The following is a 144179-nucleotide window of genomic DNA, read 5'->3' as shown; positions in this document are numbered from 1 at the left end:
TTATTGTGTTTTTATCCCTTTAGCAGCAGTTGTGTCGTTGTATGTTTGGAAACAAGCTTTGTTTGTTATCAATAAATATTTCAATCAATAAATACATCTTTTTAACTTAAACTTCAATTAACTTTATGAATTACTATGAAATTACTGTATCAATAAGTTAAAACATACCAGTGATACAACCATATTTGTATTAGGTTATCATATTTTTCCACTTTTTTCTTAACAAGTATAACAAATTGGGGAAAAAATATTTTACTGTACATTTAGAACAGATATAAAACATAAGATTAATTTGTGATTAATCATGAGTTAATTATTAATGTCATGCGATTAATTATGATTAAAAAATTTATCAACTGACACCCTTAATTTTAATACACTATTTTGTTCTCTATTTTGTAGACTGGTGCTCGTGCGCTCAGCGTAAAAATGGGCACAACTTCATTTTGGTCCTGGGGCAAGTCTACTTGTTTGCCACGTTTGTGAATTGGGTAGATAAGCCACGCCTCCCCTGGCATGCCAGTGTCCTGATCTGCCTGCCCCACGGCGCATCTGCAAATTTGGTCACAAAAAGTAGACTACAATTTAGACTCAGTAAAAGCAGGTCTAAATGGTAGCTCAGGTGGTGTAACACGACTTTGGTGGATTTCATTGTGGCGCAGACAGCAGACATTCGGCAAGACTATTCCACCTTGACAAGAATGAATCGGTGATGGTTTAAGCTAAGTCCACCCATCTTTCTCTGTCCCCGCTCAGCTAACCGGCGAGCAAGGTACTGCTCTGTCCAAGTCCAGGCTTCATCAAGTGGTAACACTAGATGGACAGCTCAAAAGGAGCATGTTGTTTCTATACATTGTTCATAGATACCTGTGATGGTAGCAGTGAGTTCAGTGGTAAGGCCATGCATGATTGAGAGCAAGTGAGTGGGTAATGAGTGAATAGAGGGAGCAGAACTGGAGAAAAAAGAAACTTTTGCACAAAATATAATAAATTGAGACAAAAAAATTGGTTCTTGTGAGCTCAAAACACTAGCGTAGGAGAAAGTTGACGTAGGAATTTCCATTATGCAGAGGGCATTATGCAAATGGTAGGAAATAATAATTTTGTTTTTATTGTTAATGTTAGATGTTAATTATTCCCTGGTCGTGGTAGCACTCTTGTCTTCAATCCAACCTTTTTATTGAAATATTGTTCACTCACTGTTGAAATATTTAATTCAGCACTATGATTAAGTATTGTGTTTAAAGGCAGTTCTGTATAAATTTGGTCTGACAGTCAAACTTACACGTAGAAGTCCATTCAGTAGAAATTCTTTTGAGCTTAAAACTTGCTGTCATGTGTTCCACTACAAATGGTCGTCATGAAGGTGGGGGAACGTGTCCCCGCCCCCCGTCCCCTCCTGTCATCTGTGCCCATGGTACTTGCTATTCCACAGCACTCCTCCTTATCAAGTCAAAAAGGAGTAGTGAGTGAGATGTGAAAAAGAGATGGTATTCTGCCGGCTGACTTGATGCTTGTGTAAATGTCTGTGACAGTGTCCTGGCTGTGAGACAGCAAGCGGAATGAGGATGGGCTGTAAATAAGGAATGGCACATTCATCTACACTGGCCACCAAACTACGACACTGCTGATTGAATGCCTTTTTTGCTATGAGTTACAAGCTTATACAAATGTTGTCATTCTAAGTGCAGAATGGGTAACTGGAAGGGGAGTAGAAAATAAAAAACAGGGCTTGCCCCTGCCAGACTACATAACCAATAAGTAATACAAATCCACTAGGACATTGATTTCTAATATTGAACCATCTGCCACATCAGAAAAATAACTGAAACGTTCTTATGGGATGCAGAGGAGACACAATGAAAGTTACTTGCGGCCAATTACAGCACAGAGCCTTGAGGTGGTTTCTGCTCCAGTGGATTTCTCTAAGATGACTTTTGTTGTTGTCATAGTTGTATGTGTGTGTGTGTATGATTAAAACATTATTTAAATCCAAGCATCTTTTTGTACCTTTGGCTTGTCCTGTAACTGAATATTTTGCTGCTTGTCAATTTAATTTCAAAGGGTAGATGGTTCGATTGAGGGATGGAGTGGTTTGTGAAGGAGAAGCAGAAACACATTGCCTGCCTGGGTATTGTTTCTGGTCACTGGTTCAGGTCCCTTGCTGCTGACACCCTCTGTCATGTCGTTGAGATGCAGTGTGAGATGCTGTTCAGCTACTGAGACAAAGGAATCCACAGACACACAAATCCTCCTGGCTTCTCTCTGGCTAAGCACATCTCTTCTTTATTTCGCTCTACTTGTTGGCGAATTTGAATGTGCAGTTGCTCACTGACAAGATTACAAGGAAAAAGGGGAGTGTGAGCTACCAATGCGGCATTGCTAAACTCTTCTGAACACAGACTGCAATAATTCAACAATGTCTAATGTACAGTAAACACACACACACATATATATACAGTAAATTCTGTAGTTTAAATTTGACTCTATTGACCATTTGCACCGACGTCACATGATCACGTGACTGCCCTATGATGGACGGCGGAAGGAAATAATTGTTGAATGGAAGTGGACGTGACCCGGAGCGACTTAGTGACTTAGCGACTGTTATTTTACAAATTAAAAGTTATTATTGCCCATCAAGCCATGGAATCTGATACTTCAACCGAAGGTCGCCTGTCAGTCGAAGTTGCTTATTTAGTCGGGCGGGACTCATAGAGCGCAATATTTACTTAAGTTGGAGTTCGCTAGTTTGAAAACAGCCCCTTACATTCTGTTGCTTGCTGTTTTTACCAAGTTAATCAAATCGCTGACTTTGCCCGAATTCACAGCACACAACCTTTATCATTATGTAGTCAATGCCGTCTCTTCTCCTTACACCGGGGCTGATTCAAAAGCTTGTCACTGGCTGAGTCTCTGGGACGCTCACACCGGGGGGCAATATACCTCTTAATGCAAAGGTAAAACTTGTTTATCATGCTAACTGACTTATTTTTACACAGTCAGTTCTATATTGAAATGCTGTGATGATGTTGTGTTACTATGTTTACTTGCATGAAACAAATGACTATCGTAGTGGCAAGCTATGCAGTAATTTCATGAATATGACTGCCACACTACTACTACTGCTTCCTACTGTTTGCTTTTTCACCAAGAGACCAAAGATAGTTTTTGGTCTGTTGGAGTTAGGAAGATTCCATGCAATCATGGAATCAGCTGCAGCTGACATGAGCAATATACTAGGAGAAAGCAGAAGCTGCGTGGCTCAGGGAGTAGGACGGCTGTCTCCCAAGCTTAAGGTTGGGAGTTCGTTCCTACGTCGAGTCACTTTTATTTTACTCTCTTCCAAGTGTAAATATTACTCTAAAACTCTATTTGGTCCAAATATTACTCTAAAACACTATTTGGTCCCTATTGAAGGAATTATTTAATTACTATATTACGTGTAATCTTTGCGTGTTCCAAATAATTGTATTGAGATCTGATGGAGAAGTTTTCTTTGCAAAATTTATTTAGAAGCTTCTAAAGACACAGTTAGGACACCCACATCTGAATGCGACGTGGAACCCCAAGTGTGTAACAGTCTACAGAACATCAACTCATTTATAACCAAAGGATAAAAGGATCCTCCTCCCGGCTCTTGATTGAACAAAGGACAGACATGTCATCTCCTAGATTGAACAAAGGTGTAATGTTGATGGTAAACAGACATCTTTATACAGTTCCCCTTCTTGATTGGGGGAACAGATGCAATCAGGATCTGACCCCAGACCTTTAGTCTCTAATGACAAGAGACTCTGATAACATCATGCACATCCTATCTTCAATAGCTTTGAGAGTACGAAGATCAATAAGAGTTCACAAAATCACCATCCCACTGCATGCTTTTAAACACTCATGATTATATCACATCTATATGCTTTATAAGTAAATTCAAAAACAGCAAAACTATAAATTGAAAATGTTAAATGTCTTCAGTCCCCCCATTGAACTTCTATAAATTCAAAACCCGGACATTTAATCCCACAATAGTCTAGAGAGAAAGTCCAGCGTGGATCTTGATCGTCGCAAAATGAAGCAATGTTTATGTGTGGAGTTCAGAAAATAAGAACAGCGGGAGAGAGAGAGAGAGAGAGAGAGAGAGAGAGAGGGTAGTTTAGCAGTCATATGGCATTAAAGAACAATTTGATTCCTTAAGAAATTTTCAGTGGAAGGAGCATATCATATGAAAAATAACCCTATGTGTAATATCTTATATTCAACAAAATGTGTCACGACGCAATAGCAATGTGTTTGTGCAGTGAAGTCATCTCCTGGTGAAGGTCCCCCCATGGAATAGTGCTGGAAAGCACTTCACATCCTCCTGTGGTGGATGTGGCCCCCACTATTATGATCAGCAAACCAGATCGACCATTTCCATTTTCACCACATCTGAAAGCAAAATCATTTTCATTTAGTCACTTATAACATACATAGTCTTCATTCTTTACTTTGAAAAGAGCACCTGGTAATTTTTGTTAGCAAAATGTTAATTGTTTACGTTCTGTAGGTCCTGGAACGTGCTGTTGGACACGGAAAAAGTTCTTTTTGTTGAGGCATTCAAACAGAATCCGTTTAATGACATTTGCACATTCAATGACACAATAATGAAAGTCTCGTAGCCATTGAAACTTTATGAGGCCAATTGTTTAATATTTCTATTTTTCTTTAATGTCCTTGAGATCAGAGATAATATACTAAATCAAATATGTTTTAATCTCAATGCCTTTTCTATATCTTATGAAGTTTTGTTTTTTCAAATGGGTTCGTCTGATCCAATATTCCTAGGAAACCCTTATGATGGTAGATAATGATTAATCAAATATTTTACCATGATATTTACTGTTGTAGATTTAGCATAAATGTGCTTTTTGTCGTACATCAAATTTCTGTATTTTTAAACGCTGTTTTTTTATTATAGCAGTGTAAATCATTTAAAAACAACATCATCTTAACCCAGAACTATTCATGTCCAGCCGGGCCATAAACAGTCTGAGAAGAGATTTATATATATACTTATACCTTTAATAAACACTGCAGTCCTGCAGTTCATTTTTAACAACTTGTCTCATGAAAAAATGTCACCCAGGTGTCTCAATGTTCCTTCCACACCTAAATGGCATATTCCATGGGCTCTAGAAATTATACTTTTCAATTGTTTCTGAAATGGAACATACTTACCGTATTTCTGCTATTAGGGTCGTCTTTTGTCATCTTTGTAGAACTTACTTTCCTCCAAGTCCAATCCTCTCCATTCTCCGCCTGTAAATTCCTCACACCAAACTTCATTCTCACATCAGACTTCCTTTTCAACGATACACAGACAGACCAGTCATTCCCCCTCACTCACATACTGTAGAAGTATCACTTCATTCACTCACATACTATAGAAGTATAACATTCAGACTAACTTATAGTCCTATATTTATTTAATTCAACATGACTTGTTTGTGTGCATACTTTCTTTGTGATACACACAGACCAGTAACTGACTCCCTCTCATCTGATAAGGATCAACTTTGATCATTTCAGATCTGAATGTGAAAACTGCAGCCGCTCCCAAATTGCTGCTTCAAAGAGGGGAAAAAACAGACACCTTGTGTCCTGTAGATTAGAAAAACAACCAAATTGGGACAATTTGGCCAACACCAGAACTACAAGAAGATCTCCAGCAGAGCTAGCTAGGAGCCATAAAAACAAAAGCCTTTGAGGCAAGAGTTTGTAATGCAAATTTGAATCCTGTTCAGGCAACTCAAAGTGAGAAAAACAACTCAAGCAGATGTAAATTAAGATGCAGCGGAGGACTTTTAAGGTCAGGAAGAGAAGAGAAAAAGATTTAAAACAACCCCATTAATCTATTGCAGGTCACAAATCTTCCAAATATCTGCCATCTCAACTAGTAAAAGAAACAAGTTATAATCAGAAAAACAAGACAAAACCCCTACTTTAAACCAACCAAAAAGTATTCTTAAAATGCTAATTAACCTCACCTCTTCTACAGAGTAGTGGGGGCTTGTAAAACACAGCAGGGAACTTTGCCTTTGTGCATTCCCCGTGGGATCCAAAGATCAGTGCTGTTGAGCTTAATCAAAATTAAAAATTTAACCAGAAAATTTGCCGTAAGTGTTCCACATCTGAGTCCACTCTGAGAAGCCAAAGTTATAAAAGAGAAATGGGAAAAAAATTAGAAGGCCAAATTCAACAAGCATCAAACAACGGAAAATATAGTATTAAAGATTAAAATAAATTTTATACTACCCTAATTCACATAAGCTGTTCTCAATTTCCGAAACTGCGTTGCTATAGATCACATCTCCTTTTCCGACACAGTACAGAGTGCAAACTGTACTCAAACAGACCAAAATATGACTCAAGAGGCTAATCTCAGATGACTCGAGAACTTTGAGTCCACAACTGGAGTTCATATTCCTTCCTGTCCTTGTAGATAGCAGTTTATGCAGGGCAAAGTTCAAAGCAGGCCTTAGCTGTCACTGGAGACCCCTGACAGTTTCATCAAGATGGCTGTGATGAGAGTTCGAGATGTCTGCTCAAAGAGTTGATGGACATTTTGCTCAGATAATTCATAAGAGTCATTGAACAGTCGCAGGGCGAGCGGATTTACAGTGTACCATCCTTTTCGCAGTCCGTGTGATCACTTCCCCCCCCGAAAGTGACCATTGTTCAGTTCGCCGTCCACTCTGTGCACCAAGCAGAGCAGGAGGTCCATATTCCCAACAGCCAGGTTATTCCAGCACGTTTGAGACACCCAAGAACAACACCTCTCGTCAAAGATTGAACCTGCCTGAAACATTTATACACTCGGAACAGACAGAGGGAGATGAGATCATAGCAAGAGATAAAATATGTATTTTGTAGTTGTATTTAAATGTGTTCACTACACTATAGCAAGTAGTATTACTATATTTACGCATATGTCTACCATAGACTTCTTCTTCATTACATGTTACCTCGAATTATGCTTAATATGTGACAACTCACAGTCACCCTGGCCACATGGAGGAAAGTCCTCTCCAGACTTCTAGAATGGGACTCAGATAAGGACATAGGTCAAATCATTTTCACACCTAAGAATAAGTTATCAGAGATGCAGGGGAAATATAAGAATTCAAAAATGAAAAGTCTATTTCAATTCAAATCTGGTTTTATTACTTATTCAACTATATTAAAATTTGGTTTTATTACTCGTTCAACTATAAAACACACAGATCTGATTTTAAAAATAATATGAAGAGTGGCCTGTAGTTAACACCTAGACCTCTATATCCTTCCGCATTCTCCTCTTACCTAGAAAAGAGAAAAACTCTCATTACAGGACACATTGCCCTCTGACTCCTATTTCACACACAAATCCCACAAGATGACAACAAAGTGTCACTTTGACACGACAGACTACAAGTCTCCCAAATGGAGACAATGGGAGAGGGGGAAAAAAAACTTATCACACCCCCCTCCCCACAGGAGACAAAGAGGAGAGAGAGGGGGGGGGGAGCGGCGGAAGAAAAACTTATCATACACACTCCCCTGTCCTTTTTATTTAGTTTAATTTAATTTTAACAGACAACAATACAAATCACCACCTTCTTAAAACAGCAGTTCACGGCCCCCATCCTCACAGACCTTTAGTCCCTAATCAATCGTGGGGGGAAGGGCTTTAAAAATTGTCACAGACAAAGGAAGAATTCTCTCCCACTTTCAAAATATGCAGATTTCCTGCTACCATTCTTTTTCACCCTTTTTTGAGGACAAAGAAACTGGACGCCATTCATATACATCCTATCTTATCTCGCTCATTTTTGGAGACACAAAATACCTGCCTTCTAACAAACTCAGTCCTCCTTTCACTTAACTTCAGTTCCTCTCCATTGTCATAAAGGCATTGAGGAGAAAAAACACAAAAACAAGAAGAAATCAAATCCCCCCTTTAAACTCACAATTCACACATGCTTCACATATTCACAGTTTCAACTCACCAAACTAGGCCCAGAACACACTCACACACAACACAAACTCCTCAAATTAATTCAGTGGCGTCACACTTGTTGAACCAATTCAAGAGGCCATAATTCTCACCGCAACGTTGCTCATTTCTCCTCCAAAAAATAAAATAATCACAGACGAACACCAACATCTCCGAAGTGCACGGACTCACTGTAAAATACACCGTTACTTCGTCGAATAATAACATCACCACGTACGTATAGCTCAAATGTCGACTTATTCGCGCACAATCCATCGCAACGTTACGGCCACGACACAGACACGTCGCGCACATTGTAAGACAAACAAGGAAAAAAAACGCGTGGCCACAACACACCATGGAGCTTAACAAACAAACGCGTACACTCAACCATTCATTTCTAAACCAAGAGCTCTCGCTTGGTTCAATTTTTCCCCGCGGGTCATCTCTCACAGCCAACACTTCATCCAATTTATGTTCCAATTTCTTAACAGATGCGGCTGCCCGCAGCTAACTCATCCTCAGCCTTAAAAACAGATTCGCGCGGTAGCGTCTTACCAAAAACTCATCTCCTTTGCATGGCAACTCGTACGCTGGCAGAGCCGCTAGCTTAGCATCAGCCTCCTTGTTCTCAAAATCACTTAACACCGCCATCCGCGCAACTTTCACAGAGCTACCCAACGCTAACATTCTAGCACAAACCAACATTTGGTCCACGACCTTATATTGTCGTCTAACTTTTCTTCCATTCGAAGAAACTCTAGATGTGTTTTTCACGGAGGTAATCAGCGTCTGGCGCTGTTTTACACAATCAAGTTCCACGAACACACCACATTTTTCAACGGTGAGAACCAACCACTATCACAATTAGTGCGCATCCATACATATAAAAGATTTTTCAACTTACTTCGCTGGCGTGGTGGGAGCGCTTCAATCCTCACGAGCGTTGCAACCTTTTTTTGCACGCTCAGCGAAAACTCCTGACTGTGGACCGGAAGTTTATGCAAATCGAACCATCCTGAGTCTCGGTCAAAAATGTCGTCCATTATATGTAGTAATTAGTCATTTTTAATATTTATAAAGTCAGTGACGTCTCACTTATGATACTACAATATAACAGATCAAAACTATTCTCATTAATCCCCCCCCAAAAAATTATTATTATATTTTTTTTTCAGAAAAATACAAACAAGACGAAAATAAAACAGATATTAAATACCTTCTGCGCGACTTTAATAAATATAACCAGGATCTCCACGGGCGGCTAATATCACACAGCACTCGAACCGTAGAAATATACGGCCGGCTTTATACCACTCCACACACCGTAGCGATATACGGGCGTTTAACACAGCACTCACTACGCGTGTTCAACGCGAGCGGCTTATTTCACAACACACATCAGCACTCACTTAGTGCGATCAACACTAGCGGCTTATAACACACCACAACAAAAACAGCCTATTCCTCCGTGGAAACTCAATCTCTTATGCCGTTTCAAACGGCGGAGTGCTCCTACTTGACGTCACTTCCGTATGATAACGGGGCATCACTTCCTATGCATAGTTCAATGTCGTAGTAATTTTCAAAATCGAGGACTTTCGCGTCCCTCCGTAAAAAATACGACTTTAACCCCCCTTAACTTGTTCACAGATCCCAAATACAATTTAGCACAGACGAAATGCGACTGTATTGATTCTAAACAACCAGAATTTCTCTACGTGGATAAATGTCCACTCACCTTTGTTAATATTTTGCGCTTTAGAAATCCGGTGTTCAGGACCAATCACAGCTGTCGCAAAAACGTCTCAATTTGTCTCTGTCGGCGTCAGGGTCACCATTTTGAAGGAATTATTTGATTACTATATTACGTGTAATCTTTGCGTGTTCCAAATAATTGTATTGAGATCTGATGGAGAAGTTTTCTTTGCACAATTTATTTAGAAGCTTCTAAAGACACAGTTAGGACACCCACATCTGAATGCGACGTGGAACCCCAAGTGTGTAACAGTCTACAGAACATCAACTCATTTATAACCAAAGGATAAAAGGATCCTCCTCCCGGCTCTTGATTGAACAAAGGACAGACATGTCATCTCCTGGATTGAACAAAGGTGTAATGTTGATGGTAAACAGACATCTTTATACAGTTCCCCTTCTTGATTGGGGGAACAGATGCAATCAGGATCTGACCCCAGACCTTTAGTCTCTAATGACAAGAGACTCTGATAACATCATGCACATCCTATCTTCAATAGCTTTGAGAGTACGAAGATCAATAAGAGTTCACAAAATCACCATCCCACTGTATTCTTTTAAACACTCATGATTATATCACATCTATATGCTTTATAAGTAAATTCAAAAACAGCAAAACTATAAATTGAAAATGTTAAATGTCTTCACTATCTAAATAGAGTCAAATTGACTCTACAGAATTCACTGTATGTATGTATGTATATATATATATGCAGTTTTGTAGATGTTGTCCTAGATTGTGATGGAAAAATGAGGCTTTGTTTTTCCATCTTCATAAAGCCGCTTGCGATATTTATTATTTTTTTACTCCTCTTAATGGTGCTATGCAGTGAAAATATAATAAATTTCCATTGCACTAGCCTTTACCATTAAACGAAGAGCATCATCTAGAGGAGTGTGTGTATATACAGTGCTGCTCAAAAGTTTGTGAACCCTTCAGGCATGGTCAGATTTTTTTGTATAAAATATTAAAATAACCTTATTAAATCTACAATGCTGACATTGAAAATAATAGACTTAAACAAAACAAAAAGATGATATTGTCATTCATTCTTGTGCAAAAGTTGTTGATTTAAGAAAAACAAAAGTATGTGAAAATCTCACTTAATAAGACATTGTACCTCCTCTTGCAATAATAATTTCATCCAAACACTTTCTTTAGTGACTAATCAGTCTTTCACATCTACTTTGGGGGATTTTTGCCACTCTTCCTTGGAAAATGCAAAATCCAATTGAGAGAGGTTGGATGGGCGTCTAGCATAAACCGCCCGTTTCAGGTCCCGCCATAGTATTTTGAAATAATTTAAGTCAGGATTTTGACTGGGCACATCCAGAACATGAATCTTTTTGTTCTTCAGCCATTCCTTGGTTGAATTGCTGTAATGCTTTGGATTATTGTTATGTTGCAATATCCATCTTCTACCAATAACTGCACAAAGAACGGCTTCAGGTAATGATCCAGGATTTCACAATATTCTTCTGAATTCATGATTCCCTGTATTATGTGGAGTAATCCAGGTCCTGAGGATGAAAAGCCAGCCCAGAATTTAACATTCTCACCACCTTGTCACTGTAGGGTGGAGGTTCTTTTACTGGTATGCAGTGCTGACTTTTTACCAAAAATTACTGTTTTAGTTGTGACCAAACAACTCAAGTTCAATTTTGGATCTGTTCACAGAAGAGACTTCCAAAAAGCTTCATTATTGTCCAGGTACTCCCTGGCAAAGTTGAGATGGGCAGCTTTGATTTTTTTTGTGAGCAGAGGCTTCTATCTAGCAAGTCTTCCATGAAAGCTTTGTTGATTGACTTTTCTTCTGATTGTTAAAGCATGCACATGTGTCCCAGATGCAGCAAAAGAGGTCTGGAAATCCCTCGATGTGATGTACGAGTTGGCTTTTTACCTGAATTATCATTTGTCTTGTGGGTCTTGCTGATATTTTAGAAGGTCGTCCACTTCTAGGCAGTATTGTAGTAATTTTCAGTGTTCTCTAGTTGCAGATGATCTGCTTCACAGTGGAATGATGAAGTTCAATTTTTTTTAGATGACCTTATCTGTCCCCAGACAGATGTGCTGTCATTTCCCACTTTCTGAGGTCCCCTGAGATTTCCCTTCCTCTCAGCATGACTGACCTGTATGGGTTCACCTGGGTAAGGCTAAAGTGATGTGGTCTTGTCTCTGTTTCAGTCAGTGATGCACAATTTCTTTGCTAAACCTCTCTCATTTCATTGGTCCATTTCAGTGGTTAGTTTAGCTACCAATATGTCCTACCTGATCCTACTTGACTGCTTGTTTTAAGCAATGCAGCTCAGGGTTTACTTACTTTTGCACCTGCATGAATTAACCAAAAACTCTTTTAAATTAAGTTTTAACTACACAATTGATTAAAAAAAATAATAATAATGCATTGAATTGATAAGCCTATGCCTGTTATTTCATATAAAATTTAATGATTCAGATTGAACAACAAAATCAGGTTGAAACTATTGGAAAGTCCAAATTGCTCAAAAGGTTCACAAACTTTTGAAGTATAGGTTCCTTTATCTGCGATTGGCTGGCAACCAGTTCAGGGTGTACCCCGCCTACTGCCCGAAGCCAGCTGGGATAGGCTCCAGCAACCCCCGCGACCCTTGTGAGGATGAGCGGTTAAGAAAATGGATGGATGGATGGATGGGTTCCTTTATGACATCCTGGATGTGTCGTTGCTGTGCTCTTGCAATGACTATTGTAGGCCAGGCACTCTTAGGAAGGTTCACTACTGTTCCATGTTTTCTACATTTGTGAATAATGTATCTCTAATCTCACATGGTTCACATACCTAAAGCTTTAGGAATGGCCTTGTAACAGTTTCAGACTAATAAATGTAAATTACTTTATTCCTCATCTGCTCTTGAATTTATTTTTGAGGTCATTTGACTGACTTCCTTTTGCCTTCCTTTATCAAACGGATATCTTGATTAAACGGGTCTGGAGTTAACCATGCTTTGTTGTGTTCAGTGAAAAGGAAGTCTTTTTTTTTTTTTTTAATATATGTATAAATGTGAGTTGCCACAGTTAATTCATGATAAATAAGAATTTGTGAAAAGGGCAAATACTTTTTCACATTACTGTTTACTTTAAAACCCACTGTCACATTTATATTTAATATATAAAAAAAACAATTTTGGATGGGTAACTAATAAGCCATGGCTTTTACCCGACACCCCTTCTTTCGGATGTCAATGTTGCAAATGATATGATGTGATCGATGTAACCTGTAATAATGTGTCCGAAAGGAAATAAATTAATAAAACGAAACAAACAAACATTTTTAAAAATGTGTAGTAAAATGTGGATTACAATATAATACAAGATTAGTATTATTTGTTGTAGCAGCACGGTGGCTGACTGGTTAGCACGTCCGCCTCCCAGTGCTGAGGACGTGAGATCGAGTCCGGGCTTCGGCCTTCCTGGGTGGAGTTTGCATGTTCTCCCCGTGCTTGCGTGGGTTTTCACCGGGTACTCCGGTTTCCTCCCACATTCCAAAGACATGCATGGCAGGTTAATTGAACACTCCAAATTGTCCCTAGGTGTGATTGTGAGTATGGTTGTTTGTCTCTGTGTGCCCTGTGATTGGCTGGCAACCAGTTCAGGGTGTACCCTGCCTACTGCCCGAAGCCAGCTGGGATAGGCTCCAGCACCCCCGCGACCCTTGTGAGGAAAAGCGGTCAAGAAAATGGATGGATGGACAAGATTAGTACAAAATAAATTAGAGCATCTGAAATTTGCAAAACATTAACAGAAGTCACTTTCCATGACTGGCACTTTAGTCCAGGGTGCACCTGTTAGTTTGTACCTTCAGGGGGCAGTGACATACTCCAACACTACTTCACTCCTGTGCCCTAATCAGCATTCTGTTGAAGCCATTTGCAGTTTGGACCCAACATATCTTGCTTTGCCCACTGTAAGGGGAGTCATGGCTTCAGTGTTGAATTAATTAACCTTTTCACCACTCCCATTGACTGTTTATTGAACTAACCCCACAGCACTTTGAACAGTTTAGTGAGAGGGCTCTGGAAAGGAGAAAAGGGGACAGGACCCCATTTGTTCACATCTATAAAATGTCATTTCACATCAGATTGTTAATTATTCAGCAACCCAGGGTGTGTTAATGGCTGTCATGCACAGACATGGCGAAGAACATGTATTGGACAGGTGTCAAATTTTGGAAGGAATTGTCTCTTTTGAGAGAGCTTTCACAAGTTGTTTGCGTCAGTGTGACCAATGTACAATATATCTTCTGTTAGAAAATTAAATGGAAGGCAGTCTTCTTCAGACCAAAGAATGTTATTGGATGAATTCATTTGATCAAATTGTGCTGAAGATAATTTAATTTTAATTGGTAAAGGAGGTATCTTTTACACCTCAAGCATTCAGTCAGTCATTCATTGCCTCGTATTAGTGGTGTGCTTCTCTCCAGTATAAGACAATTCAATACCTATATCGTTACATGATGTACAATATGGTTCAAGAGCAGTACGTTTTCAAGTGAAACAATTCAATTTGGCTTGATTCAGTGGGATTATCATTCAATATTGTATGGCTGTAGCTTTTCCCCCCACGTTTATTATTGTGACAATAACATGTAGAAGATTTGCAAAGCACAAACTATTCAAGTTAATGAAACTCTAAGAAACTTGACAGATTATTCTGTAGTGGTCAGTGTGATTGTGACATGAAATGGAATGATAGCCGGTTAAATAAGTAATTCCACACTCTAAAAACTCATAGTGCATATTGCTTATCACACTATTTTAAGCCCTTCGATCATTAACTACAGGCATATACAGGGAGTCCTCGAGTTACGTCCGAGTTATGTGGCTTCATGTTTGTCAGTTGGGTGAGCACGGATGAGACTCAAAAACTGACTTGGATCCTCAGGAATTAGTGAGCACCTTCTGGAGAGAAACTTGGATGATCTGTGGCTTCATTTTGCAAAACCTTTCACAGGTGTTGTCTGTCTCAGCACAATTAGATTTCTTTTTGATTGCACATATACAGTACATTGTGTTTGGTTTGACATTCTTGCAGCAGCAAGGCTTCAAATTTGTACATTAAAGTTTACAAGAGGCAGTTTTACCAGAAATAACAAATACATTACTGTGAAGGAGAAATTTTTATGTATTTTCAGTTTGGATTATCTGGAAATTTGAGAAATGCATGTAAGGTACGTTGGAACCCTCCATGACGATCCCTACGTCCTGCTGCTCCTTCGTCAATTTAATTCACTTCGCACAAAGTACAGAGCCATCATCTCTGCTCCAGTAGCGGAGCCAGACTTTTGTAAATGGGGGGCCAGGGAGGGGCTAAGGATACTTAGTATGCGTATCAAAAGATTATGCCAAATACTTTTGTTTTATAAACAATTAATTTCAAACAGAGTCTCTAAATGTTTAAATATATTTAAGTACATATTATGGCACGTGTAAGCGGTTCAGGAAATGCATGGATGGATTATAGCACACAGAAGATTTTTGCCCATAATGTGCTGGACAAAATGTATAATATTCAAACAATGAACAATTAACTGTGTTCAACATGAATGAAATTTGCAATTTGTTTGAAAAATTTTATTTGTTTCGTATAAGGAACAAGTCATATTTTCTTGTTTCATTTTCCACACAGTGCTAAGCTGTATTCTTCAAGTTGTTTTGTGTGTGATGTTTAAATCTCTTATTTTGAAATCTATGCTTTTAATTGGGAAGGGCGCTCCGTACTTTTGTTTCCTATTTCACGTCTTCTTTTGTCATTCAGCTCATGCATTTATTTTTTAGCTTGTGCAAACGTTTACTTATTGATGTCCGTTCAAAACAATATATCTAAACCAACATGACATTGCCAAAAACGTGTCATCTTGATGCACTGATCTGAAGTGTCTTAATGGGACTCAAGAGATTCTTCTTCTCCAGACTCCTATTGACCATTTGCACCGACGTCACGTGATCACTAGGGGTGTGAATCTCAGCACTGAGGACGATTTGATACGCATCTCGATGCACTGCCAGCGATACAATACTTTAACGATACATGGAATTTTCTGGCGGTACGATGCGATACGATTCACCATCTTCACGACGCGATACGATGCGATAATCATTTAGTTCAAATCAATGCGATCCGATACGATATGATGCAATTTGTTGCGATACAATGAGATTCAACATGATGCAAATAAGCAAAGGGGAAAATGAAAAATAAATAAATAAATGAAATTCAGTATAGTACAACAAAAATGATTTGGCTTTATTCTTCATAGGCACTTGGCAGTAGATTTAACAAAAGTGCTGTTTTTGCCATCTTAAAAACACTCCACGAGTAACTTAAAGTGACACTTACAATAGTGCAATCAATGTTTGTTCATATTCCTGTCTGTAAAACATACTGCTTATGTGAACTCACTGTGGGGTAGGTTAATACAGTATTGAGGAGCAGAAAGAGCAAAACAACTTATACCCTTTCACAATTGGATTTTGTGCAAATAAAATGTAAACAATTTGGCATCTGAAACTCACAGCTGCTGCTGTAGTGTAAACACAGACTACGCTCACTGAGTGTCTCATTACGAAATGTTCATAAGAATTTGAATTAATTAAAAAAAGAAAAGAACATGAAAACAAATCTTTCTGCAAATACCACTCACTGTCAACACCTCACTTTGTGATACATTTCATATGGTGCTGCTTCAGGTTTTTTTTTTCTGGAAGATTAGTTGGTCTACATGTTCAGGGGAAAGCCGACTGCGCTCTGCTGTTATAATGTCACCTGCTGCGCTGAACACTCGTTCAGAGGGGACACTTGTTGCAGGGATGGACAAAAAGCTCCTGGCCAATTTTGAAAGCAGTGGAAGATCCACTTGTTCATTCCACCACTGCAACACATCACCATTGACATCTAATCCATCCCTCCCACCGCATTTTGTTATTTCCTCCTTAGCTTTCTCCCATATGGTCTTCTCTGGTACTGTAGGAGCGAGGAAACCTCCAAGCAACTGGTCCATGACTGACTTTTTCTTGGGAGGCTCTGGCTCATCATCTAGGGTAGACAAGGCAAAGCAAGACAGGACAAAAGAGACATGAGTCACAGCAATATGTCTACAATAATATCACAAACACAAACGACAACAAAAAATAGACAGTATAATGCACATCCCCCTCTGGGTGCAGATACATTAACAGTAATTATAAACAATAGCACAGTCTCATAACTCACTTTGTAGTGCTAAAAAAAAAACTTGTTGCGTGAACCTGTTCTTTTGTTTACAATAATATCAGCATATTAAATTAGTTATTAGTTAAACTACCATATGACTGCAATACAATATCATCATCACACCTATTTTCAAATCAATGCACTATTATAGATAACAAAACCAAGTCCCACAACAAACCTCTCTCATTTTCCTCCATCTCCTCCACATCATTTTCATTGTCTTCCTCCTCTTCCTCCCTGTGGCCTCTCCCATCTTCTTTTGCTTGAGCTGCCTGGCTCTCATCATCTAGCATAACATCAGCCCTTGCCTGACAATCAGCAGAGCAGAGAGCTCATCATCATCATCTAGAAAAGCCAACTTGGACAAGTGTTGAATACTAGCATAAGTAATTTATTTTCCATGTGAAATAAATAAATACATATACTGTAACCTAATTAGAACTAAAACAGAAAACCCTCAAATGAGACAGAAAATAATAAGAGTAAAACTAACTGCTGCTAATGTATTTCTAAACCATATCCTACACTTGGTCTGCTATCCTCAGGAATATCATGTCTTTTACAGGTCTTTGAAGCGGGAGTCAAGGGCTGAGGCATTGTCGAGGAAATCTTGGATGTAGTTGTAACGGGACTCAAAGTCCTGCCTGAAATTTTCTTTCATCTTGCCAACATCATCCTTCTGTTCCCAAAAACGCTCCAACATCTCAAGGGAACTATTCCACCTTGTGGAAACATCATTGATTAGCTTGTGGCATGCCAGACCCAAGCTGTGCTGCTGATCACGGAGAGCATCAGAAGCTTTAGTACTTTTGTGAAAAAACGTTATGACTCTCCTTATTTTTACCAGGATAGGTTTCACCTGGTTTACTTTAAAAAAAAAAAATTGCGAGGACAAATTCAGTGTGTGTGCTAGACACCGCACATGCGGCTTCATTTCCGCAGCAGACCCAGCTAGGATCATGTTTGTTGCATTATCCGTGACTAACGCTGGCTTCTTGTCACCAATCTTCCACTCGTGGCTAACGTCGCGCAGTAACTCTGCAAGATTTACTCCGGTGTGGGACTGCCGGAAAGCTCTGGTCTGGAGAACGAAGTTTTGCATTTCCCACTCCATGTCAATGTGGTGTGCCATCACTGTTATATACGAGTCAGTGCCGCAAGACGTCCATCCACTCTTTGTGCACTGTTCAGGGACAGAACAATCTCACTTCTCACTTTGTTGTACAGATCGGAAATATGTTTGTCAGTGAAGACAGACCTGTCTGGTATTTTATACCTGGGTTCCAAAATGTGCACGAGCTGTCTGAAGCCCTAATTTTCCCCCACACTATAAGGCTGCATGTCTTTACATATGAAAAACATAAGCAATGGCTTTAGTTATAGCCATTGCACGGTCAGAGTTTCTGCGAGAGGACCCCCAAAATAAGAAGCAAAACTTTTCTGATCCTGACCTAATTTGCTTAGTCCATCTCCGGTGTCCGACGAGGAACCAGACGGGGAGGCGGCGGTACACTTGTTAGCAATGTGGTGTATCCTTTTTAAGTGGGTCTGCATGTTTGTCGTGCTGTCATTGTACGGCTTCTTCAGTCGGCATTCTTTGCAAATGACGGACGTTTTGTCAAGCTTGCTGTCTTTTTTTGCGAATCCGTAGTGTTTCCAAACATATGATTTAAACGTTGCGGGTGCATTACATATATAATCCTCCTCGCTGCTGCTCGTTCGGACGTGCATGATGTTTTACTAGTGTACTGGGATTTGGGGGAACAGCAGATGGGATGAAGTTTACAATGAATAAAACGGCGCTTGCATCGAATTTTACCGATACCCGCCAACGCATCAAGATGGATCTATCACAATTAATCGCTTAATAGGCTTTTTTATCAACATTTCCCCCCCCCGCCATTGTTTTCCCTCCAAATTTGAAGAGCACCGGTTATGTGTTAATTCTTTGACATCTGATGTTACAAGGTCGTCTTCAACATTTTTTTTTGATCCACTGTACACACTCATCCTCCTCTTTTTCGAATCAGTTAATTACTTGTAGAATTTAAAATGAAAAAAAAATTACCCCAATATTTTGACATGAACAAATATTCTAAATGTGATATGCAAACATTTATTAAATGCTTTACTTTAATGCTTGTAATTATGTTTATTGCTCAAACACAACCTGTGCTACCTTAAACGTAGCCATCCCCTGCCACGCTAAAAGATAATCTATAGTCAAAATGAATAGTGTGATTAATCTGCGTTAATTCATGATTAATGCAAATTTTTTTTGTCATTAATTAACATTAAGTTACTGTCCAATACAATTGAGTTGACTTATTTGGTAATTGCACAAACTTAAAAACTAATTGATATTTAGTAGTGCATTCTCAAAAATCTTGTTCTTATCTTATTATAATCTTATTAATACAAACACTTAAACCATGTAATCTGTGATTCAAATACTTATTTATTTTAAAGACATAAACTTAATTTTAGAATGAATATTTCACACAAAGATTCCTGTTGGATTTTTACTATAGTAATGAATTTTGATGCTGTCAAATCAAATACTAATCCTAATGATATCCCGCATTTAAAAAAAAAAAAAAAAAAGCATACTTATATATTATTGTCACGTTTACATGGTGCTTGATTTTTTTTAAATTTTTTTTTACATAGTGCAGAGTGATCGAATCTCATGCTGCAGCAAAACTTGACAAATAGAGGAGCAACCCGTTGTGGTTGTTTTTGTATACTGTGGTCTGAGTCATTCACCACAATTAAAATTTTGTCATGTGTCGGGTCCCTCACATTTTAAAAATGAGTCAGGATGTTAAAAATCATTATGCATTTAACATTTAGACTACCAAATAGATCTGTAGGTCATGAGTAGAGAGGGCGATTGGAATAGACACACAAGGGGATGGCTGACAATTCAACGACTGACCAACACATGGGAGACTAATAATAGTGGACAGTGGACACAAGAGCGACATGCAGTGACGCATGAGAGGTGACAGGAAGTGATTGGCTGGAAATAAAAGAGCAAGACAGATGGACCACATGAAATTATTGATTGACATTTGACAACAGGCTCAAAACAGACACAGGGAATAAATGAATAACGCAAAATCACAAATCAACTAAAAAAACAGAATTTATGGATAGAAATCAAATGTAATTTACATTTGGGTAACACAATGCATCTGTGCACTACTACAGGAGCATTAACAAAGTTCAAAATATATTGACAAGATTCTCTGAATGTCAGTAATTTCTTTTCGTTTAAAACCAGATTAGCAGGTGCCTTGAGGCGAATATAGAGAACAGACGTTTCCATAAAAAAAAAAAGATGCACTTCAAGCACAAATACAGTATTCCATTATAAGAGTCAAAAAAAAAAGCTGACAGAATTTGACTTGAGTGTGAATCTTTTCTGCGGGCACTGCAGTCTGCTAGATAATCGAAGAGAGACAGCCCTGAGATCAAGAAGAATTAAAAGTTGTACAGGTGGGTGTTTGAGACTGCTATGAAGGTGGATAAAGCAGGTGGCAGTTAACTCTTTGACTGCCAGACGTTTTCAGAAACGGGATGTCGCCAGTGCCAGCCGATTTAAGCATTTTGACTGATCTTTCAAGGTCCACAGAAAATGTTGTGTTTGGACTATGGAAACACACATACTACCAAATGAAAGATTGAACTCTCATCTTTCAGCAGAAAAAAAAGTTTGTTTCTACCTTATTCCGTTCTTCAGTAATCAACAATAGAAAATGGTTAGTTTCACCGAAATGCTCTGTTTTGAAACAAAAAGCGGAGAAAAAGAGCTTTTTGTGAAACGATGTTATTTCATGCACTCTAGTGAATTGTACACCTATTTTTGTCCATGAATAATGCCACAAACACCTAAATAGTGCTTTACTTCTGTAAAACGCTATCACCAACAATGAAAAAGTGTTTTTTGGTTGCAAAATACGTTTATTTCCATTCAACAGTGTAACAATTTGACAAAACAATTTCGCAAACTATTTACAAATGTGTGCAACTGTGGTACTATTTACAATTATGTGGATGTTTCAAATACTGTTTTTCTTTTTGTAACGCTCCCATGCGTGCAAGGAGACGCAGCAGGATTTGCACAACAGATTAGTTTCACTTGCGATGGCTCCTTTCGCGTGCAGACTTTACACTTTCTTGACGGCCTTTTTTTCCGGGGAATAGCAAGTAGCAGACTGTAACCACTCCTCCGATGAATATGCATTGGACTCTGGGCACTCTTCGTCGTCCGATTGAACGTCCTCCTGAGCGTGCTCGGTTGTGCTCCGCGTTTTCCGGTGTTAGCATCGCTAGCCGGTGAACCTTTATGACGTCGTCATAGCCGCCGCGTCAACGCTTGCAACTTCAGCGTCAACCTCGGAGTCACCATCATCATCATCGATGATGATCATCGTCGTCATCAATGTGCTCTTTAGCGTTGGTCTATGCCTTTCGTCTTTGAAAAAAATTCCCGAGCGTGAGCTGCTTGCGGTCGCCATTGTTCGCTTCTTCAGCCATCTAGCTCTGCCTCACGTCTTCTACTGCCGCGTCAATGCTTCCAACCTCGGAGTCACCATCATCATCCTCGATGATGATCATCGTTTTCATCAATGTGCTCTTTAGCGTTGGTCGATGCTTTTCGTCTTTGAAAAAAACTGCTCGAGCGTGAGCCGCTTGCAACCGGTCGCCATGTTCTCTTCCCTTCCCCAGCCATTGTGCCCTCTAGCTCCGCCTCACGTCTTCTACTGACGCCTACCCAATCTTGTCAAAAGAGAGTCATTGCTGCCATCTAGGGGCCAAGAATAGTCATTAGGCTAACTAGATCTGCTTGAAACTTTCACAGCAGCTGGCCAAGGCTTTCCTCCATCCGTTTCAAAAAAATAAAAAATAAAATTGGATGACGTCTTTTAACGTCATTGGCGGCCCTCCGTAGGTTTTTACTTGACGTCTTTTAACGTCCATGGCAGTCAAAGAGTTAAGGACAAATGAGGACACCAAAAAATACATTCAAAATAATCAAGTGACAAAGGGGCAGAGGAGTAGCTTGAAATTAGCTGGGAAAGTTTGAGAGGAGGTGAGCAAAAGGAATCCGCAAGAAGGAGCCCGAGTGAACGGGATTTAATGATGGAGAATGTAAGGAGAGTGAGGTGAAGTCGAAATTGGAAAGGGCACACGCTTAGCGCTTAAATTGTCATATTTGAAATCAACAGACGTTTTAGCAACATTGTGAACTAGCACAGAACACATTTTGTAAATGATTTACAGTATTTATTTGACTGTTTTTCCACTTATTGTTTCTACTTGAACTGTGACATAATTGTATTAGTATAGGCTTATGATAGAGGCTTGCACATTACACGGTGGGGATACATACTTTCTATATTTACTATGATATATACCTGTATAGCTTTGCAAAGCATTTGTCTTCCAGTCTTACAGTGAAAGATCCCTATATTTATGTGATAAAAGTATATAGCCATGACTGTAAAATGGTTGGTTGATAACTGAAGAAAGTTATTCCAGGGCTACACAAATGTTGACCTTTTAATTCAGCGCAATATAATGCTGTACACAAATCTACTGTATGTAAAGGACAGCAAAGGTATGCTCCATTCGGAGAAGCAATAATGTCTGCCTTTAGTATAGATTTTCTTTTGCCATACAGCCGCAGTTACTTTTTAATAAAGCTTGCTACTGACCGACATGTCAACCACACCCTTAATTAGGTGAAAACTCCCAGGAGCCCAATCGGAGCTACTCATCCACTAGATGACGTTCATCGTACAGGCAGGGGAGTCTTGTCAGGGAGATCCTGATTCCTTTTCAACACACTGCCCCGAATCACAGTGCACACTTACTGTCAAATTACTACAATCATAACTCAGTTGTGCTCGTTTCAGTTGGTGAGTATATGGTGTTCGATTATTATCCTTTCCGATGACTTGAACCCACACAACGAGCATTAAAAAGCTTTCGTGCTAAGGGATGTTAATGAGTTGCCTAATTGATTAGTGCCGAGCCCTTAGGAAAATATCTGTCGAATGTGCTAAAACCCGTTTGGAGGCAGCTAACATAATCAACGCTAATCATGGCTAGAGCTGAAACGTGTACAGGAGAAGTCGGGAGTGATCAACCAATCAAGAGCGCATGCATACAAAAAGGTAACAAAGTGGACATCTCATAATAACAATAGCTTTCCTGGGAAGACGCTACCCAGGCAATTAGAATCAAAGCACAAATAATGGGATTAGCAGTCTAAAGGTGATGGACTGGCATTACATTTTTACTCAGTCAGCTTACTGACAATATCTGTAACATGTCCACTAGCATTCCTTGTTCAGCTCAATTGCTCCAATGAGTGATTTTTAACATGTCCTTGTTCTGTGTTTGCTTCCACTTATAAGAGTCAGGAATTGCTTTGTGTCTCTTTTTTGTGTCTCACCCGCAGTCTAGATCCTGTCACAGCTTCAATTTGCTTTCAATAAATAAAATAGCGATCTTAAACAGACTATTTAAGTCTAATAAAGTAACAAACCATGTTTTTTTTTACTGGTGAAAAAATGACTGCGGCTGCATTTAAGCTGTAAGGACTTTTGAACAAGAGGGCCAAAGTTCAAGTGACGCTGCTTACAAACAAAATGTTGTGAATCAAAAAATAAAGAACTAAGAGAGTAAATTTCCCTATAAATGATTAAAGGAATTAGTACGTAAAATAAAACAAATCTCTATATCTTGCTTCAGCCACCATTGTTCAGATTTCATAGATTAAATATGTGCCCACTTTGGAAAGAAAGCAATTAATCGTTGTTATTGAAACTTTGAAGAAATGCATTGTGAACTGACTGCAATGCATCTTGCTTTCGGATTCGTACAATTTGTTCTTTTATAGTCTAAGCCTTCACTATGCATTAGCTAGTGAAGTAAGATGAATACTTACTTTTCCCGTGTTCATGATGTTGATTATCAAAACATACAATGAGATCAGTGAATTCAGGCATTTCCTAAGGATTTTATTCACAAATTTGTGGACAGTGAGAATATGCAGCTACCCGCGCCATTTTGGTTCTCAACTGTGACGCCCCTCCCAGAGCTAGTCACTCATATTCTTTCGTCCATCTAAAAGTCCCTCCCCTCTCTCTGCTCTCCTCTCAGACAGTCACATGATAGCTCAATACAAATCACCAAATGCTCCTCCTTCTTCTCCTTCCCCCTTGTAGTCACAAGATGGAACACAGGAAATCAGATAAGGGTTGACGTTGTTTACAGATCCAGTCTTGCTGGCGCTGGTTGTGAAGAGGAATAAAATTATTTGTCCTCTTTGCGTGTTCCAAAATTTGAAGACAGATTTAATGTAAGAAAAAACACCTTTGCATAAATGATTTAATAAAAAAAACAGAGATCTCTGGACATCGTGACAGACTCCAAATATCACATAACAGGTGGAATTTCAGAGTGCCGAATGTGTCTCTTCCGCGTGTAAAATGGCTTCTTATAGTTAAACAGACCGCCTCTCTTTCATTTGTAGACAAAACATACTCTCTGGGTACTTTTCCGTGAGCGATGGCGCAAACAGAGTCAGGGGTGTGTGTGTTCGAAACAGATTCTGTTCTCAAGGACCAAATGTGTGTTTTTGCACAGAACACTGAGAAGGAATTTTTTAGACCAAACAATATGTCCCAGCTTAACTCTTTCACTGCCAGACATTTTTAGAAACGGGTTGTCCCCACTGCCAGCCGATTTAAGCATTTTGAGTGATCTTTCAAGGTCCACAGAAAATGTTGTGTTTGGACTATGGAAACACACATACTACCAAATGAAAGATTGGACTCTCAGCTTTTATCAGAAAAAAAAGTTTGTTTCTACCTTATTCCGTTCTTCAGTAATCAACAATAGAAAATGGTTACTTTCACCGAAATTCTCTCTTTTGAAACAAAAAACGGAGAAAAAGAGCTTTTTGTGAAACGATGTTATTTCATGCACTCTAGTGAATTGTACACTTCTTTTTGTCCATGAATGATGCCACAAACACCTAAATAGTGCTTTACTTCTGTAAAACGCTTTCACCAACAATGAAAAAGTGTTTTTTGATTGCAAAATACGTTTATTTCCATTCAACAGTGTAACAATTTGACAAAACAATTTCGCAAACTATTTACAAATGTGTGCAACTGTGGTACTACTTACAATTATGTGGATGTTTCAAATACAGTTTTTCCTTTTGTAACACTCTCCTGCGTGCAAGGAGACGCCAGGACTCGCACAACAGTTTACTTTCACTTTCACATTGGTCCGTTTTGCGTGCAAACGTTACACTTTCTTGACGGCCTTTTTTTCCGGGGAATAAAAAGCAAGTAGCAGACTGTACACACTTCCTCCGATGAATATGCATTGGACTCGGGGCACTCTCCGTCGTCCGATCGAACGTCCGCCTGTGCGTGCTCGGTTGTGTTCCGCGTTACGACACCGTCATAGCCGCCGCATCAGCGGTTCCAATTTCACGGCAAGCTCGGATTCACCTTCATCATCATCGAGGATGATCACCGTCGTCATCAATGTACTATTTTAGCGTTGGTCGATGCCTTTCGTCTTGTAAGTGTAGAGCTGCTTGCAAACGCTCGCCATTGCCCGTTCCCTCCTCCATCTAGCTCCATCTAACGTCTTCTACTGCCGCGTCAATGCTTCTCAACCACGGAGTCACCACCCTCATCTTCATCATCGATGATGATCATCGTCGTCAACAATGCTTTTTCAGCGATGCTTTTGGTCTTTGAAAAAAACGTCTCGGGCGTGAGCTCCTCGCGACCGGCCGCCATTTTTCCTTTGTCTTCCATTCTCATCTCCTGCTCGACTCTCTAGCTCCGCCTCTACTGACGCCCACCCGATCTTGTCAAAAGAGAGTCATCGCTGCCCTCTAGGGGCCAAAAATAGTTATTAGGCACAACAGACAGACTTGAAACTTTCACCAGACATGCGGAAGGGTTTCCTCTACCCGTTTCAAAAAATAAATAAATAAATCATTGGATGACGTCTTTTGACGTCATTGGCAGTGAAGCGTAGGTTTTTACTTGACGTCTTTAAACGTCAGTGGCAGTGAAAGAGTTAAGGTCAAATTATACTGAGTTCAACACTACCTCACATCTACAAAACATTTCGACATGGTTAATATGAAGAATTAAAATGTTAATAATGTGTAACAATGGTTAATATATGAAATAAAGAATTTAAATGTTAATAATATCTAACAGTTGTAAAACACAAAGGGATCTAATTAACACATTTGCTTAACCCCCACAAAATGGTTCAGGAATGTGTGAAAAAGAGAAAGCCACCCCCTCACATCATTTGAATTCTCACACAAAACTATACTGAGTAAATCAAAGCAATTTTGTCCAATTCTAAATAGTTATAACTAAATCAAAACAGTTATAATTAAATTGAAACAGAAGATTCACTTTACTAGATAACTGAACACGCGCACGTAAAACACCAGAGAATTTTGGCTTTAGGTACTTAATGGCAACCCTTGTAAAACTGTAAAACAATGCCATTTAGAGGACAGAAGCGGATTTTCACTCCCATTCCACTTCCACAGAAAAAAAATGCTGTTTCGTTCTGCCATCACTGTTTCAAGAAATCCAGTGCAACAGGAAGTACAATCGCCTTGTAGGCCGTGTAGTTCTTTGGGCTAACATAAGCGCACATGCTTATGAATAGAAAAGCACAAATGGGTGTGCATCTGCCCGAGTTTTTTTCCCTACTAGATAACCCCTCTCCTATCTGCTCCCGTAAACTTTTTTTATCCTGCACCGTTCCAACCCTGTGATTAAAGTATAATCCCATCCCATGGGAATTCCACGGGATTCCCAAAATAAATGTAAACCTTGAATGCAAACACACACTCATTTGAATGTTCATCAACAAATGTAGACTGGGTAGATACTATGCAGTATTCCCAAAATGGGAAAAAGAAAATTCTGTAAGCAAATGCACACAAGGCTTTTTTAACTGTCGTCTTTATTTGTCGTGAGTCGTTTTGTATCTGTATACTTTTTACGACAGAGATCCGGACGTCACGTAACTATTTCTCTGAACACGCATGGCTGATGTGATCCATTGGTTACGCATTGGTTCCTCTTTTGGTAGCCTGGAGAATGCTCCATCCTTTTTTTTTTTGCCTCTTCTCGTTGCGGCAGCTGGTCCACAACAGCTGTCAATCATTGTTTAAGTGTGGTGTTTGCCAGTTACTCAACGTGGTGTGACGTGTTTGTTATGCTGCCAAAATGGCTGCGCTAACGCCCATCTTGGGATGCGTGACGTCAACGTCCGGATCTCTATTGCAGCCCCGGCCGGCTCTTGCATCTGCTGCAATGACGTTATGTGTGGCCTTGATGCTCGCCACACACTTCTCCTTAGGGGGCGGTATAGGGGAGTGGTGGTGAGGAAGTGTATGGCGTGCATATTCCTTTGACAGTGGTAAGGTCCATATTTTTTTGTATTGTCTAACCTTGTCTATTTTCTTCTCCACAGATGCCCAGCTCCAGCATGAGTAGCATGCTGCCGCTTTTCTTGTTTTGCTTTGGACTGGTGACCGCCGGTAGCCCCGTTGAGTCGCTGTTTCTTTGTTAATCTAGATCAGTGGTACTCAAGTTCAGTCCTCGAGAGCCCCTATCCAGTCAGTTTTCCATGTTTCTCTCCACTAACACACCTGATTCTTGATCACAATCGTTATCAGGCTTCTGCAAAGCTTGCTGAAGAGCTGTTCATTAGATTCAGCTGCTCTGAGACATGGAAAACAGGCTGGATAGAGGCTCTCAAGGACCGGACTTGGGCACCACTGATCTAGATTTTTTTGTGTGCCTTTTCTTAGGTTAGGGGGATGAAGTGTGTCTTCTGCCCAGATTTAGTCATAACTGTTTTAATTTCTCACTACCCGAAAGAAAACGAACACGCGGAAGAAAAAGCTATCTTCCAACAGGGACAACACTTGATCCGACAACCTTAGATTAGGGTTTGTCCAGTGTTGGCCCCACAAATCTTCCTTTAGGTTGGGGTGTCCCATCCTTTTTGTTTGTGTGTTTAAATTCATTTTTTAATTCACTTTTTTTTTTACTCGCGACTGCCACCTCTGGCCTAAAGCGTAACTGCAGCCTCTGTGTCAAGCTTGTGCATTGTGCACGTGTGAGTACGTGCGCTCAAACAAACTTTTTTTTTTTTGTTTCAGTTTTCTTGGAGTCTTGAGATGGAGTTTGGCTATGCTCAAAGCCATCCTCTTCCGTTGGAAACTGGACTACTGTTGGTCGAAGAAGGAGAGGAGGAAGGTGTGTTCGTAGGTGGAAAGAGAAGAGGAACACTAAGAGTCTAGGACTGAGAGTAGGGACTTTCAATGTTGGAACCATGACAGGAAAAGGTAGAGAGCTGATTGACCTGAAACATAGGAGGAAGGTGAACACATTGTGTGTTCAGGAGACCAGGTGGAAAGGGAGCAAAGCTAGAAGTTTAGGAGCAGGGTTCAAGTTATTCTATCATGGTGTAGATAGGAAGAGAAATGGCGTAGGAGTTATCGTGAAGGAGGCATTAGGAACGTCCTGGAGGTAAAAAGAGTGTCAGATAGAGTGATGAGCCTGAAGCTAGGAATCTAAGGTGTGATGATCAATGTTGTTAGAGGGTATGCGCCACATGGAATTGTTGGTGCAGACAACAGAGGTGATGAGCAGGTGATGGGCAAGTTTGGTATCCAGGAGAGGAACACAGAAGGACAGATGGTAGTTGACTTTGCAAAAAGAATGAAAATGGCTGTCGTGAATACTTTCTTCCAGAAAGGCGGGAACATAGGGTGACCTACAAGAGTGGAGGTAGGAGTACACAAGTAGACTACATCTTGTGTAGACGATGTAATCTGAAGAAGATTAGCAACTGCAAAGTAGTGGTAGGTGAGAGTGGTGAGAGTGTAGCCAGAGTGTAGTGTGTAGAATGACTCTGGTGGTGAGGAAGACAAAGACGGCAAAGGCAGAGCAGAGGACGAATTGGTGGAAGCTGAAAAAGGAAGAGTGTTGTATGACTTTCAGGAAGGAGTTGAGACAGGCTCTGGATGGCCAGGAGGTGCTTCCAAATGACTGGACAACTACAGCAAATGTGATCAGGGAGACAGGTAGTACAGTCCTTTATGTGTCATCTGGAAGGAAATTAGATAAGGAGACTTGGTGGAATGAGGAGGTGCAGAAGTGGATCCAGAGAAAGGTTAGATAAGAAGAAGTGGGACGCTGAGAGGACTGAAGAAAGTAGACATGAGTACAGGGAAATGCAGTGTAGGGTGAAAGTAGAAGTGGCAAAGGCCAAACAAGGGCCTTACGATGACTTGTATGCTGATCTATACAGGTTGGCAAGGCAAAGAGACAGAGATGGGAAGGATGTGCAACAGGTTAGGGTAATAAAAGATAGGGATGGAAGTGTGTTGACAGATGCCAGTAGTGTGATGGTAAAATGGAGTACTTTGAAGAGTTGATGAATGAGGAAAATGAGAGAGAACGAAGAGTAGAAGAGGTGACTGTTGTGGACCAGGAAGTAGCAAAGATTAGTAAGGATGAAGTGAGAAGGGCATTGAAGAGAATGAAGTGTGGAAAGGCACTCGGTCCTGATGATATACCTGTGGAGGTATGGAAGTGTCTAGGAGAGGTAGCAATAGAATTTCCGACTGGGTTGTTCAACAGGATCTTAGATAGTGAGAAGATGCCTGAGGAATGGAGGAGAAGTGTGCTGGTGCCCATTTTTAAGAACAAGGGAGACGTACAGAGTTGTGGCAACTACAGAGGAATAAAGCTAATGAGCCACACAATGAAGCTATGGGGAAGTGTAGTTGAAGCTAGACTGAGGGCAGAGGTGAACATTTGTGAGCACCAGTATGGTTTCATGCCTCCCCAAAAAGAGAGTACCACAGACGCAGTATTTGCTTTGAAGATGTTGATAGAGAAGTACAGAGAAGGTCAGAAGGAGTTGCATTTTGTCTTTGTAGATCTGGAGAAAGCTTACGATAGGATGCCCAGAGAGGAATTGTGGTTTTGTATGAGGAAGTCTGGAGTAGCAGAGAAGTATGTTCAAGTGGTGCAGGACATGTATGAGGACTGTAAGACAGTGTTGAGGTGTGCTATAGATGTGACGGAGGAGTTCAAAGTGGAGGAGGGACTACATCAGGGATCAACTCTGAGCCCCTTCTTGTTTGCTATGGTAATAGACAGGATGACAGATGAGGTTTGACAGGAATCTCCATGGACTATGATGTTTGCTGATGACATTGTGATCTGTAGTGAGAGCAGGGAACAGGTGGACGAGAACCTAGAGTCGTGGAGGTTTTTGCCCTGGAAAGGAGGGGAATGAAGGTTAGTCGTAGCAAGACGGAGTATCTGTGTGTGAATGGGAGGCACCCATGGGGAAGAATAAGGTTACAGGGAGAAGAGACCTAGAAGGTGGAGAAGTTTAAGTATTTAGGGTCAACAGTCCAGCGCAATGGAGAGTGTGGAAAAGAAGTGATGAAGCGTGTGCAGGCAGGCTGGAACGGGTAGAGAAAAAAAGTGTCAGGTGTGATGTGTGATTGAAGACTTTCAGCTAAAATGAAAGGAAAGGTTTATAAAACTGTGGTGAGACCAGCAATGTGGTTTGGTCTGGAGACACTGCCACTGAGGAAAATACAGGAGGCAGAGCTGGAGGTGGCAGAGATGAAGATGCTGAGGTTCTCTTTAGGAGTGACCAGGATGGATAGAATCAGGAATGAGTACATCAGAGGGACAGCACATGTTAGAGGCTTTGGAGATAAAGTCAAAGAGACCAGACTGAGATGGTTTGGCCATGTCCAGTGGAAAGATCAGTATATTGGCAGAAGGATGCTGAGTTTCCAAATGCCAGGCAGAAGGTCTAGAGGAAGACCAAAGAGGAGGTTTACGAAAAGAAGAAAAGAGCATATGAAGGTAGTTGGTGTGAGAGCAGAGGATGCAGAGGACAGGATTAGATGGAGGCAACTGATTCGCCTTGGCGACCCCTGAAGGGAAAAGCCGAAAGGAAAAGAAGAATCGTTCCACAATGTACCTTTAATGAGCCAAAAAAAGCTCTACCATATTTGTGGGCTCGTCTGGGGATCTGCTTTCCCCCTTCCGTTTGTTTTGTTTTTCCCTGCTGGCCGTAGCAACACTGACATTGGATCTACTCGAACAATGCCATTAGGTTTTGTAGACTAGTGTCCAGTTTCTGCTGCTGATGATGTTTGCATTCTGATCTGATCTGAATCATGTTGGTTGTAGTGTTTAGTGTAATTGATCAGGATTTATGTAGTTTTCCAGTCAGTTTATATGCTCTTGAGGTGAATTTTTTTTTTTATGCTACTGTATGCACTATGCATTCTTATACACAGTTATGTAGTCAAATAAACATTTCCCGTTAAGCACAAGAGTTGGAAATGGAGGAGTAATGGTCGGTGGAATTCAATGTTCTACCTTGGCAATATATTTTGTATTGCATAAGAACAGACTGTCAAACTTTGACGAGACAATGTGGAAACTCGGCATCCAAACCGGAAGTTAATAGTTAATAATATCCATCATTAACTGTATATTATTTATCCTTCTCATCTAAAAATAGATATAGCCTTAATATACAGTATTTTGAAATTTGGATGGATGAATTAAATTTTTTTCATTGTCATTATTTAACTTTTATCCTCCCGCCCACTATTGACCAGCCACCGCTACAGCATGAGTCACATACACTTCTTATCCCCTAACCTTTGCATAGGAATCCTACTGATAATCCCACCATATTACATAAATGACTCTGCATTTGGTTAATGTCAATTTAATGGAATGTAGCAAAATGGAGGCATGCTTTCAGAAGTTGCACAAAATGATGTATAGAATGCTGGCTCTGGTTTTGCAGTCCTTGGATTTTGACAACTGTAGTAATGAATTTAATCCTGGTTAAGTAAAATAAAGAAAACTAACCAGCCGTATCGTAGCAGCACAAGTGTACATGTTATCGAGTTACAGTATACCAGAGAGAACCATGTTGTTTATGTAAAGACTAAGTATTTATATAAAAGCATGACTCACAGAAATAGGTAATATTGTTGTGATACTTCCAAAAGTGCCAGCCAGTTTAAATGGAAATCCAGCTTCTTCAAAAAGTAAAATCTTAACAGATTTACACATTTATTTTATGTACCAGCCAATGTGTGTCTCTTAAAACACAGAAGCCCCAACTAGAATAAATTTACATTTTCTCATGAAGCTTTTAGCAGGACTTTGAGCTTGTGCATTTTGAATCCTAAGAACACACAATAAATGTGAAAAGGAAAGCGAAAGGTAGGGAAGTATGCTGTGAGATGGGAAGATGTGGCTGACTGAATGGGAGATAAACTGACAGCTGTGGCAAGACGGAAGATTCCAATGATGGGAGGAGGAGAATGAGGGTGAAACAACAATGGCACTGCACAACAATTGCCGGGGACGCCTGTTTGAGAGACCTCATTTTGCCATGGGCCAGCACTCAAATTAGGAAGACAATGATGAGCAAGCCTTTCCTCCTTGCAAAACCACACACACATGCACACCCATTGACAGATATGTTCACTCTTGTAAAGGGAATGTTTTGTACTATTATTGTATTTGCAAGGAAAGTCAAATCAGCAGAGATATTAAGATATCAACATGACATGTTGCGTAGTGAATAATTGTACAACTTGCCTGGGATAATGATGTCTGCGGTTGTCAGGGGATTTCATTACTAATCCATTTTACTCCTCTGAAAAGACATTGTTTCCAGCACAATTTCTGTTGAGATGTCAGCTCTTTTTGATCGTTAAAAAAAAGACAGAAAGAAAAAAAGTCTAATTTCCACATACAATAGTGGTCCTGTTCCAAGGGCCAGAGAAAAATACTCATTTGACTTGCAAATTATGGTGGCTCCACGTAATCCTGCAGACAGTTTATGGTCATTTTAGAGTATGGATCGGTCTGACATTTTGCAGTGATCCATCCAATCACGTAAATAACAAAATTAAAATCATCCAATTAAAAATGTCCTATTATACAGCAACCTTTGGCACTGCACACTGACTTTTGGCGCGCTATAAAAAAAGCACGCTCATTTGGCGAGTGAAGCGAAATAAGATGGCACCGACGCCATGTCTTTAACACTGCTCACTGTGATTTGCACCGATCAAACTTTTCCAACCAATGACCGATCTTTTAAAATTACTCTATGTGAGTTAAAATGAACTCTACAACTTTAACTCCCCACTTTTCGCTGTGCAGTAATACGTCAAATCTTCCTCTGCCTCCAGACCTAGTTGTCATCGTCTGCCTCTTGGTGTGTTGTCCCGTCTGCTGTCTCCTTCCTCTGTCCGCTCTCCTCCCGACTTGTGTCCATCCACCTGGCTCTTAAAACTGTTGGTTGGATCCATTGTTCAACCCCCGTCTGCCTCTTGTTGGCTGCAATGATTATTATTATTGGTTTTATCTGATGTTTATTAATGCATACAACAACTGAAGGTGAGATTTCAATTAACTCTTTTACTGCCAAGGACGTTAAATGACGTTTAGTAAAAACCTACGGAGGGCCGCCAAGGACGTTAAAAGACGTGGAAGAAAGCCATGGCCAGCTGTGGTGAAAGTTTCAAGCAGATCTAGTTAGCTTAATGACTATTTTTGGCCCCTAGATGGCAGCGATGACTCTTTTGACAAGATTGGGTAGGCGTCAGTAGAAGACGTGAGGCGGAGCTAGAGGGGACAATGGCTGGGGATGGGAAGCGAAAATGGCAACCGGTTGCAAGCAGCTCACGCTGAGCATTTTTTTTTCAAAAACGAAAAGTATCGACCAGTGCTAAAGAGCACATTGATGAAGACGATGATCATCATCGATAATGATGATGGTGACTCCGAGGTTGGAAGCGTTGATGCGGCAGTAGAAGACGTGAGGCGGAGCTAGATGGCTGAGGAAGCGAACAATGGCGATCGGTTGTAAGCAGCTCATCGACCAATGCTAAAGAGCACAGTGATGACGACGATGATGATGATGGTGGCTCCGAGGTTGACGCCGAAGTTGGAAGCGTTGACGCCTAAGTTGGAAGCGTTGACGCGGCGGCTATGACCACGTCATAAAGCCTCACCAGCTAGCGATGCTAACACCGTAAAACGCGGAGCACAACCAAGCACTACTGCACAGGCGGACGTTCAATCGGACGATGAAGAGTATCCCGAGTCCAATGCATATTCATCGGAGGAGTGGGTACAGTTTGCTACTTGCTATTCCCCGGAAAAAAAGGCCTTCAAGAAAGTGTAACTTCTGCACGCGAAAGGGGCAATCGCAGTGAAACGAATCTGTTGTGCAAATCCTGCTCCGTCTCCTTGCACGCAGGGGAGTGTTACAAAAAGAAAAACTGTATTTGAAACATCCACATAATTGTAAATAGTACCACAGTTGCACACATTTGTAAATAGTTTGCGAAATTGTTTTGTCAAATTGTTACACTGTTGAATGGAAATAAACATATTTTGCAATCTAAAAACACTTTTTCATTGTTGGTGGTAGTGTTTTATAGAAGTAAAGCACTATTTAGGTGTTTGTGGCATCATTCATGGACAAAAAGAAGTGTACAATTCACTAGAGTGCATGAAATAACATCGTTTCACAAAAAGCTTGTTTTCTCCGTTTTTTTTGTTTCAAAACAGAGCATTTCGGTGAAACTAACCATTTTCTATTGTTGATTACTGAAAAACGGAATAAGGTAGAAACAAACTTTTTTTTCTGATGAAAGATGAGAGTTCAATCTTTCATTTGGTAGTATGTGTGTTTCCATAGTCCAAACACAACATTTTCTGTGGACCTTGAAAGATCAGTCAAAATGCTTAAATCGGCTGGCACTGGCGGCATCCCTTTTCTGAAAACGTCTGGCAGTCAAAGAGTTAAATGAGTATTGTCAACAAACTGAAAAAAAAGAAGCTGCACATCTGCAAATTATACTATTTCATAACTAATATTTATTTATACATACATCCATATTGGAGCTGAATGAAAATAATTGGTCTGTGCAAATATCGAATAATGTTTACATTTGAATGAAATCGTCAATGATAAGATCATTCATTTATTTTTTATTGCTTATTCATTGGTTCAGGGTCAAATAGTGTTGTGAGCCTATTTGGCCAAAAGTGGTGTACATATGAAAATCTAAATCTTATGCCAGCCATATTAAAGTTTTGATGCTATGGGACTCAATTCGGCAGTGAAGCTCTTTGCTTTCACTCCTGCACCTCTGAGACAGAAGACAAGTTTGTGTTGCCTTTTTTCTTTTTTTAAAACTGAAAATAGCCCAATTAAATTTGACAACTGCTGAGAAACTGACATGTTTCTCAAAGAGTACATTTTACCTCACTAAGCTTAGGCGGTTCGATAAAGCAATCAATTTTCACTTTTCACCTCAATTCCTGCTAGTAGTGTAAGTGGATGCGGAGCCTTGAAATCTTTTAATTGAGCATAAAATGCTTTGGTTAAAAGTAATTAGATGCAGTAGTAAAATGGAAGAGAAACTTTCATTGAGTAACTGTTCTTATAAAAGACTTTTTAAAAAGTGTGGCATTCACCAAGTTTCTTCCTGTGAATTCTTGGGAAGATTGGGTCTCATTATGAAATAAAGCAGGACTTCTAGATGCAGACTCAAATGGCAAAACCGATAGAATGGATCTGGGAACTTTGGTGCGCTCGTGAGGCAATTTGCTTTGTTTGTAGAGCACTTTTAAAAGGTTCTCAAATAGCATTTACTGGTTAAAACAGACTAAAAAGAATACTATGCATATATATATACACATACATACATATATATACACATACATACATACACACACACACATATATATATATATATATATATATATATATATATATATATATATATAAGCATATATGTATATATATATATATATTTATCCTTTATAAAATATAATATTCAATAGTTTATTTTTGTAAGTCTTGTACTTTATTTCAGCTTCCATAATTCTCAATTTAATAAATCTTTTGTCTTTTTTTTTTTGTTTTTACATGCATCCCCTTCGTCATCCATGCCTTATTTAAAACCTTTATACTTTCTTGTGACTTTTATTAATGGACAATGTTTATTGTATAAAGAGATAATGGTGGATTTTCCCTATTTGTTGCAAACAATTCATAGCCTTCCAGTCCCATGTACTGTAACTAATTTAATCAATCAATCAATTCTTTATTGCAGACACAAATAGGGTCCATAAACATGAAAGATATAGGGACAAAAGGGACAAGAAAATTAAAACAATCAGATCATTTTGTTAAAAATATTTCCATCCAATGTTTCCTCAAAGCAGTGTACCTACAATTGCACAATTGAGGATTTGTCAAAGTCCGTAAAATTCTCATCCAGCCGCTGCATAAATTTGAATACCAAATGGCTTTGCAGTGTCTCACAGGTAGGAATATGAGCATTGACAAATAACTGACTTGCACTGTACCATCTAGGCACCCTCAGCAGTAGACAGTGCACCACTTCCTGTGGTTGTCTACAAAATAAAAGCCTCTTTTTTGCACAGGGAGTAAGAGCGCAATAAAACAAATACGTAACAAGGACATTGTCCCATTTTACATACATTAATTGATTTGCATACCAAAAAGCAAGAAAGTATCGAGGCACGTTGGCGCAGCACGTCTGCGACACGGGCTCCGTGGAAAAGCTGCAGTTCTTCCAACTTTTCCTTATTTAACTTTTAATTTTTTACTTTTTTAAATTATGAGACACTTGCAGAGATTTCAATCTGTCCGCGACTCCTACGCGAGTTACAGCACACGTCGGGGGTGAACGGAGCCTAATCGAACAATCTAACAAGATCAAAGGAACGACATGGCTTTGGCTTTGTTGTCATACGTCAGAGACACGCTCTGGGCCCTCCGTTCAACAGGCGACACACCACCCCCCGACCTGCCGGAGGAGATTCGGCGAGCAGACCGGGGTATACGCCGCCGGAGAAGAGGACAACGAGGTGGAGCACGCCAAAGGCTCCGGAGGAGAGGATGCAGACCAGCCCTGCCGTCCTTGCTGCTCGGCAACGTGAGGTCCTTAAAGAGCAAGCTGGATGAGCTGAGGAGCCTCACCTCAGCCTGCCGCGAGCACTGTGACGCCTGCGCCATGGTGTTCACGGAGACATGGCTCCACAGCGACATCCCAGACTCTTTGTGTGAGATCGAGGGATTCTCACTCATTCGCGCCGACAGGACTGAGGCGTCGGGAAAAAGCAGAGGTGGGGGCGTCTGCATTTACATTAACGACAACTGGTGTCGGAATTACGCGGTGCGGCAGATCACCTGCACCCCCGACGTGGAGCTTCTCTGCCTAAGTCTGAGGCCGGGCTACCTGCCGAGGGAGTTTGGAAACATTTTCCTCTGCGCTGTGTACGTTCCGCCCAGCGGGACCGCCGCCAGCGCCGCCGCCTTCATCTGCGACTGCGTTCAACAACAACTGCGACGGTGCACGGAGGCCCCGGTTTTCATCTTGGGGGACCTCAACCACTGCAAATTGGAGCTGTCTCTCCCCGGTTTTCATCAGTATGTAAAATGTGGAACAAGGGGAGACAGAGTCCTGGACAAATGCTTTGGGAACGTGAAGAACGCATATGTGAGTAGAGCCCGCCTCCCCCTCTCCAACTCTGACCACAACACAATTCACCTCATCCCCACCTACAAAACAGCTCTCAAACGCAGCAAACCACAAAGAAAGACTGTTAAAATCTGGTCTCATGACAGCATTGAGACCCTTAAAGGATGTTTCCTATGCACAGAGTGGAATACCTTTGAGGGCTGGATATGGATACTGCTGCTGTGACTGTAACTGACTATATTAAATTCTGTGTGGACAACATCATACCACCAAAGGAAATAACTGTTTACCCCAACAACAAAACGTACATTACTAAGGAGGTTAAAGACTGTATTAACTGCAAAAAAAGGGCATTTAAGAACCAGGACAGAGCCCAGCTCAAACTGGTTCAAAAAGAACTCAAACACATGCTTAAAGAAGCAAAAAGGAAGCACAAAGAGACTATAGAAAAACACTTTGCTGCTAACAACTCTAAGAAAATGTGGGACACCATGAGGAGGATCACCAACTTGACTCCTGCTCAAAAAGGTCTCAGCACTCTAAATGACCTCCAGAAGGCAAGGGAGCTGAATAACTTTTATTTAAGATTTGAAACCCAGGACTTCTCCTCTGAATGTGGGGAGGTCCTGAGGTCCATTTCAGTGAATGAGCAGGACTCAAGGCTGGTCATTCATCCCCATGATGTCCAATCTGCTTTTAGGTCTGTCTGCACAAAGAAGGCCTCAGGACCAGATGGGATATCTGCCCTTCTGCTAAAATCCTGTGCAGAGGAGCTCACAGCGGCATGGCAGCCCATCTTCCAGAGATCTGTGGACTCACACTCCATTCCCAGTTTCTGGAAAAAATCAGTAATCACCCCGGTTCCTAAAAAACAATGTCCTGTGGTCAATAATGACTTCAGGCCTGTGGCTCTAACTTCCATTGTTATGAAGTGTTTCGAGGGGCTGATGGTGACTCGGCTCAGGGGGGAGGTGGATGCACACTTAGACTCCCTTTAGTTTGCCTACAAGCGGGGTCGCGGCACTGACGATGCTATCAACAGCATCACACATCTGGTCAGCAAACATCTGGACGTCCCTAAAGCTTATACACGTGTGTTGTTCGTTGACTTTAGCTCAGCGTTCAACACAATGCAGCCGCACCTGCTTTTGGGTAAACTGAAGGAGATGAATGTGAACCCGTACATCTCGAGGTGGTATCACTCCTTCCTGACACAGCGCACACAGCAAGTCAGGGTCAACAGCTCCCTCTCGGAACCCAGATTGATAAGCACAGGCGCCCCACAGGGCTGCGTCAGCTCCCCGGTCCTCTTCATATTGTACACAAATGATTGTGTGACATCACACCCTGAGAACTTTATCATTAAGTTCTCTGATGACACAGCTATCGTCAGCTTGATGCAGGCCGGCGGTAGCCCACTGGACTATTTCTCAGAAATAGAGAAATTTGTCCAGTGGTGTGACCGGAATCATCTTGTGCTCAATGTGGGGAAGACAGAGGAGGTGATATTTGATCCAAAAACTGTTGGTGACCACAGGCCAGTCGTCATTAAAGGCAATCACATCAGGTGGGTTCATACAGGTATCTGGGGGTCCACATTGACAACACACTCAGCTGGAGGGTACAGGTTGGAAGTCTCTGCTCCAAACTCCAACAGCGTCTCTATTTCCTTCGCAGACTTCGGGTCTATGGAGTGGAGCAGAGGACCATGCTGTTGTTCTACCGGGCTGCATTGGAAAGTATCATCAGATACGGCATTGCGGCCTGGTACGGCAACCTGACTGTGCAGTCAAGGTCACAGATTGCCGGTCTGGTGCGGACTGCCATGAAGATCATGGGGGTCGGGAATCATCCTTCCCTACAGATGGTTTTTGAGCAGTCCGTCACCAGACTGGCACAGAAAATTGTTACTGACCCGACTCACATTCTGCATCATGACTTCCAGCTACTGCCTTCCGGCAGGAGATTCAGGGCCCCCAGAACCAGGCTGAACCGCTACAAGAACTCATTCCTGCCGACATCCATCAAATTACTTAATAACCGACATTAACTAAGTGGTGCAATATATATATATAGGAGTATGTGTGTATTATTTGTTTTAATTATCTCTCTCTATTCCATTGTTTTTCTCACTGTAAACTACTGCTATACTTCTTATTTAATTTTGATTTTATCTCTTTCTATTCTGTTGTTTTTCCTTACTGTAAACTGCAGCTGGACGGAGTCCAGGAAAAAGTTCCCCACGGGAAAATAAAAGTATATCGTATCGTATCGTAATTAATTTCATAAATAGCTTTCAATGATTTACTCTACGCTTCAATAAAACACAGAAAAACTGAAGTACTCAAACTGAGATATTTTCCTACAATTTCTTTTAGAACATAAATGCACATGTCTGTGCCATGCGCTTTCTTAAAGCCAAACTGATTATCACTTGTTAACACAAACATTTTCAGTCTAGTGCACAAAATAATCTCAAACACTTTTGAGAGAACGCTAGCAAGAGCAATTGGGCTATAGTTTTGCAAACTGTTTAGTTTAGCTACCTTGTCTTTAATGACAGGAACTAAAACAATAGAGATCATACAATCAGGTAAAACACCATGGGTCATAAACCCAGTAAAGTACATAGATAACAGAGGACATAATCTATATTTTGAATATTTAAAATGTTCTGCTGTTATTGTGTCTAGTCCACAAGCTTTATTATTTCCAAGCTTCAGAATGGCTTCATATACTTAACTAGTACGGACTACCAAACCCTCAGTCATATCAACATTATCAACATTGTCACTTTTGATAGAATTGAATAAATCAGCGTATAATGTTTGTGCCATAATTCTATAACATTTTCCGAGCCACACACACCTTCTATATTAGATGGCAGTGGGGTTTTCACATTGTTCATAACTTTAACCTCTTTCTAAAATTCATAATTATCATTATTCTGAAGTCTCCTGGCAAGTGAATCAGCTCTCATTGTATTTTCATTTCTTTTAACATAGCAAAGGGAATTTTAAAATTTGGAATTAGTTCTTTTAAGTCCAAATATGTACCCCTGTCTCGGCTTCCCTGCTTCATGCCAGAGTTTAGAAGCTTCTCTTGCTTTAGCATGTTGTTCAGTGACAAAACCATTCCATCCAGGTTTAACATAATGACTTTTGGAATTCCGCTTCTGAAAACACCTATTGCTGTCTTTAAGGACTTGTATGATGTTCTCATACAGTGTACAGAGTTTACTATAATGTTGCTCCTTCTTACAGTTAGAATCAGTACATATGACTATGCCTCTCTGGGTAGCTGAACCATCTTCAGCAACACATCTGTCGTATTAGATAAATTATTCATATCATTTTCAGTAAGTTTAGACCAGTCACGCCTGGCTGTATACCTATCAGACGTTCTTTCTACAAGCACTGGTATATTGTCAACATTTACAGAAATACTCAATGATATGTGATCAGACACAGCATGTTCATACAAAATGCCAATACTACCCAAAGAAGCATGGGCATCTGTTGTGCAAACGCAGTGATCCAGCCATGAGGTGGAATGCCAAGCTTCACTAATAAAGGTAAAGCTGCTATTTGGGAGGAGCACTTTACTTGATAAAATTATATTGTTGTCAGTTACAAAACTGCTTTAAGTAATTTCCAAAAGCAGAAGAATTGTCTGATAAGTCAGGATTGAAATCTCCAATCATGTAGACACAAGTTGTGCCATTATCTATAATAAAGGATTTAATAAATGCTAGTTTACTAAATCATCTTCTAATTGATATAACTCATAAGGCATGTAAGCATTTAGGATTGTACACTTCTTATCATTAGACTGAATTTCCAACCCAATAGCCCAATCAACATTTAGTCTTAGAACTTTGACTGCTGAATAATATTTCACATTCCACAGAATGGCAACACCACCTGGGATTCTTCCACGAACAATCCTTGTGTTGAGATCGGTGGTAGATTCACCAGCACTGTGAAAGTCATTGTGCAAAGAGTTCAGTTTATCCAGGTCGTGTTTTGCGAGCCAAGTCTCTTGTAGGCATAAAATATTGCAGTCATCCAGGAGAGTAGTGACCACATGGCGACTTGCTTTATCAACATTACTGTGGCCAATGCGCAGGCCACACGCATTATATGATATAATGCGAATATTAGTTTCCGATGTCCGCTCATTTTATCTGCAGAGGCACTATTGGCGGTGTGACGCAGTCGTAGCAGTAGCATGTTCTTTCCCCCTACGCGGTTCATAATAACGTCTTACAATTACGCCAGCTGGCCAAAGCCCGGGCACGTACATGTCTGCAACCTTGTCTTCACTGCACGTCTGTTTGAAGCAGCACCATTTCCAACAATACCAGGAGTTTTGCGCTTGAAACTGCTGGCTTTATCCAAACAAGGCTTCAGTATGCTAGCCGTCCTGGCCGCTGCGGTAACCTTTGATCTTACATTACACACCACAACACTCCAGTCCGAAGACGGCGTTTGCGGCACGGACTCAGACACACAAAGCTGTGGGACCACATGTTGCTCAGCCCCTCTCTCAGCAGCTCCCCCGATGTTCACTGGCGTACCTCCAGAAGGCTCCAGCAGGGTCATGTAGCTTCTCCAGCGCAGATAAACGGTTATGCATAGCAGCCGAAACAGCACGCAGATCTTCACAAATGCACGTTTGCTTCTCAACTGACACTCAACCAGCCGATGTCGTTGTTTAATTGCTCTATTTGAGTCAGTAATGCTGCAGCATTGCTCTCCGGCCGGTGGCTCCTACGGGGCCTGGGGGATGTGGCTTGGCGCTGCCGTGGCCTGGGGGGCCCTGGGGGGTTGTGCTTGCTCTGTCCTGGCTGGGGTCGACGGCTCTCCTCTTTGGTGGAGGTTTTCATGCATGCCGGATCCACCACACCAGCATCTATCGAAATTCAAACACAATCTGCTTCTTCCTCTTGTAGCGATAATTGATGTTGTCTTTTGGACAAATTAGTAATTTGATCAGCGCTTGAGGAAGTCGCAATTCCCTCAATCGCCTCACACAGGGCACCATTCTGTAACGATAACATGTTTTGCTTGGAAGAACTTGACTTGCCAGCCTGACCAAATTTAATTATTAGTTATTAATTCTTCAAATAATTTGGAGTTTAAAAGGTCTTGGAGTTGAGTCGAGTCAAAGAGGGAGGGGTCGGTCCTCTCTTCTTGAACACGCCCCACAACTTTAAAACAGCCAGCGCGAGCTTTGTTCCCTCTCTCGTCTTCCGCCGCTGTTCCTGATTATTTACCACCTTTTCCCCTCTGTCTGCCCCCAAACTGACAAAAGGACTTCTCGGTGCCGTGCCACGTTCTCAGCCACGCGGCACCTTTGTTCCCTGAACGGCCAAGTGTCTTGGACTTGCCGATCGCACCGCAGCCGCCGTGCACCAAATCCCGGCGCGCACCCTCTCTGTCAGACAGACACATCCTGATGTTATTTCATTTTTCATATTTTTCTTCTTTTTGTGTCCGTCCCACCTCGGCCACATAGTTGCCGACGAACTTTTCCGTGACCCCGTGTGTCACCCAGCCACCACAGTTAAACGAACATGCGCAATTCCTGTGCGTTAACCAGCACCTGCTCCTTGTGTGTCCTCGCAGCGAGAACTCATTCAATGGCTGGTCGGCAACAGATCAGACACACACACAGCGGCTCTCGGCCTCAGAAGCGGGTTTTGGTTTTGGATCTTCTCGCGCGCCGAGAGGACAACTCCGGCTGAAGCCCCGACCGCACCTTTTTATAATTTTTATTTTTGCCTTTTAGCAGGTTTTTTTTCCTTCCTTTAACCGATCTTCCCTCTGTCCGCTCGATCCAACTCACTCCAGTAAGTTGCACGTCTCATAGCCAATTTGACGTATCGCTGGTGCAACTTCCATTTCAAACATCTCACAGATTTGGCAAGTCAAACCTTTCCTTTCTACCTCGTTAAATTGTTCCTTTCTTATTTCTATTAGTTTTACTTTTATCCCTTTTTTCCCCACCGTATGATAGTTAGGTAGGCAGTATTTTGATTCTGTATGTGTAACCGTAGTGAATAAATGCCAGTTTTTTTTTTTACTAGTTCAGTCTCAATCGTGCTTGTGTCCAAGTGGATTAGTAATTCTTTTAAGTAATACAAAGAACCACAAACTTTGAATGTGGCGACTTTAGATTATGAATAAATAAACGAGAATTTGGATTTTATTCGTTGTGTTTCTCCAAACTGAAAGTAAACAGAACGTGGTGCCCCTATAGGCAATTGGGGGAATTACGACTTCCTCAAGCGTTGATCAAATTACTAATTCGTCCAAAAGACAACATAAATTATCGCGACACTGAAGACATTTAACATTTTCTATGCATATTTTTACTGTTTATGAATTTACTTATAGTATATAGATGCCATATAACTGTGATAATGTTTGTGTGAAATATATTGGACATATTAACTGTATTGTAATGAATAACACTTTTCACTCCCTTCCAGCTGGTGAGATAGGAATGTACAGGGAGTCATGGTCTCAAGTTCTCATGGAAGATAACACTGTGGGTCTGAGGGAGTCTAGGTCGCATGGCATTACCTGTCTAATCATATATTTCCGGCTTTGGACGGAACTGGAGTAAACATGTCAGTAAATCATTTGTCTGTCTATTATAATTACTAACCCTTTGTCCAGCCTCAGAGGAGGAGTATGCTTTTTTCATCTATAAAACGACTGTGTGTTTTCATATTGACACACTCGAGGCTTAACATCACTTTGGAATGTAAGCATTTACTCTTGTGTCTTTTAAGAGCTCTTAAAATAAATTCTTTATAAAGAAGGCTTCTTCATCAGATCTCATTTTTCAATTATTTTTGAACACGCAAAGATTACACTTAATATAGTAATCAAATAATACCTTCAAATGGTGACCTCCGACGGCGACAAATTGAGACGTTGTTGCAACAGCTGTGATGATCTTGGAACAACTGAATTTCTAAATGCGCAAATATTAACAAATTAACAACATTAAAGGTGAGTGGACAAATTATCCACGTAGAGAAATTCTGCTTGTTTGGGATTACTCAGAGCTGCATTACGTCTGTGCTAAATTGTATTTGAGATCTGTGAAGTTAGGGGGGTTTTAAAGTCGTATTTTTTTACAGAGGGACGCGAAAGTCCTCGATTTTGAAAATTACTACGACATTGAACCATGCATGGGAAGCCCGTGGTATACGGAAGTGATGTCAAGTAGAAGCGCTCCGCCGTTCGGAAACGGCATATGAGATTTGTTCCGCGGTGGAATAGGCTGTGTGGATAAGCCGCCCGTGTAATATCATTTACACGTTTACACGGTGTGTGTGCTGGAAGTGTATTAGCCGCTCGTATTGATATAATTCTACGATGTGTGTGCTGGAAGTGTATTAGCCGCTCGTATTGATATAATTCTACGATGTGTGTGCTGTGACTAATTATTAGACCGTGGGACATAATTCCTCGGTGTGTGTCTGTTGTGTTGATTTAAAGCCGCCCGTATTGGTCACACGGAGCGAGAGCTTTTAAACGCCCGTATATCGCTACGGTGTGTGGTGTGATATTGCCCGTCCGTATATTTTTACGGTTCGGTGCTGTGTGAAAAGCCGCCCGCGAAGATCCGGATAAGTATTTTATTAAGTCGTGCAAAAAAAAAAGATATTTGATTTCTTTTTCGTTTTTTATTTTTATTTTTCTAAAAATATATATATATAATAATAATTTTTTGGGGGGATTAATGAGAATAGTTTTGATCTGTTGTATTGTAGTATCATAAGTGAGACGTCACTGACTTAATAAATATTATAACGACTAAATTACTACATATAATGGACGACATTTTTGACCGAGACTCCGGATGGTTTGATTTGCATAAACTTCCGGTCCATACTCAAAGCTTGTCGCTAAGCGAACAAGTCACGGCCGCAACACTCGTCATGGCTGAAGCGCTGCCACCACGGCGACGGCGGAAGATGAAAAATCTTTTAAATGAATGGATGTGGACTAATTGTGATAAAGGTTGGTTCCCACCGTTAAAATCGGAGACATGTCTGATTGCATTAATGAAGTCTGTAGAGCTTGCTTGTGTAAAACAGCGCCAGATGCTGATTGACTCCGTGAAAAACACATCTATATTTTCTTCAAATGGAAAAAGTGAGACGACAATGTAAGGTCGTGGACCAAATGTTGGTTAACGCTAGAATGCTTGCTTTGGGCAGCTCTGTGAAAGTTGCTCGTAAAGCTGTGTTGAGCGAGTCCGCTAGCCACGGCTCGGCTAACGACAACGTGTTCGATGACCGCATGGCGAATGCTAGGCTAAAATCTCCGCCAGCTTAAAATTGTTAGAAATGAGACATGACCCGGAAAATAGATTAAATAAGGCATAAGTTTTCGGATTGGAATTGGCTCGGCATGCGGAGATTCCACAGTCTATTCGTTCTAGATGGCGTACTAATCTGGAGCATGTGTGACTTGTGTGATTAGGAGGGAATGTTTTTGTTATAAAATGACTTGGGTCAATTGTGTGATTATAATGGGGATTTTTCTAGTTGGTATGTGTGTGCGTATGTGCCCCAAAAGTTTGAAAAAGTTGAGAGAATTGTTGAGTAATTGAATGAGACCTAGATAAGGAAAGTGGGGGCTATCCGGGTGGTTTGGAAGTTAACGGAATCTGTAATTGTGAATAAGAAATGTGTGGATGGATATTTCATTTGTTTTTCTTTAAAATCTTTAACTGTATGTTAGGTGTTGTTTTTGAGTAGAAAAGACTGGTGTGATAATGGCGTTTGTTTTTCGTATAGGAATGTAGGAAAAAATAGGTTTTGTATGTGATCTTCCCTCCCCCTTTTTCTGCTCCTTCCCTGTGTCTTGGAAGAGAGGGGCGGGGGATTTGTGTGGAAAATAGGAATCAGAGGGCAATGTGTCCTGTAATGGGAGTTTTTCCTCTTTTCTAGGTAAGAGAAGAATGCGGAAAGATAAAGAGGTCTAGATGATAACTACAGGCCACTATCCATATAATTATTATTTTTTTTTTAAATCAGGTCTGTGTTTTTTATGGTTGAATGAGTAATAAAACCAAATATTAATATAGTTGAATGGGTAATAAAACCAAATTTTAATTTAAAAAAAAGAAAGAAAAAAAGACTTTTGATTTTTGATTTTTTCCCCTTACATCTCTCATGACTCATTCGTAGGTGTGAAAATGATTTAACCTTTGTTCTGTCTCTGAGTCCCTTTCCAGAATTTGAAGTCGGACATTTTGTGTGTCAGTCCTGACACTTGAGAACTTCCCATGAGGGCGCCGACTGGGAGTTGTCACATTTTAAGCTTAAATTTGAGGTAACATGTAATGAAGAAGAAGTCTATGGTAGACATATGCGTAAATATAGTAATACTACTTGCTATGGTGTAGTGAACATATTTAAATAAAACTACAAAATACATATTTTTTGAGAAAATTATTATTTTTAATTATAACAAGCATATAAATCTCTTGCTGTGATCTCATCTCCCTCTGTCTGTTCCGAGTGTATAAGTGTTTCAGGCAGGTTCAATCTTTGACGAGAGGTGTTGTTCTTGGGTGTCTCCAACGTGCTGGAATAACCTGGCTGTTGGTGCACAGAGTGAACGGCGAACTGAACAATGGTCACTTTCGGGGGGGGGAAGTGATCACACGGACTGCGAAAAGGATGGTATACTGCAAATCCGCTCGCCATGAGACTGTTCAATGACTCTTATGAATTATCTGAGCAAAATGTCCATCAACTCTTTGAGCAGACATCTCAAACTCTCATCACAGCCGTCCTGATGAAACTGTCAGGGGTCTCCAGTGACAGCTAAGGCCTGTTTTGAACTTTGCCCTGCATAAACTGCTATCAACAAGGACAGGAAGGAATATGAACTCCAGTTGTGGACTCAAAGTTCGAGTCATCTGAGATCGGCCTTTGAGTCATATTTTGGTCTGTTTGAGTACAGTTTGCACTCTGTACTGTGTCGGAAAAGGAGATGTGATCTATAGCAACGCAGTTTCGGAAATTGAGAACGGCTTATGTGAATTAGGGTAGCATAAAATTTATTCTAATCTTTAATACTATATTTTCCGTTGTTTGATGCTCGTTGAATTTGGTCTTCTAATTTTTTGCCCATTTTCCTTTTAAATTTTAGCTTCTGGATTGGACTCAGATGTGGAACACTTATGGCAAAATTGCTGGTTAAAATTTTTTAATTTTTGATTAAGATCGCAGCACTGATTTTAATTGGGTCATGATCTGCAAAGTTGCCTACTGTGTTTTATAAGCCCCGCTACTCTGTAGAAGACGGGAGGGTAATTAGCATTTTAAGATTACTCTTTGGTTTATTTGAAGTAGATATTCTGATCTTTTATCTTATTTTATAGTTCGTTTGTTTTTTCCTCACCCTGTGTTGCCTGGACAGAATTCAAATTTGCGCCTCCAAGGGTTTTGTTTTTAGGAATTGTTGTTGCAAGACTAAGCAGGATCTGCTCCTGTAGTCTTGGTGTTGGCCAAATTGCCCCAATTTGGTTTTTATTATCAACAGGACACAAGGTGTCAGTTTTTTCCCTTTTTGAAGCAGCAATTTGTAAGCGGCTGCAGTTTTCACATTCAGGTCTGAAATGATCAAAATTGATCTTTATCAGATGAGGGAGTCAGTTACTGGTCTGTCTGTGTGTGTCACGAAGGAAGGTATGCACACAAACAGTTCATGTTGAATTAAATAAATGTAGGACTATAGGTTAGTCTGAATGAGGTGATACTTCTATAGTATGTGAGTGAATTAATTCACAGATGGAGAATTGAGGTGTTCGGATTTTGACCATGGGAGGAAAAGTAAGTGCTGGCGAAGACAACTCATGGTGAAAATAAGGTAAGTATATTCAATTTCAGAAACAATTGAAAAGTATAATTTCTAGAGCCCATGGAATTTGCCATTTAGGTGTGGAAGGAACATTGGGACACCTGGTGGACATTATTTTATGAGACAAGTTGTAAAAATGAACTGCAGGACTGCAGTGTTTATTAAAGGTATGAATTTATATATAAATCTCTTCTCAGACTGTTTATGGCCCGGCCGGACATGAGCAGTTTTGGGTTAAGATGATGTTGTTTTTAAATGATTTACACTGCTATAATAAAAACCAGCGTAAAAAATACAGAAATTTGATGTATGATAAAAAGTACATTTATGCTAAATCTACAACAGTAAATATCATGGTAAAATATTTGATTAATCATTATCTACTATTATAAGGGCTTCTTAGGAATATTGGATTAGACAAAACCCATTTGAAAAAACAAAAACTTCATAAGATATAAAAAGGCTGGACTCCTTTTGAGGGTCATAAAAACAGGCCGTTTCCCGCCTCCAATGTTCCGCTGGGGGAGTCACACGTTTAGAGGCCCCCAGTAATTAAGGAGATAGTGTCTACATTCTCTAAGCTAAACAGATGTTCCTTCAAAAATAAATGATTGTGAATATGTGTGGTTGAAAGTAACTAAACGTAAATGGTCTTGTCCTCGTTGGTTAGGTCCATTTAAGGTCAAGGAGCGTACATCCTGTGCGGTGCGCTTGTATCGAAAAGGGGATACTTGGTATCATCTCTCATCTACAAGGCCGGCTGTTTCTGGTTCAACGCTGCCACCAAGGGCAACCATCTGATGATCTACGCCCACACCAGTTGGAGCCATCTGACGGATCCAAAACACGCCGTTTCCAGTGTCTACCTGACAAGCTGTCCAAGGGGGGGAAGCTGCACACGGAGGAGGTCCTGGAAGGAGATTCATTGTAGTGCCTTTTCCATGGGCAAAGCTGACCAAGTGTCAATCTGCTGTTTGAAAGGGGGAAATCACTCAATGGTGATTTGAGTCACATGCCCCTTTTCATCAATCCACAAGGATAGAGTCACACTGGGAATGAAGTCCCGTGACCTTTCCTGCGATCTCTGGCAGTGAGCCAGGGTTCGAAAAAAGGCTGACAACGCCTTTTAAAAAAAAATAAAATAAATCAACCAACGACTGATAAACATCCTTCTCCTTCGACAAAAGAACTTCTTCTCAAGATGGCTTCGATGAAGAACTCTGCTACTAATTGCTGCATTGTGACGGTTTTTCTCTTGTTAATTGTTGTGCCATTTTGGTTTTTCATGAAACCCCTTGACGTGAGTTTGAATACAACACACCGTGATAAAAGAAATGTTGTTTCTCTTAAAATCCCGTGGATAATGACTTGGGCGTATAATAACTCAATTGTCCTGACCGTTGCTCCTAACACAAACACATCTGTCAAACTCCCCATTAAATCTTTGAAGGGATTTAGTAGTGGGGGGCCGACGAAGGGGGGCCTTTGGCTCAAGTACTGGTGGTATTTGACAGGTAGTGTTTTACGACTGGACTGGAGCACCTTCATTACCACCCAAAGTGGCCGATACTGGCCGTCAGGTTCCAGTGGGGAGGCAGTTTTCTTTAGCAAGAGAGTAACATTGAGAAGAATGGGACATCAATTCGAATTAACTTTTGTTCTTCCTGAAGGTAATATCCGGCCACCTAATGTAACCATAAATAACACCTTTTGTTATGGCCTAATGCTGTGGGCATGGTTCTCTGGAACTGATCCCTATTTTCCAATTTTAATTTGCATTGATAAAACTATGAGTAAGACAGAACAACCTAAAATGACTAAATACACAATGGAGTCTGGGGTGGAAGCTTTTAGTTTCCAAATTGATGGAGTAAGTGAATGGTTTCGGGTAACAACGGGCCTGTCTGGTGGCAGTAATAATTGGCTACTGTTAGCAAATGCAGCAGCACAGGCCTCTGGAGAAGATTGCGTCGTATGTGTGGGCCCAAGACCTTTATTGAGGGTAATTCCTGCTAAAATAGAGGATAAATGTGTAATGGAACTGATGAATAAAACTGTCCCCAATGATAAATGCTCTAAATGGGATAAAGTTTATCCACTGGTTAATTGGCAAATTACGAAACCTATTTTTTCAAATAAAGTGGCGGATGGTGATTTTTCATGTATTTAAATGTCAGGTACTGGGAAACAATTGGGGAAACTGAACCACACCACTCACTGCATTTCGGCAACAGATCTGGGTCGTAAATTCCAGCCTCAATCCAGAGCTGACATCTGGTGGTGGTGTGGCGATAGCCGAATATTTGATAAATTACCTCTGAATATGAAGGGATATTGTGCTCTCATCACCCTCCTTCTGCCAGTAGATATTTTCCCTACATCGGTTGATAACCTTCTGCAAATTGTTAATACTTGGCAACCGAATTTTTCTCATTCTTTTCAGAGGGCCAAAAGATCCACTTGGCAGGATCAAAATGTTCCCACATACATAGATGCGATTGGAGTGCCATGCGGGGTCCCAGATGAGTATAAGATTGCGGACCAGGTGGCTTCAAGTTTTGAATCTTTGATTTGCTGGTGGTGTACCATTAACAAAAATGTAGATAGGATTAATTATGTACATTACAATGTTCAAAGACTAGGAAATTGGACCCAATCAGGTTTCGAAGCAGTACACGGCCAGTTGTCAGCTACATCTTTAATGGCTTTTCAGAATTGTATAGCCCTTGATATGTTACTTGCAGAAAGGGGTGGTGTTTGTTCAATGTTCGGAGAACAATGTTGTACTTTTATTCCTAATAACACTGCACCGGATGGAAGTTTAACCAATGCCATTGAGGGACTCCGAACACTTAATAAAAAAAATGAAAGAGCAGTCCGGTATCGATACGTCAATTTGGGATAACTGGATGGATGCTTTTGGAAGATATAAAAATTTGGTTTCATCAATTTTAATTTCAGTATCCGTATTTGCAGCTTTTTTGACAACTTGCGGTTGTTGCTGTATTCCTTGTTTGAGATCGTTGTGCACGCGGCTTATTGCCACAGCCATTGAAAAGCAAGATGTACAAAACAAGTCGTCTTATATGATGGTAGAATCTGTAACTTCTAAAGCTATGACCACGGTGGCGACATCAGATGAAGATCCGGCTGGAATTTTTCTCTAGACTATTTCTAAGGGATTTAATGTCTTATTTTGAACAAATATATTTGTTCATTGAGGGACTGAAGACATTTAACATTTTCTATGCATATTTTTACTGTTTATGAATTTACTTATAGTATATAGATGCCATATAACTGTGATAATGTTTGTGTGAAATATATTGGACATATTAACTGTATTGTAATGAATAACACTTTTCACTCCCTTCCAGCTGGTGAGATAGGAATGTACATGGGAGTCATGTTCTCAAGTTCTCATGGAAGATAACACTGTGGGTCTGAGGGAGTTTAGGTCGCATGGCATTACCTGTCTAATCATATATTTCCGGCTTTGGACGGAACTGGAGTAAACATGTCAGTAAATCATTTGTCTGTCTATTATAATTACTAACCCTTTGTCCAGCCTCAGAGGAGGAGTATGCTTTTTTCATCTATAAAACGACTGTGTGTTTTCATATTGACACACTCGAGGCTTAACATCACTTTGGAATGTAAGCATTTACTCTTGTGTCTTTTAAGAGCTCTTAAAATAAATTCTTTATAAAGAAGGCTTCTTCATCAGATCTCATTTTTCAATTATTTTTGAACACGCAAAGATTACACTTAATATAGTAATCAAATAATACCTTCAACACTCTGGTCATTGAATAGGTGCAAGCTGATGTCTGTGGATCTCACTCTGTGTCATCTATCCTTCCTTCTTTTCCTCAGTCTCTCCTTTGGACTCTTGAGGTCTCCTTAATTTGTTAGAATTTAGATGTTTCTGGGGTTGGTGAAAGACTCTGGTTGGTAACCCGGTGGGTAGTAGGTGATGTTTGGTCGGTGCTGGATTTCACTTTCCTTTCTTTTCTTTAATCATTCCTCGGGTCTCCTGACAACCTCACGACTCTAGCTGGATTCTGAAGTATTCGGTTTAGGTGAACGGTATGGGATTTTTAATAGGTTTTAGGTGAATTAATTAGTACACACTCACATGCACGCAAACACACAAGCACATACAATAAAAAAAGAAAGAAAAAAAAGAGAGAGAGCAATAATGATGACTTGTCGAATCGGTAAAATTACCGAATGAACAATACTGAGCTCTCTCAAAAGAAAAAAAAAGAATAAGAAAAAATAATAATAATGATAATAATGCTGAGCATCAATGTGGTTGAAGGAAACAGGAGGCAAGTCGTCCAAAAAGTGCGTGTCAAACCTTGGTATCTCGTGTCTGCATTCATTCAGTACTTTCAAGCACATTTTCACATTGTTGATGTCTTTTTGCGGACCCTTATGAGCAACGTTGCGCTGGGAGGTGTTGGGACAAACCTCAAACAGAACTTTCTTTGATGATGCAATACGCTCGGAGTTGAAACGGTTTGTCACAAGAACAATATCATCATGACTCATTGTCCTCATTTTTACGACAATGAAGTTCAAAAGTTCATCCTCCACATTAACTTTACCATCGTTAGTTTTGAAAATCTCTGGTTTTATGCGAGAGAATGCACTGGCAGCCAAACGGCGTGACTCCCCTGCCGTCATCTTTGCCGTTGTGTCATTATCAAGCCATCTTTCCGATATGGCAATTATTTTGAATTTATTTAATTTATTCTGGTATTCTTTGATTTTTGTAAAATTTCTGTAGACTTCTACTATTGAAAGTGCATTTTCCATTTTTATATTTTTGTTGAATTGATCGTCCATGTAATGGTTGCAAGTGAAACTGCAGTGATCATTTTTGTAAAAGTGATTGTCTGGGTCCAAATTATTCTCAGGGTGGAATGTCTTACAGTCAGCGTATTCAAATGTTTTCAAGTCCATATTATTTGTGTTCATCATGTTCATGTTTCCTTTGTGTTACTGTGCTGCTGTTGATATGTACTTGCGGAATATTTTTGTCATCATTTGCAGTGAGTTTATTGTATTGAATGCCTTGGAGATTGTATATTTCTCATACTCTTGTGAATTATTTGCTTTTACTGAGTTTTGGTGTGCTGGTACGGGCATGAGTAATCAACTTATCATGTTGTAAGTATGCAATTTCTCCTCTCTCTCTTGCATCTCTCAGTTCAGGCTTCAGTTATTTTCTTTTCCTTTTTTTTTCTGGAGAGCTCAGTATTGTTCATTCGGTAATTTTACCGATTTGACATGTCATCATCATTGCTCTCCTTTTTTTATTATATATATATATATATATATATATATATATATATATATATATATATATATATATATATATATATATATATATTGTATTTTTAGTTTTTTTTGTATGTGGGTGAATATGTGTATGTGCGTGCGTGCATTAGTTCACCTAAAACCTATATAAAAAAAAATCCCATACCGTTTCCCCAAATCGAACACTTCCAGCCAGTCGCGAGGCCGCCAGGAAACCCCGAGAGAGGACCAAAGAAAAGAAAGGAAAGTGAAATCCAGCACCAACCAGACACCACCCACCAGGCCACCGACCAGAGTCCTTCAGCAACCCTAGAGACATCTAAATTTCAACAAATCAGGGAGACCTCAAGAGACCAAAGGAGAGACTGAGGAAAGGAAGGAAGGACAGACGAAGTGGAGTGAGATCCACAGACACCAGCCTCCACCGATTCAATGACCTGAGGAAGATTGTGTCTGAGTTTCGATAGATGCTGGTGTGGTGGATCTGGCGTGCATGAAAATCTCCACCAAAGAGGGGAGCCGTCGACCCCCGCCAGGACAGAGCAAGCGCAACACCTCAGGGCCCCCCAGGCCGGGGCAGCGCCAAAGGACGACCCCCGCAGGGGCCACCGGCCGGTGAGCAAACCCAGGAGCAGGAGCAACCCCCACCCCAACGCGGCCCGCGCCCCCAACCCAACGCAGCTGGACGGGGCACTGCAGGCCTGCCAGGAACCCCACCGGCCCACAAACCCCGTTCAACCCACCTCCCAGGCATGTCAGTGAGTGTATGTGGTGCATTAAAAAAAAAAAAATGGGGGGGTGCACAGACCGCAGCACTGCTCTATACTGCGGTCTGCCCCAACCAATGCACCCCCCACCCCCACACACAGTTGTGTGGTGCATTAAAATTGGAGGGGAGTTGTAGGGCGAAGACGGTGTTTCCACCTTATGTATCAATGTAAGTTATCACGATGTGGTGGCTCTCGCTACCAAGCAGAATTAAGGAACCAGAATTAGGTTAAAATATTCTATATATGTAGACCATGTTTCTATAAATTTTGATATTTGGTTTTTATTTGAGGCAGATATTTTTTCCATTAAAATGTGATTTATGAGGAGGTTAGACCATTGGTTGATATTCAGAGTTTGTTTATTTTTCCAGTTAACAAGGATTGTTTTTTTTGCGATAGTAAGGGCTACAAGTGTAGATTAAAATTGTTTATGTGGTAAGTCAGTTGTTGTTAGGTCGCCTAGCAAACACAAGTTTGGAGATAAAGGTATCCCTACAGTCCAAAATAGCGGAAAGTTTTTCTAAGATTTTAGTCCAGAAATACATAACCGGAGTACATAACCATAAAGCATGAAAATAAATAAAACGATTGGTTGTTAAGTTGAAAGTCGGGGTTATGCCATAGTGGAGAGAGCCCACAGGGCTCCACTTGGGCTTTTGTAATTTCTAGTGCCTTCCACCAGGCAGTCAGGGTGGCGGAAATCATTGGGTTTTTAAAACAATTATGTCGCTTAATCGATGTTGTAATAAAGAGTAAATCTAGAAGTCTGAGGTTTTTACAATTCTTCTGTTCTAGTTCCAGCCAAAAGTTAGTATCTCTGTTGGGTTGATGTTGATGAGAATGATATATTGTAGCTGGTTAGCTATATAGTAGTACATAATGTTTGGTGTCTCTAGACCACCTTTGGATTTACTTTTCTGAAGAGTAGATAGACTAATCTTTGCTTTTTTTTTATTCCAGTAACATTTTGTAATGGCTGAGTCCAACAACTGGAACCATTTAGCCGTAGGTTTAAATGGAATCATTGAGAAAAAATAGTTTATTTTGGGTAAAACTTTCATTTTAATGGTGGCTATTCGTCCTATTAGAGAAATAGAAAGATTATTCTAGCGCTCCAAGTCACTATAAATGTTATCCAGAAGTGGAGAAATGTTTAAATGAATTAAATCAGTTAATTTAGGTGAGATTTTTATGCCTAAGTATTTTAAATTACCTACAGGAAATGAGTAGTGTGGGTCCTGGCTTGCAGGGTTCCATGAATTTTCTGTAATAAGTAGAAGTGTTGATTTTGTCCAGTTAATAGAATAATCTGATAACTGTGAGAATTTAGTTATTAAATTAAATACTTCCCCTAACGAAATAGCAGGCTTTTCTAAATAAAGTAAAATATCATCGGCATATAGATTAATTTTATGTTCTGTTACCCCAGAGTGAATTCCTTGAATCCTTCTTTCCTGGCGTATGGCTAATGCAAGTGGCTCAATAAATATTGCAAATAATAAAGGGGACAGTAGAAATCCCTGTCTTGTGCCTCTCTGTAGAGTAAAACTCTGAGATATAATCCCATTAGTCATATAATACTGACACCCAGTGGATAAATGATTTCCCAAAGCCAAATTTATTTAAAACAGCAAAGAGGAAGGACCAGTTAAATTTGTCAAAAGCTTTGAATGATTGTCGAGATTACTGTTTCTAGTCTAGATGTGAAAGCCTTAGTGATAATTTTAATATCAGTTTTAATTAGTGAAATCGGACGGTAACTTGATGGAAGGGCGGGGTCTTTTTCTGGCTTTAATAAAAGTTTAATTGCTGCTGTATTCATGTGTGGGCGTATGTAACCATTAGTTTTGTTTTTCTGTTGTTATTTTTTTTTATATTAATTTCTGTTACTACTCTTAAGAATAGTGGAGCAAGCATTAACCAGAAGTGCTTAAAAAATATAGCCGGATAACCATCCGGGCCAGGTGCTTTGCCATTAGGCATACTATCTCGAGCACTGTACAACTCGTTTATAGTGAGTGGCGCATCTAACATATCTTTATATTCAGTAGTTAACTGAGGTATTTTTAAGCTACTGAGGAATGCCTCAATATGCTCAGGGTTAGGCTTGTTAGTTTCTGAGTATAGGTTACGATAATTTCCGGACGGCTTCGAGGAAATTCTGGTCCGCCATCCGGCGTCTCAGGAGAGGAAAGCAGTGCACCGTTAACACTGTGTATAGTGGAGACGGAGTGCTGTTGACCTCGACTCGGGACGTCGTGAACCGGTGGGGAGAGTACTTCGAAGACCTCCTCAATTCCACCAACACGCCTTCCTTTGAGGAAGCAGGGTCTGGGGACTCTGAAGTGGGCTCCCCTATCTCTGGGGTCGAAGTCGCCGAGGTGGTTGGAAAGCTTCTCGGTGGCAGGGCCTCGGGGGTGGATGAGATCCGCCCGGAGTTCCTGAAGGCTCTGGATGTTGTGGGGCTGTCGTGGTTGACACGTCTCTGCAGCATCGCGTGGACATCGGGGACGGTGCCTCTGGATTGGCAGACCGGGGTGGTGGTTCCCCTTTTTAAGAAGGGGGACCGGAGGGTGTGTTCCAACTTTAGAGGGATCACACTCCTCAGCCTCCCAGGTAAGGTCTATTCAGGGGTGCTGGAGAGGAGGGTCCGTCGGGAGGTCGAATCTCGGATCCAGGAGGAGCAGTGTGGTTTTCGTCCCGGCCGTGGAACAGTGGACCAGCTCTACACCCTCAGCAGGATCCTCGAGGGTGCGTGGGAATTCGCCCAACCAGTCCACATGTGCTTTGTGGACTTGGAGAAGGCGTTTGACCGTGTACCTCGGGGAGTTCTGTGGGGGGTGCTTCGGGAGTATGGGTTACCGAGCCCCCTGATACGGGCCATTCGGTCCCTGTACGACCGATGTCAGAGTCTGGTCCGCATTGCCGGCAGTAAGTCGAATTTGTTTCCGGTGAGGGTTGGACTCCGCCAAGGTTGCCCTTTGTCACCGATTCTGTTCATAACTTTTATGGACAGAATTTCTAGGCGTAGCCGAGGCGTTGAGGGGGTCCGGTTTGGTGGCCTCAGCATTGCATCTCTGCTTTTTGCAGATGATGTGGTGCTGTTGGCTTCTTCAAGCCGTGACCTCCAGCTCTCACTGGAGCGGTTCGCAGCCGAGTGTGAAGCGGTTGGGATGAGGATCAGCACCTCCAAATCCGAGACCATGGTCCTCAGTCGGAAAAGGGTGGAGTGCCCTCTCCGGGTCGGGGAGGAGGTCCTGCCCCAAGTGGAGGAGTTCAAGTATCTTGGGGTCTTGTTCACGAGTGAGGGTAGGTTAGAGCGGGAGATCGACAGGCGGATCGGTGCAGCGTCTGCAGTGATGCGGACGCTGTATCGGTCCGTTGTGGTGAAGAAGGAGCTGAGCCGAAAGGCGAAGCTCTCGATTTACCGGTCGATCTACGTTCCTACCCTCACCTATGGTCACGAGCTGTGGGTCGTGACCGAAAGAACAAGATCCCGGATACAAGCGGCCGAAATGAGTTTCCTCCGCAGGGTAGCCGGGCTCTCCCTTAGAGATAGGGTGAGAAGCTCGGTCATCCGAGAGGGACTCAGCGTCGAGTCGCTGCTCCTCCACGTTGAGAGGAACCAGTTGAGGTGGCTCGGGCATCTGGTTCGGATGCCTCCTGGACGCCTCCCTGGGGAGGTGTTCCGGGCATGTCCTACCGGCAGGAGGCCCCGGGGACGACCCAGGACACGCTGGAGAGACTATGTCTCTCGGCTGTCCTGGGAACGCCTCGGGATCCCGTCGGATGAGCTGGCTGAAGTGGCTGGGGAGAGGGAAGTCTGGGCTTCCCTGCTAAAGCTGCTGGCCCCGCGACCCGACCCCGGATAAGCGGAAGAAGACGGACGGACGGACGAGGTTACGATAATAGTTATAAAAAAATTGATTAATTTCTTCTGGTGATTGTGTGCATTCACCAGTTGTCCCTTTAATAGCCGTTATAAGAGATTTTTCCCGATTGCGTTGAAGTTGGTTTGCAAGAAATTTACCTGATTTTTTATTATATTCAAAGTTGTTGTATCTCAATTGTTGTATTATAAACTCTGTCTTTTTAGTTAGCATATCGTCTAACTGTATTTTGTAAGTCAGTCCATATTTGGTTATTTGGGTTTATTGCGTACTCATCAGTTGTTTAATTTTATCTTCCAAGTCTTTTTCTAATTTTTGATCCTGTTTCTTTTTATAAGATGAATATGATATAATTTTACCTCTAATTACTGCTTTCCCAGCTTCCCAGAGAAGAGATGGCGATAGGTCTGGAGAGTCATTTATTTCCAAAAAGTCTGCCCACTCTTTTCGTATAATTTTGTCAAACTCTGCGTCGTTTAGCAGTGAGATGTTAAAACGCCTTTTCTTTTCCTTTTAACAGCTTCTGTATAGTCCTCATTTATGATTTTTTTTGTTTCCTTAAGATTTTTAGCTTTTTGTAGAATAACTGATTTGTCCTTAAATCTGTGCAGCTTCACTACCACTGGCCTTGGTCTTCCTTGTCTGTCCTCACAAAATTTTCCTGTGCGATGGGCCCTTTCTATCTCCACTGTTTGCTGAATTTTTAGGTTTTCACTTTCATAATCTGTCTCAGTACATGACTCTCCTGGTAATTCTATCAAAGATTAAATTGTTCTTCTTGGACTGTCCTCAAATAATCAATTTTGTCAGTGACAACCAACATACTATCACATACTTTGAAAATAATCCATCTGTATAGCTTTGCTATACTCCATCTGTGTATCCTTGTCCATTTTTAAATCATCCACTTCTTTTTGGGTGTATTGTAATCGTATTTTTCCCTCCTGTATCTCCCGTGAAAGTGCTAATCTGTCTGTCTGTCTGTCTAATCTAATCTGTTGTTTGTTGAATCCACAATTATCGATACGAAACTTTTACATTTTCCTGTTGTTGTTGTAGTAGTAGTAGTGCTATGAACATGTCTTTTTGCTGCTGCATTAGTTCATTCACTTGAGTCATGGAGACTAACTCTTCATCTGGTTTATTTCGTGGCTGCATCTTGAAAGCCTACCTTTCACTGGGGCCCCAGTTGATCGTCGCTGAGTCCCGTAATGACACCGGCGTGCAAACAGGTAGCAGCGATGGAGCCAGCAAGCAAGCTCGACAGGCGGCGCCGGTGGACCCAATGAGCAAGCCCGGCGAGCGGCAGCGATGAAGCCAGCAGGCAGGCCCGGCAAGCGGCGGCGATGAAGCCAACTAGCAGGCCAGGTAGCGGCAAGGGAGCCAAGAAGCAAGCCTGACAGGCTGCGGCGACGAGGCCAGCAAGCAGGCCCGGCGCTCAGCGGCGATGGTGGAGCCAGCGAACAGGCCCAGCGGGCGGCGGCGGCGATGAAGCCAACCAGCAGGCCCAGCAGCAGCGATGGAGCAGGCAAGCAAACACGACAGGCGGCGGCAATGAGGCCAGAAAGCAGGCCCGGCGAGCTGCGGCGGTGGTGGAGCCAGCGAACAGGCCCGACAAGCTGTGGCAATGAAGCCAGCAGGCAGGTTGGCGTGGGTTCACTTCCCCGCCTGGTAGACCATGTTTGTATGAGTGCATGTTTGTATGAGTGCATGTTTGTATGAGTGCGTGTTTGTGTGAGTGCAAAAAAAAAAAAAAAAAAAAAAAAACCTATTTAAAAAGTTAGGCCATTAAACTTGGCTTTGTATTATACATATATGTTCAAAACGAAATTACCTTACAAACATAATTGGTATTTATTTGAACATTATTATTCTCTATAAAATAAAATTTTATAAATGATTCGTTATAAAGAAGACCAATTATGAGCCTGCATTGTGCTCAACAGCGCCATTTGGTGTGGCCTGGCCCCACTGGCCCCAAATGCATTGACGTCACTGTACTGTACATAATATATATATATATATATATATATATATATATTGAAGTGAATCTTCTGTTTCAATTTAATTATAACTGTTTTGATTTAGTTATAACTATTTAGAATTGGACATACAGTGGTACCTCGGCTCACGAACGCTTCAGCTCACGAACTTTTCGCCTCACGAACATTAAATTCGCGAGCATTTTGTCTCGGCTGACGAACTAGTTTTCGGCGGACGAACCAAATCTCGCAACACGAAAAATCACGAGAAGCTGACGCACGCTCACGGCGTCTCAGTTCGTCGCCCCCTTTGTTTGAGTGCAGACAGACGTGGTTTGTGTTCGGTAGACATTTTGGATCATTTTGGAGTACTTTTGGAGTGTACTTTTGCTACAATGGGACCGAAAAAGACCCCACAAAAGGCTAGTGTTAAGCCGAAGAAGACATTGAAGAAAATTACGGTCGAGCAGAAGAAGGACATCATCGACAAACACGAACGAGGTGTGCGTTTGTGTGACTTAGCGTCCCAGTACCAGTACGCTAAGTCTACCATTGCTACCATCCTTAAGAACAAGGAAGCTATTAAGGGTGCGTGTGTGGCTAAGGGTGTTTCTGTGTTGTCTAAGCAACGGTCTCAGGCAATAGAAGAGGTTGAAAAACTTCTGTTGATTTGGATCAATGAAAAGCAGCTAGCAGGGGACAGTGTGAGTGAGGCTATTATCGCAGAGAAAGCACGGCAACTTCACGCGGATATCATCGAGAGGCAACCTGGAAGTTCGTCATCCATTGATGATTTCAAGGCTAGCCACGGATGGTTCGAGAACTTTAAGCGTCGTACAGGGATTCATTGTGTCATTCGTCATGGTGAGGCAGCCAGTTCTGTCGCTAAAGCTGCCGAAGCTTACAAGGGATCATTCCTCAAGATGGTGGAAGAAGAAGGCTACGTTCCTCATCAAGTGTTTAATGCTGATGAAACCGGCCTTTTTTGGAAAAAGATGCCTAACCGGACTTTCATTACACAGGAAGAGAAGTCCGTCCCTGGGCATAAGCCTATGAAAGATAGGCTAACCCTCCTGCTGTGCGCCAATGCCAGTGGCGACTGTAAGATAAAACCGATGTTGGTTTATCACTCAGAAAACCCAAGGGCCTTCAAGAAAAACCAGGTGGTTAAATCCAAGCTTCCTGTAATGTGGAAGTCCAACACCAAAGCTTGGGTTACTCGTCTCCTGTTTATGGACTGGTTGCATGACGTTTTCGCTCCTTCAGCGAGGAAATATCTCGAGGAGAAAGGACTCCCTGTCAAGTGTCTTCTTCTCCTTGACAATGCCCCAGCGCATCCACCAAGTTTGAAGGAGGAACTTCAAGGTGATCTTGAATTCATCAAGGTCCAATTCCTCCCTCCCAATACAACCCCCCTCCTGCAGCCCATGGACCAGCAAGTGATTGCAAGCTTCAAGAAGCTTTACACTAAGGCTTTATTTACTTGGTGCTTTCGCGTGACCAATGACACCGACCTATCCCTTAGGGATTTTTGGAAGGAACATTTCAATGTGTATCATTGTGTTCAAATGATAGAAAAGGCTTGGCATGATGTTACCTTTCGAACCTTGAAAGCAGCATGGAAGAAGTTGTGGCCCGCATGGATCCTTGAGAGGGACTTTGAAGGATTTGATCCTCAAGACTCTGTTGTTGTGAACGACATTGTTTCCATGGGACAGAACATGGGACTCGAAGTGGATGCAGATGACGTCGAGGAGCTTGTTGCTGCCCATAATGAGGTCCTCAACACAGAGGATTTGATTCGCCTTCAAGAGGACAAGCAGAAGGAAGCCATTCAGGAGTTGTCATGTGAGGACGAGGAGGAGGAGGAGATGGCTGTAGCATCAAGTGAGAGCATCAAGACCATGTTAGCAAAGTGGAGTGATGTGCAGGATTTTGTCGAACAGTACCATTCGGAAAAGACTGTGGCTATGAGAATCATCAACATGATGAATGACAATGTGATGCCTCAGTTTCGTAAGACCTTACAACTCCGAAAGCAACAGGTTTCAATTAAGAGGTTTTTAGTCAGCAACAAGGATAAAGAGTCTCCGAAGAAGCAAAGAAGAGAAGCCACACCGGAGGACTCTCCTTCCAAACAGTAACTCCCTCCCTCCCTCCTCCTCCCACTCCATTCCATCAAGCCTTCAACTACTGTACCATCACAAAGACAAGTTGAAAGTTTTGCAAATAAAAACACTTTATTATACAGTAGTGTATTTCTTTAATTACAATACAATAGCACATTTATTATACATAAAATAAAGTATATTTTATGTAGTTTTAAGGCTTTTTTAGTAGAAAATTGTGTTTTATGGGGACCTGGGAACGGATTATTCTCATTTCAATGGTTTCCTATGGGAAATACTTGTTTGGAAGACAAACTTTTTGGCTCACATACTCTCTGTGGGAACCAATTAAGTTTGTGAGCCAAGGTACCACTGTAATTGCTTTGATTTACTCAGTATAGTTCTGTGTGAGAATTCAAATGATGTGAGGGTGCGGCTTTCTCTTTTCACACATTCCTGAACCATTTTGTGGGGGTTAAGCAAATGTGTTAATTAGATCCCTTTGTGTTTTACAACCAGCACCAGCAAGTCTGGCTCTGAAAACAACGTCAATCTTTATCTGATCTTCTGTGTTCCATCTTGTGACTACAAGGGGGAAGGAGAAGAAGGAGGAGCATTTGGTGATTTGTATTGAGGTATCATGTGACTGTCTGAGAGGAGAGCAGAGAGAGGGGAGGGACTTTTAGATGGACGAAAGAATATTAGTGACTAGCTCTGGGAGGGGCGTTACAGATGGGAAGGAACATGGCGCCGCTTGGCTGCATTCTCCTCTGTCCATAAGCTTATGACAATAAATCCTTAAGGAAAAGCCTGAATTCACCGATCTCATTGTCTGTTTTGATAATCAACATGATGAACACGGGAAACAAAGAAACACATTCCTTCAATATAAATAAAACAAACACTTGGCCTGGTTTACGAAAGCTTTCCACATGAAAATTTGGGCACAAGCTTTTGTAACAGTTGTCAAAGCTGACTAACATGGTGCAGTGAGGATTGCGTCTGTGAAATGTGCAAAATGGTCACACAGTCATTTGGCGCACCCTAGGTATTTGCAAATACATTAATTTAGCATGTGCATTATGATTTTTCAAACCTGAGCCAAATTTTGATTGCTGATTTTACATCTTAACATACTACATCTGACAGGCACAGCGCTCCCAATTATTACGGAGCGTCTGTATTTTGTTACAAAAATCACTGAACGTTAGCTCGCTCGTTACGACTATAATATGGATTGTTCTCGGTAGGCCTATGTTAAAAAAAAGAAAAGAAAAGAAGTCACATTGCTCAAATACTGTATGTTGAAAACAGCAAAAATACCTCGTAGACAATTGTGATATGTACGACCTGCGTGAGGATAAGCGGTTGAGAAAATGTATGTACAGACGCTCCCCTACTTACGAACATTCGAGTTACGAACAACGGTACATACGAACATGTCTGCGCGCATGCGTGCATGTCAAAAAATGTTCGGAAAGAGATGCTGTAAGTTAGATCTTTTATTGCGCACCTTTTTCCGAGTACTGTAGTGCTTCTTTCCGCCGCTAATACCGACGCTTGGCGCTGTGAGAGCTCACCCAGCATTGGAGGCTCAGCAACGTGTCGAGGAGGAGGAAGAAGAAGAAACGCCTGTCGCTCATAGATAAAGTCATCTTCGAGCAGCAAGACCCAAATATTGAACGTTGCACAAAGGTTGCAAATCAATTGAATGATGCCATACAGTGCTACCGCATCATTTATGATGAAAAAAGAAGAAAACTGCAATCGTAGTTAGATCGCTTCTTTCGGCCAGTTTCTAGTAAATCCTCCAAGGAAGATACTCATCAACCCTCATCTTCTTCTCCGCGACCCTCAACTTCTTCCTACATTGAAGTTACGGAGGAGGAAGTAACTTTTGAAGCCCATTCCAGCGACGACGAAGAACCTCTCATGATATAAAATCCTCCTCTTCCTCCTCCCCCTCCTCCATCAAATCCTTAAGCATCGAGTACATCTTCCAAAAGTAAGTTAAACTTCATTTTATTTATCTTATTACGTACATGTACATACTGTGTGTGTCTCTCGCTCTCTCTCTCTAACATACGTAGTAAAGTACTGTACGTATTCTCTTTAAACATAAATTATAATACAAAATATAGCACTGAAGCAACTTCCGAACAAATTCACCTTACGAACGATCGCTCGGAACGTAACTCGTTCGTAAGTTGGGGAGCGTCTGTATGTATGTTTGACAACATGCCAGTTGCAGACGCGGTGCAAGTCCAATAATACGCTGCAGTAAATTTGTGCTGGTGGAAGTAAGCAGACAAGTCTGACGTTAGCCGAAAGCTACGACTTGAGACTAAGGGTGTGTTCACACCAGAAAAGACCCTTGATCTGCTTGTTTGGTCTGGACTAAAAGCGGACTTTATTTATTTATTTTGAATTTTTCTTGCGGTTTGTATTAACACGGTACTTTTTGCATGTAAACTATATTCTCAATAAACACATGGACGCGTGTGACGATCGGTGCTCCCATTGGACAGAAATTATTAGGGCGTTACGCAGAGCACAAACCCGGAAATGGAGAAAAAACATGGGCTGTGTCCAAATGTCCACCCTTATCCTCTAACCTCTCATTCGCTATATAGTCCTGCGCTATATATGTACAGTAGTTGCCTAATATATAGTGCCCTCATTCTGTTTAGTGATTCAGACAGCCAGCTACTTTTTCGTTCATCACGTGACTACTGTACCTTTCATTATCACGTGACTACTGTACCTTTCATGATGCGTTTACTCAAGACTGAACATACACCACTCAGTGAAACTTCTGAGACTGTAGTCAGAAGAAATCCAAAAGTCATCTGCAGGAGTTTGAGACTGAGGACACAGTTGAAAAACTGGTAACATGCGTGGACTCATGTTACAGAGCAGTATGCGACATTCCTCAATCTTACCAAGACGCAATGACATAAACGGAACCTGAAGAGTGGTGACATGCAATGGATGAGGAGATTCGACCGTTGGAGGATCATAAGGCCTTCGGCCTTACCCAGTTGCCACCAGGCAAACAGGCAATGGGAGCTAGGTGGGTTCATGCACTCAAGAATGACAACAATGGCTCAAATAAATACAGAGCGAGATTTGTAGCAAAGAGCTACAGTCAGAAACAAGGGACTGACTATGACGAAACTTTCTCACCCACAGCGGAGATGACAAGTGTGAGAGTCTTAATGCAAAAGGGGAAGCTTGTCTTGCACCAGATGGATGTGAAGACTGCTTATTTACATGCGCTGATCGACTTTGAAATGTATAAGTAAGCATGGTTTTATCTACTGTTTACAATGCGTTACCTTGGTGGCTAGCCTTAATGCTACCTTACTGTCATGACTTGTTAGAGCTGCCTTGTGTTTGTGTTGCTTTGCAGGCGTTTTTTTAATGATTAATTGTCAAGTTATTTGATTTAAGTGCAGTTTCTCCAACTTGAAAGACAGACAAACATTCACTTGAAGATTCCAACTGGGATTCACACCTTTTATTTTCCCAAGGCATTGATCATTAGGTGACCATTAGGTGAAAAACCTTTCAATAAAGAAAACACAATATGTACAAAATATTACAAACAAGCACATTGAACACATCTGGACTTAGCAGAATTCATCGATATTCTATTAAATGCAAATCATTTTTATACCAATACAACAACCCATTCAATAAAAATACATTAAGTTTGTTTTTAAAACTCATTTACATTATTTTTAATACATAGTTAAATTATGTTTAAACCTCATTTAATTGCAAAATGTTTTTTTTCTAACATATTTTCGCCTTTTTTATCCTGTAAACATTCACACCTCAACAAATGCTACCAATAAGCCCTCATTCAACTCCTGCTAATTCAGAGTCATCATCACAAACTTTTCACCGTGTGTGACTGAAAGCAGGCTAGAAACCGAGCGTATCAATTCAAGCAATCAACAAACAATTAGCCAGCAGTGAACACCCTCATAGCAAAACCGTGCCTCTCATCATATTAACTTAACAGACACGTGTAAATTCAAACAATCAATCACACTCAAACAATTGCTATCGTTAAACAAACGCGATCTCCGCTAGACTCTCCATTTAATATGTTGCTCTTACCGGCTGTGTCTTCCATTTTTGGAAGCTTGCCCTGCACGCTGATCACTCCACAGCTGTCAGCGATACTTAAGAGTGCAACTGGGTGCGCGAAGTGCTGCCAGCTAGCGCTATGCTAACTGTAGGACTTATTTTAACTCCTTAAATGCTCCGGGCGCAACAGGTGCTCTGCTCCGGTCAATCTGAAAATTATCCTATAAGATTTATTTACTTTCTACATTCTCTCCGTTCTTTATTTGTTTTTTTGTTTTTTGTTTTTTCTCTGGGAGATCTCAGTATTGATCATTTGAAATGTCATCATCATTTTTCTCCCTTTTTTTTTTTTTTTTATGTGTGTTTGTGCGTGCGTGCGTGCGTGCGTGTGTGCGTGCGTGCGTGCGTGAGAAAGAAAAAAAAAAGAATTCCCATACCGTTCACCTAAACCGAACACTTCAAAATCCAGCCAGAGTCGTGGGGCCGCCAGGAGACCCGAAGGGGGACCAAAGAAAAGAAAGAAAAGCGAAGCCCAGCACCGACCAGACACCACCCACCGGGCCACTAACCTTCACCAACCCCAGAGACATCTAAACTCCAACAAATCAGGGAAAGCTCAAGGGCCCAAAGGAGAAACTGAGGAAAGGTAGAAAGGACAGACGAAGCAGAGTGAGATCCACAGACACCAGCCTCCACCGAATCAATGACCTGAGGGAGAAACAAATTGTGTCTGAGTCTCGATAGATGCTGGTGTGGTGGGGATCTAGCATGCATGAAAATCTCCACCAAAGAGGGGAGCCGTCGACCCCCGCCAGGACAGAGCAAGCGCAACACCTCAGGGCCCCCCAGGCCGCGGCCGCGCCAAAGGACGACCCCCGGGCCCCGCAGGGGCCACCGGCCGGAGAGCAAACCCCGGAGCAGGAGCGCCCCCCACCCCAACGCGGCCCGCGCCCCCAACCCAACGCAGCAGGACGGGGCACTGCAGGCCCACCAGGCACCCCACCGGCCCACAACCCCCGCTCCCCCCACGACCCCCCGCCCCCCCACCCCCGCCACCCACCCCAACCCAGCCCCAACCGCCCCCAGGTCCCCAAATCCCCAGACACCCTCCCCACCCCGGCACCCCCACCACCACCCCCCCACCAACCAAGCCGCCCCCGCCCCCACCCCCACCAACCGACAGCCCCCCAGTCCCCGACCCCAGACCCCGGGGACACACCGCACCCAGGCATCTGCGCCGAAGAGGGGGCCGGGCAGCGGAGCGGAGAGGGCACTGAAGACATTTAACATTTTCAATTTGATGTTTTACTGTTTTTGAATTTACTTATAGGCATATCAATGTGATATAATCATGAGTGTTTAAAAGAATACAGTGGGATGGTGATTTTGTGAACTTTATTTGATCTTTGTACCCTCAAATGCTGTTGGAGGGGCAATGTGCATGATGTTGTCAGAGTCTCTTGTCACTTAGGGACTGAAGGTCTGGGGTCAGATTTTGATTACTTCTGTTCCCCCAATCAAGAAGGGGAACTGTATAAAGATGTCTGTTTACCATCAACCTTACACCTTTGTTCAATCTAGGAGATGACATGTCTGCCCTTTGTTCAATCAAGAGCGGGGAGGAGGAACCTTTTATCTTTTTTGTATAAATGAGTCGATGTTCTGTAAATTGTCACACACTTGGGATCATCACGTTGCATTCTGATGTGGTGTCCTGACTGTGTCTTTAGAGGCCTCTAAATAAATTCTTGCAAGAAAACTTCTTCATCAGATCCTGAATACAATTATTTGGACACGCAAAGATTACACTTAATATAGTAATTTAATATTCCTTCAGCACCCGCGCCCACCCCACCACGCGGAGGGACGGAACACCAGGGGCAGAAGGGGAGATGGGGGCACCGGAGGACGGGCGGCACCCCCGAACCAAAACCCCCACCCACCCCACCGGGACCCCGGCGGGGCTCGCCCCCCGGATTCCGGGGCCCGCCCGAAGTGCCCGGAGGCCCACCGGAGCGGGGCGGGCACAACACCAATCCCGCCCACTCCCCCGGCCCCCGGAGCGCCGAGACCCGGGCCACGGATGGAACCCCCGGCCCAGGGGAGGGGGAGGAGGGCGGACAGGGGAGGGGGAGGGGACGAGGGAAGGAGACGACAGGAAGGGCAGGAGGCAGCGGCAGGGCCGCAGAGAGAGGGGGAGAGGAGGAGGAAGGGCGACGAGGGAGAAGGGACAGGGAGGCGTAGGACGGGCGGGGAGAGGTGAAGAGGGAGAGGAAGCAAGGGGGAGGAAGGGGGAGGGGAGAGGGAACCACGGGGCACCCCGGCGGCCCACAGGCCCCGACCCGCATCGCCGGACCCAGAGCGACGGACCGCGCCGGGGCGGCGCCGCCCCGGACACCAGGGAGAGCCCCGCAACACAGCACCCCCCACGAGACCCAGGGAACGACCAAGACGCAGCCGCTACCCAGCAGCCAACAGAGGGGCAGACCCGCCCACGCCCAGCCAGGGGGGACAGCACCTGTAGAGTTAGTCCCCTGGCATGCAGTGAATCCGAATATTAGCCCTTAGTGCCCATTGGAGGTGAATCTGCTCGATCCTGTTGGCAGCAACTGGGTTCCTGACTATAAAAATACAACCATTAGTTACAAACTGTCAAATGCAGAGACATCAATGTAAGTTATCATGATGTGGTGGCTCTCGCTAACAGGCAGAATTAAATAACCAGAATTAGGTTAAAATATTCTATATACGTAGACCATATTTCTATGAATTTTGATATTTGTTTTTTATTTGAGGCCGATATTTTTTCCATTAAAATGTGATTTATGAGGAGGTTAGACCATTGGTCGATATTCAGAGTTTGTTTATTTTTCCAGTTAACAAGAATTGTTTTTTTAGCGATAGTAAGGGCTACAAGTGTAGATTGAAATTGTTTATGTGGTAGGTCAGTTGTTGTTAGGTCACCTAGCAAACACAAGTTTGGAGATAAAGGTATCCTATAGTCCAAGATAGCGGAAAGTTTTTCTAAGACTTTAGTCCAGAAATACATAACCGGAGTGCATAACCATAAAGCATGAAAATAAGTGTCTGTAGTGTTTTGTAAACACTGGAGACAAATGTCGGAGTCGGAGAGCCCCATTTTCTTCATCATATATTGAGTAATGTATGTTCTATGGATAATTTTGTATTGGATAAGTTGTAAATTTGTGTGTTTTGTCATTTTAAATGCATTTTCACAAACTTGAATCCAAAAGTCAGATTCCGGAGCTATAGACAAGTCTGTCTCCCATTTTAAGATGGGTAAAGACATTTTATCCGTATATGAAAGTAACTTATATATTTTTGAAAGTTTTTTTGTTGTTGTCGGAGAAAGCTTGGTAATATCTTTAGCTAAGCCAGGCGGTTGGAGCGTACCCTGAAGTGTTGGAATTTGTTTCTTTATCATATTTTTAACTTGCAGATAATGTAAAAAATTTCCGTTTGTTATTTTGTATTTTTGGAGCAAAGATGTATATGATATAAACATATTATCTGAGAAGAGATGGTGAAGATGTGTGATTCCTTTCTGCTCCCACACACCTAAATAAAACGTTTGGTTGTTAATTCGAAAGTCAGGGTTATGCCATAGGGGAGAAAGCCCACAGGGCTCCACTTGGGCTTTTGTAATTTCTAATGCCTTCCACCAAGCAGTCAGGGTGGCGGAAATCATTGGGTTTTTAAAACAATTATGTCGCTTAATCGATGTTGTAATAAAGAGTAAATCTAGAAGTCTGAGGTTATTACAATCCTTCTGTTCTAGTTCCAGCCAACAGTTAGTATCTCTGTTGGGTTGTGCCCATAGAACGATATATTGTAGCTGGTTAGCTATATAGTAGTACATAAAATTTGGTGCCTCTAGACCACCTTTGGATTTACTTTTCTGAAGAGTAGATAGACTAATCTTTGCTTTTTTTTTTTTTCAGTAAAATTTTGTAACAGCTGAGTCCAACAACTGGAACCATTTAGCCGTAGGTTAAATGGAATCATTGAGAAAAAATAGTTTATTTTAGGTAAAACTTTCATTTTAACGGTGGCTATTCGTCCTATTAAAGAAATAGGAAGATTATTCCAGCGTTCCAAGTCACTATGAATGTTATCCAGAAGTGGAGAAAAGTTTAAATGAATTAAATCAGTTAATTTAGGTGAGATTTTTATGCCTAAGTATTTTAAATTACCTATAGGAAATGAGTAATGTGGGTCCTGGCTTGCAGGGTTCCATGAATTTTCTGTAATAGGTAGAAGTGTTGATTTTGTCCAGTTAATAGAATAATCTGACAACTGTGAGAATTTAGTTATTAAGTTAAATACTTCCCCTAACGAAATCGCCGGGTTTTCTAAATAAAGTAAAAATATCATCGGCATATAGATTAATTTATGTTCTGTTACCCCAGAGTGAATTCCTTGAATCCTTCTTTCCTGGCGTATGGCTATTGCAAGTGGCTCGATAAATATTGCAAATAATAAAGGGGATAGTGGGCATCCCTGTCTTGTGCCTCTCTGTAAAATAAAGCTCTTAGATATAATCCCGTTAGTAGTAACTGTAGCTTTGGGAGAATCATATAATACTGACACCCAGTGGATAAATGATTTCCCAAAGCCAAATTTATTTAAAACAGCAAAGAGGAAGGACCTGTTAACTTTGTCAAAAGCTTTTTCTGCATCCAACGATATAATAACTGCCTTCTTATCATGCCGCTGTGACATGCTAATAAGGTTAAAGAGCCTCCTAATATTATTAGTAGAGTGCCGATCTTTAATAAAGCCTGTTTGGTCGCTATGAATAATTGTTGAGATTACTGTTTCTAGTCTAGATGTGAAAGCCTTAGTAATAATTTTGATATCAGTGTTAATTAGTGAAATCGGACGGTAACTTGATGGAAGGGTGGGGTCTTTTTCTGGCTTTAATAAAAGTTTAATTGCTGCTGTATTCATGTGTGGACGTATGTAACCATTAGTTTTAATTTCTGTTACTACTCTTAAGAATAGCGGAGCAAGCATTAGCCAGTAGTGCTTAAAAAATATAGCCGGATAACCATCTGGGCCAGGTGCCTTGCCATTAGGCATACTATCTAGGGCACTGTACAACTCATTTATAGTAAGTGGCGCTTCTAACATATCTTTATATTCAGTAGTTAACTGAGGCATATTTAAGCTACTGAGGAATGCCTCAATATGCTCAGGGTTAGGTTTGTTAGTTTCTGAGTATAGGTTGCGATAATAGTTATAAAAAATTTGATTAATTTCTTCTGGTGATTGTGTACATTCACCAGTTGTCCCTTTAATAGCCGTTATAAGAGATTTTTCCCGATTGCGTTGAAGTTGGTTTGCAAGAAATTTACCTGATTTGTTATTATATTCAAAGTTGTTGTATCTCAATTGTTGTATTATAAACTCTGTCTTTTTAGTTAGCATATCGTCTAACTGTATTTTTGTATTTTGTAAGTCAGTCCATATTTGGTCATTTGGGTTTATTGCGTACTCATCCGTCAGTTGTTTAATTTTATCTTCCAAGTCATTTTCAAATTTTTGATCCTGTTTCTTTTTATAAGATGAATATGATATAATTTTACCTCTAATTACTGCTTTCCCAGTTTCCCAGAGAAGAGATGGCGATAGGCCTGGAGAGTCATTTATTTCCAAAAAGTCTGCCCACTCTTTCCTTATAATTTTATCAAACTCTGCATCGTTTAGCAGTGAGATGTTAAAACGCCATGTTGGTGGTGGTTTAAAGGTATAATCAACTTGTAGGGAAAGTGAGACTGGTGCATGGTCGCTAATAATAATAGGATGTATTTTTGTAACAGTTTTATCAGCAATAGAGTTATTTGTAAGAAAATAATCAATTCTTGAAAAAGACCGGTGTACAGCGGAAAAGAAGGTAAATTCCTTCTTATTTGGGTTTTTAAGTCTCCAGCTGTCGACGAGGCCAAAATCATCCATATATTCCCCTATTACTTTAGTAGATTGTAATCGCCTTATACATGTTGTGTTATTAGAACGGTCTATTAATGGATTTAAGACTGTGTTAAAGTCTCCTCCAATAATAATAGTAGAGTTCGCTGCTAAATCAAACAGCTGAGAGAAAAATTCATGGAAAAAGGCCAGATCATCATTATTAGGGGCATATAAATTGCCAAGTGTATATATTTTATTAAATATAGTTACCTGAATAATAATGTATCGGCCCTCTGGGTCTGTTATTATATTATTTTGAGTAAAGAGTAAATTCTTATGTATGAGTATACAGACTCCTCTTTGTCTGCTGTTATAAGGGGCAGAGTATGCTTGGCTAAAATTCTTATCAATAAGTAATTTTTCTTCAGATTTTTGTAGGTGGGTTTCTTGCAGGAGGCAAATATCTGCTTTTAATTTTAAGAGATGGTCTAAAGTTTTTATTCTTTTTGCCTGTGAGCGAGCGCCACAAACATTCCAGGAAACCAGAACTAATTTATGCATACAAACAATATAGGCTCAGTCCTGTGTAAATATCTGCATAGGCCATTTGTCAATACTGGCATGTTATAAGATAGAATCAAAGTAGTTAGGTGATTTATATAATTTGTGTAAAATATAAGGAAATGTGTAAGTAAATATAACAGTGAAAAAACGGGTAGGGATGTGAAAGTGAAGGAAGTTAGTGGGGAGTTAAACAACATTATAATACACCAGTAACTGGTAACCCAAGCGAGATTTTTTTTTTTTTTTGTTTAAATCTACTTTTAGATATAGTTATGTATTATTATTATATTTTTAATATAGCGTAAACATAATGAGTATTCATATTTTAGGTTTTATAACCACATATACATTATATGTATATGTATACATCTAATAATCAAACAAAGTTTAGTTCCATCGATGCTAATTAGAACAGCCAGGGAGTGGAGTTGGGGTTCCGGAATAGTTGGCCATCGATGTATAGTTTATCAACGACCATCATAGTCCGTTTACCCTCCTGCCTATTTTGTTTCATTATAGGAAACAGTACCTTTCGCCGCTCATTAATCTCTCTAGGGAATTGGTCATTCATTCCAAATGAGGTCCCTTTAAGCTCCCGTCCTTTACTTTTAACAAATACTTTTTGTTTAAAATGCTCAAATTTGGCGATAATAGGACGGGGTCTGTTGCCCCTACGGGCTCCAAGCCGATGTACCCGGTGAAAGGAGATGTTATTTACCGTCTCCTGAGGAATGTTTAACGATGTCGTCATAATTTTTTTTATCTCAACCTCTGGATTGTCAGAGGTGTTCTCGGATATACCTAAGAATATTAAATTATCCTGCATGCTACGGGATTGAACATCCAGAATAGTTTCTTTTAGCATTTTATTTTCCTTTTTAATGGTTTCTAACTCGGCTGAAACAGTCACGAGTGTAGCGTGTATCTCGGCATTGTTGCGTTGGAGATCATTTATTTGTTGGCTGAGGAATTCCATACTTACCTTAAATCCTTTCACCTCCTCGCAGATTAGGGAGAGGACCTCTAACTTTTTATTTATGGACTCCAGCATACTGACCGAGACCTCGGTAGTGGTTAGGTCGTCTGTGTCCGTCGCTGAGTCATTCTTTCTCTTTTTAGAGGGTTTCTTAGACGGTTTCTCGACGGAAGAGTCCTCCATCGCGCAGTTGTAAAAAAAACCGTCAATGAAGCGTTCGAGGTCCTCCACGTTGGATGGTATTCCAAATCTGTCGGATGAAAGAGAAAAGAGAAAAGCCAAGATATATGATGGTTAAACTCGAATTAGTTTAGCATAATAGAGCTAGTTCTATCTTAGCAGCAGGGCGCTGCCATGTTGGGGTGTCCCGGTCTCGCTGTAGGTCTCGCGATAATCACAGCATCTCGCGCATGCGTCTCTCTCTCCGTTCTTTATTTGTATCATTTTAATTTCTACTTTTATTCATATCAAATAAACTTAATATTACGTTAATATACTTTAACTGTTCATTTTTATTTATTTGAATCTCTATCATTCTCTTATAAAATTAAAAGAATGTTTGAGACCACTGGTTTGATTTCACATTGATTGTTTTTCTGTTGATTCCAGCCTGTGTTCCAATCGAGTAGCCTTGGATGCAGAGCACAGTTCAAAGCGTGGAGCCACACGAGATGGACTTAAACATTTGAATCCGCCCACATGGATTTTACAAAACGGTATGAATTTTTTTTTTAAACATAATTTGCTGATTTAATGATGCGCTATCTAACGACGTTACTTTATTTAAAAAAAAAACCCATTATGGAGCGTCGAAAGGCATTCAACCAGCTGTGTTGTGGATGGGTGCGCGAAGTGCAAAGCATGACCATGAACTCCAATGTGTTAATAGTGATGGCAAAGGTACGAGGAGCTTGGTCATATTGCTTGTGTTTCCCCAAAAGTAAGAGAAATGTTTTAAGCAACACTTGCAGACAGTAAGATATCTTTCAACAATTTTTACTCCTTTGTCATTGTATTCAGTGGTGACAGTAAAATTAATCCACACCGGAGAGAACTAAGCTGATGCTTGTTAAATTTTTTTGCTCATAACCCCACTCATGTGTCTGTGTCACATTTTACCACAGTGAGCTGCACTTTAAAGCCGACTATCCTTACAACTGTCAGTGGGTGAGTGTGCAACATTAATAAGTAGTGTTGTCCTGATCCGGTCACATGATTGAAAATCAATCGGTATCAAGTGAAAAAGAGCTGATTTTTTGGGCTTAATTTTTAAAGGTCACAAATACAGTTGAGGATATAATGTTATATATTGTTGTGCAACATGGGTGGCGAGTTGGCGACATAAACCATTAATATCGTTGTTTTGGTATGTGCTGTATTGGGTTAGCTCTGTTGCTACCCTAATGTAGCGTAATACTCCAACAGTCATTTTTTTATGATTTATATGATCCTTGTGCCTTACACTCCAGGCATGACCAGTCAGTTTAAACCAACTGCAGGGGTGTCAATAAATTTCACTAAGGGCCACATTGACATAATTGTTGCACTCAAAATGGCCAGATGCAGACTAAAATTATAAATGTAACTAAGTAATTATCATTTTGTAGAATTCACTTTGCTATTTCAATGAACACAGACATGACAATGTCAAACATTTGTGTGCGTGTGTTTTTGTTACATAGTGGGGCCAACATTTCGGGATTTCACAGAGTTGTGGGGCCCACCCGTCAATGTGGGGTCATTTTGATGGGCCCCACAAGTTTAGACCCCTTTTTGAGGGTCAAAACTTGGTTTTAGAGTTTAGGTTTGAATTGGGTTATGGTTGAGGTTAGGGTAAGGAATAGGGGTAGGCAATCATTTTTGATGGTTGGTGTTAGTGGAAGGGGTTAGGGAATGCATTGTGTCAATGAGATGGTCCCACAAAGATAGTAAAACAAACTTTTGTGTGTGTATGTGTGTGGTCTTGTTTTTGTTACATAGTGAGGCCAACATTTCGGGATTTCACAGAGTTGTGGGGCCCACCCGTCCATGTGGGGCCATTTTGCTGGCCCCCACAAGTTTAGACCTCTTTTTGAGGGTCAATGACTGCCCGTGTTTTGCGCAGTGTAACAACCCAATCTACGAAATCATACCATCTCCGAATGTGTAAATAAATAAAAGTGCCTTGGCACCGCAGGGATGAATGAGAAGGAAGTTGTGTCAGTTATTTGTGATAAGTAGCTGATGTTGAACAAAAGATTAAGGTACAAGCAAAGTGTGCATCTCGGACTGCACAGTGCATTGTGGGCAGGGGGGCGTTACCCGGCTACCAAACAGTAGTCATTAGTAATGAAAAGCAATGGAGACTTAAACGATTTCAACCACATGAAAGTTGATGATGGACTGCCTGTTACAACGAGGACTGCGTTCGGCAACAGACAGAAACACATCAGCTTTCTTAGTACAACCATGTACACAACACGAAACGACCATATTGGTTATAAAAAGCACTTGTTTGCTGAAATTTACAAGCACACAGTGCCGCACACCGTGCCATCTGGAAAACCAAAACATATGGTGGACGCGCGACGTGGTGACGTCACATGGGGACTATCTATACACAGCAGTGCATATTTCAGCACTTTCTTTTTTTCACAGGGAAGGGCATCTAGGGTAAGCTTGAGTGTCCATGCAGTCTAGAGCAATCACCACTGGCAGTGGCGCAGATGGGATTTTGGAACTGGGGGAGACAGGGACTAAAACATTTTATACTCTCTCTCTCTCTCTATATACGTATAGAGATATATATATATATACAGTATATGTATATAAAAATGTGATGCACCGAAAATTTCCGGGCGAAAATGGCAAAAATAGCATTTTTCCACGTTTTCACCGGCATCCTGATGGCCGTGCTAAATAGTTTAGCTAATGTTAGCACTATTGCCTTCAACAGTTTTAAACACGGAAACACTTAACGCTATCTCCGGGTGACGGCAGAACTGTACATGACGCTGTGTGTGACTTTGTTATCCATTCTCGAAGCCGATTAGCTAGTGCAAACAAAAGTATTTATTTATTTTTGAAACGTTGGTGAATATGTGACTGTGCCAATTTTAAGTGCGCCACAGCTTGTCCCGCCGTACACATCCGTGCCTGCCTGCGCGAACTGCATTGACTATAAAGTGCAATCGCATCGCCAGAAAATGTTCAATCCTGGTTTGGTGTTTAATGTATCATTAGCCAACATGTCTGCGGAGTGGGCACATTTCAATTTATATTGTGCTTTGTTAAAATGTCCGTCCGTCCGTCTTCTTCCGCTTATCCGGGGTCGGGTCGCGGGGGCAGCAGCTTTAGCAGGGAAGCCCAGACTCCCCTCTCCCCAGCCACTTCAGCCACTTGGGGCAGGATCTCATCCCCGACCCGGAGAGGGCACTCCACCCTTTTCCGACTGAGGACCATGGTCTCGGATTTGGAGGTGCTGATCCTCATCCCAACCGCTTCACACTCGGCTGCGAACCGCTCCAGTGAGAGCTGGAGATCACGGCTTGAAGAAGCCAACAGCACCACATCATCTGCAAAAAGCAGAGATGCAATGCTGAGGCCACCAAACCGGACCCCCTCAACGCCTCGGCTGCGCCTAGAAATTCTGTCCATAAAAGTTATGAACAGAATTGGTGACAAAGGGCAACCTTGGCGAAGTCCAACCCTCACAGGAAACAAATTCGACTTACTGTCGGCAATGCGGACCAAACTCTGACATCGGTCGTACAGGGACCGAATAGCCCGTATCAGGGGGCTCTGTACCCCATACTCCTGAAGCACCCCCCACAGGACTCCCCGAGGGACACGGTCAAACGCCTTCTCCAAGTCCACAAAGCACATGTGGACTGGTTGGGCGAACTCCCACGAACCCTTGAGGACCCTGCTGAGGGTGTAGAGCTGGTCCACTGTTCCACGGCCGGGACGAAAACCACACTGCTCCTCCTGAATCCGAGTTTCGACCTCCCGACGGACCCTCCTCTCCAGCAACCCTGAATAGACCTTACCTGGGAGGCTGAGCAGTGTGATCCCTCTAAAGTTGGAACACACCCTCCGGTCCCCCTTCTTAAAAAGGGGAACCACCACCCCGGTCTGCCAATCCAGAGGCACTGTCCCTGATGTCCACGCGATGCTGCAGAGACGTGTCAACCACGACAGCCCCACAACATCCAGAACCTTTAGGAACTCTGGGCGGATCTCATCCACCCCCGAGGCCCTGCCGCCGAGAAGCTTTCCAACCACCTCGGCGACTTCGACCCCAGAGATAGGGGAGCCCACTTCAGAGTCCCCAGACTCTGCTTCCTCAAAGGAAGGCGTGTCGGTGGAATTGAGGAGGTCTTCGAAGTACTCTCCCCACCGATTCACGACGTTCCGAGTCGAGGTCAACAGCACCCCATCTCCACTATACACAGTGTTAACGGCGCACTGCTTTCCTCTCCTGAGACGCCGGATGGTGGACCAGAATTTCCTCAAAGCCGTCCGGAAGTCGTTGTCCATGGCCTCACCGAACTCCTCTCATGTCCGAGTTTTTGCCTCAGCGACCGCCGAAGCCGCATTCCGCTTGGCCAGCCGGTACCTGTCAGCAGCCTCCGGAGTCCCGCAGGCCAAAAAGGCCCAATAGGACTCCTTCTTCAGCTTGACGGCAACCCTTACCGCTGGTGTCCACTTCTCAGCCTTGCACACCAGCTCGAGCTCCTTCCCTGTCAGAGAGGTGACATTCCATGTCCCCAGAGCTAGCTTCAGTAGCCGGGGGTCGGACCGCCTAGGCCCCCGCCTTTGGCTGCCACCCAACTCACTGCGCACCCGACCCCTTTGGCCCCTTCCACCGGTGGTGAGCCCATGGGAAGGGGGACCCACGTTGCCTTTTCGGGCTGTGCCCGGCCGGGCCCCATGGGTATAGGTCCGGCCACCAGACGTTTGCCTTCGAGCCCCACCTCCAGGGCTTTGTTAAAATGCCAGTGCTAAATAAATATTTTATATTAATATTATAATTTTAATTAATTATAATAAATGCAATGATAGACTGAGATGGGTTGGACATGTCTAGAGGAAAGATAGTGAGTATATTGGCAGAAGGATGCTAAGCTTCCAAATGCCAGGCAGGAGGTCTAGAGGAAGACCAAAGAGGAGGTTTACGGATGTAGTTAAAGAGGACATGAAGGTAGTTGGTGTGAGAGAAGAGGATGCAGAGGAAAAGGTTAGATGGAGGCAACTGATTCGCTGTGGCGACCCCTGAAGGGAAAAGCCAAAAGGCAAAGAAGAAATGCAATGATACAAAAAATCGGCCTATTTTTTTTTTCTGCGTTTCGGTTTTCATTTTCGGTTTTGGCCAAACATTTTCATTTCGCATTTTGCATCCCTGATATATATAATATATATATATATAATAAAGTATTTACTTTATATATACATAATGTATACATTGAGAGAAAGAACTTGGCTCTTTATATTGTAATTTTAAAAAACTAATAACACTACTGTTGCTCAGTCATGATTTACGATATTTAACTGGAGCTTTTAAATTGGTTGGCCAGCGTACCATCTTTTCTTAGCTACCTCATCATTTGTGGTAATGACATTTGAGAGCTCTGAATACAATTGCTTCTGACAAGACATGGAAAAACTTCTAAGACGAACGCATCAAAACACTCTTGACTCCACAGCCCCTGTTCCCATCTTTGATTCTCTATTTCTGTCTCTCTCTCGCTGCCAGTGAATAACCAAGCAGATGTTTCTCCTCAGTCACCCATCCTTGAAAATCAGCTTCTTGTTCTCAAACAACAGCACAAGCAGAAACAAAGACAACAGACACAATTAGATTGGTGACAACATCATGCAGTGTAACTATGAACTATTTAATCACGAATATAAACAAGGCTCATTGCTGCATTTGACATTGCTTTTAGTATTTTGCTGTTTGAGCATGTCTGGCCCAAACATGAATAGACTTGAATTCCAGTCTTTTGAAAGAGAAAGTTGTCTTAGTAACCATTTTCAGTCAGCTATATTGGAAGGCATTGTTCAATGTTTGAATTTGTTTAGATAGATAGTTTTACAGTTGTTATCACATAATTTAAGGGTTTTCCAAATGCACAGAAAGAGCCACAAAAATACACCAGAACAAGACGTCTTTCTTTGATTTCTCTGAAGAACATTTCCAGACATTGATTATGGTGACAATGAGAACCCAACTCATGAGTCGATGTAATAGGGCATGAGCGGATTACAAATGCATCACACCCCACCAAACCCCTTCCCCGTCAGTTAATATGAATATGTGCATGTCGTTAGGCGTCTGCCGTAATAAAAAAAAGTCAACAAAATGTACATTAATATATCCACTTTTAAAGGGTTAATATCGCTAAAAATAGTACACCTATGCTATTTTTAAGTGCGGATTCCTATAGTTAGGGCCAGAATTCATACATACATGTAACAATTTACAGGTCTGTACCTACCTTAAAACAAAAGATACGGGCCTTCAAATATGGTGTGGAATTCCTGAACCGGATCCCAAAAGTGGGTGTGTCACTCGAAAACCATTTGAGCTTTTGATTCTTTCTTTTGACATCTTAAGGCACTGATGGAATAAAAATCAGGCAAAACGAAGAGGTGTCACTGGGGAGGGTGTGGGATTCGACACGGAGTGACCCAATAATTCCTCTTGGACTGTAACAGTCGCGTGTACCAGATCTTTGAACCTCAAAACAGAGCCAACACACAAAACTTAATAACAAATACAATATTTTTATTCAACCAAGGGTGCATAAAAACATGAGCAGGGATGAGTATAAAAATTTAAAACTATGTCTTCTTAACGTTGATGTGAAAACTCGAAATAAAAGAGACCCCCAACCCCTCCGCCAAACAAACACGCACACACACACAAGTGTACAGGTGGATCGCAGGGGTATCCCCTAGCTCCTCGACTCATGTTTCTTGAATTAAATTGAATTAATTTATTTGTTTTGAGCAGATCAAGCAATATGACATATTCAAAAAACCAAAACAAAGCAATATATTGTAACAAACGATCAGAAAATAGTCATAGCAAGAAAACAAGAAAATAAACTTTCTTACTTTATTTTGGTGCGTGTATGTATTTGGTGAGTGTTTCCCTTCTGTTTTTGATTATGTGTTTATCAATGTTTTGTCTGCCCTTAGTTATGTCCTTTTTCAGATGTTCTTTAGCTCCCCCTATTGCAGGGTACTGGTTAGGGGTAGGTATCAAAAGATGTCCTCCCCCAGATATTAGGGTTACCATATGTTGATATTTTACTATTCCAAACCTTTTATCGTGTTATGCGGCTCATTTAAAAAAGAGACATTTCTGCAGAACTCCCGTGCACGTTTTTGTTTGTTTGTTTGGAGTGGTAAGTGCTCCTCCACCCCTCACCCACCGGTGAATGCACAGCATCTGGTGTCATGGAGACAAAACAGCGGCAATTGCTTTACACACAAATGGGTAGGGAAAGTGACTATCATGCGTTAAACTTTACATTTCGGTCCTTCTGCTACTCCCTTTCGCACAGCCCACCGTCCCACTTTTGATACTGCCTCAGAAGCAGGAAATGCCCGGGTGTTATAAAAAGTCTCCGGCAAGCCAGATCGAAAACAGATCAACAGGGTCTCTGCATGCAAAGTATAAACGAGCAAAAGAAGCTGACTGTGACTCTTAGTGAACCAATGGCCTTTGACAAAACACGTTTAGGGATGATAGATCTAGCTAACGATGTCTGCCGGAGGAAATTGCTCACCTTAAAGTCACTAACAGCCTTCCCTAGCGCTTGAGGCTGCAGATAATTCAGAGAGAATTTCAGTTGGCCTGCTATATTACACAGCAAATTAATTGAATGGCCCTTCAAAGGTGTAACAAATTTCCAGTTAGACATTAAATATCACAGCTCGATATTGAAAAAGTCAGATTTGTTGGCATTTAAGTCTTCTCTAAGAAAAGCACGCAAGTGAATGTACCGTGGCTGGACATTAAATCTGTTCAAATCCTGAGGTTGAACTTAAAGCACACAAGCACGAGGACTACAAACATAGTGAGCATTATGTCCATGAGTTACAGATTTAGGTAATTGTACTTAAAAAATTTTTTTTAGCAATTTGCCCCAAAATATATTTGCAATATTTTTTATTTATTTGACCATTTATGACTCAAATATCTTCTAATTAACAGATTAACATCTTAGCTGTTCACAATGGGTACTCTTGCAAGCCTCTGGTCAATAGTTTTCAGACTGGATTCAGGAGATGGTAATTATTTTTTTTAAACAAGCCATGCATCTCAATAGTGGTAATTAATTTAACGTATTTTTATAAAACACAGCATTGTGTTGTTTTAATGCCACTGTGTAGCCCTGGTATAATTATGATGTTGGAATTAGAAAATAAAAAAGACAACTTTTATTTAGCTATATTACATTAAAATGGCATATCCACACATTAACGGTAAACTTTGCCCAGATGTGGTGTAACTCTTTATGGTTAATCCATGAGGGTCAGTGGGTTGAGACAAAATGACAATCAATCAACCTTTGGGGCTCATTTGAGAACTCTGCCAACATTTGTATGTACACCACTAACTGATATTTGGTGAATTTGGTGTTTTTCTGGTGTGCACATTGCACTGTAAGATTGGGAGCTCATTACCAATCGTTTTTTCCTGGTGCACGGCTCCTTGATCACTCCACCCAGCTCACCGTGCCCCCTACAAGAAAAAAACACTCCAGTTGTTAGCAAAAACAAAACTCCACAAAAACAAATCCAACAGAACATGGCCAGCTCTATATGAAAACAAGTCAACATACAAATCCCTTTTCAGCATCCACTGGTTCTCCAGAGTCATCTGTGCATTAGTTTTGTCCCCTATAGGATTGGGGCTGAATGTTGTAGTCTTGGAAGCCAACCTGTTCATTCACCTCATTCACAGAGTCATTTTCCCTCTTTGTGTACAATAAAGTATCCTGAAATGTCAGCACCTGGTGAGGTAATCATTAGATCATTTGTATTGATATGCACTTCCTTCAAACTCCTGCATTTTTCATATTGTATAGCGCTGCACATATGATTGTAATTGCACTTTTAGCTGCCGAGGTTTCTATTAAAATAGTGAAATATGATGTAGGCTTTTGGGAGGGATAGACAATGTTCTCATTTTTAATGCATTTAATTCTCACTAGAAGAATGTCCTATGACTGATGATAGAGATATCATCAAAGAGCTTTTAAGCAACTGGTAAAGCTAACATCTTAAACCAATGTTTTGTTTGTTTTAAAACACCTAAATGAAGTCCAAAACAATCCCCACTACGTGAAGATGAACTCTATCAGCATTTGCCATCTACAGTATAAATACATGCTGACAGCAAGCAATTTGAGTTACTGGGTAATTCACAACTCTTCATTCATTTTAGAGGAATATTTTCTTTTATCTATGAAGGATACATTTAAATTACATGGATGTTATATTAGCCATACCGATAGCAGTTAAACACCAAAAGAGAAACTCGACCTAAATTGTGACAATTTGGCCAATACCAGAACTATAAAAAGATCTCCAGCTGAGCTAGCCATGAGCCATCAAAACAAAAGCCTTTGAGGCAAGAGTTTGTAATGTAAATTTGAATCCTGTTCAGGCAACTTAAAGTGAGAAAAACAACTCAAGCAGATGTAAATTAAGATACTGCAGCGGAGGACTTTTAGGGTCAGGAAGAGAAGAACAACCCCATTAATCTATTGCAGGTCACAAATCTTCCAAATATCTGCCATCTCAACTAGTAAAAGAAACGAGTTATAATCAGAAAAACAAAACAAAATCCCTACTTTAAACCAACCAAAAAGTATTCTTAAAATGCTAACTAACCTCACCTCTTCTACAGAGTAGTGGGGGCTTTGTAAAAACACAGCAGGGAACTTTGCAGATCATGACCCAATTAAAAATCAGTGCTGCGACCTAAATCAAAAATTAAAAATTTAACCAGCAAATTCGCCGTAAGTGTTCCATATCTGAGTCCACTCTGAGAAGCCAAAGTTATAAAAGAGAAATGGGGAAAAAAATAGGAGGCCAAATTCAACAAGCATCAAACAACGGAAAATATAGTATTTAAAGATTAGAATGAATTTTGTACTACCCTAATTCACATAAGCTGTTCTCAATTTCCGAAACTGCGTTGCTATAGATCACATCTTCCCTTCTGACATAGTACAGAGTGCAAATGTCTACAAACAGAATACAACATACGACCTCAGGCACCAAACTCAGATGATTCCAAAACTTTGAGTCCACAACTGGAGTTCATATTCCTTCCTGTCCTTGTCGATAGCAGTTTATGCAGGGCAAAGTTCAAAGCGGGCACTGGGCTTTGTGTACTGGAGTTCTCAGGAAAAGTTCATCATGGCAGAATCGATGATAATCCTGTCTGCTCAAAAAGTTGCTGGACATTATGCTCAAACAATGCATAAGAGTCATTGAACAGTCACAGGACGAGCGGATTTACAGTGTACCATCCTTTTCGCAGTCCGTGTGGTCACTTCCCCCCCGAAAGTGACCATTGTTCAGTTCGCCTTCCACTCTGAACATCAAGCATAGCAGGAGAATGCTGTTCATTCCATTTCCAGCACTTTTTGGTTGAGTCACCCAAGTGAAACACCTTTCAGTCAAAGATTGAACCTGCCTGAAACATTTATACACTCGGAACAGACAGAGGGAGATGAGATCATAGCAAGAGAACACTGCTTGTTGTCATAGCAAGAGAACACTGCTTGTTGTCATTCAATTTCCAAGAAAAAATAAAATAAAAAATTCCCCCAAAATATTTTGTTTTTCAAACCCCTAATTTATTCATTTTGTGGTTTTATTTGAATTTGATCACTACACTATAGCAAGTAGTAGTACTATATTTACGCATATGTCTACCATAGACATCTTCATTACGTGTTACCTCAAATTTAAGAAACATGTGACAGCTGTCAGTCACCCTGGCCACTTGGATGGAAGTCCTTTCGAATTTCAGGGCTCCTCAGACTTCTAGAATGGGACTCAGATAAGGACAAAGGTTAAATAATTTTCACACCTACGAATAAGTTATCAGAGATGCAGGGGAAATATAAAAATCAAAAATGAAAATTCTATTTCAATTAAAATTTGGTTTTATTACTTATTCAACTATATTACACAGATCTGATTTTAAAAATAATATGATAGTGGCCTGTAGTTAACACCTAGACCTCTATATCCTTCCGCATAACAGGAACAATTTGATTTTAACAGACTAACATTAGAAGACCCCTGCTATTCACACACACAACAGACTACAAGTCTCCCAAATGGAGACAATGGGAGAGAGGACTAAACTTATCACACCCCCTGTCCTTTTTATTTAGTTTAATTTAATTTTAACAGACAACAGTACAAATCACCACCTTCTTAAAACAGCAGCTCACGGCCCCCATCCTCTCAGACCTTTAGTCCCTAATCAAGCGTGGGGGAAGAGTTTTAAAAATTGTCACAGACAAAGGCAGAATTCTCCCCTACTTTCAAAATATGCAGATTTCCTGCTTACCATTCTTTTTCACCCTTTTTTGAGGACAAAGGATTTTGGAGGGAAAAAATTACTTTCCACCCGTCTTTTTCTTTCTTTCCTACACTTAAAAATCACTGTCTCAAACAAACTTACACTTCCATTCACTTAACTTCTGCACTTTTCTCATCTCCACAAAGGCAGTGAGGAGAAAAAACACAAAACCAAGAAGAAATCAAATCCCCCCTTTAAACTCACAATTCACACATGCTTCACATATTCACAGTTTCAACTCACCAAACTAGACCCAGAACACACTCACACACAACACAAACTCCTCTTTTATCGCTGCCAGCGCAGTAGCAATAGTTGCCGATTGGTGAATGCCTCGTCTATCTTTCTCCACTTCCTTCACTTCCTTCTCAAGTTTATTACGCTGTCGCCATCCAACTTGGCTCTGTTCCTCCTTCATATCTCGAATATTTACCAACATTCTGCTTTCCTTTTTCTGTAACTGCCATGTCCCATGTTCCAGGTTCTCCGCGAAACAATTCATCCTTCTTTTATTTCAGAAACAACTTCTGACACCGTTCTTTTTCCTTCTTAATTTTCTTACTTTCTATTCCACTAATCAACTGTGATTCCAGCTTAGCGTAATGACCATTAATCTCCGACCAGACTTCAGCGGACCCGAGACCATTATCACACTTTCTCTTATCTGCCATCCTTAAATCCACTCGCGCGTGTCCTAATCACTTCTCTTGCAGTCCAATTTTAGTTTTTACATTCACACCGCTTCCACACTGATACGTAAATCCCAGATTTTAAACCGTATCGATACGTAAATCCCAGATTTTAAACCGTATCTAACCACGAATAGTTCCAAACTATTCTAGTAGGTAAATCCCAGATTTTAAACCCTACTAACGTCCACACTGTTACACTTTTACGCCGTTCCGCTCCTCCTTCCTCTTATAATTTAGCGTTGCCAATGTGCAGAATTTGAAAAAGAATCTGCTTACCTTATTTGACTGTGGGCCCAAGAGAAAAGACGGTCGGAGGTATGGCTTCTTTATCAGGTCGTCACCTGGTGTGGACGTGGATCCCAGATCCCCGAGTCCCAGACTCTTGTGGTTTTTCTCGAAGTCCCGGACTTCTTTTTACCTCTCTTGCATCACGTCGGGGTCACCATAAATTGTTGGAATTTATTTCTATATTAATATAAACTCAAGTTAATAATCTGACTCCAATTTGTGACCTTACCAAACTATCACCCATCCAACAATAGCGTGCTCGTTCTGCAATAGAAAGGTATCAGGAAGCCGGCATTTTCACACACGAGTGGATTTTTTCCTAACACTCAAATCTAATACAAAACAGCTGAGGTCCCGGGTCCCTATCAATACAATTCTATACGTCTCTGTCTCAAGCAGCCGACGTAGTCTCATCCGAGTTGCCCCAGTGAATAGTTATACTACACAGTATTTAAATGACACAGAAACAAAGGCATCCTGACATTATTCTATTGGCTACGTGTTTTCTGCAGTTTAACTTTAGCTTGCTTTTCATTGGCCGATCTTCATCCGCAGCGTCACTGGATGGCTTCTCCTGTTTTGTACTTTTCCCCCCCGGTGTAAAACAAATGTGATTTACAACACACTTTGAGCTTATCGCGGCTCTGCATCTCCCCTTGCAATTAGCATCCTTTGTTCTGAAACATTCCATTCCTGCAACCCCCACTTGCATCACACATCCTGTATTTCACCCCCATTCACACAAACTCTTATATTCCTTTACTATGTATGTTGTTGCTTATTCAAGACCTGATATATTGTATAGTTTGAAAATGATTTTCCTCTCTGAAAGCCATATTGTGGCCTTCTATTCCACCAAAACATCAGTTGTCAGCAAAATAACCAGGTCAGGTCTATGAAGACAAGACAGTACAGTAGAAAAAAAGATGTGGTGATTACTAGCAAGCATCATCAACATATTTGTTAGACCACCGGCACTTTCTGTATCTGTCTCAGAGACCGTTCAGCATCATCAAGCGCTCTAATGCCAACTCGATCATTTTTAGTGAGCTTTTGACGTTTTACCATTTTCAATAGGGATTTACAGAATTCACATTTACATACACGAGTTGGTTGACTCGGCATTATCTGACTTATGTCAGATTTCTACTTTACAGTGTTCACTTGCAGAAAGGGCAATATATTGATTTAGAATGATGTGCCAGCCAATATTATTATTATTTTTTAATCCTGAATTTTTTCCAGCCAATTATGGTAAATGTGTACGTGTATGTAGAATTTTGGCTATACAACAAGACAAATTCACTCTAGTAAACCATTCATACAAGAGTGAATGAAGTTTTGGTTATGTATGTAGAAGAATTCTGAAAATGTTAATTATCCACCTCGATGCATCCACTCCATCATTAAAAGCATGAATTGGCTTTTTACTTGACCATCTATGTTGTTTAACTCTTTGACTGCCAGACGTTTTCAAAAACGGGTTGTCGCCAGTGCCAGCCGATTTAAGCATTTTGAGTGATCTTTCAAGGTCCACAGAAAATGTTGTGTTTGGACTATGGAAACACACATACTACCAAATGAAAGATTGGACTCTCAGCTTTCAGTTTGTTTCTACCTTATTCCGTTCTTCAGTAATCAACAATAGAAAATGGTTACTTTCACCGAAATTCTCTCTTTTGAAACAAAAAACGGAGAAAAAGAGCTTTTTGTGAAACGATGTTATTTCATGCACTCTAGTGAATTGTACACTTCTTTTTGTCCATGAATGATGCCACAAACACCTAAATAGTGCTTTACTTCTGTAAAACGCTTTCACCAACAATGAAAAAGTGTTTTTTGATTGCAAAATACGTTTATTTCCATTCAACAGTGTAACAATTTGACAAAACAATTTCGCAAACTATTTACAAATGTGTGCAACTGTGGTACTACTTACAATTATGTGGATGTTTCAAATACAGTTTTTCCTTTTGTAACGCTCTCCTGCGTGCAAGGAGACGCCAGGACTCGCACAACAGTTTACTTTCACTTTCACATTGGTCCGTTTTGCGTGCAAACGTTACACTTTCTTGACGGCCTTTTTTTCCGGGGAATAAAAAGCAAGTAGCAGACTGTACACACTTCCTCCGATGAATATGCATTGGACTCGGGGCACTCTCCGTCGTCCGATCGAACGTCCGCCTGTGCGTGCTCGGTTGTGTTCCGCGTTACGACACCGTCATAGCCGCCGCATCAGCGGTTCCAATTTCGCCGTCAAGCTCGGATTCACCTTCATCATCATCGAGGATGATCACCGTCGTCATCAATGTACTATTTTAGCGTTGGTCGATGCCTTTCGTCTTGTAAGTGTAGAGCTGCTTGCAAACGCTCGCCATTGCCCGTTCCCTCCTCCATCTAGCTCCATCTAACGTCTTCTACTGCCGCGTCAATGCTTCTCAACCACAGAGTCACCACCCTCATCTTCATCATCGGTGATGATCATCGTCGTCAACAATGTGCTTTTTCAGCGATGCTTTTGGTCTTTGAAAAAAACGGCTCTGGCGTTAGCTCCTCGCGACCGGCCGCCATTTTTCCTTTGTTTTCCATTCTGATCTCCTGCTCAACGCTCTAGCTCCGCCTCTACTGACGCCCACCCGATCTTGTCAAAAGAGAGTCATCGCTGCCCTCTAGGGGCCAAAAATAGTCATTAGGCTCAAAAAACCTGCTTACAACTTTCAGGAGAGCTCCGCAAGCCTTCCCAGCACCAGTTTCAAAAAAAAAAAAAAAAAAATGGGAGGACATCTTTTAACGTCTTTGGCGCTCCTCCGTAGGTTTTTGCAGAACGTCATTTAACGTCTTTGGCAGTAAAAGAGTTAAATAAAACCTTGGAAGACATTATAGTATTGATTATGCTTATTCAGTATCATTATAGTTAGTATGTGTATGTGAGTGTGAGTGTGAGTGTCAGTGTGTGTGTGTGTGTGTGTGTGCTCGCTGCCCTTGTGAGTGCCGACTCAAAACTATTTAACAGACAGGAGGCAAAAAGCAGCGCAAGTGATTACTTACAACTACTGACAACTGTAAACAAAAGCACATGCAAATGACCATTTATCGAATGTGAAAAGAAAAACTTATCATGTCCCTTTGTTGTCATGGAGACAACAAGACAACAATGTATTTTTCTTAGTTTTTTTTACTGTTGGTAAGCAAACTGATTTAGGCGCATTACTGCCACCTGGTTTGGAGTGTGGATACTGCAATGAAGTTGCGTACTGTGTTCCCTCGTTTCTCGCGGGTTCATCTTTCGCGGCCTCTCTGTTTCGCAGATTTTTTTACAGCGTGCTTCTTTATTTTTTTACAGCATGCTTTTTTTTTGTTTTTCTTTTTTTCCCACTGTATGCAGGCGCCGCCTGCCACCCGCCCCATGCACGTTCACGGAAGCCCGCGCCAGCCATGAGCGCTCGGGTGGAATTTCTGGGGCACCGCGGCGATGCGGTCCCGGTCAACATGGGTTTATGTGTCCTGCCTCATATCTTCATTATTAAAATTAAGATTGTCCGTCCCGAACCAGTCGTGGCCATTTGAAAATCCTCGGTGTGTTGCGTCCCGGAGATAAAGGGCCGACAAACGCCGGATTTTTACCTGGGATGCGAACCATCACAGGCGGGGCAACTTTTTGAAAATCCTCGGTGTCCTTTAGCCGGCCGTATCTCCCCAGCCTACAAACGAGTATCCGCGGATTTGTCTCGACGAGACCTTTACAACAATGCATGACCCGTCACGTTCCAACCTTGCCCATCGCGTTTGCGACCTGGCGATAGAGGCCCATATTGCGCTCCTGAGCCTCCCGGTCAAAATGGATATCTTACATTTCTGACAGCTGTTTTGTTGTTGTGTGTGTGTGTTTTTTATTACTGTTTTTATTAATCTTTTTTAGGAAAACACACCGGCCCAGAAATAAATGGATCGGTCTATAAATGTTTTGGATATTAGTTTAATTCTATTTTATTGTTATAAAAAATATTTTAAAATCTAGAAAGGTTTGAACACTGAGAGTATATAGGCCTACTGTATTTAAGTAAGAGATACAGTATGTGAGAAAATGTTAAAGCCTATTAAGAAAAGTGCATGCATAAAGTGTGTGGTGAGGGGTTAGCCTAAAAACATATACTGTATAATAAAAGAAAAAAATATAGTATGAACAAAAAATTTGTTTGATTCAACGAAAAAAAAATATATCACTTAAAAAAAATGATAGATACCTTGGACTAAACTAAAAAAAATGCTGTTAATATGTTACAGCTAAATGTATTAGTTTTTATCAAGTTACATTCATGATTCAATTGAAAGCATCATTTTCAATTTAGACTAAATCAAAAACTTTTATTTTTGTCCAAGGAAAAAAAAAAGTTAAATTTAAGTAATTAAACTTATGATTTACTTGAAAGCATTGTTTTCAATTAAATATGAATCAAAAATTGTTGTCTAACCAAAGCAAAAAATAAAAAGTTACATTCAATTAAATATTTTACTTTGGACTAAACTAATTAGATTGCTGTAATTTTGTTACAGCCAAATGTATTAGTTTTTCTCAAATAATATTTATAATTCGGTTGAAAGCATTATTTTTAATTTAACATCAACCAAAAACATTTATTGTGCCAAAGGGAAAAAATACATGCTTTCTGATTCAGTATGATATATTATCTTAATCAAGACATTTGGTCACAAACCTAAACATTATGGAATGTAGGTCACGACATACACACATAATGTACAACTTAATTAAACCATCTAAGTTAAATTTGCAATCACGTAAAATAATCTTTACTTGAAATAAAACTAAGAATATATTTTATAGTCAAACAACATGAATAAGTCACAATAAAACCAAGAAAACTGTTTTCAAAACGCCTTGTTTATTGTGTATGTTTCAAACTTTGTGTAACTACTTGAAAGATATATAAATCCAAAGTTGCAAGGTTGTTTTTGGGGGGCACAAACAGTATAACACATTCTTGTAAAAAAAGCTTAGTGTTTTGTTCCCTTTTAAGTGTAAACAGTGACATTTTGAGAGAGAATAAAATATTGAAAAGAGCAAGAAAAACTAGGTCAATTGCTGCATCCAAATGTCTCTCTGACTATCCAATATTTACAATTTGACACATTTTAAGTGCAGAGTCACAGCATTTGTAAAACAGACAAATCTGAAAACAACCTAAAAACAGCACAAAGTACAAACCAGACGCTGCATCCAAACGTCTCTCTGACTATCCAATATTTACAGTTTGACACTGAGACTGCACACTCTGCGTGTCATTTTGTTTGGTTCTATCTCCATGAATATTTTCTGTAGTGCATCAAAAGTGTTTTAACTTACTTTGGTAGGACAGGTTTAGTGCATAGATAAGGCCAAAAAGCATGGCACATCCTTGTGCAAGTGATGGCAACTCACCAGAGGTAGGGAGTAACTAGTAACATTTACTAAAAAATTAAATTTACTTGAGTAACTTTTTGAAAAAAAAAATACTTTTAAGAATAGTTTTATCACACAATGCTTTTTACTTTTACTTGAGTAGATGTGCCTTGGCGCTGCCGTGGCCTGTAGGGCCCTGGGGGGTTGTGCTTGTTCTGTCTTGGCCGGGGTCGACGGCTCCCCTCTTTGGTGGAGGTTTTCATGCATGCCAGATCCACCACACCAGCATTTATCGAAATTCAAACACAATCTACTTCTTCCTCTGGTCGTTGAAATGGTGGAAGCTGATGTCTATGGATCTCACTCTGCTTCATCTATCCTTCCTTCCTTTCCTCAGTCTCTCCTTTGGTCTCTTGAGGTCTCCCTAATTTGTTAGATGTTTGTTAGATGTTTCTGGGGTTGGTGAAAGACTCTGGTTGGTAACCCGGTGGGTAGTAGGTGATGTCTGGTCGGTGCTGGATTTCACTTTCCTTTCTTTTCTTTGATCCTTCCTCGGGTCTCCTGGCAACCTCACGACTCTAGCTGGATTCTGAAGTATTCGGTTTAGGTGTCCGGTATGGGATTTTTAATTTAAAGAATTAATGAGTACACACTCACACGCACGCACACATAAACCCGCACATTCTCATGCACATACTCACGCACATACAAAAAAAGAAAAAGAGAAAAAAAAGAAGTTACATTTACTCTGTTACATTTACTTGAGTAACTTTTTGAAAAAAAAATACTTTTAAGAATAGTTTTACCACAATACTTTTTCTTTTACTTGAGTAGATGTGTGAAGAAGAAACTCTTACTCCGCTACATTGGTTGTTACCCGCCGCCCCATTCATGTACGATACGATACGATACGATATACTTTTAATTTCCCCGTGGGGAACTTTTTCCTGGACTCTGTCCAGCTGCAGTTTACAGTAAGAGAAAACAACAGAACAGAAAAAGATGAAATTAAAATTAAAATTATGTATTAGATTTACCGTATTTTCACGAAAGCACTCCACTTGACTGACTGTGTGGGAGCATTTCCGCGGACATATTGAGGCGCAATTCTTGTAATGTCCTGTCTCGCGCGATCTCGAAGTTCTGTAGGAGGTGCTCGTGATGTTTACGGAAGACAGACGCCCGGAGTTGTTAATATTACTTTAAAAACATCTCCCTCCCCTCATCGGATGGGTTCGGCCATTTGGTGTTGGGGTGTGTGTGTGCGCTTATGACTCGTGTTATGGTGCGGACGGATGTATTTCAACGACGACGTGCGCCGTATGTCGCTCGTTGCCAGGGGCAACAGCCATTTCTCATGCAACAATATGGGACGTGCGTTGAACGCCGACATATTGGCTTCATAACTGAATCGCTTTGTGCTTAAAAAGACTTGTTATCCCCTCCAGAGGCGAGTGGCCCCGTACTTCCTACTTCCTTTCTTCCGTGACCGGGCGGGGGTCACACGACTAAAGGGATTGCGCAAAAATTGTTTCCATTACACTTTTGCGAAATACTTCTATTTCGACACGTCTCTAAAATCACCTCATGAGATCGCAAAAACTTTTTTGCGATATTTGAGGGTTTTTTTCTCAGAAAATGTTTCCATTACCAGGTTGCTTTTGCGCAAAACTGAGGGTAATGGAAACGCACCTTGTGACTATTGCGTGCAGTGCTTACACTAAGAAGAGTTCTATGTGAAGCTTGGGTAAACCGTTGCACGTTTGTTTGACTCGGTGACGGGCAGAATAGAGCCGTTATGCGCATGAGCCAGCCTTGCAAAGCATTCAGGGTTATGTAGTTAATTACATTCAATAGCGATGATTGTGCATCTCAGTGAAACATTTATAGTGTCATGCTTAACAGTTAACTTTTCTGCATCTCAATTTTGAACAAAGACTAAAACTTAATGTCAGTTTTAATTTGCATTATTGTAAATTCATCACAAATGAATCCTTAATTCAGAGAAGGTTATTTGTTAAAGATTGATTACACATTCTATTGCAGGGTAACTTTTATGCCTTTTTTATAAAAAAAAAAGGAAATTTCTTTAAAATTATGTCATTGATTTAACATAAATTGTATGTATCAAAAGTACTAATAGTATCAGTTACTTGATATTGGTATGGTGAGTACTCAAGAATTGCAAACTTGTAGTGGTATTGGTCTGAAAAAAAAAAGTAGCATTGAAAATCCCTACCAAAAAGCTTATAAATTCATTATTCAGGGTTTTCCACAATGTTTTACAAGCCTGGCTTTTCTTTCTTATTGAGTTGGTAGGTTCAATTTTACAGATGAAAATATGCTGAAGTTATGATGGGGACATACCAAATTCAGCAATGTGGCAACAATCGTGATAGCAGCAAACCTGTAAACACAAAGGAAGAGGTGTGAGTCAACATTTCATATCATTGTTTGGACAGCATTCACAATTGTACAACTGTACTTAATAATTAGGTGCTTAACATGCACTTCACCATACTGCATTGTACAGACAGATTGAAGGAATGGCATGATTTTTACTTGCCTTTCATCAATATTTAACTATATAGTCTAGTAATTTGTCCATTCACATTAACTTCACTATGTGAAGATACAATGTAACGTATGAGTTCACATATTGTGTAATTTTATTTTCGGTCCAAGCAGACCAAAATCATAAACTACATCCCTCGTAGCAAACATTTAAGTGAAGTTTGTGGGGCAAACCAAACAAAACAGTAACCTGTTTATTCTGAACCGCTCTGCTGTGGGGGCATTTATCAGACAGACAAAATCATTTCAATAAGACAGCTGTCCCAACTTTGTAAAACATGTAAAGCATGCACCTATGTTCTGGCAGTTTCGAATTACTGGAGTTCACATTCTATTATTCACGACGACGTTACAATCAATTGACTGTGCCAGTCTTCCATAGCAAATGTGACCATTAAAATTTCCCCCCCCCGCATTGGCGGTTGGAAACACGTCTTAGATTTCTCCAAAAGCATTGTCAAATTATTTGGATCAGTGTGGACTATTCGGCGTTAAATTCCAGTGGACATTGAGCCCAGCGAGGCTTCCTGATGTTAGTGTAACCCCTAAGACAGAGGTGGGCATCGAGGGCCGCAGTCCTGCAGGTTTTGCATGTTGCCCTTCTCCAACACAGCTGATATATGATCAGCTCATCAGCAAGCTCTGCATAAGCCTGATAACGATCCTGTTTATTGGAATCAGCTTGTGTTGGAAGTGACGAACCTCCAAAACCTGCAGGACTTCGGCCCTCGAGGACCCGAGATTGCCCACCTCTGCCCTAAGATGTTGTTGGCGGAGTCTTGGGTAAAAGGCGGGCTACAAATAGTTTTGAGTTTATGTTTTCTGGCATCTTCCTGCTAAATTAACCAGACACGGCAGGACACGATTCAAGCACGTCTCTTTTTTTTCATTCCTGCTCGAACAAGGCTCGCTCCGTTACTCCTCTCTCTCTTTTGTGCTCATAACATGCGCAGTACACAAAACACTTCAGCATGTAAACACACATATAAAACCAAACATATTAATTCACCAAACACAAGTCAATTACAAGTAAATAAAAATGCACATTTGCAAACAACGTGTTGCATTATTAACCACATACGGCGTTACACAGACGCTATGCTGCTCCCTTTAGATTTTGCCACCATGAACAGCTGAGATGGCTGCAGGTCCATCACAGCTATTCCCCCACACCAGCCTTCTCCGACTCAAGTCCGGAACTTAATGTCGGGGAAGTAACAGAATCCCTCTGCCCTGAATCCTGCCAACAGACAGTCCTTGGGGTTTGCACTTGAGTCCACTACCAACCTCACCGCACGTGCAAATGTGTGAGGTGATGTGAACTAGGTCTTTGTTGATAGGTCAGAGCAGGTGGATTCCATTGTGATGGCCCCACTAAACCTGCTGGAGGGGTCAGCAACCTTTCAGTATATGCCAGGGGAGCACTGTGTTGTGCTTCTATATGTCCCCTAGCAGGACCCTTATAAGCGCAGTGCCGATTACAGCCGGGGAAGCCTTCAGAACTTGGCAAAGGGGTCAGATCCGCTGGATGCGGGCGGCACTTCTGCGGAGGCTGTCCCGGGTCTAGTGTTCAAGAGGGAGTGGGGATTCTTTGAAACTGGCACGATTGTAGGGTGTCAGTCCGAGGAACCCCCTCTTGAAACTGAGGCTGGAATCGGACACAGAACTTGTCCCCAGGCTTGCACTGATCTGGTAGTCCAGTGATGAGAGGGGGTGGCTGAATAGGACCTCTTCCAATCCCAGCTCAGCTTGGAAGGCCTTCCAGCTTTGTTCGTATTGCCCCACCCCATCACTGGACTCCATGGCGTGCCTCAGCTGGCCTACAAGGCACATAATTGTGTCTTGCATGGTGGTCAGGAGACCCTCCCCACTGGGCTCATCCCTGAAGGGGATGGCAGTTGCATGATCAGACAGGAGGCACTTGAGGTGCGCCTGGTTAAAGTGGTCCTTGGGATCAAACGGGTAAGGGATGTCTTCACCCTCGAAGCGGACCACTTGTAATTATGTGCCCATGTTGACTGCAGCTTTCCCTGTTTCCTAAAGAATCTTGCTTTTTTGGGCAAAATCAGCATTAATTTTGGTTGGATGCTCATTCAAATAAACGTTAGTTCCCTTTAACTTACTACTCTGATTAAGTAGATTACATTTTTTCTTTTTATTTGCAAATCTGATAACGACATGGTTAGTTGCCCTGCCAATCTTGTTCCCTACAGGAATTGTGAGACATGCATCTACTCTACGTTGTCTTTATCAATTAAGATGTTTTTCTCCTGCAGAAAGGCAGTCACCTGCGCTTCAGTTGACTCATCATGTCTGCCCTTGTCCTGTCGATCTTCTCCCTGTACCGCTTTGGAATATGATTTTTGTTTGATTTTCATTCCTGTCACAATAGCATGATTCATTTTAGAGTATTGTTCCTCGTCCATCAAACGGTTATCTAAAAAGTGAATTCTGTTCTCCTGATCCTCATTCTTCATTGTACTCATTTTATCTGTCAAGTTGGCAATGTCCCGAGACATAATATTGACTGCGTTCTTCAGGTCTTCTAAGTCTTTCTTCAGTTATTTTGTTACCATACCAAACATAGCAATTGTTTTAGATCAGGCCGTCTTTATTTTTTTTTGTCAGTCTTGAGTCTCCCTGGACACTCAATGGGCAGCATTGAGCCAAATTTGTGGTAAATTCTATGTCGAGTCCAGCTGACAACTTCTCCACCATTTCGATTAGGAGAAGGATAATCCTGATCAAATTTTTTTTTGCATCTAAATAGACTATAGAGTCTTTACAATAAGACGCTATATTTTTTGAGGGGTGAACCGGTGAGGACTCTTCGGACGCTTGTTGTTGCACCAAAAAACAATAATCCAAAAATGTTCGTTCGTGTTGTCAAAAATTATTTAGTTTCCATAAAGTCCAATCCTTTTCCATTGATGTGAAAAGCACAACACAATCCTTTCCATATACAAAAACTACCACGACAACGATCACAGTAAAAAACCTTTTTGCCTCCAAGGTTCACACACACCTGACGCTCGTTACCTTGGGCTTGATTTAATTATTTCTTGGGGGCCCATGGCCACCATGCGGTTAAACTCAGGAGTCACACGCAGACAAGGAAAAACAAAGAACACTGTAATATGGCTCCAACACAGACATAAATTGAGGATACATCACTAAACATTCTATTTCCTTGCATGACTTTGATTCTCTGAAAAAGGACTGTAAAATGAAGATTGTAAAGATGTAAAGAATTTGTCATCATCTTGCTTGGCCCCCTTTTATAAATAGTTTGAGACAATGTAATTGAATGCCTGAGACATTGAAGACTTATCATTTGATGCACATTTTTGTCAATAGACCTTTATCAAGTCTGGAACAATACTATATGATCAATCACGGTGAAATTAACTAACTTGATAATTCAACATATCTTGTCTGTCGGGTTTAAATGTCAAGCTCATCTATAGAACGAGTGCATTGGTTGCGATGCGTTCGCGTGCTGTCATTCCAGCGGCCACTTGTGTCCTACGCACCGAGCTGCTTCAGTTGCGCCAGGAACCCAAATAAACGTTCCGAGCTTTTGCTGCCAGAGTGCAGGGTAAAGCGGGACATGCGCCTACGCTGCAGTTTGTGATTGTGGGAGGGATGTGGACTTTTATGACCACATTATCCGTGATGTTTTGATCAATGGCATCTATGACTCAGACATACGCCATGCTACACTGGGTATACCTGATGTCCTGCGCAAGCCTGTGAATGATGTGATTGCACTAGTCGAAAGCAAAGAAATGGCTCGTGATGCTCTCCCATCACCCACCCTGTCAGCGATGTCGTCATTCCGGAGCCAAAAGAGAGATCCACGCCACCCTGCCCGCAGCGGACAAAACGAGACAGACTTGTGCTCAATGTGGGGAAGACAGAGGAGGTGATATTTGATCCAAAAACTGTGGGTGACCACGGGCCAGTCGTCATTAAAGGCAATCACATCAGCCAGGTGGGTTACAGGTATCTGGGGGTCCACATTGACAACACACTCAGCTGGAGGGTACAGGTTGGAAGTCTCTGCTCCAAACTCCAACAGCGTCTCTATTTCCTTCGCAGACTTCGGGTCTATGGAGTGGAGCAGAGGACCATGCTGTTGTTCTACCGGGCTGCATTGGAAAGTATCATCAGATACGGCATTGCGGCCTGGTACGGCAACCTGACTGTGCAGTCAAGGTCACAGATTGCCGGTCTGGTGCGGACTGCCATGAAGATCATGGGGGTCAGGAATCATCCTTCCCTACAGATGCTTTATGAGCGGTCCGTCACCAGACTGGCACAGAAAATTGTTACTGACCCGACTCACATTCTGCATCATGAGTTCCAGTTACTGCCTTCCGGCAGGAGATTCAGGGCCCCCAGAACCAGGCTGAACCGCTAAAAGAACTCATTCCTGCCGACATCCATCAAATTACTTAATAACCGACATTAACTAAGTGGTGCAATATATATATATAGGACTGTGTGTGTATTATTTATTTTTTATATATTTATTTTATTTATTATTTATTTATTTTAATTATCTCTCTATTCTGTTGTTTTTCTTACTGTAAACAACTGCTGCACTTCTTATTTAATTTTGATTTGATCTCTTTCTATTCTGTTGTTTTTTCCTTACTGTAAACTGCAGCTGGACGGAGTCCAGGAAAAAATTCCCCACGGGGAAAATAAAAGTATATCGTATCGTATCGTATCGTACTCCCCAAGTACTTGGATGCAATTAGAGACTTTCCCTCCCCAGTGTCTACAACGAATATTAGGAGCTGGTTCGGCCTTGTCAACTAGGTGGCCAACTATGCGCAATTACGTGATACGATGGCACCATTCAAGCAATTCCTCAGCCCACGCTGTAAGTTCTCATGGTCTTCTGATCGTCCAAGCTGTCCATTATTGGAGCCATCCGTGAGGGTGTGGAAATTTACGACATGCAGAAACGCACCTGCCTTCGCCCTGACTGGTCCAGACGTGGTATTGGTTACTTCCTGCTTCCACAGCATTGCAATTGCGACTCTGGTTCACCTGATTGTTACTCAGGGGATTGGAGGATCACCCTGGCTGGTTCTCGTTTCCTGTCTTCAGCAGAACAACGCTATGCTACCATCGAGGGTGAGGCCCTTGCTGTGGCCTGGGGCCTTGAGCAAACAAAGTATTTCACTAAGGGTTGTGACAACCTCATCGTGGTTACCGACCATAAGCCTCTGGTGAAGATCTTCGGTGATCGTACGCTGGATGAAATAACTAACTCTTGCCTGTTCAGACTTAAACAACGCACCCTCCCATGGCGCTTCGACATTGTACACCTGCCTGGCAAGTGTAACCACGCTGAAGATGCTGCTTCGCGGCATCCTTCGCCCTCTGGGTCAGTGAATGAGCCGTCATTGAAGTCGTGTAGCGTGCCCGATGCGGTAGAGTCAGCTCTAATGGCCTCCATCCGTGAGGATGCACAGGATCTCAGCGCTATATCATGGTCCCTCCTTGCACAGGAAACTGCAGTGGATGCGTGCTTTGCCCACATCCTGTACCTCAGCGAGAATGAGTGTAGGATTGATGCGAGCGAATCCATCTACGCGCAGGATGGTGTCCTGCTGTATCACGGCCGCGTCGTGGTCCCTCCATCCCTCCGTGGTAGAGTCCTTTGGCATCTCCATGCTGCTCACCAGGGTGCTTCTGCGATGTAGCACGCTGCGATGGAGCACGTGCTATAGTCTACTGGCCTGGTATGACCAAGGAGATACACGCCACCAAGCACGGCTGTGCTGACTGCAACCGCAATGTCCCTTCACAGGCGGCCACACCGCCCCTACCATCGTTGCCGTCATCCACCCCGTTCAAGGCTGTGTTTGCTGACTTTTTTTTACTACGACGGGCGCCACTACTTGGTTGTTGGGGATCGGCTCTCGGTGGGGGTTGAGGTCCTGAGCTCTACGGCGGGCATGGATCTAGGTGGCTCAGCCGGCCTGGTTCGGCACCTCCGTATCTTCTTTGCCACCTTTGGGGTGCCTGAGGAGCTGTCGAGCGATAGTGGTCCTGAGTTTGTGGCGAGCCACACCAAGAACTTCTTCCGCATATGGTGCGTCAGACATTATGTGTCCTTGGACGGTTTCTCACAGTCGAATGGGAGAGCTGAAGTCGCTGTGAAGACTGCTAAGCGCCTCCTTGTTTAAAAAAAATATTTTTTTTTTTTGAGAGAGCTCAGTATTGTTCATTCTGTAATTTTACCGATTCGACATGTCATCATCATCCCCCTTGTTTCTAATACCGGTCCTACTGGCAGCCTTGACCATGATCGCTTTCTGCGTGCCATGTTGCAGTTACGCAACACCCCTGACCCTGACTGCAACCTCTCCCCAGCTCAGATTATCTTTGGTCGCCCTATCAGGGACTTGCTCTCTTTCATCAACCGGCTGGAGAAGTTCTCCAACCCGCACGTCCGTCCTCTATGGGGCCAGGCATGGGCGGCCAAGGAGGACGCTCTCCGTACCCGCTTGACCCGTACCGCTGAATCACTGAGGGCGCATTCGAGGCCCCTCTGCCCAATGGTGCTCGGCGAGACCGTGTTCATCCAGAATCAACTGGGCCCAAGCCCTCGTAAGTGGTACAGGTCTGGTGTGGAGTTGCTGGGCCACGATCAGTACCGCATCAAGGTTGACGGGTCAGGGCGTCTGACTTTGCGCAACCGTCGATTCTTTGGCGCCTTAACACCGGCCCCCTACATTGGACAGTCTCCAGCGGGATCGTTACCACTTTCCCCTGCCCAGGTGCAGGAGCCCCAATCGGTCCTTACGGGCCCGGTGATGTCCCAGGGGGGCCCACAACTGTCGGCGGATGTGCCCCGCGACTGTGCCTTGGATGTGGCTGTGCTACGCCTGGTGATGGGCCCCCCTCAGACCCCGTGCCCCGTGGAGATCCTGTCGCTGCCGATGCAGCCCCAGCGGCGACGAGCCCGTCATCTCGGTCGCAACCTTTGTCGCCCCTACCCCCTCGTTAATGCCGTGTGAGGAGGCCGCACAAGTGTATGAGCCGAAGAGTGGCCGTTGGCTCCAAGGCTAAGTCCGTCTACCTGTGCGTCTATAGATCTCCGGACTGGGGGAGGGGTATTTTAGAGGTTTCCTCTGGCCACTAGGGGTCACTGGGGGATTAGATTTGTAGTACTGTCTTGCGGAGCAGTTCTCCATTTTGTTATGTTGCCTACAGGACATGTTGTTGCCACAGTGCTACAGTGCAAACTGTCAGTTTATTTTAAGCTGCTGACGTTATTTATGCAAGCCCACCAGGCACCCTACCGGCCCACAGCCCCCGCATCCGGTGAATCAGATGTAAAAAGAGTGACAACATGTTTTAAATTTACAAGATGCCTGTGTTTTAAGCGTTGTTTACAATCTCTTTTTCTAGGTGCTAAAAAGCAAAAATGTAAGTAATCAACAGAGGATGTGAAAGCCGTTGAGAAGTGTTTAATGGATTTCATTCGTTTGTGTAAGACCCCAGGAAAAATCAGCCTGTGAGAGTTGCATCGCTGCTTCCCCTGAAGCACTCACTGAACGGGACTGGAAAGGTATCAAATTCTACATTAAACAGGATCACTTCTGATCAAAGGCTGTAGACATGGACCATGACAGGGTAGCTATAGAAAAACCTTATGTTGGGAAAAAATATATATTTTCTATTTTGCCACTGTAATGGCTTGTTTAAAGGGCCCGAAAGGTTGAAGGTCCTGTTTATATTATTCAAATAGAATGTATCCGCCTTTTGCTTAGTTGTTTTGGGACTCAAGTCCCGGAACTTAAAGTCGGAGAAGTAACGGAATTCCTCTGCCCTGAATCCTGCCAACAGACAGTCCTTGGGGTTAACACCTGAGTCCACCATCAACCTCACAGCACGTGCAAATGTGTGAGGTGGTGGGAACGAGGTCTTCGTTGATGGGTCAAGGCAGGTGGATTCCATAGTGATGGCCCCACTAACCTGCCGGAGGGGTCAGCAATCTTCAGTACATGCCAGGGGAGCACTGTGTCGCGCTTCTATATGTCCCCCAGCAGGACCCTTATAAGTGCAGAGCCGATCACAGCCGGGGCAGCTTTTAGAACTTGGCACAGTGGTCAGATCCGCTGGATGCGGCACTTCTGCAGAGGCTGTCTCGGGTCTAGTGTTCAAGAGTGAGTAGGGAATACTCGAAACTGGCACGATTTTAGTGTGCCAGTCTGAGGAGCTCCCTGTCGAAACTGATGTAGTCTAGCAATGAGAATCCAGCTCCGCTTGGAAGGCCTTCTAGCTCTGTTCGTAGTGCCCCACCCCACCACTGGACTCCATGGCGTGCCTCACCTGGCCTACAAGGCACATAATTGTGTTTTGCATGGTGGTCAGGAGACCCTCCCCACTGGATTCATCCCTTAAGGGGATGACAGTTGCATGATCAGACAGAAGGCACTTGAGGTGCGCCTGGTTAAAGTGGTTCTTGGTATCAAACGGGTAAGGGATGTCTTCACCCTCAAAGCGGACCACTTGAAATTATATGTCCATGTTGACTGCAGTTAAGAATCGTGCTTTTTTTTGGCAATATCAGCATTTCTTTTGGTTAGATGCTCATTCAATTAAACTTTATTTCCCTTTAACTTACTACCCTGATTAAGTAGATTAATTTGTTTCTTTCTATTTGCAAATCTGAAAACGACGACATAGTTGGTTCTCTAAAAAGTTAATTATATTCTCCTGCTCCTCATTCTTCTTTGAGTTCCCTTATTTCCTTCATGAGGTTCATCATTGTACTATTTTATGTCAAGTTGGCAAGACCCGAGACATCATACTTACTGTGTTCTTCAGGTCCTCTAAGTCTTTCTTCAGTTATTTTGTTACCATACCAAACATAACAATTGCTTTAGGTCAGGCCGTCTTTAATTTGTTGTGATTCTTGAGTCTCCCTGGACACTCAATGTGCAGCTTTGAGCCAAATTTGTGGTAAATTCTATGTCGAGTTCAGCTGATAACTTCTACTCCACCATTTAGATTTTAAGCAGGATAATCCTGATCTTTTTTTTTTTTTGCATCTAAATAGACTATAGAGTCTTTCCAATAAGACGCTATATTTGTTGAGGGGTGAACCGTGAGGACTCTTCGGACGCGTGTTGCATCAAAAAACAATAATCCAAAAATGTTCGGTCGCGTGGTCAAAAACAATTTAATTTCCATTAAGTCCAATCATTTTCCATTGATGTGAAAAGCACAACACGATCCTTTCCATATACAAAAACTACCACGACAACGATCACGGTAAAAAACTTTTTGCCTCCAAGGTTCACACACACCTGACGCTCGTTACCTTGGGCTTGATTTAATTATTTCCTGGGGGTCCATGCACCACCATGCGGTCAAACCCAGGAGTCACACGCAGACAAGGATAAACAAAGAATACTGTAAAATGGCTCAAACATAGACACAAATTGAGGATACAGCACTAAACATTCTATTTCCTTGCATGACTTTGATTCTCTGAAAAGGGACTGTAAAATGAAGATTGTAAAGAATTTGTCATCATCTTGCTTGGCCCCCTTTTATAAATAGTTTGAGACTATGCAATTGAATGCCTGAGACATTGAAGACTTATTATTTGATGCACATTTTTTTCAATGGACATTCTTCAAGTCTGGAACAATACTCTATGATCAATCACGGGAAAATGAATTCCTCATTCTAGGAATTGTATAAATAAATAAATATATATATATATATATGAACATAATACATATATACAATTATTTACATATGATACATATATACCGATACACAATAATTGTGGCTATTTGTTGTAATTATTCACCTGTGTCCATCCCATAGTCAGTGTTGACAGCATCAACGACCAATTGTTTTTTTTCCTCATTGTCCGTCACCATTGCCGCCTCTTGGCTCTCCGACTCTTCATATGAGCTGTCGTCGTCGTCCTACTCCTCCGAATGTGCCTCGTTGTCGCCGTCCTCTTCTGATCATGTCCCATCCTCCTCCCCCTCGGTCAGTGTTTCGTCCTCGTCCCCCTCGTACTGTCAAACGTCCCCGTCCTCCCGGCCCTGTACTGCTGATAATTTTGAAGAAGAAAAATTAGTTAGGTATGTTTAATTTGGGGCTAGCAAGCAAGAATATGCACTGGATAATTATTATACGTTGTGAAAGACTTACCTTGTGATTTCCCAGGCTGGTTAGAAGAGTTGACCAAGGAACGCAAGATATTCATTTGAATTTGGTAGCTCTCTTGGCGGTTTTGGGGTCGTGGCACATGCTGTTGTTCAGGTCTCGTGTCTGTGCTGTCGTTCTGTGAGACTGCGATCAGCGTGTAGGAGAGTAGGTGAAAAATGTCAACAATGTCAAAATCATGCTATTAGTATGGAAATGGCAATATTAATAAAAGTAACACACCCAGGCAGACTAAATTTTCCCCATGCTTTTTAAAAAATGTTCCCCATTTTGATGAATTCACTGCCTCGGCTGTTGAAGAAGACTTTGTGGTTGTTTTTTGAAGCCGTAAAGAAGTGGCCTCAAATTGAGGAACTCCATGAGACATTCCATAGTTAGTTTGTTGACGGGGACCATTGCTGACCCAAATGTTTGAACAGTCTTAAATAGTCTTAAGTCTCTTTTTGATATTTGCCAACCTGGCGCCCAATTGAACAATGAACCTGCCATCTCATTGATCTCCCGATAAACTAAAACGTACTTTTAGCACATTTCCTACAGTAACAATTAAGGTATTGTAACAATGGTGAAATAATCAGCCTAAGTATAGAGCTAACAGCTCTTCTTAATGAATCAACAGTTTGCAAGAACAAAACAGCAGGCTCAACTACCAGAACACAACAACCAACAGTCTGTGATACCTTCACGGCTTGTACAGACCACCGGAAACTACCCAACCTGCAACCCAGCCCCAAATGTTGCGATACTGCTTCCTCCTTTAACAAGAACCTCGTCTCAAGGGGGTCACAAAAAAAGTCTCTAAGGTGGCCTGGCAAGCTCCTCTGCCTCTGGGGCCGCCCTGAGGCCTGCAAGCTCGGAACAGCCTGTGTATCAACAGGCACCGCGTCTTCAAGTGTCATTTGTCCTTGAGGTGTGGTATTCGCATCCCACTGGACCTGTGTCCGAGACCCAGGATGCTGATGGACGGCCATCCCCTGTGGAGTGCTACTCGTCTAGGTGGCAGCTGTACCACCTCCCCCAATTTCTCTAACACCTCACAAGGCCCCACCCAGTGGTTGTCCAATTTAGGACACCTGCTCATTTTCCTTTTTGGACTGTACACCCACACCATGTCCCCAGCCCCAAAGTCCCTTCCTCTGGCCCTCATGTCATAGGTCCTTTTCTGCCTTAAACCCGCTTTATGCAACTGGTGGCGAGCAAATGCATGAGCTGACTCGGAGTCTCCTGGCATACTCTGGTCCTGGTGACACGGCCAGTGTATCAGGGGGTCTGCCGAAAGCCATACTGGTGTCCGCAGCTCCCGCCCGTGCCTGAGCAGTTCAGGTGTTCACCAAGTGGAATCCTCTACAGCTGACCTGTAGGTCCACAAAACCAGAGGAAGATGCCTGTCTAAATCCCGCTGATGCTCTGCTGTGAGAATTGCAAGTTGTTTTGCCAAGGTCCTATTAAAGCGTTTGATGAGCCCATCACTTTGAGGGTGCAGAGGTGTTGTGCGCGTTTTCCACATGCCCAGTTACTCACACATTGCAGTAAACACGGCCGACTCAAAGTTTCGGGCTTGGTCGCTGTGAATGACTTTGGCATCCCCAAACCTTGTAAAGCATCTTGTAGAGCATCTGCAACAGACTCAGCCTCTTGGCCTGCAATGGCATACGCCTCCGGCCACTTTGTAAAGTAGTCCATAGCAGCTAGTAGACAACGGTTGCCCTTGTCGGTGTGTGGAAATGGGCAATGCAACTCTATCCATAGGAGCCCACACTGCCAGCTGTAAGAGAAGGCCGCAAGACTGATCTGGAGGATATTTGTGCGCTGTGCAAAGGTCACAGCGATGACAAAAGTCCTCAACATCTCTCCTGAGCTTACCCCAATAGAAACTTTGCCAGAGTCGACCAAGGTTTTTTGACACACTAAAGTGCCCTGCACAACTACCTGCCACCTCTCCTCCCCGGTAGCTGGCTCCTTCCAGGCTCTCTGGGGCCCTCCATCCTTCACCCATAATGCCCCACTCGTTGCGTACAGTCCTTTAGTGGCAGGTGAGTGTCCAGCTACCTCCTCCCACTGGCATTTGACCCGACTCAACCCACAGTAACACGGGTCGCAGATCAGCATCCCCTTCCTGCTGTTTCCTCCATTCAGGTGCGTCCACAACTTGCACCTCCCTACAGGCTCTATCTGATCATGCGCAGGCTCCTGCTCCTGACCCCTGAGTTCTTTCTGTCGGGCCTCTCTCCTCTCTCGCAGAAGCGGCATCCAGCAAGAGCACAAGGGCGGCGTGACAGAGTCAGCATGGCGAGCTCCAGCCCTGTGCTCCACTCGGAAGACATATGGCGCCAGTTCTTCAAGCCAGCGTGCAATCTGTCCTTCAGGTTCTTTGAAGGACAAAAGCCACTGGAGTGCAGCGTGGTCAGTGCGTACAGTGAAGGGTAAGCCGCACAGATAATATCGAAGTGGTTTATGGCTCTCACATTAGGAAGCAGGTCCCGTCGTGTGACACAATAGCCTTGTTGAAGGTATTGCTGAAGTATGCCAATATTTTCTCCCACTCGATTTACTTCTGCGTCAGGCTACGGCGGAGCCCCGCTTGTGCGTTTGCCTTCACACTTGTGCGCAATACACATCACAATACACATCAGGTTCTGCTGCAATTTCACTCCAAGTCGGGATGGCACTATGGCTGCTATTGGCTAGAATGTCACAGAGTGGAGATTCTCTGCATTTAATTCACGAAGTCGTTTTTTTGTTTCAGGAACAAGAAACAAAGCCGGGGGGAGAGTTGGCTCATCACCATGGCAATTATTTAATGCTAATTTGTTGCTGTCAGTCGTAACTCGCCAAAACACAACAGCTCTGTGCTGCAAAAAATTTTTTTGTTTTTTTTCCCCCCGTTCTTCGTCATACACACACACACACACACACACACACACACACACACACACACACACACACAAACGTGATCTCCCGAGCGGGAAGTGGATTCGGCCGCCTGCGCTTACAGAGTTGCCTTCACAGAAACTATGCTGGGAGGAGGGGAAAAAAAGCTGAGTATGCCATTGAACGGATCAGTCACAAGCGATGTTACGACCCGCCATCTATGGCGTACAAGATTTGGAGATGTGTGCACAGCACCCGGTCACGAGCTACGCAGTACTTCTCGTTAATGACCGGCGTAGATCACGTTATGTACGCCGGTCATTAACGCAAGAGCAAACGCAGAAGTATAAAATGACTTTACGGCGTGTGTGGGGTGCACCGTTTCAACCGTGGGACCCCCTGGAAAGAACAATTTGTTCTCCCCCAGGTCCATCACACAGCGGGCTGTACGCAGAAAGTCTAACCCTTTGATGCCGGGATCCCGTACCGCTGCAACCCACACTCCAAAGCACATGAACAGTCCCCCGACTTGTATAGCCACACCTGCTCTGTATTTTGAATGCACCATTTGTTCTTGAAGAGGTTGTAGAGAATTCAGCAACGAATGCCACAAGATGGTGCCAAAGCCCAGGCTAAAAGGAAAGTAATCATTTGTGTCATGGAAATATGCTGAAGTTATACATTAAGTCTTCTAAGACCTTTGCATGTCGGAGAGGAGTTAAGTGGATATCTCTGGGTTATTGACCAGGTTATCAGGCCTGTACGCAAATGCTGCTTTGACTGATCGATCTCAAGCTTGGTGCTGGAACCCGTTGCCATTAGCCTACCTAACTGAGGATACTTGATGGAGACCGATTTTATTCTGTAGTGCTGGGCTGTTTGAAATTTCGGAAAAGGGCTCATAATTTTTATGCTGATGGTATCAGAATTTATTGCTGTTCACATTCTATTTTATAAGCTGCTGTGTTTTTAAAGTCTGCTTTTATTGTTCAGGTCTTATGTACATGAAGTGAAATTTGTTTTAAATGTGGGGTGGAAGACAGACAGACAGTTTGGACAATATCTTGATTCCATATTGATCAGGAGGTTTTATTCATTTTAGAACTAACCCAAAAATTCAGAGTGAAGACACTTGTAGGTTTCTTTTTATTGCATTAAATCCTACTTCTCCTTCAGAGCTCCGTTTCAGTCATCTATGCATCATTGCAATTTGTAGGAAGTCAGGTTGGACATGTCTGATTGTATTCAGGTACACACTCTGGCTGACACTGGTTCACAAACCTCCCGTTTGTCTACTTCCACTTGATTTAGGTTGTTTTCTCATAAATACCCCAAACCACTACACCCACGGCAGGGGTGGACAATTAACATTCCAAACGGGCGATGTCAGCATACTAAGACCAAAGTCTTTCATATTGCCTATAATCCATTTAGAATTTTTTTTAAATTGTCTCGTTTTAATAAGCTGCTGCTTGTTTAGACATACCGTATCCATATGTTGTAATGTCATTATAATTAAAAAAAAAAAAAAATCAAAACTGTAATTACAATTAGATCTCACTGCCATCGGGCCAAAACCTTGTACCTCCGAAATCATCACTTTTTAGGAGACCCCAAAAACGGCATGTTTGTTCAACTATTAACATTGCATCATCAAAGACAGCAAGCCATTTTCACCACTTTACTGTAGATTCATCAGTAATTCACAAAAATGACACTCACCCATGTGACATTATTTGTCTGCAATGCGTATAATTTTTTTCTTGCATTTTTTAAGTGTGCTCACATTTTGTGCACCAATTGCTGAGTGCTAACTCAGATTAGCCATTCCTAGTCGGGACTTGCTAACAGATAAGAAGTAAAATTACTGACAGTGATGTTTAATGATAGAATGGTGAATTATAATATATTTATGCATATTACCAGGCCAAACCCAACTGCACCCTACCACCCTACACGGTGCAGGAAATATGACATTTTTGTGACTTTTTTTTAATTTATTTTAAATATTTTTTCCAAATGTTTTTCTCTCAAAAAGTGATCTTGATCATTCTTCTTAGTTCTTCCAGTTTGTGAAGGTTGAAAGGAACCCCGACTGTAATGACAAGTTTGCTTTATATTATTTATTTGGTTGTTACTAAATTAACTATCTGCCTCAAATAAAAACCAAATATCAAAATTTATAGAAACATGGTCTACGTATATAGAATTTTTTAACCTAATTCTGGTTACTTAATTCTGTCTGTTAGCGAGAGCTACCACATCGTGATAACTTACATTGATGTTTCTGCATTTGGCAATTTATTATTATATTATATTATTAGTATGGGATTTTTTTAATAGGCTTTAGGTGAACTGATGAATACACACACGCTCGCACGCACACACGCTCGCACGCAAGCACATACACATACTCACCCACATACAACAAAACAAAAAATATATATATATATTTAAAATAAAAAAAATTTATTATTATTTTTTTTTTAAATAAAAAAAGGAGAGCAATGATGATGTCAAATCGAATGAACAATACTGAGCTTTCCTGAAAAAAACAACTAAATTAACTATCAGATTCATTTTTTCAAAAATCATTTCCAGTTTAATACATTTAGTAGAAACTTTAGTTGGACGTACGCCGCCATTGTTATTTACGTTGCAACGCATTTAGTGTGTAATGATGTAGAATGGCGTCTGGCTCTCTGCCGAGCAATGTGAAACGCGTATAAAGAAAGCAAGGTAAGCCTCCGTAGCGTTCGTAAAGGGATGATCACAACTCTTGAATGAGTCTGGGGAATGACGAGAGCATGACGAGGGGGAGGGTGACTCTCGATCGCATGTTGTTGCTTTAGGAACTCTACGAGGGTTAGGGTGACGTTAGAGTGAGAAGCTCGGTCATCCGGGAGGGACTCAGTGTCGAGCCGCTACTCCTCCACATTGAGAGGAACCAGTTGAGGTGGCTCGCGCATCTGGTTCGGATGCCTCTTGGACGCTTCTTGGAGAAGTGTTCCGGGCATGTCCCACCGGCGGGAGGCCCCGAGGAAGACCCAGGACACGCTGGAGAGAGACAATGTCTCTCGGCTGGCCTGGGGGAACACCTTGGGATCTCGTCGGAGAAGCTGGTTGAAGTGGCTGGGGAGACAACTAAAGCTGCTGTCCCCGCGACCCGACCCCGGATAAGCGCTAGATAATGGATGGATGGAAATAAATTTGCTTAATGAGTAATGTTTTGAAAAAACATTAAAGAACTTTCAAACCATAATTAAATATGTTCATAAATCTTCTGATGAAACCAACTTAAAACTAGTTGAATGGTACCTTTGCCATGGCCTGAGGGGGTCTGTATCATTTATTACTGGCACTAAGCAACTTTGATAAGGGTGGTAGGAAAGGAACACTGCCACACAAAAAACTACAGATATGCTGACTGCTTTATGGCATACATCACTTCCTCATTTATCCCTTTCGTTACGAAGACGGAAGTCAATTTGAATGTCGACGCACGAATGCTTTCATGACAGAAGCTGCAAAACAACTGAAAAGGTTTTTTCTGAGGAGACAAAAAAGAAAAAGGGAAGTTACCCGGATAAAAGGACAGTCAAGGATCAACATTGGCTCGGCTTTCCCTTGCTGGCGTTAGCTAAAAAAACGATGCTATGCGCTTGTCCTCATGAAATGTGGTCTTCCTTCAGGCATAATATTACCGCTCTTGTCTATAGGGCGCCGCCATAATCAACGTAAACTGAAAGTTCCTTAGTATTACTTTAAGAGAGTGATTTTTTGGTACTACCAGGGCAAAATTGTGACATGACTGCTGTGATACTCAGCATGGGGTTCAGCATCAATGAAGATAACTGCACATGAATTTAATGTGAACAACCTATGCAAATATACTTCTTTGGCCTCCGTCGGTCTATGACGACACTGAAAGAGAATCCCAATCGTCTGCTCAACTGGAACAGCATCGTCTATGGCTGAACAGGCAAATGCGTGAATGGCAGTCCCTATCACACAGTTCGCACTTGTGGATAGTCTCTGTGGTGCCGGCCGGGTGTGTGACAGTTCTTCCTTTTCCCATCTGTTGCTGTAGAAAACATACTTAGCGTGCCAAATAAAGTTCAACTCGCGCCGCTAAGGAAAACAGCCTATCTGATATAGAAAGATTTTGATTCTGTTTCAGATATTTTCAGTACACTTATTCAGTGCCCTTCTATGGTCACATGTTCCTTGAAAAATGTGTCATTTGCATATATGACAGAGCAAGCGCAGCTGGTGGACCTGATGAGGTCTGACTTAATCTTTTTGCTCGCAAACAGAGGTCATATGATGCAATTCCACCCACAAGATCTGCTTTATTGGCATGCAAAGCGAGCAACCTATTAAGATGGAATTGTGTGGGGGTGGGGTACTTTGTTGAACTTTGAACTCGGTAGTCCTGAGGACTGGGGTTGGTCAAAAAATGGAGGGGTTTTGGAGGTCTTCCTTGATAAAACTGGCAGTGATTGCACCAGGTTTGCACCTCATGCAAATGTTTTAAGCTTCTCTTGCCTATTTATTATATTTAAATTTTGTCCAACTGGATTATAGGCGGCACGGTAGTTTAGTGGTTAGCTTGTCAGCCTCACAGTCAAGATGTCTTGGGTTTGAATCTTCTCTCAGGCCCTCCTGTGTGGTATTTGCATTTTCTTCCATATTTATTGGGTTTATAAGGGCATTCTGGCATCCTTCCACATTCACAAAAAAATTGGCTGACAACCAGTTTAGGGCAAAGCAAAGGCAATGAAAAGAAAGAAAGAAAAAAATCTGCACACTAATCTCATAGCACAGTATATTGTTATAGTAGGATTAATACATACATTACACACACACATGGAGGGAGGGAGAGAGAGAGAGAGAGAGAGAGAATGTTGACTTGCAAACGTGCATTGCATGACACCAGCACGTCACTGTTCAAACTTTGTTTTCTACACCTTTGATCTTAGCAGGTGCCCTGCCTCATGCCCTAAGTCAGCTGTGATAGGCTTAACTTTCACATAGTATTATAGAGGCATTCTTCTCATTAAGTTGCGGTTATTAGTAAATTATATCATAACATTAATTTAAAAAAAGTGTAGAAACTGTACTCAAACTCAAATGTATGTATCCAGGAACCAACTTTTATTCTTCCAAAATTAAGATTGTCGACATTATAAATTAAAGCTAACAATCTTTGACACCTTTAGTATATCAGACCATGATGCAATTTATTATGTTTATCTTGGATTCTGTGAAGAAATCATGGATTTGGCAGACATTACTTGCTCTTAACCTTTAAAATCCTCAATTATAGTTTTTAACCCATGGATTCTGCAGATGGCAGTGCCTTGAAGTTTTAGATTTTATACCCTCACTTTAGTGATACGCAGTGCAATTATTATCTGTCAAAACCTAGTCAGCAAAGTCAGTCAAATGACTTGGTACCAACGATCATATTTAATGGCAGTAGAATTGTATTGTTCCATTCAATTAACAGGCAGTGAAACAACTAGTACATGATGATGCAATGATAACTGAAAATGTGAAAAGCACAGCGGGCCATCTTGTGTTAGGAATCTAATTTCCTTTGTGCTCTCTGAATCAACTCTAAAATCAATTTAATTAAATCATGTATAATTCAGAACCTTAGAGCCTGCGTGTTTACACAAGGCCCAATCACGGGGTTGGCATTACTCTGAAGACGGAGGCATGTCTATATTAGCAGTTATATAGTAGTTTTATACCTTTTTTATAAGTTGAAAATCTGAAGTTGAAAATGTCAGTGGGAAGACATTTGAAGACAGTGATGATATGCTGAAGCAGGGTTGCTTATTGAGCACTCAACTTACTAGCTTGAAACTTAAATGATATGTAAACTAGCAAGAGGAAAAGCTATCACATTTTATAAAGAAAGGAAATAGAGATAGCTTTCAAGGTGAGGTGTCATTGGTTTAATACAAAGCTTCCTAATTGTATTTTGTTTCGCCAGAAAGGAAGAAGAATTTATGTTTTTAAAATATTTATATTTATTATTATTCTGGCGCGACTATAAATAGTATAATTTGTCTAAGTGTTATGGAAAACAATTATTCAGTACATATTAACACAAGTTTATAGCCTACTGTAATGTGGACACCAGTATTTTCGTTAACAAAGGGCTTTTCATTCCTTGGATAGAAAGTGTTAACATTATTAACATTTTTAATTCTTTATTTCATATTCTAACCATGTTGAAATGTTTTATAGATGTGTAGAGCAGGTGAAATAATGTTGAACTCAATATAATTCGACCTTAACCTATCGGGTACCTTGTTTTTGTTTAAAATTCCTTCTCAGTGTCCTGCGTGAGAACATATTCTGTTTGTGAGAGAGAACGCACACACACAGTTCCCACAACTATACTACATTAGGAGCTGTCAAGTTCAATTTGTTTGTGAGATTTTGTTTTGGGAAAAAAGTACAAACTGGTACCCTGGTGTCTGGGTATATCGTCGCGAAGGACACAAACAGTCCATGTTGAATTAAATATAGAATTATAAGTTAGTCTCAATGTGATAACTATATAGCCCGTGAGAATGAATGAATTCACAGGAGGACAATTGATGATTGGTGATTGGACCTACAGACAGGGAAGAGAGTAAGTTTTGGCAAAGACGGCGAAAATAAGGTGAATATGTTCTATTTTATCTCTCCCCAGGGTGCTCACGGTCCGGCCGGACGTGAGCAGCTCTGGCGGTCAGATGTTATTTTATGATTTTACTTGCTGGTGATAGTTGCATTTATTTTATGGCTGGAAGCACATTCATGCCATATCTATAACAGTAAACATTATGATAAAACATTTCATTAATCATTATAAAAGCTGTAGACAAAAATTGGCCTCGTCAGATTTGAATTGGCTATAAGATTTTCATTGTAGCATTAATGAATGTGCCTAGGTCATTAAACTCAGCCAAAGGCTGGATTTTGATTGAATGTCACAACAAACAGAATTTTTCCCCAGGACAGACCTACAGAACTTCACTAACATTTACTAACTCCAAACTAATAAAAAACTACCAGATGCTCTTTCAAAAAGAAGGGATGTGAATATGTATGTTTATTAGTGACTAAATGAAAATGTTCTGCACCCAGATAAGGTGATGGAGAGGTCAATCTGGTCCAGTTCACTGGAGGCACATCGTTCCACATCTTGCCTATCAGACCCACCGGGTCCGCCTTCTACTCAACCCCCACCAACGGGAACGACCTGACGAGCCAACTGGAAAACCAGCCAACTGCTTCCAGTGTCCACCTGACGAGCTGAGGACATCATTCAATGGAGCTGCTCTCGCTGAGGACATCACTCAATGGAGATTGGAGGCACGTGTCCTTTTCCGGGAATCATACCACAAGGTTTGGGTCACACCTTGGGAAGACAAATCCCGGTGATCCATCCTTGCATCTCTGGCAGTTGACGTGGGTTCTAAAAGAGCTGAAGGACCCATCCATCCATCCATTTTCTTGACCGCTTGTCCTCGCAAGGGTCGTGGGGTACTGGAGCCTATCCCAGCTGGCTTCGGGCAGTAGGCGGGGTACACCCTGAACGGGTTGCCAGCCAATCGCAGAGCTGAAGGACCCTCTTAAAAAAACAAACAAAAAAAACAAACGCAAGAACAAAAACGGAACTGACAAACGTCCTTCTCATTCAACAAAGAACTTCATCGCTCAAAACAAAAACACGTCTTTAATTGCGGTTACATCAGGACACTCTTTCTCATATTGACTGTCATGCCAATCTGGTATTTCTGGGATCCCCTCGCCACATCTTTTGAACATAATCACAACACATCGTCTTTATATATGATATGCTTATTTTACTGAAAAAATATTTTAATGAATCACATCGTTCTTGACATATGACTGACCTCCTCTCCTGCTAAAAGAATGTTTTCATTTTCTCTTATTCTAATATTGCACCAGCCATTGCGACGATGAAGATCCCGCTGGAATCTTTTGGTAAAAATGTTTAAATGTTTAGTTATTGGTCTTTTTCAAGCCCAAAGGGAAGACTGTTAACATTATTAACATTTTTAATTCTTTATTTCATATTCTAACCATGTTAAATGTTGTATAGATGTGTAGAGCAGGTGAAATAATGTTGAACTCAATATAATTCAACCTTAACCTATCGGGTACCTTGTTTTTGTCTAAAATTCCTTCTCAGTGTCCTGCGTGAGAACATATTCTGTTCGTGAGAGAGAATGCACACACACAGTTCCCACAACTATACTACATTAGGAGCTGTCAAGTTCAATTTGTTTGTGAGATTTTGTTTTGGGAAAAAAGTACGAACTGGTACACTGAAGAATATGTTGTGTCTAAAAGATGAACACAGGTGCGAACTGTGTACTGAGATTCTGTTTTCTTCTCTGTTTTTCTTCTGTTATGTAACATTGTGAGAACCAATCTGTTTTTCTTATTCATGGGAGGAGAAAAGGGCGTTTTGCTTTCAAACTCTGATTGTCTAAAGAGCTCTCTCTCGCAAGGGAGGGGGCACACACTCTTGGATTGACACACTCTTTACGTGATATTCAATTTGTGTGACCGGAGATCTCTGTAATAAATCATCCTTCGAAGGAGCCTTTTTCACAAAGAAGTCTCATCTCCAATTTTTTGGACACGCATAAGATATAAAATTATATCATCATTTAACAAAAGCAATACCAAAATAACCTTGAACTGATAAGATTGCTCGAAACAGACTGTTTCCCTTCCTGTCTAAGCTGACCTTCCTAAATTCCTAACTAGGCAGCATAAGAGCGCCACTGCTACCTTCTGTAGTGGATGTGCAATTACAATTTATTCTAGTGAGGCAAAAAAAAAAAGTATAGTACAGCAGTCCACTTAGTAAAAAGACACAATTGAAGATGCTGCTAAAACTGTCACCCATAGTTAAAGGTGCATTTAAAGTTAAAGAATTTTCTACATCATGCATGCTCCACCAATTTTTTACTGTGATTGTGCCTATCACACACACGACACACACAAGCACAAGATATATACTATATATACAGTATATACTATTGTAACACACTTGTCTTGATCACCAATTTGATTAAAATAAAAAAATAAAGGCTGAATCTACAAATATAATCTTCTCATGAAGGAACAATATTTAGCAATTGATTGCTAAATTTGTGGCACAAGGTTTGTGTCAAATTGTGCATTTTGACTTGCAAAACATATTACACTTGATCACAGGAATAAGACCATATATAAAGGAAGATTTTCAGGGAGCTAGACAGTGATAATTTGAAAATTTACTATCTTGGAAGGTGACGTGTTGGCAGTTTTCAAATGAGATTATTAGCAGTGGGATCATTAGCATACACAAACACGAAATCTTATTATATGGCAGCTGGACCAGTCAGAAAACTGCGAGACTTGTTCTGACCTCATTAGTAGGAGCAAATGGGACGCAGACCTGCATTCAGTGAAGTTATCTAATTTACTATGTGAGTGCCCACCATGATATCCATACTTCACTATATGGGCCCTGTCTAATGAGTATTCGTCACAAAAAGCTGAAAGTATCTTATTTGCCTCAACTGCTCTGTTCTCTTTTTTTTGGGAGAGATTTCAGTATTGTTCATTCGGTAGTCTTACCGATTCAACATGTCATCATCATTGCTCTCTCTTTTTTTGTGCATTTTTGTGCATGCGTGCATGTGAGTTTGTGCTCATGAATTCACCTGAAATCTATAAAAAAAATCCCATACCCTTCACCTAAAGCGAAAACTTCAGAATCCCGAGTCGTGAAGATGTCAAGCGACCCGAGGAAGGATCAAAGAAAAGAAAGAAAAGTGAAATCCGGCACTGACCAGACACCATCTACTACCCACAGGGTTATAAACCAAAATCTTTCACCAACCCCAGAAACATCTAAATTCCAAGAAATTCGGGAGACCTCAAGAGACCAAAGGAAAGACTGAAGAAAGGAAGGATAGATGAAGCAGTGTGAGATCCACAGACATCATCCTCCACCGATTCAGCGACCAGAGGAAGAAGCAGATTGTGTTTGAATTTCGGTAGATGCTGGTGTGGTGGACCTGGCATGCATGACAACCTCCACCAAAGAGGGGAGCCCACAGCCCCCGCCGCCCCCCGGCCCCAAAACCTCCAGACCTTTCTTTGCTGATATGTAAAGGTTAAATGTATGTAGGGGACTTATTCAAAGTAGTTTAAAAAAATACAACTTCTGTACAAAGACCTAGTTTAAGTCTTGGTAGAAGGTGGTGGTAGAAGTTCAGCAAACAAAATCTCAGATGTCGGGAATTCAAAACCTGGAATGTATTTTTAGCACATGAGAGTGGGTGATGACATTAACAAGTGTGCGTTCATTGCTGCGTTTGCCTTGTGTGTGCTATGGAAAATCACCAATTCTTCCACTACACAGTCACAACGCCCAAGGATCTGCTTAGGCACAGAAGCATGGTATCATTTGATTTGAATCAATACTCGGTAGTAACAGTCCATACAAATGAACAAAAACTTCAGTGCCCATCACTATGTGCAACCCGGTATGTAATATTTATTTATTATTAGGGATGTAACGACATCCGAACATCACGATACGATAAATATCCCGATATGAACCTCGCAATATGATAATTTTCACGATATGAACCTCACAATACGATAATTATCACAATATTTTGCGGAGGTTTGTGATATAAAAAAGCTCATGATACTGTGTAAAAACTCACGATACTGCCAACAATAATAAATAAATAAATAAATAAAAGCTTGGGGGCGGGGGGGAGCACAATATTGTGTTTTTGTACATAATAACAGCAGTGAGGGAGAAATAGGCTTGGCCATGTCATTGTCACGTCCTTCAATTGGTGAGTATCGTGGTCTATGTAGTTCACAATGTTGTGTTTGGCTGAAGTAATGTAGTAAAGTAATGTTTTTTTTTCATGGAGATGTTGAAAAATATTTGCTGTTATGAATGACTTACATAAGAGATAACTGCCGCAGTGGCCAAAACATTCCTAATTAAAATTACACTGCACTAATTAACTATGCGAGGGTGCTAGAACTGCACAAATGAGGTACAACCTCATCTTTTTAACAGATGCTGCTTTTATTATTGTGACATGACGACAATGTTATTGTGCCAATTTTAATATCACGATATCACAATATTGGCGGTATTGTTACATCCGTATTCATTATTGATGGTTGGTCAGTCATTTTGAGCAATCTCTACATTGTCAAATTCACTCAAACAACAATCCTAAAAATCATTGTGAGCTATTTTTAGAACATGCCAGCGGGCACCATGTTGGTGACCCCAGCTCTATATGGGTTTAAGTCTGGACCTAGACTTGGTCAGTACAAAACGTTACAATTATTTCACCTAAATAAGTTCTTTGTTGTTTTGACAGTGTGTTTATTTTTAGTGTCGTCATTATCTTGCTGGATGATAAAGGTCAGTTTGGTTGCATATTCAAATTGACGGACACAAAGTTTAATTTTGCTAGGTGTCAGATTATTTATCGATGAAGATTAATGAGACCGTTGTGGAACAAGCCATGCAAAGCATGACATTAATTTCACTGAATATCACAGATGAGTTTGTATGGTTGCAATCATCAGCAGAGAGCCATTTTTGTAAGCATCAGCCTATGACTTTGGAAAATGTTAATCTAAGGCAGTAAAGATACTCAGGCTGTTTTTTCATGATTTTGTCTTAACGAACGAGGAAACCATTTATTAGATTATGCTGTAAAATTGTCTTGTGGTCTGAGGTTTGTCAAGAGTGAATTTGTCCCAATATTATGGTCCAAAATGGGTCAGGGATGACAATCTTAAATATAAATTTCAGTTCAAAATTTATGGCCTCACATCTTGATGTGTGTGGGGAAAGCCAACGAATCTTGAGTAATGACTGTGAATTGACAGAATGCAGTCAATCAAGAAGCAACCTGACTTAGGAACAATCAATCAATCAAACCTTTATTTTTATAGCACCTTTCATACTTTTAAAGCAACACAAAGTGCTTCAGAAAACAAATGCTAAAAGACACAAACCTCCCTCCAACCCACTGAAACATATAAGGTGCAAGCCGTTCTACTAACCAGCTCTTGGAACTCTCTGCCACCTAAACCTCCGCAACTCAGACTCATTATATTCTATACTTATTATATTCAATTATATACTCAACTGAACTACAGTACAGACGCTCCCCAACTTACGAACGAGTTACGTTCCGAGCGATCGTTCGTAAGGTGAATTTGTTCGTAAGTTGCTTCAGTGCTATATTTTGTATTATAATTTATGTTTAAAGAGAATACGTACAGTACTGTACTACGTATGTTAGAGAGAGAGAGAGAGAGAGAGAGAGACACACACAGTATGTACATGTACGTAATAAGATAAATAAAATGAAGTTTAACTTACTTTTGGAAGATGTACTCGATGCTTAAGGATTTGATAGAGGAGGAGGAAGAGGAGGATTTTATATCATGAGAGGTTCTTTGTCGTCGCTGGAATGGGCTTCAAAAGTTACTTCCTCCTCCGTAACTTCAATGTAGGAAGAAGTTGAGGGTCGCGGAGAAGAAGATGAGGGTTGATGAGTATCTTCCTTGTAGGATTTACTAGAAACTGGCCGAAAGAAGCGATCTAACTACGATTGCACAGTTTTCTTCTTTTTTCATCATAAATGATGCGGTAGCACTGTATGGCATCATTCAATTGATTTGCAACCTTTGTGCAACGTTCAATATTTGGGTCTTGCTGCTCGAAGAGTGCGATGGCTTTATCTATGAGCGACAGGCGTTTCTTCTTCTTCCTCCTCCTCGACACGTTGCTGAGCCTCCAATGCTGGGTGAGCTCTCAGAGCGCCAAGCGTCGGTATTAGCGGCGGAAAGAAGCACTACAGTACTCGGAAAAAGGTGCGCAATAAAAAATCTAACTTACAGCATCTCTTTCCGAACATTTTTTGACATGCGCGCAGACATGTTCGTATGTACCGTTGTTCGTAACTCGAATGTTCGTAAGTAGGGGAGCGTCTGTACATTATTTTGAGGGTATAAAGTACTCTGGAACAGTGCTGGATTTCTGGCGTAAGATATTTTTTGACGAGACAAGCCCTGTATGTGTGTGCCTTGCTTATAATGCATCAACACCTTAGTGAATCAAAAAACATCGGTAGATCCATCCATCCATCCATTTTCTCAACCGCTTTTCCTCACAAGGGTCGCGGGGGGCGCTGGAGCCTATCCCAGCTGGCTTCGGGCAGTAGGCGGGGTCCACCCTGTACTGGTTGCCAGCCAATCGCAGACATCGGTACAATAAAAAGTAAATCCACCAATAGTATGAACCAAATTAACAGCCACTAGCCAATCAGAGGCAGAGTAGGGCGGGTCTTGTCTTGACCTAGCACAATAACAAATGTAACCGATTTGTGCTTTAAGACTTGTGCCAAAGCAAGTGGCCCTGCACTTTGCGGGATCACAGGACTTAAGGAAATGCGGGAAAAAAAGTGGTAGTAGGTAGTAGTAGTGGTACTGGCAGTAGGTTTCTACGTCATCTGCCTTCAGCAGTAGACTCGATTTGCGTTCAATGACCACTCGCACAGGACATCTCAGATATACAAAGAAAAAAAATATTTTGATGCATCAAAGAAATAATTAGTACGTGAGCACCTTGCAGGGAGTATATGGAAACATTTGACAATTTATTGTATTACTGTTAATGTTTTATGTCGTGTTTCTGGAACAGCCACATGTCAACTGAAATGTCACATTAAATCAACTTTATTTCTTAAACACTTAAAAAAAAAACTTGCAGCGTACAAAGTGCTGTACATAGAGTAAAAATCAGTCATGCAATAAAGACAGGTAAAACTAAATTATCATTAATGCTCAGATAACTGGTGAAAAGTAAAGTAAAACTGCTATAGTGAGTCTAAATATTATTCTTGTTCTGCATATTTCATCACTTTCTTTTTTTCCAGTACCTATGAAATTAACATGCCCTGTTAAATTATCATCTGAACCCCCTTTTATTTGTAGCATCTCAAAGTAATCCTTGAGCACATTCATGTTAACAATGCACAACTGGAAGTGAAGTGGCACCATTTTAGTTTAAAAAATGAATTTTTGCATGCTGAATGTGACATTTGATAAATCTTGTTGTATGGAAAATGATCGACAGGGCTATGTGTGTGTGTGTGTTTGTCTTTACTACATTGTGTTGCCCATACACGCGTGTTTTTCCAGGTTTAACTACCATTGTGTCGATCGACTTGAAATTGTGGGGACATTTTGGTGGTCCCCACAAGTTCAGACCTCTTTTTGAGGGTCAAGACTTGGTTTTAGAGTTTAGGTTTGAATTGGGTTATGGTTGAGGTTAGGGTAAGGAATAGGGATAGGCAATCATTTTTGATGGTTGGGTTTAGGTGAAGGGGCTAGGAAATGCATTATGTCAATGAGATGGCCCCACAACGATGGTAAAACAACCCTGTGTGTGCGTGCGTGTGCGTGCGTCTGTGTCGCCAAGCTTCCTCCTTGCCTTAGAGAGAGATCACCTGACTGCTTGCCTCAGGCATGCTTTTATTCATCTTTCCACTTTGCAGAAACAAAGCTTAACAAGAGTAGAAGGCCATATGACTGATGTCTGTTGTGATGTCTTATGGCAGTGATGTTATTTTATTATTTTTTTTTTCAGAACTAAAGTTGAAGTTTGGTTTGAAGGGGGCTGTACTACTTTTCCATCAGGTATTAGCTACATACTGTAGCTGTGAAAGCCGTGCCTAAGTATAAAAAGGCTGCAAATTCATCATATCAAAATGATAACTTCTGATCAGCAGCACAAACCTGTAATAAAGAAATTAGGCCGGTGCCAGCGTCCATCCATTTTTTGCACCACTGGTTTGCGGGAGAGCTGGAGCCAAAAGGCAGGATACACTCTGAACTGGGTCACAATGATCACAGAGAATAATAGACAAACAGACAAATAACCATATGATAATAATAATAATAATAATAATAAGTGCAGGTCCCGGCGACGTGAAAGAGGTACATAGAAATAAATAGAACTGTCAAAATGACAGCTCTGGGAGATCTAGGTCCAAGTAAGTTTGCTTTGCTCTCCTGTGCTGCACTTGTGTCCGTGTCTGCTGTTGCCACTCTGCTCTAGTGGCGTGCCACTAAAGACTACGGGTTCCTGAATGGGCCAAATTTCAAATGATTGCACACTGACTTGCCACTCGTGATCAATTGCGTTATTTTATTTTAACGCACTAATTTGCATGTAATTAATTACACATGCTAAGAAAGAGATTTGACAGACCAACTGTAACACAATGCCTAAACAAAACACACACACACACACACACACGTATCAACCTAACCATAAGAAGGCAATAGCAACAATAATAAGTAATGTGTATTGGAATGTAGAACTAGTAGTAGTTAGTTATTTTAAAACACAAAGTCCAAATATAAAATGAAGTCCATTAAAAATACGAAAATAAAACCTGATGGTGAATTCATTTTAAAAGACACAATTCCAAAAATAAAATGGAGTACATTAAGATAAAAGGAATAAAATAAAAAATAATAATTTAAGAAATACTACTAATAAAAAAGGGACAGTGGGAGAAAGCTCCAATACATACAAGTTCATCTGTAAACATGTTTTGATAACAAGTGATTTATAAGATGCAACAGATGTTGCGTGTCTCAGCTCCAAAGGCAGGTTTTTCCAAAGTCGAGGCGCTCTAATAGAAAATGCTCTACTGCCTTTCATTTTAAGCCTCGACTTTGGAACAACAAAAACACCTTTGCTCAAAGATACATAGAAAATCAAATTGGGTCTAAAACGGAAACTTGCGGTACACCTGTCACAATTGGGTTGTGTTTGTTGGACCCCAAAATAAAAGAGCAGACCCAGCCAGGGCGAAAGTCACTCAATTTTAATGAACCAACAAAAGCGCACAGCACGTGGACAAAAGGTTGCTCAACAAAAGGCGACAACGACAAAAAGATGTGTGTCGTGGGCAAAAACAAGAAAACACAAAATCACACTGGATGGCGGATAAAACAGAGAGTAGTGTAGCATACAAAGTTGATTAAAGAAAAACGCTACTAGTCTAATTACTAGTGGTGTCCACAACACCAAGAAAGATTGCCGCTAGAAAGGTAGCAGTATCAAAACGTCAGGTATGGTGAGTAGCGTCACGGAACAATAACCCGACACTCCTCTCTGTTGCTGCCAGGCTTTTATTTCGGCCCGTTGAACTAATGGGCAGCAGGTGTGTTGGCAGGATCCGCCCTCCAGCTGTTTCCCCAGCAACTGCAAGAGAGAAACCAGAAACAGCTGAAAACCAAAACATAACAACACCACAGGGATGTGTAGAAGTGGCTGCGCAGTGGTTGCTCTGGTGACCGCTAAATGATAAGAGCAAAACCAACTTAATGCAGTGTCTCTGCTCCCCACCCAGTGCTTAAGATGGCTGATTAAAATAATGTTGTCAATTGTGTCGAAGGCTTTACTGAGGTCCAACTGAATGATTATTGAGCCCTCCTCTTTATCTGCTGGTAAAAGCAAGTTTGTAACCCTAGGGAGATTCGTCTCATGCTATGACCAATGTAAAAGCTCTGTGCCTTTTCTAAAACTTTGGATAAAAACAGAAGTTTTGTCCTAATTGATTGAAATCGGATGGATCCGAGTTAGGTTCCTTTAAAAGGGATGACAGCGTGTTTAAAAGCAGAGGGAACTGCACCATCAGTCAGTGAATTGTTAATAATAGATAAAATGAGGATGGAAAACCTCTTCAAGAAATGTTATGCAGATGGAGTCTAATAATGAATGCACTGTAGTAATCCCTAAACTGAATAATAGATATTAGATAATATAAGGAACATGTTTTAATGGGATCACATCAAACACAGTGCCAGTCAATATATTGACATTCTGGCAGATGATAGCATATCGAGTGGTAATGTGATGTGATGTCGTCAGGTTGTCTACCCTCAATCTAAGTCTCATATGAAAGTCTGAACAGCTAACCGCATGCTCTCTTTTAAACTGCAATTAAGGTATTGTTAAGGGAGGATTTTTTTTCCATCTGTTTTGTCATTAAAGAGTAGATGTTAACAGGTGTTATATATTAACAGAAAAGGCCAACATAGCAGATTGCTGTCTCGTGCCTAAAATCTTTCTGATAAAAATCATGCTACACTGTAGAGGAAAAAAATCATGTGTCTACTTGAACATGAACAAGCTGCAAACAGTATGTATTGCCCAGCTGAAAATGATTAAAACAGTTAATCTTCTTCTCTTATTGGATTTGCTAGAGCTATTCAGTATTTTTTTTAAATGCCAACCCTTGCCAAACAAATCATTAGGTCTGTCTAACCTTGGCAGGGCTCACTTTTTAAACACAAGAGCCAATGTTCAGATTCAGTCAATTTGTGGATTGTACACAAAAAAAAGAAACAGTGGGTGACTACATACTAAATAATTCAAACAAACTTGTTGCTTTTCTCTGTAAAATTCATAATTCCAGAAATGTTTATACAAATTCCTCATGCCTACATCGGTGCCTCTAAAATAATGGCTTTGGTGCTGTGAAATGACAGATAATGTCTCTGACCAATGACAGCCGTATAAGTCACATTTTTGTTTATGAGCAATACAAACTGCTCAATAGGGATGTTTATTACAACACAAATAAGCACTATTAGACAGATTTAGCACCGGAAATATAAATATTTTTACAGCCATTCTTTTATGGTGTATGTTTACATTGAATAAGCATATCAGAAGCAGTGGTGTCACCAGACCCATTTTACTGAGCTGTGCAGCAGTATTGGGCGCTGACTGGCCATAGGACAGACGGGTACGGCTGGAGTGGGGGGAAAAATAAAATATAAAGGTTTTAAAAAATAAAAATTGTTGCGCAGTTATTAATATATCGCAACAGCCACACAAACTGCTTGCGATGGTTTAACATAAGAGTCTTTGTTGAAAATTCACTAAGATTTATTTTTATACACCAATGTAGGTTTAATCAAATGAAACAACAAAGTTATGGTTTGCCTATAACTTATAAATACAAATTGTTCCAACATAACAGTGTGAGTTCTGGCCACGCAGGTGAGTAAGACCTGGAGAGTGCCGTTCGAGGCATGGCTCAACGTATAAATGTTTGACTCCACCCACATGGATTGTCGCTCTCAAAGCGCTTTCTTTCTTTCTTTGATTCTTTTTGATTCTATTGCTTTGGCGGCTTTATGTGTCATCTTATGACATCACGCCTAATGTTTGAACACTTTATTGAATCATGAAAATGAAAAACTAGCTGAAACCCACATACTAACCTTAAACGTCTACTGGGGACATGTAGTACTGCACTTCGACCTCTTCCGTCAAAGCGTTAAGTTCGTGTCCGTCCGCCAAGTCACCACCTTTGCTTTTTTTAAGTTTCCTCCCGAGGCACAAGCCTTTTGTAAGTTGTAGGATGATAAGAGTGTTTATAAAAGTATTGATTTACTCCACTAAAAAGCCGTATAATATTCTATATGAAACAAATGTAACTTCCAGGCACTATATGTGGCACATTAATACGGCTTTGTGGCTACAAGATCTGGCATCTACTTTTAACCTTTTAAACATTTTCAAATTTTACCTTTTGTTTGAACAACACACCACAAAGAGTTGTTCATCTTTGAACAGATGAAACTACAACTAAAAACATGTATTGATGTGTGAAAACGTATTATGCACTTAATTTACAATAACATAATGGCTGAAATATATTTTTTTTACAGTATATATATATATATATATATATATAATCTAATAATAACGATAATTTTGTCTGTTGATTGTTGGTTGAATTCGCTTGTGGCTCTGCTGCGATGTCATTTTTTTTCTCTCCCGGGTTGAGCCCACTTTATGGACATGAGCCTGTTCCAAATACTGTAAATTCCAAAGTTTTGTCAAATTTGTGGGCATGAGATTGTGTCATTTCACTCATCACAAGGTGGTTACATTGCAGTGTGTGTGCATCAACCTGTGTTAGTCCTGAATATTTCCGCTTTAATTTTATATCTACACAGTGGTCTAAAATAATTATTTAATATTATTTAATATTAAAATTACTAATGTATCTAAAATAGCGTCTGTTGCTCATTGAACGACATAAAATGTGATTGTCAGTCCAAATGACAGCATTGACTATTATACAGATGATGTTAGATCGACAATATAAGTCTATAGAAAGAGCATGTTTTCACTTTGATTGAGGAACCTGGTCAATTATTGAAAGGGTTAAGAGTTTAAGATAGGAATTCAATCATATATTCTCTTTTACTGGGGCAGCACGGTGACTGACTGGTTAGCATGTCCGCCTCCCAGTGTAGAGGATGTGAGATCGAGTCTGGGCTTCGGCCTTCCTGGGTGGAGTTTGCATGTTCTCCCCGTGCTTGCGTGGGTTTTCTCCGGGTACTGCGGTTTCCTCACACATTCCAAAGACATGCATGGCAGGTTAATTGAACACTCCAAATTGTCCATAGGTGTGATTGTGAGTGTGGATGGTTTCTTAGGCTCTGTGTGCCCTGCAATTGGCTGGCAACCAGTTCATGGTGTGGCTAAACAGTATAAAAATCTCTTAGCCACATTTGAGTGTAGCTAGCCAAGACATTACATGTTTAAGTGGCGGCGGCAATGCCATTATCTTACTACATGCACCAGTCATGCATGCACACGGCGGAGGCATTGTAGCAAACACACAACACTTCTGGGAAGATTGATTTTTGGGTGGGTTCTCGGCATAGCTTGATGGCTAACTGTACATTGTAGTGTGGTGAGTTTCCCGAAATACCTCAGTAATTCTGCACCAAGCTGATCTCAGTCTTTGCATGTTTTTTTCCTTCCAAAATATTTATTGTATTTACAAAAAAAAAGAGAAAAAAATACATGCTTTTTACAGGTTAGTTAATGTTTATATATATATATATATATTAACATTTATTGGAGTATGATTTTCATTTAATATTGTCAATACATCCGAATGTAATCATTACTTAAGTACACTTTTATTTTCCTACTTTCAAGTACAGTACAGTGTTGTTTGAACTGTGCGTAATGTTGCAGTGGCTTAGCTACAATAATAAATGCAAGTGGATTTTAGGAATAAAACCTCTACCTCGTTTTTAAGAACACTTAAGACCACTATGCTATTGTATTAAGATGCTGATCCAAATGGTGGAATGGCATTTTTTTGTCTGTATGCCCCTATATTTTGTGTCAATTGATTAGGTATTCCCAGGATTCTCGCCACTCCGCTCGCCCAGGGCGACGGCCATCTTGGCCAATTCATTAGCTACGCCAAGGATTCTCGCAACTTCGCTCTCTCAGGGCGGCGGCCATTTTGGCCAATTGATTAGGTACGCCCAGGATTCTCGCCACTTCGCTCGCCCAGGGCGGCGGCCATTTTGGCCAATTAATTAGCGTCGCCAAGGATTCTCTCCCCTCCGCCCACCCGGGGCGGCGGCCATCTTGGCCAATTGATAAGGTACGCCAAGGATTCTCGCCACTTTGCTCGCTCAGGGCGGCGGCCATTTTGGCCAATTGATTAGGTACGCCCAGGATTCTCGCCACTCTGCTCGCCCAGGGTGGCGGCCATTTTGGCCAATTGATTAGGTATCTAAGTGCTACTACTATACTACTACTACTACTATGTCTACAAGTACTACATACAGTACATGCGTGTTTCCACCTTGCAAGAGTCAGCAGTCCCATTCAAAATTTCCGCGGGAATTTTTCTAGTTATTCTTACAATACTCTATCTTCTTTGGGGTCTAAACGGTCACAAATCTTTTTACAAAAGGCCAAAAGAGTTTAGTGGCTTCATCCCTGTCCATTCTTCTTTAATAAGACAAGAAGGATGCCAATTATGAGCCTTTTGTTGTGGGCCCAACTCCCAGGCCTGCCTTTTAAATTGGATGCTTGAGCTGTCAGTGAGTACAGAATGCAGACCCAGTCGTGCACATGAGTGAGTTTCCTAGAAAGGGGTGGAAGGAAGATGCTTTTGCAGGCACATGGCAAGCTGCCTTTTTAGTAACCAAGTGCAAAATGTTGATTCATCATCCATTTTCACCATCATTTATCACAATACAAGTGATTTACTGGAGATTACTATCAATTAATCTTTGAATTTGTTTGATAACCTGTTTGTCTAAAGTTACAATACTGAGAGTTTGTAATCATGTAGATAAATGTAAACACTGCATGTGTGCCATTGCCTTGTCTCTTGCACTTAATATTTGACTTTATAGTACTGTAGTCCCCCTCCCCACCCCACCCCCAATTTTAGGCCCAATTTGAAATTGTCTCTTGAGATACTATGAATAACATTAAAAATATTTAGAGTGAATTAATCATTGTCTTTTTACCAGATTCTAAAACATTAGAATAATTATGTGAAGTAATTTGTTGACTATTTAAAGCTTAGTTCCATGACCATAATATTGTATGTATTATTTTGCTGGTTCAATACGGTACTTACAAAGGCAGTAATCAACAAAGGCTGAGACTAGAATTGGGAGAAAAGCAAGCAAAGCCAGCAAAAGATAAATAGATTGGAACCTCGGTTCACAAATATAATTTGTTCCGCGACCCTGTTTTGCACCAAAGCAGTGTTTTCTATTAAAATTAATGGAAATAGAATTAAAGCATTCCAGCTCCAGATCCAAGTGAAAGGAGCGGAAAGCAGGGCTGAGCAAAGTGCTCCCCACTGAGTTCCCATATCCTTGCTTTCCCCACCCAGCTCCACCAGCAAGAGCTCATCAGCAAGCCACCGGAACTCCAACACTTTCCAGGGCTTCCTAATGACACAATTGACTGCACGTTCAATTTTCTTGGGAGCCATATTGAGTGCAAATGTACAGCAAAAAACAACGACGTGAAATATGAGATACATCAAGCCAATTAAGTTTACGCTGTGTGAGGGAAAACACAAAAGTGAGCGTTCTGCGTGGGTGACGTGGCTGTTCGAAAGCTGAAGCAGTTCGTGAGCCGAAGCAATATTTGTGCATAAATTTCGTTCAGTGGTTCTCAAACTTTTTACTCCAAGTGCCACCATAACAAATACGTGCCTTCCACACTGTAAAACTTTGTAGTGTAAAATAACAGTAAAATGCTGGCAGCTTATTGCTGTTATGTTACAGCCCGCAAATCTATCAACTTAACAGTTGCTGTAATTACTGATTTCACTGAATTATAGTGTATTACTTTATTTTCATTGGTTTCAGTGAACACCAATGACGACGCCCACCTTTTCAGCAAGTGCATAATGATGCAAAACCTCAAAAAAAGGCTGAGCACCAACTGAAGCAGGTTTACATCCATCAATCGGGGTGAGTACAGGGGGTCTGTTATGGGTGTTTGGACCCAGAAGCGAACACTGACGTAAAAGAGACAGGAAAGAGCTTCTCAAAAGTAGCAAACAGAAAATCACAAGTACTAGCGATGTTATGAGAAGTGCTGAGTCTTCGAAGCCTATATTGCCTAATTAATGGGGCGTTTCCACAAAGCGTGTATCAACGCATGCTTCAGCAAAAAAAAACGACTCACAACAGGCCTACCAGGCTTATGAGGCAACTTGACGTAGATGTCCCTAATGACGGACGGGTCCAGGATGAGTGACCAAGACAACCAAGAGCGTTCCTCAGCACTGTACCCCTCGGAGGACGAGCCCATGCAACTTGCCATGATTTGTGTTTATGTACATTATAGTTAGGTTTGTTTCTTGTTATGACTTGTTTTCTTGTGTCCTGTCTTGCTCGTTAGGTCTTTTGTTTCCGCCTGTGCTTGTCAACCCGCTCAATTTTGTCATCCAACCAGCTCTCACAGCCACTTGTGTCTTGTCCAGGTGTCTCTCGTTGTTGTCACTTGTCTTGTATTTAGGCCCCGTCCACACAAAAGCCCATTTCAATGTATCTGCACAAGTTTCTTACCGCTTTTTTTTCACTGATTCTTCTTCCATTAATTACCTGTGGCTGCGGTACAGCGCCACTCCAAACTTGGTATATACATTTCGGCTGTTAAATGTCCTCAGCGTCATATTTTGGACACACGCATGTCTCAAAACATTTGTGTGTGTACAAGATTGTTTTGAGGTCACTCATCCTGGACCCGTCCATCGTTAGGGTCGTCTACGTCAAGTTGCCTAATAAGCCTGGTAGGCCTGTTGTGAGTCGTTTTTTGCTGAAGCATGCTTCGATACACGCTTTGCAGAAACGCCTCCTTCATTACGCGATATAGGCTTCGAAGACTCGACACTTCTCATAACATCACTAGTACTTGTGATTTTCTGTTTGCTACTTTGCTACTTTTGAGAAGCTCTTTCCTGAATTCTCGCTTTATGTTTGGACTGATTTCCTTTTAGTTCTTCTATTTTCAGCCCTTTGCTTCCGTGTGAACAGGTACTTAGTTTCCTGGGGCCTCATTTATCAAGCGTGTGTACGCACAGAAGTGTGCGTAAAGTGTGCTTATGAACGTTCCCACACAAAGTGTAGGATTTATCAATTTGAACGAAATTTACATACAGCTCTGACCACGCATACGCACAGGACCTTGCTGTAAAACAACACGATAGAGACATCACCAGCAAGCCAAAATTAAGAAGTTCCCAAACATTTCAAGTCATGCAGCTACATTTGAATGAAATAAACACAAAAACACATGAATTCAAATTATTTTATTCAATCAATACACTAATAATCTGCGATCTAAGTGGGCTGGAGGAATTAAGGCATCCTTCATTGATTGGAACAATGATGTGCGCATGCCGCGATCGCTGGATGCCCGGGACAAACGGATAATAAATTGTCGAAGCGGGTGGGCTGATGGATGCTTCAGCAACATGTTAGCTGTGTCGGAGAGTTCACGCATGACATGCGCTTGATGATATTGAAATGCAAACCGATGGTAAGCGCACACACCCATGGACGGTGGTGCCCGACGCAATGTGATCCCCGGGCGTTCCAAATAACTTGCTCGTCCACTTGTCCTCATTCTTGTTTTCTCGTTTAAGGGCCATGGCACGTTTTGTTGTGCAATGAGTTCATGCCAAAACATTTTTTATTTTGTTTATTGCTAACTGAATGCATTGATCCAGACAGTACTATTTATTTGTTAAGTATGTACTCTCGGGCTCGGAGATTCTCTCCGCCCTCTTACATGACTTTGGATTTCTTAAATGGATTGCTGCTACTATATATGCCCAATTGGAGGCGTTTCTCAATGTAAATGACGCTAGACGTGCGTGAGTTTGGCTGTTTAGAACAGATATTTATCAACACTGGTGTGCGTATGACAGGTGTCCGCATGTTTGATGAATACAGATTTTTCTTTACTTACACACACTCTAAATTTCAGTCGTACGCACAAATTTAGAAACTGTCCTACGCACTCTGATAAATGAGGCCCCTGCTTTCTTTCAGTCTTTGTCAGAACATTGTCGCTGTCACGTGAGGTGTGGGTTTTGTTTCCTTGTGTTTTGATGTTACTTTGAGTTTGGGTCTTTTTGGTATTTTGTGGGCTTTTAATTTGGAGTTTCCACCAGTAACCCCTTTGCGTTTTGTTAATAAACAGTTTTATTCAGGACATATTCCCAGCCTTGGTTCTCTTTCCTCCCTGCACTTGGGTCTTCAACCCTGCCTTACACATGACAGAACGATCCGACCAAAAATGGACCCAACAGGACCAGAGGCAGGTACTTGCTCCCACCTGGCTGCAGCAGCGCACGTCATGCAGCCACCACCCGTTCCTGTTCCAGCGGCGCACGTCCTGCGGCTGCTGCCCGCTTCTGTTCCGGTGGTGCACATCATGCGGCTGCCACTTGTTCCTGTGCCGGTGGTGCACGTCCTGTGGCTTTTGCCCGCTTATGTGGCTGCCACCTGTTTCTGTTTAGGTGGTGTAACTCCTTCGGCCGTGTCTTGGGGTGGTCCGGCGGCGCACGTCCTGCGTACACCACCCGAGTCTGTTCCAGCAGTGCACGTCCTGCGGCTGCCACTGAAGACTGTTTTTTTTGTTTTACCCATTGCAAGTTATTAATGCTTAGTGAGACAAATAGAAATGTTTGTTTAAAAAAAGTGCATCAATTTACATCAATTAAAAATGCATCAATAACCATATAATAATTAAATTGTAGCTCCTGAATCGCAATGAAATCATGAGGTGTCGAAAAATATTCTCATCCCTAGTATACTATATTAGAAATGAAACAAGGAAAATAAACCATAAAGCTTCTGGACAGTAGTAGGGATCGATTTTCTCCAACCACTATAATGTTTAGTTGCTCAATTTCATGTTCACCAGTTGGCATGGGCTTTGTCCACATAGAACTCTGCACTAAAAATTCAATTTAGCCAAAATATGAGATATTCATTCCACATTGATGTCGTCGACATGTCTGAGATTTAAACTGGTAACTTTCCTATGGGAAGATTGAGGGTGAAGATTGATGTAAGCACATGCAATAAATCTCCCCCTCCCTTACACCTTAAAAATCCTCCCACCGTATCTCGGCAGTATTCGTGTATTAAAAGCAATCAGGTGTAAACATCATTTGATAGACTTGTGGGAGTGTGAATGAAGCTGCCCTATTGTTCAGTATGTAAAGAGTAAATGTATTTGAGCTTGTGGCATAATTGCTACAGTAATCTAGTTGATAAAACAGAAATCGCTGAGTTAACCACCCAAACCTCCAGAGTCTTTGACCTTTTTGACCATCAGCGCGTTGCAGGCAGTATGCCAACTTAAATGGCAAAATGTTGTGTGCATCCTAACTCCTTATCATCTGTCATTTAAGCGTTGTCAAACACAAATATGTGTATTCACATGCAAGTTTACTTCATTATACTTATTTATTGAAGTAAATTTCCATATGATATGTATTTCTCAGAGTTTTTTTTTTTTGAATAAGAAACTGTACTTTCACTCCATAACACTGATCATCTCAATGTGCTCAACCTGTCCTTTCATCTGAGATGTTCACAGACACACTCATAATGTAAATAAAAAGCAACAACTACTTACAAGGAGCAAGCATGCTGGGAAGTGTGCCTACGAATCTATTATTGCTTATACCAGGGCTATCCATAGCAGCCCGCGGGCCACATGCGGCCCAGAACCAACCCCCAAGTGGCAACGCCTCTGGTCCAGCTTTCTTTAATTAAATTGTATTCAAAAGAAGCAGAGGGCATCTTGGTTTGCAAGATTTCAGAAATTCCTACAGCGTTTCACACAGTCTACCCACATTGTTGAGCATTGTTTTTAAACATGGCTAGCAGTGCTAACAGGAGTAGTGCCGATATAACTGGGGCAAAGAACATGTATGTCCCTTTCAACTTCGAAACATAAAATTGACAATGAAAACAAATCAAAAGTCAAATTAACCTGAGCTGAAATTCTACATACAAATGTGTTTGAAAATGAAACTCTGTTGATGAACGCTGTTGAATGAACTCGATGTCAAGTCCATAGCAATAGATGAGTCCATGTAGAAAACTGATACTGCAGAGTTGTGCTTATTTGTCCATTTGGAATTGCTTGGCTTACTGCCATTAGAAGGACACACAATTGGCGAGGTGGTCTTTGAGAAGATTTCAACATTACTTTGTGTGGTTATGGAGCGTGTGTGCAACTGTGCAAAGTTGTGACAGATGTGACTCCATCCATAGCAGGTGAAGTAAGTGGATTGGCAGGACGTTGCTCTGCTGTTGCACCCCTGATCGTCCTGACACTCTCTGCGTGTGCACAGCTTAATGGGAGCTTAAGAACACTTTGTAAAGTTCAGACATACCAGAAACAAATGTTATTTGTGTTGGTATGAACTTTGAGGTATACCTGGGTAAGATGTAACCAAAATTATTATTTACAGAATTTTATTTATTTTTGTATTAAATTTATTTAAAGGTCTCATATTATTCAACTTTTCCACATACTAAAATAGTTCTCAAATGTGTAAAAGACATGTCTGTGACATGCATTTATCAAAACTGAGATTGGATCAAATATTTTAGCTGTCCCTAAATCAGCAAAAAAACGCTCTGTTCAAAACAGTCTGTTTTAGGGGTGTGTTACTTTTAGGTAAATAGCTGCAGCAGGCCACGTCTAGGCCATACCCTTTTCTCTCGAAGGGGCTGTGATTTCAGCTCCGTTGGCCATGTGCTAATGTTGTGAATGGAAACGACTCGGCCATAGCGAGCAGACTTACCAACTTGAGCCAGACGGACATGCCTTTTACACATTTGAGAACTATTTTAATATGTGGAAAAGTGGCATAACAATACCACAGAGACTATGTTGTAGCGTTAGTTTGCGATTGTTTAAGCAGTGGTTATTTTGCCGTAACCGGCAACTCTCCTGCGAGTGTTATTTTGTCGTGAATGTTTGTAGACATTTACAAGCGGTTATGAATAACACAATGAATATGAATAACACCACTGCGTCGTCGCAACGTGCATGCCGTCTCGTCGAGACCACTTAGCAGCTGGTTACCATCACAAAGTCACATCAACTAGGTGGCGAGTTGCCAGTCACGGCAAAATAACCACCACAGATTGTATCTTGGCAAGACAGTACGCGAATAATAATAATATAAAAGGGGGCGAACCATCGCCATTTTGGGGATTTCCGCCCCCCGTATCTCCAGAACACTAAGTTGTACCGAAGACATAAATACATCACTCGGCCCGACGCGAGCTTTTGAACGGTGTCGGTGCCGTCTCTCCACGACTTTCCGTTCCGGAGGTAGAGGGCCGACAAATGCCCAGATTTTAGCCGAGGTACGTTCCAGGAGCCCTGGGATGCTCAGCCAGTGCTTTATAATCCAACCACTGTCTGCTTTATCATATCTGACCTCTTGTAACCAAACAACCGCCAACTGACAAATGTAGCTACCACTTTAGACACTAAATATATTCCAAATAAAAATGTTAAACTTACATCTTTCGCGTTTGCAGTCGTGTCACACACCGATGGGACTGATCCATTATGTATATCCAGTATTACAAATCCAGCTCTGAACAGGCTTTTCCTTAACAAAACTATCTTTTAGGCAATGTTGTCGGTACACGTCCTTCAAAAATCAAATTAATCCACTGCCTTCTCAAAGACTCGGATGAAGGAAGCAACAACTTGTTCCTGGTCGTTGTTTCCCCATTGTTCTCCACGGAGATATGCGAGGCGAGCGGGGGGAAGGAGCAGTGGATTTCTGTGGGTGCGACAAACCTTTACCAGAGACGGTGCTACTAACCCGAGAGAGCGGGATCGAGTGCACATCCGTGTCTTATTGAAGTCACCTAGGCAAGGAAGCTTAATCTGCCCATTTAAAGCACACATTTTAGAAAGATGGAGTAAGATAAAGAAGTCGCGGACGGACTTTTTTTTTTTATACCTGGTTGGATTGTAGACAGGCCGGGATGCTTATTATAAGCTGCTTTTCCACCAACAAGCCCAGGATCTTTAAGTTCTGAGTAAAGGGAGTTCTTGGTTGTAAAAGTTCAGCAGGGAATTTATAAATGTGTTTCTACAGCGTTTTAGAGTTCTCGTTAATTAATTCAAATGAGTTTGATGGCCTATGAGTTTGATGAGCCCAACCAATATAAAAATAGCACTCCCCCAAATTTGACCGACCAATCAGCCTTAGTCAGTGCAGCCCGCCCCTCAAAGTTCCAGCCTGGCTTTCTTTGAATTAGGCCAACAGAATTAGCGGTTACCTTTGTACTTTATGAGAGCCTGTAGTGAAGGGTAGGGGGAGATCGTACGTGGCTTAATTTCATCATCGTTTTGACAAAGATATTGTAGTTTTATAGTAGCATTAGCCATTTAATTTAGCGAGATAGTTGGAGAGTGGAGAAAACGAGCGTCATCTGGCGGTGTAAATGTACACTACTAAGAATCTTTACAAGACAGCACGGCATTTGTAGGGTGGCTGGAACAGCTGACATTCAGCGTAGTGGTAAATGGATCCCAAGCATTCCCAGGCCAGCCAAGAGACATAGTCTCTCCAGTGTGTCCTGGGTCGTCCGCGGGCCTCCCGCTGGTGGGACATGCCCAGAACACCTCTCCAGGGAGGCACACCCTAGGGCGGAAACTCGCTTGTATCCGGGATCTTGTTCTTTCGGTCACGACTCACAGCTCGTGGCCATAGGTGAGGGTAGGAACGTAGATTGAAGACATTTAATATTTTCAATTTGATGTTTTACTGTTTTTGAATTTACTTATAGGCATATCAATGTGATATAAGCATGAGTGTTTAAAATAATACAGTGGGATGGTGATTTTGTGAACTTTATTTGATCTTTGTACCCTCAAATGCTGTTGGAGGGGCAATGTGCATGATGTGTCAGAGTCTCTTGTCATTTAGGGACTGAAGGTCTGGGGTCAGATTTTGATTACTTCTGTTCCCCCAGTCAAGAAGGGGAACTGTATGTAAATGTCTGTTTACTAATAAGATTACACCTTTGTTCAACCTGGAATCAACATGTCTGTATGTAAACTTCTGCTTACTAATAACATCACGTCTGCTTGCTAATAACATCAACATTTGGTCACTAGGAGATGACATGTCTGCCCTTTGTTCAATCAAGAGCCGGGGGGAGGAACCTTTTATCTTTTTTGTATAAATGAGTCGATGTTCTGTAAATTGTCACACACTTGGAATCATCACGTTGTATTCTGATGTGATATTCTGACTGTGTCTTTAGAGGCCTCTAAATAAATTCTTGCAGGAAAACTTCTTCATCAGATCCTGAATACAATTATTTTGGACACGCAAAGATTGCACTTAAAATAGTAATCAAAATATTCCTTCAAGATCGACCGTTAAATAAAGAGCTTCACCTTTTGGCTCTGCTCCTTCTTCACCACCATAGTTCAATACAGAGCCTGCATCACTGCAGACGCTGCACGGTTATGTATTTCTGCCCTCACTCGTGAACAAGACCCCAAGATACTTGAACTCCTCCACTTCGGGAAAGATCTCCTTCCCGACCCGGAGAGAGAACACCACCCTTTTCCGACTGAGGACCATAGTCTTGGATTTGGAGGTGCTGATCCTCATCCCAACCACTTTACACTCGGCTGCGAACCGCTCCAGTGAGAGTTGGAGATCACGGCTTGATGAAGCAAATGGGACTCTCAGACTCCGACTTTTGTCTCCAGTGTTTACAAAACACTACAGACACGTATTTTCATGCATTATGGTTATGCACTCCGGTTATGTATTTCTGGACTTAAGTCTTAGTAAAACTTTCTGCTATCTTGGACTGTAGGATACCTTTATCTCCAAACTTGTGTTTGCTAGGTGACCTAACAACAACTGACTTACCACGTAAACAATTTCAATCTACACTTGTAGCCCTTACTATCGTGAAAAAAAACTATTCTTGTTAACTTGAAAAATAAAAACTCTGAATATTGACCAATGGTCTAACCTCCTCATAAATCACATGTTAATGGAAAAAATATATGCCTCGAATAAAAACCAAATATCAAAATTTATAGAAACATGGTCTACATATATGGAATCTTTTAATCTAAATCTTGTTACTTAATTCTGCTGTTAGCGAGAGCCACCACATCGCGATAACTTACATTGCTGTTTCTGTATTTGGCAATTTGTAACTAATGTTTGTGTTTTTATAGTCAGGAACCCAGTTGCTTCCAGCAGGATCGAGCAGACTACATCAAATGACACCTTACAGTCACCAACTCCTCAAGATTCACTTCCAATGGGCACCTCCCCTGGGCCGGGGGCTCCATTCATGGCCTGGGTCTCGGGCCTCCGGGGGCCGAGCGGGCGGGTAGGGGTGTTGTGCGTGCCCCGCTCCGGTGAACCTCCTGGCACCTCGAGCGGGCCCCAGTTTCCGGGGGGTGAGCCCTACCGCCCCGCCGGGCTGGTCCCATATGCCCGCCGGGGTCCTGGTGGGGGGTTGGGTTGGGTCGGGTGGGTGTGGGTTATGTGGGCGGGTGCGCCTCCTGCCCCCGCCCGGTTGGGAAAGGCACAGATGGTCGCTCCTCTGTGGGCCAATGGGGTGCCTGGCGGACCTGCCGTCCCCCGTTCTGTTGCATTGGGCTGGGGCCGTGGGCCTTGTTGGGGTGGGGGGCGCTCCTGGCTCCTGGGTTTGATCTCCGGCCGGTGGCCCCTGTGGGTTCCGGGGGTTGTGCCTTGGCGCTGCCGTGGCTTGGGGGGCCCTGGGGGGTTGTGTTTGCTCTGTCCCGGCCGGGGTCGACGGCGCCCCTCTTTGGTGGAGGTTTTCATGCATGCCAGATCCAACACACCAGCATCTATCGAAATTCAAACACAATCTGCTTCTTCGTCTGGTCGTTGAATTGGTGGAAGCTGATGTCTGCTTCATCCTTTCCTCAGTCTTTCGTTTGGTCTCATGAGGTCTCGCTAATTTGTTGGAATTTAGATGTTTTTGGGGTTGGTGAAAGATTCTGGTTGGTAACCCGGTGGGTAGTAGGTGATGTCTGGTCGGTGCTGGATTTCACTTCCCTTTCTTTTCTTTGATCCTTCCTCGGGTCTCCTGACAACCTCACGACTCTAGCTGGATTCTGAAGTATTCGGTTTAGGTGAACGGTAGGTGAAAGTTTTAGGTGAATTAATGAGTACAGACTCACACGCACGCACACATGCACACACACGCTCATGCACATACTCCCGCACATACCAGATAAAAATACAAGGGGAAGGTCAAGGGAACGCCGGGCCAGGCTTCCCGGCTTGACTCTGTCAGTCAGAGCGCCCGTTCCTCCGGCTGGATCCTCCTCCTCTGCCACGCAGCTGTCACGGATCTTCCATGTCTTGCTAATCAAGCCCGTCGCCTCAAGTCCCCTGAGTCCTCCAGCAGCGCTGTACTTCATGCGTGCCTTTGTGAATACATTTTTAAATCCTTACTGGCTGTCCGCATTTTAAGGATCCACTCCCCTTGATACATAACAGAACTAAAGAGAATGCTTGAAGCAATGGTAGTTATTACAAAAACGGCCAGCAGGTGGCAGCAGAGTATAAGAGATTATCCAGGGCCATGTTATAAAAAGCTGTTTCGCCCACTGTTTTAAACAGAATTGTGAATAATGATGAAACTTAGCTATATTTTAATGCTAATTGCTGCAAAACGGAAATATATATAGATGTATAGAAATATACTATTTTTTCCTGATGTAAGATGAAACTCCAATCTTTCTTTTAGTAGGGTCCATGTTTTTAGAGCAATAGAACACAATATTCTGTGGGCCTTGCAAAATCAGTCAAAATCCAGTAGAACAGCAAGGAGCAAAGGGGGTTGCGTCAGTGAAAATGGCTGGGAGTGAATGAATTAAGACTGTGGTTCTCAAATAGGGGTACGCGTACCCCTGGGGGTACCTGAAGGCACTCCAGGGGTACGCAAGATTTTAAAATAAATATAAGAATTAGCATCCATGCAAAAATCCTTTATAAATTATTATTAACTCTTTGACTGCCAAAAACATTAAATAACGTTTAGTAAAATCCTACGGAGGACTGCCAAAGACGTTAAAAGACGTTCACTATGGGTTTTTTTTGTTTGTTTTTTGGAAACAGGTGGAGGAAAGCCTTGGCCAGCTGTGCTGAAAGTATTAAGCAGATCTAGTTAGTATAATGCCTATTTTTGGGCACTAGATGGCAGCGATGACACTCTTTGGACAAGATTGGGTAGGCGTCAGTAGAAGACGTGAGGCGGAGCTAGAGTGTTGAGGGGATAATGGCTGAGAAAGTGAAAATGGCGACCGGTTGCAAGCAGCTCACGCTTGAGCATTTTTTTCAAAGACGAAAAGCATCGACCAATGCTAAAGAGCACATTGATGACGACAATGATGATGATGGTGACTCCGAGGTTGACGCCGAAGTTGGAAGCGTTGACGCTGCGGCTATGATCACGTCATAAAGCCTTACCAGCTAGTGATGCTAACGCCGGAAAACGCGGAGCACAACCGAGCACTTCTGCACAGGCGGACGTTCAATCGGACGACGAAGAGTACCCCGAGTCCAATGCATATTCATCGGAGGAGTGGGTACAGTCTGATCACGGAGAAGACACTGGTTATGAACTACGATGCCACCATGAATGGAGTGGATAAGATGGATCAGAACATCTACCACCCGGTATAGGAACTGAAGGACATGAGGAAGCCAGACGTAACACCACCGTAATGTCCCCGTATCATGATCCTGAGAGTAGACTTGATGGCAACATGGCCAAACACACACTGCAGTATATACTTGCTATTCCCCGGAAAAAAAGGCCGGCAAGAAAGTGTAGCGTCTGCACGCGAAGGGGCAATCGCAGTGAAACTAATCTGTTGTGCAAATCCTGCTGCGTCCACTTGCACGCAGGGGAGTGTTACAAAAAGAAAAACTGTATTTGACAATTGTAAATAGTACCACGGTTGCACACATTTGTAAATAGTTTGCCAAATTGTTTTGTCAAATTGTTACACTGTTGAATGTAAATAAACGTATTTTGCTATCAAAAAACACTTTTTCATTGTTGGTGGTAGTGTTTTGCAGAAGTAAAGCACTGTTTAGGTGTTTGTGGCATCATTCATGAACAAAAAGAAGTGTCAAATTCACTAGAGTGCATGAAATAATATCGTTTCACAAAAAGCTTGATTTCTCCGTATTTTGTTTCAAAACAGAGCATTTGGGTGAAACTAACCATTTTCTATTGTTGATTACTGAAAAACGGAATAAGGTAGAAACAAACTTTTTTTTCTGATGAAAGATGAGAGTCCAATCTTTCATTTGGTTGTATGTGTGTTTCCATAGTCCAAACCCAACATTTTCTGTGGACCTTGAAAGATCAGTCAAAATGCTTAAATCGGCTGGCACTGGCGACATCCCGTTTCTGAAAACGTCTGGCAGTCAAAGAGTTAAAATACTGTTTTGACTCCACGATGTGAGATGTGTTCTGTGATGACCACGGGGAAGGACATTGGCAGTCTAACCAGCTGTATGACGGACTAACGGATTAACTTTTGTGTTGACACTACGATACCTGTCAAGACTGTCAGACAGTTTGTGAACAGCAAACCGTTGATCACTCCTGCTATAAAAAATCTCCCAAAAAAAAAAAAGAGAGATCTGCTTTTAATTTGGGGGACAGGGAGCAGATGAGAATGGTGCAGAGGCAACTGAAGAAGAAGATCAGAGAGAGAAAGAGTAGCTACAGGAGAAGGGTGGAAGAACAACTGCAGCACAATGATGTCAGCAGCGTCTGGAGGAGTTTGAAAACTGGACACAGTAACCTCAGAACTGTGCGGGACAAGGATCAGGAGTGGGTGAATGACTTAAATAGTTTTTGACCAACCATCAAACATCCTCCCGACCCAACCAACTCTGCTGCAGCTTCCTCCCGCACCTACTCAGAGGACCTCTGGTGTATCTTATCTTATCTTATCTTGATCCCAAAGGAGGACACTTATTGGTGATCATTTTATTCATATATATATATATATATATATATATATATATATATATATATATATATATATATATATAATATCTTTTGATTTCCAAAAGTTCCAGAGAGACTACGGTACAAATAAAGTTCCAAAGTTTAATAAGTTAGACGATGAAGTCTTAACCCCCCCACACACACACACCAAAAATGATTTGAGCTGTTTAGGGGGTGCTTTTCACGTGGGGTACGTTACCCCAAAAAAGAGGTTGAAAACCACTGAGATAAGACACAGCTGCCTGTCATTATACAACTGACCAGCAGGTGGTTCCGCGTGCACATGAAGTTTCAAGAAATGAACCATTTTTCGAATCAAGTGCTGTAATGGTTTGAAGCCTGTATGAGGCTTCATCTCGACATCACTAGTGATTTACAGGCGGCAGGTAGGGGTCAGATATCGGGTGGGTCCAAAAACACGTTCAGGTTGGATAATATTGTAGAATGCAAGTGACAAACAATCTGGCACTGAGGTAAAGGGCAGAGCAGGTTAAATCGAGGGAACAGGTGAAAGCAATGAGGCAACTAACGAGATATAGTAAAGCTAAGACACAAAATGATTCGCAGGAAACTAGCTCTTCAAGTTAAAAATGAGCAAGAAATAAGTGGAACATTGCACACTATAATGACAGCAACAATAACAAGAGGAGGGTGAGCACAAAAGTATGGGTGACAACTGTCACTGACTGCGGCGGAATGCATACAGCCATGTGTCCATTGGGACTCTTTTCTTTCTTTCTTTTTTAATTTCCTGTTGGGGGAATTAATGATTCAGTGAATGAATCTTTAGAACTAGTCCTTAAAATGAAGTGATTCTCATGATTCAGTACACTTGAAAAAAGTGCTGTGCCCACGATCGCTAGATGTGCGGTCTTACTTTCGATGGCAAGGACATTGTAGCATTAGAATAGCCTGCAAAATGGCTAGGATTTGTGCAAGTGAAAGCAAAAGCAGCAAATGATGAGGGGTAATGCATGCATTTTGACAGATGAAAATCATAGTACCTCATAGAAACTCATTAGTACCTTTTATAGCAAAAGAAGCTTAATTTTGTCCTAGATTCTCAAGATGGATTAATGAACAATAATGTTAAACGGCCACTCAACAATTTAAAAATAATACAAAAGAATGGCTATTTTTAAAAGTAGCTGTCCCTTGTTCTATTATTTATTGCTTCACAGCGTGTCTGCCCTCAATGAGCAAGACACAGATAGTACATTTATAATTGAAGCTCTTGACAAAACATGAAAGATATGCTGGGGTTAAATATCAGAATGGCCTAAGAAATCCAAGCCAATTAGTGAACTTCTCAATAAACCATCTTTGTCGAAAACCCTTGATCACAAAATAGTGTCACAAAATTGGACATTATATATGTATACTGTATAACACATGCATCCATTTTCGTAACTGCTTATTCCTCTCAAGGGTCTGTACAACACAGTTAACCTCTATTAAGGCTTGTACAGTACATATACAAAAAGGTTAAAATATTTTTGACAGACAAAATTGATCATTCGGGCCACTTTGTCACTCGGCAAAAACTATTTCAGCAGACGTCAAGAGTTGGCTGCTTGTTTAACTGTGGCTTCTGGGTAAGAAAATGACGACTTTGCCAGGCATATAAATCTGATTATAACTATTGTTATTATTACCCCGTCAATCGGGGTGAGTATAGATGGTCACACAATTGTGCAACTACGTAGTCTCTGATGTTT

Source organism: Vanacampus margaritifer, chromosome 7 (assembly GCF_051991255.1).
Source record: "Vanacampus margaritifer isolate UIUO_Vmar chromosome 7, RoL_Vmar_1.0, whole genome shotgun sequence".
Classification (NCBI taxonomy): Eukaryota; Metazoa; Chordata; class Actinopteri; order Syngnathiformes; family Syngnathidae; genus Vanacampus; species Vanacampus margaritifer.
The sequence above is the reverse complement of the archived record's forward strand: the minus strand, read 5'-3'. Positions refer to the sequence as shown.